This window comes from Chiloscyllium plagiosum, unplaced genomic scaffold (assembly GCF_037043375.1).
Source record: "Chiloscyllium plagiosum isolate Xiang-an unplaced genomic scaffold, Cpla_swu_hap1 HiC_scaffold_49, whole genome shotgun sequence".
NCBI lineage: Eukaryota > Metazoa > Chordata > Chondrichthyes > Orectolobiformes > Hemiscylliidae > Chiloscyllium > Chiloscyllium plagiosum.
In genome coordinates, this window is record NW_028270187.1 from 889,115 (window position 1) to 1,010,569 (window position 121,455).

Below are 121,455 nucleotides of genomic sequence, written 5' to 3' on the forward strand. Positions count from 1 at the left end.
CTTTCTCTCTGCCTGTGTCTTTCTCTCTCCCTCTGGCTCTGTCAGTCTCCCTCTCTCTTTCTGTCACACACTCTCTCTCTCTCTCTTTCTCTCTGTTTCTGTCCGACATCTCCTCCCTCTCTGTTTTCCTCACTCTCTCACTCTCTCTGTCTCCCTGACATCTCTCGTTCTCTCTCTCTACGTGCTTTTCTCTCTCTCTGACACCTCTCCTTCTCTCTGTCCCGCAGTAGAGATGATGAAGAGAAAGCTGTGGCCCCGGTGAGGCTGGGACAGTAAGAGGATGCTTACCTGTGTCCGGGAGCCAGTTCGACAGGAGCTGACTGCAGCGGCGATGGGGGTTTCTGCTGCTCCTGGCCAGCAGGAGGCACCGGACATGGCTGAGGCAGTCCCTGAGCAGCCTGGGGAGTTGCTGGTTGCTGGAACCGGGGAAGAGGAGGAGGTGTACATCTGCTCGGTGTGTGGGCGCGGTGTGACCGGGGCGTCGCCATTCTCCTTGCACCAGAGGGTCCACGCCAGCCACTGCTGTACCACCTGTGGCAAGGGTTTCAGCCGCTCATCCAACTTAGCCCGGCACTGCCGCACACACGCCCTCCAGCCAGCGCATGGCTGCCCATGCTGTGGCAAATGTTTCCGCCAGGCGTCCGACCTCCGGCGGCACCGGCTGGTGCACACCGGGGAGCGCTGGCACCGGTGTGGCGAGTGTGGCAAGTCCTTCACCCAGTCATCCAACCTGGCACGGCACAGGCGCATCCACACCGGGGAGCGGCCCTTCCGGTGCCCGCTCTGCGGCAAGGACTTCAACCGGATGTCCAGCCTGGAGCAGCACCAGCGTGTCCACACTGGCGAGAGGCCCTTTCGGTGCCTGCTCTGCGGCAAGGGCTTCAACCAGTCCTCCAATCTCTCCCGGCACCGGCACATCCACCGCCGGCATTGGGCGTGTCATCACCGCCGGCGCTGGGCCCTCGGCCCACCCGACCAGGACACTCTGCCATGAGAACATACCACCAAAACCAACACTCGCCAGAACCAACACCAATGCCGAGCCCCCATCAGAACTGACACACACTCTGAGCCCTCACCAGAACCAAAACTAACTCCAAGCCCCCACCAGAACCAGCACCATCACCGAGCCCCCACCAGAACCAACACCGAGCACCCACCAGAACCGACACCAACACCAAGACCCCATCAGAACCGACAACAACACCGAGCCCCCACCAGAACCAACACCAACACCGAGCACCCACCAGAACCAGCACCAAGACCCCACCAGAACCAGAACCGACACCAACACCGAGCCCCCACCAGAACTTACACCAACACCAATCCCTGACCAGAAATGACACCAACACCGAGCCACCACCAGAATAGACACCAACACCGAGCCCCACCAGGACCAACACCAACACTGAGCTCCACCAGAATCAACACTAACACCGAGCCCACACCAGAACCGACACCAACACCAATCCCCGACCAGAACCAACACCAACACCGAGCCCACACCAGAACCAACACCAACACCAATCCCCAACCAGAACAGACACTGACACCAATACTGAACCACCACCAGAATCGACACCAACACCGTGCCCCCACCAGAACTGACACCAACACCGAGCTCCCACCAGAACCGACACCAACACCGAGCTCCCACCAGAACCGACATCAACACCTAGCCTAGCCCCCCCCAGAACCAACACCAACACCGAGCCCCCACCAGAACCAACACCGAGCCCCCACTAGAACCAACACCGAGCCCCACACCAGAACCAACACCAACACCGAGCCCCCACCAGAACCAACACCAAGCCCCACACCAGAACCAACACCAGCACCAAGCCCCTACCAGAACTGACACCCACACCGAGCCCCCACCAGAAACAAAACCAACACCGAGCCCCCACCAGAAACAATACCAACACCAAGCCCCCACCAGAACCGACACCAACACCGAACTCCCACCAGAACCAACACCAACACCGAGCCCCCACCAGAAACAAAACCAACACCAAGCCCCCACCAGAACCGACACCAACACCGAACTCCCACCAGAACCAACACCAACACCGAGCCCCCACCAGAAACAATACCAACACCAAGCCCCCACCAGAATCGACACCAACACCTAGCCCCCACCAGAATCAACACCAAGCTCCCACCAGAACTGACACCAACCCCGTGTCCCACCAGAACTGACACCAACCCCGTGTCCCACCAGAACCAACACCAACACCAAGCCCCACACCACAACCAACACCGAGCCCCCACCAGAACTGACAGCAACACCGAGCTCCCACCAGAAACAACAACACCGAGCCCGCACCAGAACCGACACCAACACCAAGCCCCCACCAACACCGAGTCCCCAACAGAACCGACACCAACACTGGACCCCCATCAGCACCAACATCAACACCATGCCCCATTGACACCAGAACCATCCTAATTCCTCCAGGAACTCGACCCCTGGGAGTCTGTCCGTGAGCTGGATGTAGCACTGCAACTACAACAACAACAGCAAGGCAACACGTAGCACCTCTGTACGTCAGATTAAAGCCGGGTTTCTCACCAACCAGCTTCCGTGCGTTTTGAACAAGGGGGAAGGGCAGTGAGTCCTGCACCATGTGTGTGGTGTTTGGGTGACAGAGATTAGGGGAGAGGAGAGTGTGCATGGAGAAACTAGCTGCATGTTGGAGAGAAAATGGCAGGCAGCAAAGACGGAGCTTGAGAAGAGGCTACCAGCTATGCATTTTAACAGATTATCCAAACACTGGAGACGGTTCACACAAGTTTCACTCGAATGACTCCTGGGATGGAGGTGGCAGTGGGGTTTCTGTCTTCAGTGTAAAGGTTAGACAGGCTAGACAATAGACAGTAGGTGCAGGAGTAGGCCATTCAGCCCTTCGAGCCTGCACCACCATTCAATATGATCATGGCTAATCATTCCTAATCAGTATCCTGTTCCTGCCTTATCTCCATAACCCTTGATCCCACAATCCTTGAGAGCTCTATCCAACTCTTTCTTAAATGAATCCAGAGACTGGGCCTCCACTGCCCTCTGGGGCAGAGCATCCCACACAGCCACCACTCTCTGGGTGAAGAAGTTTCTCCTCATCTCTGTCCTAAATGGCCTACCCCATATTTTTAAGCTGTGTCCTCTGGTTTGGGACTCACCCATCAGCGGAAACATGTTTCCTGCCGCCAGAGTGTCCAATCCTTTCATAATCTTATATGTCTCAATCAGATCCCCTCTCAGTCTTCTAAACTCAAGGATATACAAGCCCAGTCGCTCCAGTCTTTCAGCGTAAGGTAGTCCCACCATTCCAGGAATTGACCTCGTGAACCTACGCTGCACTCCCTCAATAGCCAGAATGTCTTTCCTCAAATTTGGAGACCAGAACTGCACACAGTATTCCAGGTGTGGTCTCACCAGGGCCCTGTACAGCTGCAGAAGAACCTCTTTGCTTCTACACTCAATCCCTCTTGTTATGAAGGCCAGCATGCTATTAGCCTCCTTCACTACCTGCTGTCGGTCCTGTTTCCATTGTATGTTTAGAAGAATGAGAGGGTGATCTATTTGAAACACAGACTATCCTAAAGGTGTGGGAATTGACAGGGGATGCTGAGAGGATGCTTTCCAGCATCTCCCCTGTCAAGTCATACTGTGAGTATTCTATTTCAGTAAAGGTTGCATCTCATTTTTCTAAACTCCAGTACGGATAGGCCCACCCAACTCAGCCTCCCACTCATCAGACAGTCCCTTCGGATTCATGTTCAGTACAACTGTTCACAGTATCCCAGCTGTGCTCTGACTGTTGTCTTGTCTTAGCAAAAAAAACCTCCCAAGGTTTAGACCCCACTCCCTTTGAAACAAACACCAAGAGTCCACTGGTTCCCCCCGATGACCTTCTACATGTTGATGTTGGCTTGATCGATGAGGGCTTTCAGGTCAGACCCTGTTAGTGGTATACCCAGGAGAGCGGGCAGCTTTAACAGGGTGAAGCAAAGGGAAGAAGCTCACATTCACTTGGGATTATCCTGCCTTCTTGCAAGAGGGCCAGCTTATATCTTCAAATGGAAGTCTGTTGGTACTCCTTTTCAGTTGACTGAGGGGTTCCAGACTCTCAGCAACTTAGGGTTGACCAGGTCCTGCTTTCCAGCACTTAGCCCACATCCCTGTTAAACCCTTCTAATTCAGGTACACATTCAATAGCCTTTTAAATGTCACAATTATACCCACCTCCACAACCTGTTCTGGTAGCTTATTCCATACACACTCCACTCTCTGCATGAAAATATTCCCCCCTTTTAAATCTTTCATCCACACCTTAAACCCTACACTCGTAAACAAAACGAGGCAGGAGGTTAACACAAGGTGGTTGGGACAGTGTGTGCGGCAGGTCCAACAGAATCGAACTAAATTAAATGTGATTTTCAAGAGAAAGCATACAACAGGTGATGGAGTTAGAAGTTCAGCCATCATCGTATTGAATGGTTCTGGATTAGTGGTGCTGGAAAAAATCCTCGGATGCTGCCTGAACTGCTGTGCTTTTCCAGCACCACTAATCCAGAATCTGGTTTCCAGCGGCTGCAGTCCTTGTTTTTAACCATCGTATTGAATGGCCAGACTGGGATAGAAAAACCGAATGGCATTCTCCTGCCCCCCCCCCCCCCCAAGTTTCAAACACAAAGTTGATCGGTGAGGGTGAGCTGTGAGGAGGATGCAGAGATGCTTCAGTGTGGTTTGGACAGTGGGAAAAGGCACAGCAGGTCGAGTTTGATGTGGAACTTCAGGTTCCCACCAGGAAGACGGATTATCGGAATGCCGATAGTTTGGGAAAGTGGGCGGCGGGCAGTGAAGGAAGCAAATAGGTGTTTGGCCTTCATAGCAAGAGGAATCGAGTACAGGAGCAGGGATGTTTTGCCGCCATTGTCCAAGGTGAGGCCACACCTGAAATATTATGTACACTATTTTGGGGTCTCCTCATCTGAAGAACAATGTTCTGGCCATGGAGGGAGTGCAGCAAAGGTTTACCAGTCTGTTTCTTGGGATGGCAGGACTGGCATTCCCGGGAGTGAGTTACAGACCGGAATCGAATTGAGGGGTTCAGGATGGTTTATACACAGATCAACAGATACCCGGGAGGGAGTTACAGACTGGAAACTAATCGAGGGGTTCGGGGTGGGGTTTATATACAGAATAACAGATACCCCGGAGGGAGTTACAGGCTGGAATCTAATCGAGGGGTTCGGGGTGGTTTATATACAGAATAACAGATACCCCGGGAGGGAGTTACAGACTGGAATCTAATCGAGGGGTTGGGGGTGGTTTATATACAGAATAACAGATACCCCGGGAGGGAGTTACAGACTGGAATCTAATCGAGGGGTTCGGGGTGGTTTATATACAGAATAACAGATACCCGGGAGGGAGTTACAGACTAGAATCTAATCGAGAGGTTCAGGGTGGTTTATACACAGAATAACAGCTCCCCGGGGAGGGAGTTACAGACTGGGATCTAATTGAGGGGTTCAGGGTGGTTTATATACAGAATAACAGATAGCCGGGAGGGTGTTACAGACTAGAATCTAATCGAGGGGTTCGGGGTGGGGTTTATATACAGAATAACAGATACTCCGTGAGGGAGTTATAGACTGGAATCTAATTGAGGGGTTCAGGGTGGTTTATATACAGAATAACAGATACCCCGGGAGTGAGTTACAGGCTGGAATCTAATCGAGGGGTTTGAGGTGGTTTATATACAGAATAACAGATACCCCGGGAGTGAGTTACAGGCTGGAATCTAATCGAGGGGTTTGAGGTGGTTTATATACAGAATAACAGATACCCCGGGGAGGGAGTTACAGACTGGAATCTAATCGAGGGGTTCGGGGTGGTTTATATACAGAATAACAGATACTCCAGGAGGGAGTTACAGACTGGAATCTAATCGAGGGGTTTGGGGTGGTTATATACAGAATAACAGATACCCCGGGAGGGAGTTACAGACTGGAATCTAATTGAGGGGTTCAGGGTGGTTTATATACAGATTAACAGATACCCCGGGAGGGAGTTACAGACTGGAATCTAATTGAGGGGTTTGGAATGGTTTATGTGTAGAATAACAGATACCCCGGGAGGGAGTTACAGACTGGAATCTAATCGAGGGGTTTGGAATGGTTTATGTGTAAAATAACAGATACCTGGGGGAATATGATTGTATTGTCCATTGATACAGATACAGTGATGCCCAGAGGTATTGAGGCAGACAGACACTCTAAAACATGGTTCACGTCCTGTTTGTATTTGATGTTAATTACACATATCCTCAGCCAGTTGATACATTTAATGCAGTTCTGGTGCGAGTGTGACATCCCCAGTGTTGCTGAGATACCCAGGGCAGGGAGACAGTGCGACTGTATTCCCTCATCTGCCTGTCTCTGTCTGCTGACTGGAATGGACTTGCTGCTCTTAGCTACAAGTCCCCAAGGCTGCAAGGTGGCCACTCTCCTGGTGACTCCCTCCTTATGTAATCACAGCCAATGTTTCACCTTCCCTGACAGTCCACCTCCTATCCTCCGGAAAATCCCTTTCTCCGATGTCCTCTCCACCATCCACCCCACTCCTCAGTGTGACTGAGTGTGTATGAGTGTGTGTGTGTGTGTGGGGGGGGGGAGAGAGTGACTGAGTGTGTAAGTGTTTGCATGTGTATGAGTACATGTGTATGTGTTTGTGTGTGTATGAGCATGTGTGGCTGTCTGTGTTGAGAGTGTATGAGTATGTGTGCCAGTGTGTGTGTTTGTGAGAGTGCACGTGAGTGTGCGTTTGAGTGTGAATGTGTGCCTCTGTCTGGTTGAGAGTATGCGTGAGTGTTTGTGTGTATGTGTCAGTGAGTGAGTATGTCTGTGAAGGTGTGTGTATGTACAAATGAGTGAGAGGTTGTGTGTCAATTTGCGTGTGTGAGAGTGTGCCTGTGAATGTGTATGTGTGAGACTGTGTGTGTGTGTGCGTGTGAATGAGAGTGTGAGAGTGAACGTGTCTTTGAATGTGTGTGTGAGAGAATGCGTGTGTGCAAGTGTGTGAATGTGTGCGTGAGTGTCTCAGTGAGAGGGTAGGGGACAGTGTCGGTGGCACTGGGTCTGTTTCTAGCTGAAGTGGGTGCGATGGTGGAGTGAGAAATTGGAGAGGTCACTGAAGCATGCACCACAGACAGGACACTTGAAAGGGCTCTCTCCCGTGTGGACCTGCCGGTGCTGTGCCAAGTGAACCCAGTCTGTGAAAGACTTGGCGCAGTGTGAGCACTGAAAGGGTTTGTCTCCCAGGTGGGTGAGCTGGTGCCTGGCAAAGCTGCCAGTGCCATCAAAGCTGAGACCACACACGGTGCAGATGAAGAGGTCCTCGGCTGTGGGGCGGGAGATCGGGGCCTTTTGCTGACTGGGCACCGGGCTCCGTGCCATCCTGCCATCCTGCTGCTTGGTATCCATGGTGAGCTGGTCGCTAAACAGGGGCCGGTCAGGGGTTACTGCAGACCCTCGTCTTTCAGGTGGTCCACAGGCGGGCAAGGGGGAGACAGAGAGAGAGAGAGAGAGAGGCAAAGGTGAGTGAAAGAGAGGGACAGGCAGAACAGACAGAAATGGATACAGACAGCCAGACAGGCACACCCCAGAGAGACAGGCAGACCCAGAGAGACAGGCACACCCAGAGAGACAGGCACACCCAGAGAGACAGGCACACCCAAAGGACAAAAGAACCAGAGGGCCAACCCCAGAGATACAGGCATGCACACAGACTGACAGACTCAGAGATGCAGGCAGACCTACGTAAGGAGCTCGAGAGACAGGCAGACCCATGTAAAGAGCTTGAGAGACAGGCAGACCCAGAGAGACAGACCCTGAGACACAGACAGAGGGGTAGACAGACCAAATCAGACAGGCAAACAGTTACACTCAGACAGAAAGGCAGACCCAAATAACATACAGACAGGTGGAAACACTCAGACAGGCTAATCCACAGAGAAACAGGCAGACCCAGCAGGAGAGACAGTTGAGAGATACAAGGACACACAGGCACTGGGACAATCAAAACTTGACAATCAAAAGTGAAAACCTGAGTATAGACAAATGGTGGTAACATGGCAGACCCTATACAGAAAAACTCATGTACAGACGCTTGAATGATCAGACTCCAAATCACTAAGATCATATGACAGCTAGGTCTTGAAACAGGCAGCATCCTGGACAGCTAGGACCTGGTACCAACAGACTCTGGCACACACAGGCCCCAGGAAAGTCAGACCTTTGTACAGACAGAACCTGGGATAAGCTGACTCTGATATAGTCAAACCTTGGGGCTGTCAGATTCTGGGATTGTCAGACTCTAGTACAAACAATGGAATAGATGTAATCAGACACTGATACAGTCAGACCCTGGAACTAACAGATTCTGGGACAGACAGAAAATGGCACAAGTAGACCATAGTTGAAGAGTGTGTTGCTGGAAAAGCACAGCCGGTCAGACAGCACCCAAGGACCAGGAGAGTCAATGTTTTGGGAATAAGCCCTTCATCAGGATGACCGTGGTATAGTTATATTTTGGGATAGCAAGACTGTGGTACAGATGGAACTTGGGATAGGCTAGTTCTGATACAATCAGATCCTTGGGACAGTCGACTCTGAGACTGTCAGATCCTGGTATAGACAAACTGGTACAGACAGACTCTGGGATAATCAGACATCGGTAGAGAAAGATGCTGACATGGCATTGGTACAGATAAATCTTGGTACAGTCACAATTTGGGGTAGTCAAATACTAGTACAGTCAGATTCTGATAGACTCTGGGATAATCAAACCCTGGAACACTTAGCATCTGGTACAGACAACCTGTTTCAAAATCAGACCCTGATACAATCACACACAGAGACAAACTATGGGACAGTCAGACCCTAGAAGAGATAGACATTGGCACAATCAGACCCTAGTAAAGATAAAACCTAGTACAGTCTGACCCTGATAAAGACAGGCTTCAGTATAGTCAGATACTGGTACAGTCAGACTCTGATAAAGACAGGTTGTGGTACAGTCTGATCCTAGGCCAGACACTGGCACAATCAAACCCTTTTACATTCAGACCCTGATACGGACAGGCCTCAGTACAGTCAGACACAGATAAAGACAGACTGTGGAACAGTCTATCCCTGATACATATAGTTTCTGGAACAGGCAGACCACAATACTGACAGATTTAGGTAGTCAGACCCTGGACTTAACACTGACATCTACTACAAACCCAACTCCCACAGTTACCTGGACTACACTTCCTCCCACCCTGCCTCCTGTAAAAACACTATCCTTTATTCACAATTCCTCCCAGGAGGACCAATTCCACCACAGAACACACCAGATGGCCTCCTTCTTCAAAGACCACAATTTCCTCTCCCACATGGTCGATGATGCCCTCCAGTGCATCTTATCCATTTCCCGCACCTCCGCCCTTGAGCCTCACCCCTCCAAATGCAACAAGGTCAGAACCTCCCATTCCTTACCTTCCACCCCACTAACTCCCAGATACAATGCATCATCCCCTGCCATTTCCACCACCTACAAACAGACCCCACCATCATATTTCCGTCCCCACCCCTATCTGCAATCCATGAAGACCTCCACAAATCCCTTTTAGGCCCACACCTCCTAACAACCCACCCTTCCCACCCAGCACCTTCGCTTGCCACTACAAGAAGTGCAAAAACTCTGCCCACACCTCACCCCTTATCTCCATCCAAGGCCCCAAAGGAGCCTTCCATATCATCACAGATTTACCTGCACTTTCACACACATTAACTATTGTATCCATTGCTCCTGATGTGGTCTCCTCTACACTGGGGAGACGGGATGTCTACTTGTGGAACGCTTCAGAGAACATTTCCAGGATGCAGGCACAAAACAACCCCACTGCCCAGTGGCCAAACACTCTAACAGCTCCTCCCACTCCACCAAGGACCGCAGATCCTGGGTCTCCTCCACCGCCAAATCTGTACCACCCGAACCCCTCATCTTACACCTTGGGATCCTCCAGCCACAGTGGATCAATGTGGATTTCACCACTTGCCTCATTTCTCCTCCCCCACCTTTTCCCAGATCTAACTTTCTAACTCGGCACTGCCCTCTTGTCCTACCTGTCCATCCTCCTTCCCACCTATCTGCTCCACCCTCCTCTCCGACCTATTACCTTCACCCCCAACTTCTACCTATTGCATTCTCAGCTACTTCACCCCAGCCCCACCCCCACCCCAGCCCTCCCTCCCACCCATTTATCTCTCAGTCCTCTTCGGACACCTCCTCATTCCTAATGAACAGCATATGCTCAAAATGTTGATTCACCTGCTCCTCGGATGCTGCCTGACCAGCTGTGCTTTTCCAGCACCACACTCTTAGACCCTGGTACAGTCAGACTATGATAAAGACACACTTAGTACAATTGTACCCTGGTACTGAGTGACCATGATACATTCAAACTCTGATACAGACACACCCACTCTGGTATAGTCACGCATTTGAATAATCAGACCCTTGTACAGACTTGGATAGTCAGATCCCTGTGCAGTCAAACCTTGGTAAAGTCAGACTCTGAGATAATCAGATTGCTGTACAGTCAAACCTGGGAACAGTCGGACACAGTGCAGTCAGACCCAGGTTGTCAGGACCTATCGCAGGCAGATCTAGGTACAACCTGGCCCAGGCACAGTCGGACCCTGCTGCAGACAGACCTGGGCACAGTGTACAGTAATTCTAGTACAGTCAGGATCTATGGCAAACTGTTCGAGGTACAATCTGACCAGGTACAGTCAGACCCTGCTGCAGACATACTCAGGCACAGTGTCGTCCTAGTACACAGATCCAGGTACAGTCTGACCCTGCTGCTGACGGACTAAAGCATACTGTAATCCTGGTACAGTCTGATTCTGGTACAGTCAGACCTGGCTGCAAACAGATCCAGGTACAGTGCAATCCTTGTGCAGTCAGGACCTATTGCAGACAGACCCTGATACAGTCTGACCCAGGTACAGTTGGACCCTGCTGCAGACAACCCAGGTACAGTGCAATCCAGGTACAGTCAGACCCTGGTATAATCCCAGCCATTACCTGTTGTTTTTTTTTCCCCTTTCCCCTGTTGATTTTTCACCCTAGCTGCGGTCTTTTCCACTGCGCATGCGCCGCCCCTCCGCGCACGTGAGCCACTGCCACTGCGTCTGCGCATCGTCCGGCACACACCTCCCAAGTAATGCGCATGCGCGGACGGGCTCTCTGCGCCCCAACTTCGTCCCAAAACAGATAGGGGGACTGTCACAGCCCCGAGGGATTCTGGGGAATGCCGCCACCATTGACCCTGCCCCATTCCCCCCCCCACCACCAAAACATATTTGTCAATTCCCAAACTAATCCTGTGTTCCTACACAGGGATTTGCCAATTCCCATTCCAATCACACTCCCCCAAATTTTGGTTTACCAATTCCTAAACTAATCCCACACACAGGGATTCCCAAATTAATCCCGCCCCCTTCCACCCAACAGAGGGATTTTCGAACTCCCAAATTAATCTCACACGAGGAATTACCAATTCCAAATTAGTCCCATACACCAATAAAAGGAGCTCAAAATTCCCAAAATTAATCCCAAGTGCACACACAGGGATTTACCAGTTCCCATTGCCAAACATAGATATATCAATTCCCAAATTTATCCCCCACTCACACCATTTCCTAAACTAATCCCATTGTCAGATACACATTCAACAATTCTCAAACTAATCCTACATCACCTTCCCCCCCCCCCCCCCCACAGGAATTTGACAATTCCTAAACTAAATCCACATGGGGATTTACCAAATTCTAAACTAATCCTACATTCCCAAACAGGGATTTGTCAATTCCCAAACTAGTCCCACACACCCAGACAGGGTTTCGCCAATTCCCAAACTAATCCCATTGTCAGACATGGATTTTTCAATTCCTAAATTTATCCCTCACTTGCACACAGATATGGGTAGCACCGTGGCACAGTGGTTAGCACTACTGCCTCACAGTGCCAGAGACCCGGGTTCACTTCCCGCCTCAGGCGACTGACTGTGTGGAGTTTGCACATTCTCCCCGTGTGGGTTTCCTTCGGGTGATCCGGTTTCCTCCCACAGTCCAAAGATGTGCAGGTCAGGTGAATTGGCCATGCTAAATTGTCCGTAGTGTAGGGGAGTGAGTCTGGGTGAGTACGCGTCGGTGTGGACTTGTTGGGCTGAAGGGCTGTTTCCACACTGTAAGTAATCTAATTTACCAATTCCCAAATTTATCCCCCAGCCACAGGGATTCACCAATTCCCAAATTAATCTCCTCTGACAAAGGGATTTTCCGATTCCTAAACTAAACCCACACAAGGATTTACAAATTCCAAAACTAATATCACACACCCACACAGGGATTTATCAAATCCCAGTGACCCATTCTTTTCCAATAGCCCTGTCTTAATCCCCAAACTAATCCCACTAACCCACTCTCTCTCTCTGTAGTGCTGCATCAATTCCCAATCTAATCCCACTGCCTCACTCTCTCCCCATAGCCCTGAATCAATCCCCAATCCAATCCCACTGCCCTGCTCTCTCTCATAGCCTTGCGCTAATTCTAAACTAATCTCACAGTCCTAATCCCTCACATTCAGACTGTCGCCAATGTAAGCAATATTCACACACTGCACTCCCAGATGATGTGGTCAGTGTAAGTTTATTAAAGAATTCTCACTCTCAGAACAACGATTATAAATCTACAAGCATGCAGACAGCACATCTCTCCACAGTTTTGATGTGCGCTCCTAGACTACATTCAAAGCTAAAAAGACAGCTAACCTGTTCTTTCTTTTGTAAAAGGTTTTTGAGGCAAAGGATCGAGTGAAAGAGAGAGAGGCAAAGTTTCATTGTAAGTGTTACAGCTGGTCCTGGGCAAAGGGTGATTGAGAATCAAGGGCCCACTTACAATGCAATTAAAAATAACAGTTACTGTTGGTGAGATTCAGCGGTATCTGTGGGAAGCAGTATCTGGCTGAATCCTTCTTCAGAACTGAAAAGGGAGGGGAGAAGAGCTTGGAAAAGTGGTCCTGTGGCAAAGATGGAGGGTAGAATAGGGAACAGCCAGGGAAATGTTCAAGGGTGAGGGATACTGGAAGGTGCAGGTATCAGAGATGGATGGTTGTAGCAAGAGTGGGGTGGTATGCAGGGATTCATCACAAACAGTCAGCACAATTTTGTTTTCAGGGGATCTCATGTCTGACCAACCCGACTGGATTTTTCAAAGAGGTGACCAGGTGACAGCAATGCTTTTGATGACAAGGACTTCAGCAAGGTTTGTGATCAAGGGAAATTGATAGCAAAGTGCTGGCCTAATGGTATAATCACTAGTCTCTTAATCCAGAGACCCAGGTCATATTCAGTTTTAAAAAAAAATCAAATCAAGAGTCTAATGATGACCATGAATCCATTACCAATTGGGGAAAACCTCATCTGGCTCACTAATGTCCTTCTGGGAAGGAAACTAGCATCCTCACTTGGTCTGGACTACATGTGACTCTAGACCCACAGCAATGTGATTGATTCTTAATTAGGGATGGGTAATAAATGCTGACCAGTGACATCCTCATTCTCATGAAATAAAAAAAAAACCCATGGGATGCAAAGCAAACTGGCCAAGCAGCAGAAAGCAGGGGGTGATGGTCAAAGGAAGCTTTTTTTGACTGGAAGTCTATGCCCAGTACAGTTCCACAGGGGTCAGGGTTGGGGCCCTTGCTGTTTACATAAATGACTTACATTCAGACATATCAGGGTTGATCAACAAGTTCATCGAAATTCCAAAAATTGGCTAGTTATGCCCGAAACGTCGATTCTCCTGTTCCTTGGATGCTGCCTGACCTGCTGCGCTTTTCCAGCAACACATTTTCGGCGGTAAATAGCCCTAAATTACAAATGGCCTGTTTGGTGGCAAATGGAATTCAATCCAGGCAGGTGTGAGATGATGCACTTGGGTTGAAATGTGGAGCTAGGGATGATCAAATCAGTTGCGATCTCATTGAATGGCAGAGCAGACTCAATGGGCTGAACAGCCTACTCCTTCGGGGAGGGAAGGGGTAGAGAGGGCAGGTTTTGGAAGGTGCTGTCGGTTACAGGAGTCTCAGCAAGTCGCTGGTCTACATCTTGCAAATGATAACACACTGCTGGTGCTGTGCATCATCGTTAGAGGGGGTGAGTGTTGAGGGTGGGATGGGATGGGATGGGTCAGATCATCAGAAATAGGGTCAGGAAGTAACCCTTTAACCCCTTGTTCCTGCTGTCCCATTCGATAAAGGTGGTGGATGATCTAATCAAGGAACTCACCTCCCCTCTCCTCTCCATTCCCCCCTAACTGCCCCGGCTCCTCGACTCCTGATCCACCATCAGTACCTCTCTCTCTTGGCCTCAGATACATTCAATGACACAGTTCCCACACCACTGCTCCCTGGGGCAGAGAGAGTGGGAGGATCCCACAGACTCAACCCCCTTGAATAGAAGAAATTTTTCCCTCATTTCCCTCTGAGACAGGAGATCTGTCATTCAGAAACTGTGCCTCCCTCCCCCTCCCGAATCTAGACACCCCAATGAGGTGAGGGGGAAGGGGAATATTCCCTCATCATTCACCCTGTCAAATCCACATGCCCACTCCCCCCACAACCCCAACACCTTCCTGCTCCCTTCGGATCTTTCTACGTTACAATGAGATTGCCCTCTCCCTCTTCGAAACTCCCAATGGACACAGGCCCAGACAGTGTGTAAAACAGACCCCCTCCATCCCTCATCCCAAGAATGAACCTTCTCTGACTCGCCTCCAGGACAAGGATCTCCCTCCTTGAGTGGGATTTGCTGCCAATTAAGCGGGGGGGGGGGGGGAAGGGGGGGGATACTTTGTCCCTGGATGGCGTTGAGCCTCTCGAGTATTGCCAGAGCTGTACACATCCAAGGCGAGTGGGGAGTATTCCCTCACCCTTCTGACTTGTGCTTGTTCGATGGTGGGATAGTCTGTTTTGGGGGTGGGGGGGAAGCAGGTGAGTTGGAAAGAAGGATGAGACCGAGGGTCAGGCTGAAGTTTGCTGTTATTGTCTCGCGTTGCAATCTTCAGTCAATTATGGACACGTGGCTTCCATGTTGGGGAATGCAGGCTACACCATCAGCTCAATATTCCCTTTTCCAAAGGGAGAGGACTTGCAAAGGACAGCCATTCAGGGGCAGCAGCTCAGTGATGGATGGACCACAGCATCATAAGATGGTGGGAGCTGGGGAGGGAGAGGGCGAGGTTGGGGGTCGGGGAGGAGTGACTGCAGGGATCTTGAGGGACAGCTGCTGATCTCTGATCTGGGTCAGTGTCAGTGATCTTCGATCCCAGTCAGCGTTGGTAATCTCTGATCCCTGCCAGTGATCCCTGATCCTGATCAATGCCAGTGATCCTTGGTCTGATCCTAGTGAGTGCTGGTGATCTCTGGTCCCAGTCTGCGTTGGCAATCTCTAATACCAGGCAGTCTCTGTTTTCATGATCCCAGCCAGTGTCTGTGATCCCTGGTCTGATCCTGATCAATGTCAGGATCCTTGACAGTGGCAGTGAACTCCGGGTCAATGTCAGGGTCCTTTACACCAATCCCAGTTAATGTCAATGATCACCGATCCCGCTAAGTTGTGGTGGATCTCTGACCTGATCCCTAGTCCCAGTCGATGATCTCTGATGTCGGTCAGTGATCTCCAATCCCTGGTCGGTGGCAGCAATCCTTGGTCCTATCACGGTCAGGTTCAGTCATCGGTATCGTGTCGGCAATGTCTGGTCCATTCCTGTTTGTTGCCGGTGGTGGGAGGTTTAGTGCCGTGTCCCTGCCGTGTGATGTGTTCCATTCCTGGTGAGCTTGGTAACCCCCTTTCGCCCCCAGCCTCCGGTCAGTAGGACTCTTTGGCATGGATGCGCTGGTGCTTGATGAGGTGGGAGGACAGGATGAAGCCCTTGCCACAGTCACTGCATTTGAAGGGCCGCTCGCCGGTGTGCAGGTGCTGGTGGGTCTTCAGGTGAGATGACTGGATGAAACCGCGGCCACATACCGGGCAGACGAAGGGCCTCTCACCTGTGTGAACCCGCCGGTGCTCCACCAGTTGGTATGGCTGCTTGAAGGCCTTGCCGCAGACTGGACAGGCAAATGGCTTTTCGCCGGTGTGGATGCGCCGGTGCGAGACCAAGTGGTGGGACTGGGTGAAGCGCTGGCCACACTCTGGGCACTGGAAGGGTTTCTCGCCGGTGTGGAGCCGCTGGTGCTTCCTAAGCGTGCACAGGATTGTAAAGCTCTTCTCGCACACCGGGCACTTGAAGGGACGCTCACCTGTGTGCACAATCCGGTGCCGGATGAGTCCCGACGGCTGCTTGAACCCCTTGCCGCACAGGGCGCAGACATAGGGCCGCTCACCGGTGTGCACCCGCTGGTGCATCACCAGATCCGAGGACTTCTTGAACGCCTTGCCGCACTCTGAGCACTTGCACGGCTTCAGGTCTGGCGGTACTGCGCCGGATCCTGGTGACCGGTACGTCCGTAAGTACGGCGGTGTGCCGCCGGCGGCCTTACCATGGCTCTGCTGATGCTTCCTCAGGGCTGACGGGTAGTAGAAGCCACGGCCGCACTCCTCACAGCGGATGGGCCGGTCCTCAGCGTGCACTGCCTGGTGCCGCCGGAGGATGGAGGGGTGTGTGAAGGCGGTGCCGCAGACAGGGCACACGAACGGCCTGCCACGGGTGTGCACCCGCTGGTGCTTGAGTAGGCCTGAGGGGTGCTTGAAGGCCTTGCTGCAAGTCGGGCAGGCGTGCGGGCGCTCCTGGCTGTGAACACACTCGTGACGTGCCAGGCAGTACCGGTACTTGAAGGTCTTCCCGCAAGTCGGGCAGATGTGCGGGCGCTCCTGGGCGTGGATGCGTTGGTGGTTCACCAGGCCAGAGGTGTGTTTGAATGCTTTGCCGCACAGCGGGCACTTGTGGGGCCTCTCTGTCCGGTGGGTACACTCATGCCGCTCCAACCCGTAGCGGTAACGGAAACCTTTGGCGCAGACCGAGCACTTCAGGGGCTTGTTATCACCCCCAGTACCTCCCCCTCCTACCTCCACCAGCCCTGGTGTAAACCCCAGGAGCGAGGAGTGGCCAGATTCGACCCTGTCAACAATGCCCAGCTTCTCCATGTCCTCCTCCTCAATCTCCAATTTCTCCATGTCTCCCCCCTCCAACGCCAGCTGCACTCTAACCCCTTCCTCAAACCTCATCCCCTCCATGTCCTCCTCACCTATTGCCAATGTCTCCATGTCCCCCTCCCCTATCCCTACCCTCTCCATATCCCCCTCCCCCGTCCTCACCCTCTCCATGTCCCCCTCTCCCCACCTCAGCCGCAATTTGACCTGCTCCCCAAGTGCCACCCTCTCTCTGAACCTCTCCTCCAAACTCCCCCTCTCAATATCCCCTTTCTCTAAACCTACCCTCTCTATGTCCCACTCTTCAATCCCCACCCTCTCTCTGACACCATCGCCTATCTCCACCCTCTCTCTGACCCCCACTTCCACCCCCAACTGCTCAATGTCCCCCAGCTCAATCCCCACCCTCTCTCTGACATTCTCCCTCACCCCCAAACTCTCTATGTCCCCCTCCCCTACCCCCACTCTCTCCTTGATGCCCGCCTCCATCTCCACCTCCACCCTCTCCCTGACCCCCACCCCCATTCCCACACTCTCTATGTCCCCCTCCCCTATCCCCACTCTCTCTACGTTCCCCTCCCCTATCCTTAACATCTGTCTGACTCCGTCCCCGATTCCCACCCTCTCCCTGACTTCCTCCCCTATCCCAAACCTCTCTCTAACCCTCTCCTCAATCCCCACACTCTCTATGTCACCTTTCCTGATCCCCACCTTCTCTCTGACCCCCTTCCCCACCCCCAACATCTCTCTGACCCCCTGGCCCATCCCTACCATTGCCAACCTCTCTCTGCTCCCTTGGTCCTGTTCAATCTCCATCATTGTCACAGCCACCTCCTTCCTGTCCAGCGTTTGTCTCCCAACCAGCACTTCCTGCAGCTCCTCCAGCCTGCGTCCTCCATCCGCCTCCATCCGTTTCGGTCCCTCATCTTCTTCTCCATCCTCCAGGGCCTCCTCCCATTCCACCCCGTGGTCCATCAGCCTCCGTCCAGCCCAGAAGCCCTCGTGGAGGATCGGTATCCCGGGCCGAAGGTCAAGCGGCTCAAATTCCGACATTGAGCAGCTGAAGGCACCTGATGGGGAAAGATAGAAGTCAGAACATGGTCATCTAATGTAGAACAGTACAGCAGAGGAACAGGCCCTTCGGCCCATGATGTTGTGCCAAACATGACACCAAATTAAACTGATCCCTTCTGACTGCCCTTGATCCCTATCGCTCAATTCCTCGTTCATCTGCTTAGTTAAAAGTCCCTTAAATGTACCTATCGTATCTTCCTCCACTACTAGCCCAGCAGTTCTCTGGGGGAAAAAAACTTGCCCCTCACATCTCCTTTGAACTTACTCCTCTCACCTTAAATGCATTCCAGATTAGAGTGGTGCTGGAAAAGCACAGCAGGTCAGGCAGCATCTGAGAAGCAGGATTCCTGATGAAGGGCTTTTGCCTGAAACATTGATTTTCCTGCCCCTCGATGCTGCCTGACCTGCTGTGCTTTTCCAGCACCGCTCTCATCTAGACTCTGATTTCCAGTATCTGCAGTCCTCACTTTCGCCATAAATGCATGCCACCTAGTTTTTGGCATTTCAACTCCGAGGGAAAAAATTCTGACCGTCAATCTATCTATGTATCTCATAATTTTACAAACTTTACAGTCTCCCCTCTGCCTCTGCCACTCCAAAGAAAACAACCCTAGTTTCTCCTTATAGCTCATACCCTCTAATCCAGGAAGCATCCTAGTAAACCTCTTCAGCACCCTCTCCAAAGCCTCTACATCCTTCCTGTAATGTGGCAACCAGGATTGAATGCAGTATGCTAAGTGTGGCCTAACCAAAATCATATAAAGCTGCAACATGACATCTTGACTGTAATACTCAATTCCCTGACCAATAAAGGCAAACGTGCCATATATCTTCTTTACCACCCTATTTACTTGCAGGCCAGTTTCAGGGAGCTATGGATTTGAACCCCAAGACCCCTCTGCATATTGATGCTGTTCAGGGTCCTGCCATTAACTGTATACTTTTCCTTAACAAATGATCTCCCAAAGTGTCGCACCTCACACCTACCAAGATTAAACTCCTTCAGCGATTTCTCTGCCCAAATCTGCAACTGATCTATATCCTGTTGTATCCTTTGACAACCTTCTGCGCTATCCACAACTCCACTGATCTTTGTATTGTCTACAAACTTACTAAACCATCCATCTACATTTTCATCCAAGTCATTTGTATATATCACAAACAGCAGAGGTGCCTGTGGAACACCACTAGTCATGGACATCCAGCCTGAAAAACACTTTCCAAAACTATCCTCTGACTTCTATGTGCAAGCGAATGCTGAATCCATGCAGCCATGTCACCATGGATCCCATACATCTTAATCTTCTGGATAAACCTACCATGGGGGACCTTGTTGAAATCCTTACTAAAATCTATGTAAACAACATGTATGCTCTACCCTCATTCCATATCCGCCACAGATTCACCTGCACCTCCACACATATCATCGATTGCATCCTCTGCACCCGATGTGGCCTCCTCTATATTGGGGAGACAGGCCGGCTACTTGCGGAGCGTTTCAGAGAACACCTCTGGGACACCCGGACCAACCAACCCAACCACCCTGTAGCTCAACATTTCAATTCCCCCTCCCACTCCACCAAGGATATGCAGGTTTTTGGACTCCTCCATCGTCAGACCACAACAAAACGACGGTTGGAGGAAGAACGCCTCATCTTCCGCCTAGGAACCCTCCAACCACAAGGGATGAACTCGGATTTCACCAGTTTCCTCATTTCCCCTCCCCCCACCCTGTCTCAGTCAAATTCATCAAATTCAGCACCGCCTTCCTAACCTGAGATCTTCTTCCCGACCTCTCCGCCCCCACCCCAGTCTGACCTATCACCCTCACCTTGACCTCTTTCCACCTATCACATTTCCGACGCCCCTCTCCCAAGTCCCTCCTCCCTACCTTTTATCTTAGCCTGCTGGACAAACTTTCCCCATTCCTGAAGAAGAGCTTATGCCCGAAATGTCGATTCTCCTGTTCCCTGGATGCTGCCTGACCTGATGCGCTTTTCCAGCAACACATTTCTAGATCTCATGGAATACAGGGAGAGCTAGCCATTTGGATACAGAACTGGCTCAAAGGTAGAAAACAGAGGGTGGTGGTGGAGGGGTGTTTTTCAGACTGGAGGCCTGTGACCAGTGGAGTGCCACACGGATCGGTGCTGGGCCCTCTACTTTTTGTCATTTACATAAATGATTTGGATGTGAGCATAAAAGGTACAGTTAGTAAGTTTGCAGATGACACCAACATTGGACGTGTAGTGGACAGCGAAGAGGGTTACCTCAGATTACAACAGGATCTTGACCAGATGGGCCAAGGGACTGAGAAGTGGCAGATGGAGTTTAATTCAGATAAATGCGAGGTGCTGCATTTTGGGAAGGCAAATCTTAGCAGGACTTATACTCTTAATGGTAAGGTCCTAGGGAATGTTGCTGAACAAAGAGACATTGGAGTGCAGGTTCATAGCTCCTTGAAAGTGGAGTCACAGGTAGATAGGATAGTAAAGAAGGCATTTGGTATGGTTTCCTTTATTGGTCAGAGTATTGAGTACAGGAGTTGGGAGGTCATGTTATGGCTGTACAGGACATTGGTTAGGCCACTGTTGGAATATTGCGTGCAATTCTGGTCTCCTTCCTATCGGAAAAATGTTGTGAAACTTGAAAGGGTTCAGAAAAGATTTACAAGGATGTTGCCAGGGTTGGAGGAACTGAGCTACAGGGAGAGGCTGAACAGGCTGGGGCTGTTTTCCCTGGAGCGTCGGAGGCTGAGGGGTCACATTATAGAGGTTTATAAAATGATGAGGGGCATGGATAGGATAAATAGACAAAGTCTTTTCCCTGGGGTCCGGGATTCCAGAACTAGAGGGCATAGGGTTAGGGTGAGAGGGGAAAGATATAAAAGAGATCTAAGGGACAACTTTTTCACGCAGAGGATGGTACGTGTGTGGAATGAGCTACCAGAGGATGCGGTGGAGGCTGGTACAATTGCAACATTTAAGAGGCATTTGGATTGGTATATGAATAGGAAGGGTTTGGAGGGATATGGGCCGGGTGTTGGCAGGTGGGACTAGATTGGGTTGGAATATCTGGTCGGCATAGACGGGTTGGACCGAAGGGTCTGTTTCCATGCTGTACATCTCTATGACTCTCAGCCTAGTATAAATACCTCCCTATTTCTCCTTTTTTTTTTTAGCTTTGACAAAGGGTCAGTTAGACTCGAAACGTCAGCTCTTTTCTCTCCTTACAGATGATGCCAGGCTTGCTGAGATTTTCCAGCATTTTCTCTTTTGGTTTCAGATTCCAGCATCCGCAGAAATTTGCTTTTATTTTTAACCAGCCTTACCTGGTCTGGCCCGCATGTGACTCCAGACCCACAGCCATGCGGTTGACTCTAAACTACCCTCTGGGTAATGAGGGATGGGCAATAAATACTGGCCTAGCCAGCGACGCCCTCATCCAATGAATGATTATTTTAAAAATTCCGCTTTAAGGGGTTGCATTCCTCTTTAAAGGGGTCCCTCCCCTTTAAGAGGTTTCACGCTCTTTAAAAGCATGCATTCAGCTTTCAGGGGCTTCATTCCACTTTAAGGAGGTGCATTCCCGTTTAAGAGGATGCATTCCACTTTAAAAGGGGGTGGGAGTTGCATTCCCGTTTAAGGGGATACATTCCTCTTTCGGGGGTTGGGGGTGCCTTCCCCTTTAGGAGGGTGCACCGCTTTTTAAAAGCATGCATTCCGCTTTAAGGGGGTGCACTCCCGTTTAAGAAGATGCATTCCCCTTTAAGGGGGTTCATTCTACCTTTATCCACCCGGCGGAGGTGGGTGAAGCCCTTCCCCCCCCCAACCCATCGCCCCCCGAGACTGCACTCACCTCCTTCTTCCCCCAGAGTCTGTGCGCCCAGCCTCGGCCGCTGCTCCTCCCAGCTCCGCGATCCCGCAGTCCTCCAACATCCCGGCGTGCAGCGGGGCGGTGTAGTTAAGTGCGGCGCAGGCGCAACGTGACCCCCAGCCCTGACATAGAGCACTTTCAGGCGCGTGGGGGCTTACGGGAAGAGACGGTCGCCATCATTCCCCCCCTCACTTCACCAAACCCTAAGGTTTGCAGCAGACTGCATTCCGATGGCGCTTCCACGGCCACACGAGAAGGTTCCGATCGCGCTGCGGAATGTTTGTATCCCCAGGATAAAGACAGAAATACTGAGGGGGATTTAGGGAGCGGTGGGATGGAAATGAACTAGAGAGAGAGAGAGAGAGAGCGAGCGAGCGACAGAGGTAGAGAGAGAGGTACAGATAGACGGAGAGACAGGGAGAGAGAGAGATAGAGAACAGGAGACACGGAGAAACGGGGAGATAGCGAGAGAAAGCGAATGGGAGACAGATAGTGAGAAGTTGAGGCAGACAGAAGGACAGACTGAGAGACAAAGATAGGGAAAGAGAGAGAGATGAGGAGACAAAGAGACGGAAAGAAAGCGACAGAGAGAGAGAGATTGATGGAGAGACAAAGAAGTTGACAGAAAGAGAAAAAGGCAAGAAGAGAGTGAGAGGAAGAGAGAGAGAAAGAGAAACTAAGACAGAGAGAGTAACAGAGAAAGTGAGAGTGGTAGAACTAGAGGGAGAGAGGGAGACGTAGACTCAGACAGCGTGACAAAGAGGCACAGAGAGAGCAAAGGAGAGAGAGAAAGAGAAAGGGGCAGAGAGAGAGATATACATAGACAGACAGAGAAAAAGAAATTCCTAGCTCCCCCCAAACTTCAAATCCACACCTTTTCCTACGTGATTTCCAATCTGGAAAGGTTGAAAGGGGATTAAGAAAGGGTGAGAGAGGAAGGAGGTGGTCAGGTGGGGAGAATGAGAGGGTCATGTGGGGGAAAGGAGAGGGTAAGATGGGGAAGGGAGTGTGTGAGGAGAAATGACAGGATGAGGTAGGAGGAGGGAGAGAGGACGAGAAAGGCGAGGTAAGAGAGAAGGTGGGATAAGCGAGGAGGAGAAAACGAGAGGGACGGATGAGAGACTGAGGCAGGAGTTCAGACAGTGGGAAGCGGGGGTCGAAAAGGGAGTGGGCAGCTGAGGGAGTGAAAGAGAGAGGGAGGGGTGTGGGAGAAAGGGGGAATGAGAGGGAGAGAGAAAGATGGCGTAGAATAGAGGGAGCGAAGAGAGGTGGAGAGGTAGAGTAAGAGAATGAGGAGAGTGTGGATTCGAAGTGGAGGGAGGAGGCTAGATGTGGTCAGTTGGGTTAGAGGGAGAGAGCAAGAACTGGGTTGTTCCTGTCAGGAAGCCAGCATTGGGATGATGAGTGAATGACCTCTTCCTGTAGCATGTTTCAATCTGGCACAATACCAATCAAAGGGGCGGCACGGTGGCTCAGTGGTTAGCACTGCAGCCTCAAAGCAGCAGGGACCCAGGTTTGATTCTCAGCCTTGGGCGACTGACTGTGTGGAGTTTGCACATTCTCACCGTGTCTGCATGGGTTTCCTCCGGGTGCTCTGGTTTCCTCCCACAATCCAAAGATGTGCAGGTTAGGGTGAATTGGCCATGCTAAATTGCCCACAGTGTTAGATGCATTAGTCAGAGGGAAATGGGTCTGGGTTACTCTTCGGAAGGTCAGTATGGACTTGTTGGGCTGAAGGGCCTGTTTCCACACTGGAGGGAATCACCTAACCTAAACTGGAGCCTAGACAAGGTTGTAGAGCTCGTAATTGACAACTGCCACAGCACAAAGGAGAGAGACTAGATGATGGATTTAAGGAGCTGGGGTATGTCAGTATGATTAATGTGATGGGCATCTGGAAGTACTCAGGGACGCCCTCATAAGAATGGGGTACGATGCTCAACTCATTGACCGTCGGTTCCGACGTGCCACAGCAAGGAACCATAATGACCTCCTCAGGAGACAGACACGTGCTGCAACCGACAGGGTACCCTTCGTTGTTCAGTACTTCCCAGGAACTGAAAAACTACACCATGTACTTCGTGACCTGCAACACATTATCAATGAGGATGAGCACCTCGCCAAGACCTTCCCCACACCTCCACTGCTTGCCTTTAAACAACCGCCAAACCTCAAACAGATCATTGTTCGTAGCAAGCTGCCCGGCTTTCAGGACATCTCCATACAACCCTGTCACGGTAGGTGATGCAAGATGTGTCAGAGTGTGGACATGGATAGCACCATTACACATGGGGACACCTCCCACCATGTACATGGCAGGTAGTCATGTGACTCAGCCAACGTTGTCTATTTTATACGTTGCAGGCAAGGATGCTCTGAGGCATGGTACATTGGGGAAACCGTGCAAAGGCTACAGCAATGGATGAATGGGCACCTCACAAAAATCAACAGACAGGAGTGTTCCCTTCCAGTTGGGGAACACTTCAGTGGTCCAGGACATTTGACCTCGGACCTTCAGGTGACCTTCCTCCATGGCGGACTTCGGGACAGGCAGCAGCGAAACGTGGCCGAGCAGAGGCTGATAGCTAAGTTCCATCCCCATAGGGAGGGCCTCAACTGGGACCTTGGGTTCATGTCACACTACAGGTGACCACCATTGCACTATACACACACACACAAATAGACACATATATACACAGACATGCACACAGACACTCACGCACACCCTTACAGACACACACACTCCCACATTCATCCTCTCAGAAACTTAGACCACTCTACACTCACATACACACCTATACACTCTCTCTCACAGACACTCACAACCCCCCCACCCGAGACAGACACACACTCCCACACGCACCTCCTCATAGACTTAAGACACTCTACGCATATGTATAAACTCTCTCTCACACTCACAACCCTCCCCAACCCAGACACACACACACCCATATTCATATACATTTGTGGGGTGAATTTGTACTTGCAGAGTTACATTGTACTTTGCTCAAAAACTGCATGAATTCATGTAAAACTTTGTTATCTCACTTTTTAGATTAGAAACAATCTAAACATCATGGCATAGACAGAGAACACAGGGGGCTAACATCTTCAACATATTGTCTCGCTAACACCAATTGTTGGTTAACCTGACAATGCAACTTAAAAAAAAGTTTTGTGATTTACACATGAAAGAAGTGAAACTATCAGCGGCGCTCCGAAAGCTAGTGTGCTTCCAATTAAACCTGTTGGACTATAACCTGGTGTTGTGTGATTTTTAAGAATGATCAACGTTGGACTCAAATCTCTGGCCAAATTTCCAAACCTGCATAAGATCTTGAAGATAGGTTTTTGTGACAGCCTGTGTTAGAAAGTTGTTGGGATGGAGTTGCGGAGGAAGAATTGTATGAATGGATTGTTAAATATCTGTCAACCCTGATTTTCCTTCATAGTGGGAGAGGAGGCCAATGAAGCTGAACCTCACCCTGTACTTGAGCGTGGAATTTTCGGCAGCATTCCAAATGCGAGCAAATGGGAAGTGTTTAGTTTGAGAAACCTGGTTGACATGGACAGGTTGTACTGAAGGGTCTGTTACCATGCCATATGATTCTATAACTGTGCTCAAAGTGGAATTGGTGCTGGGCTGGTGTGACGACTTGTTATCATGTCCCTCTCCTCAGTGAACACTGATGCAAAGTAATCATTGAGAATCTCACCCATTTTCTCAGGTCAATACTCAACCTTCCTTCCTTATCCTGTAGTGGACTGACCGTTTCTCTAGTTACCTTCTTGCTTCTTATATACGAATAAAGGGCCTTGGGATTCTCCTTCATTCTGCTCGCTAAAGTTATTCCATGACCCCCCTGGACAAGAAGGAAATTCTAGGTAAGTACAGGCCATTGAGCCTGATGTTAGTGGTGGGGAAGTTGTTGGAGAAGGTAGTGAGGGATAAAGCCTATTTATATTTGGAAAGGAATGGGCTTCTCAGTGATAGGCAACATGGTTTTTATTTTGTGGGGGAGATTGCGCCTTACCAACTTAAAAGAGTTCTTTGAGGAAGTTGATAGATGAAGGAAGGGCTGTAAATGTCATAGACATAGACTTTAGTAAGGCGTTTGATAAGGTTCCCCATGGTGTGCAGGGTGTTCTAGCTAGGTGGATAAAGAGCTGGTTGAGCAACAGGAGACAGAGAGTAGTCATTGAAGGGAGTTTCTCAAAATGGAGAAAAGTGACCAGTGGTGTTCCACAGAGATCAGTGCTGGGGTCGCTGTTGGTTGTGATATACATAAACGATCTGGAAGAGGGCATTGATGGTTTGATCAGTAAATTTGCAGTTGACACGAAGATTGGTGGAGTTGCAGAAAGCATAGGGGACTGTCAAAGAATACAGGAGAACATAGATAGACTGGAGAGTTGGGCAGAGAAGTGGCAGATGGAGTTCAATCCAGGCAAATATGAGGTGATGCATTTTGTAAGGTCTAATTCTAGAGCGAACTATACTGTAAACGGAAGAGCCTTGGGAAAAGTTGATGAGCAGAGAGATCTGGGCGTTCAGGTCCATTGCATCCTGTAGGTGGCTGCATAGGTGGATAGAGAGGTCAAGAAGGCATATGGTATGTTTGCCTTCATCAGATGGGGTATTGAGTATAAGAACTGGCAGGTCATGTTAAAATTGTACAAGACTGATTTGGCCGCATTTAAAATACTATGTACAGTTCTGGGCGCCACATTACCAAAAGGATGTGGATACTTTGGAGAGGGTGCAGAGGTTTACAAGGATGTTGCCTGGTATGGAAGGTGCTAGCTATGAAGAGAGGTTGAGTAGGTTAGGATTGTTTTCATTAGAAAGAAAGGAGATTGAGGGGGGAACCTGACTGAGGTCTATAAAATCATGAAGAATATAGACAGGATGGATAGAGATAAGCTTTTTCCCAGGGTGAGGGATTCAATAATGAGAGGTCATGCTTTCAAAGTGAGAGGTGAAACGTTTAAGGGGGAATATACGTGGTAAATACTTTAGACAGAAGGTGGTAGGTGCCTGGAATGCATTGCCAGCAGAGGTGGTAGAGGCAGGCACGGTAGATTCATTTAAGATGTGTCTGGATAGATGCATGAGTAGGTGGGGAAGCAGAGGGATACAGATGCTTAGGAATCGCGCAGAGGTTTATACAGTGGATTTGGATCGGCTCAGGCTTGGAGGGCCAAAGGGCCAGTTCCTGGGTTGTAATTTTTCTTTGTTAAACGGGCAGCTTTGAAAGTTATTTTGTATTGACAGGATAGTTCAGGTTCTTATTCATTTCCATTCAGATGTGAAAATTCCACAAGAAAACAGCACTGGCTCTTTGACAGTGCCCACTCCCATAGTACTGACACTCTGACAGTGCCTGCACCTCAGTGCTGACTCTCCAACAGTGCTTGTTCCTTCAATACTGACCCAGACAGTGCCCACTCCCTTAGTGCTGACCCTCTGACACTGCCCACTCCCTCAGCACTGACCCTCTGACACTGCCCACTCCCTCAGTACTGACCCTCTGACAGCACCCACTCCTGCAGTACTGAACCTCCAACAGTACCCAATCCCTCAGTGCTGATCCTTTGACACTGACAATGCTTCTTCCCTCAGTGCTGATTCTTCAACAATGCAGCACTCCCTCGATACTGACCCTCTGACAGTGCGTACCCCCTCAGCGCTGACATCAGACAGCGCAGACCCTCTGACAGAATGACATTCCATCAGTAATAACCCTCCAGTAGTGTAGCACTCTCTCCAATACATGGTATATCTGCAGCACTCCCCCAGTGTATATCTATCATTGTATGTTTATCAGTCAGACTGTGTCTGTGTGCCAGTGGACCTGAGTGTACCTGTGTATGCTAATAAATCCGTGCAGGTGTGTACCTGAGAGTGTATGCTAATGAATCAGTTTGCCAACACATATATCAGTGGAGTGTTTTCACGAGTATGCAGGTATTTGTGTCCCCAGAGTGTGCATGCACCAAAATGTGCACAAGTCTGGGTGTGTATTTGCACCTACCAGAAAGTATGTGTAAAATTCCGTTTGTGTATACCAAATTGTGTGTAATTGTGTGTGTTTGCACATAGCAGAGTGTGCACATGAGCCAGAAAGTGTGTGTATGCACACCAAATGTAAACATATATGAGCATATAAGTACATGTGGGTGTACCAGAGTGGGTACACAAAAGATAGTGTGCGCTTGCACGAGTATACATTGTGAAGATCACGATATTTGATTTTATTTTTGGTTTGTGACCGAAATGGAGAAAGGTCTGTTCTAAAAGAAGGAAGCTGTACAAAGAGATGCAGTGGTTTTATAGCACATTGGGAGCTGTATTTACACTGTCGCCTTGTTGATGTGGGAGAGGAAGTGACAGGACAGGAGATTGCCGGACACGAGAACCCTGTGGGTGAGTGCTCAAGGCCAATCTGCCTGGTGACAGCCTGTTGATTGGGTCCTCGACCAATATGGTGATTAGGAGTGTTCAGTTGGTCATAACTCTGTGATTGACTGCTAGGCTGGCACACAGTCCGTGCGTGAACAAGATTGGAGCGGAAAGACTCCAGACTCTAAAGAGGCTACTTCACCATCTCTCCATGCAGACAGGCAACAATGAATTGGAAGGCAGCTCACTGTTCTCACTCACCATTTGTCGAGAAGCTGCTGCCTCTGACCAGTGACTGAGGGACTGAACAGCTAGTGTTCCAAATGCTTTGTCAATGTGTGTCTACATTGCTGAGTGTGAGGGTGTGCAAACATTCTGCATGTGAGTCAGTACATGTGCATGTATGAACATGAGAACAGAATATGCACATGGGATGTAGGTGTCGCAACTTGGCCAGCACTTATGGTTCATCCCGAGCTGTCCTTGAGAAGGTGGTGAGAACTTTGCGAACGGCTGCAGTCCATGAGTCAGTGTATGTTTGTGTGAGTGTGTCTGCGTGCGCAAAGAGTGTACGCATCAGTCAGTGTGTGCGTGTGCAAAGTGTATGCAAAGTCTGTGAGAAGATTTGTAGCTCAGGTGCTCATTGTTGTGGTTCTGTTCGCCGAGCTGGGAATTTGTGTTGCAGACGTTTCGTCCCCTGTTGAGGTGACATCCTCAGTGCTTGGGAGCCTTCTGTGAAGCGCTTCACAGGAGGCTCCCAAGCACTGAGGATGTCACCTAGTCAGGGGTCGAAACATCTGCAACACAAATTCCCAGCTCGGCGAACAGAACCACAACAAGTGTATGCGTGAGAATATGTATGTGCAAAGTGTGTATATGTGACTCAGTGTCTGTGTGTGTGCGCGCGCGCAAGAAGTCTACGCGTGAATTAGTGTCTGTGCATATGCGCACAAGTGTGTATGAGTCGGTGTCTGTGTGCAAAGAGTATACGCAGGAGTCAACATCTGTTTGTCTTGTGTGTGCACATGAATCAATGTCTGTGTGTGTGCAAGAGTCAGTGTGCAAAGTGTGTATGAGATACACTGTGCGCATGTGTTTGCATGAGTCAGGTTGTGCACGTGTGCAAAGAGTATACGCAGGAGTCAACATCTGGGTGTCTTGTGTGTGTGCTTGCACGCAAACAGTGTTGATCGCTTCCTGAAACAAATGGCTCGCTCACAGACAGAAATGTAGGCCTTTCCTGGCTGCAGCTTGCCAGCGGGGAACTGGGGCACAAGCAAAAGCCGGATGGACCGACAACACACATCACAATGCTGACAGAGACGATGTGCACGAGAGAGAGAGAGAGAGAGAAATGTAGAGTTTACACACTGCTGGCCCTTTCCCACAGATCAAGCTGGCAGAGTGGGGGAGTTCGTCAGAGGGTCACGGTGCCCAGGTGCCGGGTGTGGACCCTTTGGTGCCGCTTGACGTGGGGCGAGCGGGTGAAGCCTTTGCCGCAGACGGTGCACTTGTAGGGCCGCTCGCCGGTGTGGACACGTCCATGCTTCTTGAGCTCGCCAGACTGCGTGAAGTCCTTGCCGCAGACGGTGCACTTGTAGGGCCTCTCGCCGGTGTGGACCCGGCGGTGGGTCAGCAGGTTGGAGGAGTTGACGAAGGCCTTGCCGCAGATGCCGCAGGCGAATGGCCTCTCACCCGTGTGGACCCTCTCATGGACGGTTACCTCGGAGAGGTGCTTGAAGGCCTTGCCGCAGGATGCGCAGAGGAACGGCCTCTCGCCGGTGTGCACCCGCTGGTGGGTCCTCACTGACGACGGGTGCAGGAAGCCCTTGCCGCAGATGCCGCACTGGTGCCGGGGGCGCCGCACATCCTGGTCGCTCAGTCTTCCTCCTCTTCCTCTGGAGGGTACGGGGGCAGGCCCCTCCACTACAATCTCCTCCTCCTCCTGTCGGATCAGCCGTACCATGTCTCCCTTCGGTGGGACTGAGGGAAGAGAGCAATTCTTTTAGAATGAAAAAGTACAGGGAGCTTTACTCTGTATCTAATCCCCTGTACCTGTCCTGGGAGTGATCGATGGTGGGTGGGGGGAGGTGGCGGGGGGAGGTGGTGTAGAGGGAGCTTTACTCTGTATCTAATCCCCTGTACCTGTCCTGGGAGTGATCGATGGTGGGTGGGGGGAGGTGGCGGGGGAGGTGGTGTAGAGGGAGCTTTACTCTGTATCTAATCCCCTGTACCTGTCCTGGGAGTGATCGATGGTGGGTGGGGGGAGGTGGCGGGGGGAAGTGGTGTAGAGGGAGCTTTACTCTGTATCTAATCCCCTGTACCTGTCCTGGGGCTGGTCAATGGTGGAGGGGGGGTGGGGGGGGGGGGGGGGGGGTAAATGGTGTAGAGGGAACTTTGCTCTGTATCTAATCCCCTGTACCTGTCCTTGGAGTGATCGATGGTGGGTGGGGGATGTGTGAAGGAAATGGTGTAGAGGGAGCTTTGCTCTGTATCTAATCCCCTGTACCTGTCCTGGAAGTGATCGATGGTGGGTGAGTGGGGGGGAGGGGGGGTGGGCGGAAATGGTGTAGAGGGAACTTTGCTCTGTATCTAATCCCCTGTACCTGTCCTGGGAGTGATCGATGGTGGGTGGGGGGAGGTGGCGGGGGGAAATGGTGTAGAGGGAACTTTGCTCTGTATCTAATCCCCTGTACCTGTCCTGGGAGTGATCGATGGAGCAATTGTACCAGCCTCCATCACTTCCTCTGGCAGCTCATTCCATACCCGCACCACCCTCTGTGTGAAAAAGTTGCCTCTTAGGTCTCTTTTATATCTTTCCCCTCTCATCCTAAACCTATGCCCTCCAGTTCTGGACTCCCCGACCCTGGGGAAAAGACTTTGTCTATTTATCCTATCCATGCCCCTCATAATTGTGTAAACCTCTATTAGGTCTTGTACAGTTTTAGTAAAAACCTCCCAACTTTTATACTGCATTTCTCCTGAAATAAAGACCATTTGCTATCCCCATTACCTGTTCAACTTAGACGCTAGTTTTGTTTTGTGATTTATGCACGTGGACTCTGAATTCCTCAGTTCCAGTCTTTCTCCATTTAAATAATATTCAGCTCCTCTATTCTTCTTGCCAAAATGCATCGACTCACGTTTCCCCATATTATATTTTATCTGCTGAGTTTTTTTTCCCCCACTCACTTAATCCCTCAGTGCAAAAAAAAACCCCAAAGAATTGTGGATTCTGGCAATTAGAAACAGACATTTCTGAAAAAAGCTCAGCAAGTGACAAAGCAACTGACGAGAGTCACAGAGATGGACAGCACAGAAACACATCCTTTGGCCCAACTTGTCCATGCCAACCAAATATCCTAAATTAATCTAGTCCCATTTGCCAGCATTTGGCCCACACCCTCCGAACCCTTCCTATTCATCTACTCATCCAGGTGTCATTTAAATATTTTCATTGAGCCAGCCCCACCACTTTCTCTGGCAGCTCATCCCATACACGCACCACCCTCTGCGTGAAAAAGTTGCCCCTGAGGTCCCTTTCGAATCTTTCCCTTCTCGCCCTAACCCTATACCTTCTAGTTTTTGACTGGCTTACCCTGGGGAAAAAACCCTAGCTATTCATCCTATCCATGCCCCTCATGATTTTATAAACCGCGAGAAGGTCACCCCTCAGCCTCCGATACTCCAGGTACAACTACCCCAGCCTATTCAGCCTCTCCCCATAGCTCAAACTCTCCAACCCTGGCCACATCTTGTAAAAATTTTTTCTGCACCCTTCCAAGTTTAAGAAGTAGGAACAAGAGTATGCCATCTGGCCCTTTGAGCCAGCTCCACCATTCAATATGATCATGGCTGATCTTTTCATGGACTCAGCTCCACTTACCCGCATTTTCACCGTTCCCTTAATTCCCTTATTTTTCAAAAAGTTATCTACCTTAGCTTTAAAAGTGATTATTGAAGTAATGTCAACTACTTCCCTGGGCAAGGAATTCTGTCGATTAACAACCCTCTGGGTGAAGAAGTTCCTTCTCAGTTCACTTCTAAACCTGCTTCCTCTAACCTCGAGGCCGTGCCCTCTTGTCCGAGTTTCACCTACCAGTGGAAACACCTATCAATTCTATTTTATTGACTCCCTTCATAATTTTATATGTTTCTTTAAGATACCCCCTCATTCCAATGAATATAAGAATTCCAATGAATATAAGCCCAATCTACTCAGCCTCTCCTCATAAACCAACCCTTCTGGGCTCTGGAATCAACCCAGTGAACCTCCTCTGCACCCCCTCCCATGCCAGTACATCCTTTCTCAAGTAAGAAGACCAAAACAGCACGCAGTACTCCAGGTGCGGCCTCACCAGTACCTTGTACAGCTGTAACATTCTCCCAGCTTTTAAACTCAACCCCTTTAACAATGAAGGACAAAATTCCATTTGCCTTCCTAATTACTTCTTGTATCTTCATGCGCTCACGTCCCTCCGCAAATCAGCATGCTGCAACTTTGTACCATTCAAGTAATAATCTAGTTTGCTGTTATTCCTACTAAAATGTATGACTTTACATTTACTCACATTGTATTCCATCTGCCAGATCTTTACCCACTCATTTAAAGCATTTATGTTCCTCTGCAAAGTTTCACAGTCCTCTGCACACTTTGCTGTGCCACTCATCTTAGTGTCATCAGCAAAGTTGACACTGTACACATGGTCCAAATCATCTATATAAATTGTAAGTAACTGTGGTCCCAACACCGATCCCTGAGGCACACCACTAGTCAATGATTGCCTGATTTAACAACATCTTTGCTATAGCAGGGAGACCAGAATTGCATGCAGTATTCCAAAAGTGGCCTAACCAATGTCCTGTACAGCCTCAACATGACTTCCCAACTTCTGTACTCAATGCACTGACCTATAAAGGAATGCATACCAAACGCCTTTTTCACCACCCTGTCTACTCAAGACTGCACTTTCAAGAAACTATGAACCTGCACTAGAAGGTCTCTTTGTTCAGCTACATTCCCCAGGACCTTCCCATTAAGTGGAAAAAGCCCTGCCCTGATTTACCTTTCCAAAATGCAGCACCTCATATTTATCTAAATTAAACGCCAGCTCGGCCCATTTGATCAAGGTCCCCGGTGTACTCTGAGGTAACCTTCTTTGCTGTCCACTACACCTCCAATTTTGGTGTCATCTGCAAACTTACTAACCATACCTCCTATGTTCACACCCAAATCATTTATACAATTGACAAAAACAGTGGACCCAGGCCTCCAGTATGAAAAGCATCCCTCCATTATCACCCTCTGTCCCCTGCCTTTGAGCCAGTTCTGCATCCAAATGGCTAGCTCTCCCTGTATTCCATGTGATGTATTCTTGCCAACCAGTTTACCACGTGGAACCTTATCGAACACATTACTGAAGTCCATACAGACAACCTCCAGCACTCTGCCCTCATCAATCCTCTTTTTCACTTTTTTAAAACACTCAATCAAGTTAGTGAGACATGATTTCCCATCCACAAAGCCATGTTGATGATCCCTAATCAGTCCTTAACTTTCCAAATATACTTACAGAGGAACATCGATTATCTGAACATCAATTATCTGAATTTCGGATTATTCAAAGAAGGTCTCATGGTCCCGATAGAAACATTACATCAAAGTGGTGTTTCCAACACTGATGGTTTCTCTTGTTTACAATGATTAAAAATAAATTCGGCTCACTGAAATACGGCTGAGAACAGTCCTGGACATTGATGGGAGCCCAGGCACTGTCTCTAAATGTCTGATCGCCAGCCCTATCTCTCTCTCGCTCTCTCTCCACACTTTCCCTGGAGTTCTATACAAGGGGCTTCAGCAATGCTGCAGATCCCTTATACACAAAGTGTGTGTCTGCTCAGAAACAAACCCTGCGACAGAGGAAAAAGGAAACTTCAGCAAACTTCGAGCCCTAGAGGAGTGGCATTGAATCAGTTAACCGAATAATCAATTATCCAAAGGAAATACCACCTGCCCATCTTGTTTGAATAATCGAGGTTCCCCTGTACACCCTATCCCTCAGAATTCGCTCCAACAACTTACCGACCTGATATTAGGCTGACTGGTCTATAGTTCCCTGGCTTTTCCTTACCACCTTTCTTAATTAGTGGCACCATGTTAGCCAACCTCCAGTTTTCCAGCACCTCACCTGTGACTATCGATGATACACTATCTCAGCAAGGGGCCCAGCAATCACTTCACTAGTTTCCCACAGAGTTCTAGGGTACACCTGACCCAGGGATTTATCCACCTTTCTGGATTTTAAGACCTCCAGCACCTCCTCTTCTTCTGTAAGATGGACACTTTTCAAAATATCACTGTTTCTCCAAGTTCTCTAGCTTCCATATCCTTCTCCACAGTAAATACTGATGCAAAATACTCATTTAGTATCTCGACCCATTTCCAGTGGTTCCACACATGGATGGATTTGTTGTTCTTTATGGGGCCCTATTCTCTTCCAAGTTACACTTTTGTCCTTAATATATTATGGGCGGCACGGTGGCTCAGTGGTTAGCACTGCAGCCTCACAGCACCAGAAGCCCAGGTTCAATTCCAGCCTCGGGTGACTGTCTGTGTGGAGTTTGCATGTTCTCCCTGTGTCTGCGTGGGTTTCCTCTGGGTGCTCCGGTTTCCTCCCGCAGTCCAAAAATGTGCAGGCCAGGTGAATTGGCCATGCTAAATTCAAAGGGAAATGGGTCTGGGAGGGTTACTCTTCGGAGGGTCGGTGTGGTCTGGACCTGTTTCCACACTGTAGGGAATCTAATCAATCAGGTATTTGTAGAACCCCTTTGATTTTCCTTAACCCTATGTGCCAAAGCTATCTCACATGTCCTTTTTGCCCTCCTGATTTCCCTCGAATATACTCCTACTGCCCTTATACTCCTGGAGGTATTCACCCAATCTCAGCTCTCTATACCTGCCATACACCTCCTTTTTATTGATCAGAGCCTCAGTTTCTCTCGTCATACAGCATTCCCTGTAACTACCAGCCTTGCTCTTCACACCAACAGGAACATACTGCCTCTGGCCTCTTATCTCATTTTTGAAGGCTTCCCACTTTCCCACTTCCCTTCACCTGTGAATAGTCTCTCCCAACCAACTTTTGAAAGTTCTTGCCTAATACCGTCAAAATTGGCCGTCCTCCAACTTAGAACTTTAACTTTTAGATCAGGTGTATCTTTCTCCATAACTATATTTAAACTAATAGAATTCAGATCACTGCCCCCAAAGTGTTCTGCTCGCTGACTCCTCAGTCACTTGCCCTGCCTTATTTCCCGTGAGAAGGTCAAGTTTCACTCCTTGTCTCATAGGTACACCCACATACTGAATAAGAACATTTTCTCGAGTATATTAACAAATTCCTCTCCATCCAAGCCCTTAACATTATGGCAGTCCCAGCCTATGTTTGGAAATTTAAAATCCCCTACCATTACAACCCTATCATTTTTACAGATATCTGAGATCTCCTTAAAATTTTCCACTGACTACTGGGGTTCCACACAAATAATTTCCCCAGACATACTCCCCGGGATATCTCTCCCAGAGAGAAAAAAAATACCCTGTTCCCACTCCAAGGATGCTTCCAAACCTGAGTGTTTTCTCTCTGAATTTCTATGTTTTTTTGCTTCCAATGTCCCTCAGCAAACTCATGTGTGTCATCTTCACTGCTTGCCTTTCGGTCTATTTTAGTATGTCATCCACACTCACTCTCCTTGTCCAAGTCCTGAATAGATGTTGGAAACAACTGTAGCCCCAGCACTGATCCCTACGGCACTGCACAGGTAACCAGCCTGTAGATTGACGCACCCGCTCCCCCCCAAAACCCACCTTGATCCCAACTCCTTGGGCAGAAAGGTTTGCCTCACCTCGGATGGGATTGTGAAAATTTGGGATCACATTCCCAGGAGTTTAAGAGAACGAGATGGGGATACGATGGAAGAGGAGGTGGAGGCAGAGGTGAGGGGGAAATGAGAGTAGCGAGCATATGGCATACACACACAGGCTAGCAGTCTGATGAAGGAAGGAGAGAGGACTGAGTGGTCTGAGGCTATTCTCTGTTTGGATCATTCCCACCTGCCTCACACAGGCAAGGTCTCTCCTCCTAAACCTACCTGCCATCCCACGGAGTGTAGTGTCAGACGTCTCAAAAGAGCAGAGGGTGGGGGAAGGAGGTGGAGAGACTCAGAAGAGGCAAGGACTTTTCCTGTGCACCAGGTGTAGCCCTCACCCCACCCACTACTTCTCAAGTGCCTCCTGTCGGTTTTCCCCGCATAGACGTCCCTTCTGTGACAGTTTGGTGCCTAGAGAGAGAGAGAGAGAACGAACACACAGAAGAATGGAGAGATGGTAGTTAAACAAGAAAACATGGAAATACCCTGGACCACTCCATACTGGGGTGGTGGTGGCACAATAATAACAATCCAGTTTCACATTGGGGCAGTGGTATAACACTGCCACTGCTCCCCCTTCACCCTGGGGCAGTGGTGTCACAATGATAGCAGTCCCTCTTCACACTGGAACAATGGTGTCACACTGATAGCTGTCCCCCCCACTGGGGCAGTGGTGTCACACTGATAGCAGTCCCCCCCCCCCCCACACACACTGGGGCAGTGGTGTCACACTGATAGCAGTCCCCCCACCCCACACTGGGGCAGTGGTGTCACACTGATAGCTGTTCCCCCCACTGGGTCAGTGGTGTCACATTGATAGCAGTCCCCCCCCTCACATGGGGCAGTGGTGTCACACTGACAGCAGTCACCCTCCCCCTCACTGGGGAAGTGGTGTCACACTGATAGCAGACCCCCCCCCCCCCCCCCTCACACTGGGGCAGTGGTGTCATATGTGTGATCCCTTTCCTCTGTTAGATTGTAGATACAAATGGCATTTTCATTATATATTTTTTTCTACAATCTCTCTGATCCCTGAAATCTGCACCTACCTATCTCTGTGTTAGATTACATATTAAAAAATATATATATTTGCAATTATTTTGTTTTTAAGTCTTTCTCTGACCTGTTTCTGTGCCTTAAGGCCTCCTTTAGTTGGGTCTCCTCAATGCGCAGGCGCTGCTTCCCAGCCGGCAACGCACCTGCGCGCGCACTCAATCCCACGGGCAATGCACCTGCGCACTTGTCCACCTCACGGCCACAATGGCGTCACGCCTGCGCACCCGCCCCCTCTTCTCGCCCCACCCCCCCCCAAACGTTTTGAGGAATGGGGAGTTTTCACATGCGCCGTGCATTGTGGGTTAGGCACCCGTCCATTGCCCTGCACCCCACAATACCCCCAATTTTACCCCCGCCAGCACTGTCGGGGAGGTGGGGGGTGCATCCATCTTTCTGTCAATGTTTATGAGGTGACATCTCCCCCAACCCCCATTAACTCACTGCCATGAACTGTCCCCCCACCTGCATGCCCTTAGAGTGAATCTAAATAGGGAAGGCAACAGTCTCAAGAACCAGGTAATGTTCTGTGGACCAGGGACAAACTCCCATCATGGCAGATAGTGGAATTTTAATTCAAGAATAACTTGAAAATAAGTGTTTAATGCCAGTTCTCAGGGAAAAATAAATATGCTCCTCTAATGTCCTTTAGGAAACAAAATCTGCCATCCTTTCCTGTTCTGGCTGACATGCGATTGCACTCCCACAGCAATGTGGTAGGCACTGACCTGTCCTCTGGGCAAATAGGGGCTCTGCCCGAGTGGGATTATCGCTAGACTGTTAATTCAGAGTCGAAACGTGTGGTGCTGGAAAGTCACAGCAGGTCAGGCAGCATGCGAGAAGCAGGAGAATTGAGGTTTTGGGCATAAGCCCTTCACTTGGATTGAATCAGAGACATAGGTAATATTCTGCAGACCAGACCAGGTTCAAATCCTGCTACGGCAGATTGCATAATTTAATATCAGTAAAATCTGGAAGTAAGAGTCCAATGATGACAGTGAATCCATTGTCAATTGTTGGAAAAACCCATGTGGTTCACTAATGCCCTTTAGGGAAGGAGTCTGCCATCCTCACTCGGTCTCTCCAACATGTAATCCTGATCCACATCAATGTGGTTGACTCTTAACTGCCCAATTAGGGATAGGCAATAAATGCTTGCTTGGCCAGTGATTCCCTCATCCTGGAATGAATAAACAAAGTTATCAAATTGCTCCTGTTAGTTTCTGCTTTGTGAATATGAGTGCAGTTATTAATCCATACCTGGCAGTTTCCACAAGGTGAATGTATGAGTTTTGTTATGAATATGTACCTGTTAGATTCTACTCTGTGAATATGTGAGAGCAGTTATCATGCTGTCCCCTCCGTTTCTGCTCTGTAAACTGAAAATGTAGCTATTAATCTGCACTTGGCAGTTTTTGGTTTGTGAATGTGTGTAATTACCATTCGCTCCCTGTAATTTTCTCCTATTTGAACATATGAGTTTAGTTATCATTCTGTCCCTGTGGAGACTAGGGAATTTGGAGAAATAAAGAGTGATGTCTTCAAAACAGTCCACATGACAGAAGAGGTGGCTCTGGAGATTTAAAAAAAATATAAAAAGTGACTAAATCTCCGGGACCTGATCAAATATATCCCAGGATACTGTGGGAAGCTATCTTGATAATTTGAACAAATGACGTTGTTTTCCTGCTTGTTTGTAATATTTTATAAGGAGGGTCCCTGTCAGTTATTGCAATACAAATGTGTGACTGTAGTTAACAAATCTGTACTTGTCAGTTTCTGTCATGTGAATATGTGAGTATCATCAATCTGTCCCTGTCAGTTACTGCAATGTGAATGGGCAACTGTAGTTATCAAGCTGTAGCTCTGCTTCTGCCAAATGAATGAGTGTTGTTATGCACCTACATCTTGAGTTTCTAATGGTGAACGTGTCAATATAGTTACGATGCTATACCTGTTGGTTTTTGCTTGTCAATCTGAATATAGTTATCAATCTGCACCTGTCAGATTCTGCTCTGTGAAACTGTGAGATTAGTTATCAAACTGTACCTGTCAGTTTATGCAAAATGAAACTGAGAATATTATCATTAATCTGTTCCTGTCAGTTTCTCCTATTTGGATGTGATAGAGCAAGTTTGATAAGAAATCTGTCAGTAACTACTCTGTCAATGTCTGAGTGTATGTGCCAATCTGTCCCTGTCAGTTTCAGCTCTGTGTATTTGAGTGTACAGTTATTAATCTGTCCTGTCAGTCTCTGCTATGTGAATATGTGAGTGCATTTATCAATCTTTCCCTATCAGCTTCTGTGTTGTGAGTATGTGCATTTGCTTAGCCATTTTTGGAATGTAAATATGCAAATACAGTTACCAATTTCTACTGTATGTGTTAGTGAGTGTCATTAGCAATCTGTGCAGTGTGACTGACTGTATAGTGATCAATCTTTCTCTGTTCATTTCTGCTCTGAGAATATATAAGTATAGTTTTCAATCTGTATATACCAGCTTTTGCTTTGTGAATCTGTGAATTTAGTTATCGATCCATGCCTGTCTTTTTCTGCTCTGTGAAAGTGTGAGTGCAGTTATCAATCTGTACCTGTCAGTTCTGGCTCCATGCATTTGTTTTGTGTCATGGAAAAGCAAAGGGGCTTTGTAACTACTACAGCGTAGAGTCAAACTGAGAGGAATGATAGCAAGGGCTGTTCTTCAGAATGCTTTCGGCCTTTCTCAGTGCATAGTTATATCCATTTATGAATAATGCTGAGAAATTGATAGATACTAACAAAAGAACGTAACACCTAAGGGAAAGGGCAATGAACTTTGCAGCTGTCTGACCACAATGTTCCTTCTACAGGAAAGAGAATTAGCTAATTCATTTCATTATTCTATCATGAATATTATATAGCTCTGATCTGTAGTGTGATGGTGCAAGCCATCAGCAGTATTTTTCTGATGCTCTATGTGGGGATGAGGAAAGCAAAAGGACTTGCACTTTCTATAAACAGTGGAGAAGATTTAAACTATCAAGGCAAATTTATTGAACATGATTGAACTCTTCTTGCAAAAAAAAGAGAAAATTTACAAGTTACATGATTTGATTAAATTGATCTTTTTTCCACTGGCTTAAAAAAGTGATTATTTGATTCTATGGTTAATTTGAAGAAAAGCGGCAGTATATTTTCTTGCTTTTTTGTAATATCTCATAGGGAGGGTCAAGTGGGACTTTTTGTTGAAAATTGAAGTGAATTTGGAAACAAAGTCACACAATTATTTTTAACAAAAACGTACTGCTGGGCAGAGGGAAAACATGGTTTCTATTCCAGAAAGATGAACAATTTCAGAATGATGTTGTGATAAAAGTTGGGTTGGCAGCTCCTGTGCTGCCTTGACATATCTATTGAAATTGAATGCTTGTTGAATTGGATTAGAATTGTCTGGTACTTGGTTTTGTCTCAATTTGGAGGTGTCTGATGAAGGAGCAGTGCTCCAAAAGCTAGTGTTTCCAAATAATTTTTAACTTTGGTTTTGTCTGGTATTGACTTGATAGGCTCAGGTGTCTTTTTGTGTACTGTGGACTCCTGTGAGCCATAAATATTTTGTATGTATCTGCTTCTGGTACCTGCGGTGTATATAAAAACATGTCGCTGTCAGTCTTTGTACCTTGTGTGTCGATACAGGGAGTGCATTTTTAACTCAATCTGCATCGGTCAGTACCTTTGTGTACATGTGTATGTGTATACTCAGTAGTGATTCACTACCTATCAGTGACACTCTCTTTGTTCATCTGGCTTGTGACATTGAAAATGCCCTTATTAAATGAAATCTTAATTTAGTTCCCAATTCTGTACTTTAGGTAAGGAGTCAGCCTATAACACTTCTACCATGATGTGAATGTTAATGGGCTATGAATGATATTAATTGGAACTGAGCAGATATCTATTGAGAATGAAGAAAAAGAGCAAACTTGTCTTCCCTCGGCTAATTGTTCATTTGTTTCGGTACATCTCCAGAGATTGAGCTCAATCTAAATCTGATTCAATCTGCTCTGTGACCATGGAAAGCATGTTCTCTGCTTTGACGGTGGTAACATACCTGGTGTTTGTTTGAAGCAGCTGGTTACGCTTGGTTTTGCACCGAGGGAATATTACATTGTCTTGGTCCATCGAGTATTTGCTTGGAGGAACTCACGAATTTTCAGCTGTAAGATAATGTAAGTTGAATTAGGCAAGATCACACTAATCAATGCAGCAATCGGTTAATAATCATTAGGGTTTTTTAAACCCAGCAATTAATTCGAACAGTACCAGGTTTTGATTCCACTCTTGCCCCGAGTTGCTCCTGATGTCTTTTTCTTTTATGTTTTTAACCATTTCTGTTTCCTACAGTGTACATGGATGTACATTGTTGTTAGTCGTTGTATTTTGTGTGTCGATACATTGAGTGCATCTGGGATTCAGTCAGTTCCTTTGTGTATGTGTGTGTGCTCAGTAATGAGTCAATAATTATCACATATGGCTGTCGAAACAATGTAGCAGCGTGATGTAATTGTCTATCTGGTTTGTGATATTTAAAATGTCTTTAAGTGTAATCTTGATTTAGTTCCCAACTGTGTACTTTAGACAAGGAGTCAGCCTATAACACTTCAAACATGGTGTGAATGTTAATGCCTTATGAATGATATTAATTGGAACTGGGAAGACATCTATGGAGAATGGAGAGAGAAAAAAAAAACTTGTCTTTCCACAGTTGTGTCTGACTATTTGTTGGATAAATCTCTGGAAATTGAACTCAAACGAAGTCTGATTCAATCTGCTCTGTGATTGTGGAAAGGATGTTTTCCGCATTGACAGTGGTAACATACCTCGTGTTTGGTGGAAGTAGCTGGTCACACATGGCTTTGTAGAGAGGGAATATTACATTGTCTTGGTCCTTCGAATACTTGCTTGGAGGGAGACAGAAAATTTTTCAGCTGTAAATCAGCCATAAGCCAAGTTAGGCAAGATCAAACTGATCAGTGTGGCATTCAGTTAATAATCATTAGGGATTTTTGAAACTCAGCAATTCGAACAGAACCAGCTTTTGATTTCACTCTTGCCCTGAGTGGCTCCTCATCTCCTTTTCTTTCCATTTTTTTAACGATTGGGTGAGATCCAGAAACTAACATCAGTACACCTCCATGACTAAAGCAGCTGCAATGGTGACATACATCAATATCAAGTTGCCAATACACAAACTGAAGGGAAGAAGAGGCGCTTTTTCTAATGTTTCACTCGAAACTTTGAATCTGTTGAGTCTAGTACGTGTCCTTTCTGGGATTGTCACACAATTATAGTCTGTGCATCCATGATTCACTGCCCAATATCAACAGATAGCCTGAAACAGGAGCCAAACAATGAATTGCCATCAGTGTTCAGAGGATTGCAAACCACAGGAATGTCCCACAGCAGCTCCTTCCCGCTCTGTCTCCCCCAGCCCCCCCACACACACACACAGCCCGAGAAAGGCCTCCCCCTTCCCCCCCAGCCCGCTCACTCCAAGTTCCGGGCCCAGTTCCTGCTCCGCTCGGCATCTCCCAACCAGCTCCCGGTTCTCCCCTCCCTCCCCGCGAATCAATCCGGGGGTGGGAGCCCCCTGTGTGTCCCAGGCTCCCATCCCGATGTGCTGCTGGAAGGAGCCCCTGCTGTTCCCTCCCTTCCCTGGGCTCGGAGCTCTCCATTGCGGTCTGTTTCAAACAAACCGCTTCCACTCACTGAGTAAATGCTCCTCAATGGCCGCGCGGGGGCAGGGCCTCACGCATGCGCACATCTGGACAGGAACCAAATTCAAAACCACACACCACCAGGTTACAGTCCAACCGGTATTTGTGGGTGGACTAGCTTTCGGTGCACTGCTCCTTCGTCAGGAGACGAGTGGGGCAGGATACTGAATTTATCGCAAAAGACCAATGTATCATGCAACTGATACGACATATTGAACAAATCCATTCACTTTGGAAGGAGAAACAGGAATACAGAATAATGGGATAATGGTAAGATTCTTGGCAGCGTGGAAGAGCAGAGAGATCTCAGTGTCCTTTTGCACAGAGCCCTGAAAATTGCCACCCAGTACTTCCCATGAGCTGAAAGACTACGCCATGTTCTTCGTGACCTGCAACACATTGTCAATGAGGATGAGCACCTCGCCAAGACAGTCCCCACACCTCCATTGCTTGCTTTTAAACAACCGCCAAACCTCAAACAGATCATTGTTGGTAGCAAGCTGCCCGGCTTTCAGGACATCTCCATACAACCCTGTCACAGTAGGCGCTGCAAGATGTGTCAGAGTATGGACATGGATACCACCATTACACTTGGGGACACCTCCCACCATGTACATGGCAGGTACTCATGTGACTCAGCCAACATTGTCTATCTTATATATTGCAGGCAAGGATGCTCTGAGGCATGGTACATTGGGGAAACCGTGCAAAGGCTACGGCAATGGATGAATGGGCACCTCACAAAAATCAACAGACAGGAGTGTTTCCTCCAAGTTGGGGAATACTTCAGTGGTCCAGGACATTCGACCTCGGACCTTCGGGTGACCATACTCCAAGGCGCACTTTGGGACAGGCAGCAGCAAAAAGAGGCCAAGCAGACGCTGATAGCTATGTTCCATACCCATAGGGAGGGCCTCAACCGGGACCTTGGGTTCACGTCACACTACAGGTGACCACCATTGCACTATACACACACACACACAGGCACTCCTAAACACACACGGACACACGTATACACAGACACTCCCACACACCCTTACAGACACACGCACTCACACATGCATCCTCTCAGACTTAGACCAACTCGACACTCATGCACACACATGTACACTCTCTCACACAGACGCTCACAACCCCCAACCCCAGACACACAAACACACTCCCACATACACACACTCCCACACTCACACATGCACCCCCTCACAGACTTAGACACTCGACATTCACATATACACTCTCTCTCACACTCACAACCCCCATCCCAGACAGACAGAAAGACACACACACACAAAGACCCACATGCACACATATACATATACGGTTGTGGGTGAAATTCTACTTGCAGAGTTACATTGTACTTTGCTCAAAAACTGCATGAATTCATGTAAAACTCTGTTATCTCGCTTTTTAGATTAGAATCAGTCTAAACATGATGGCACAGACAGAGAACACTAGGGGCTAACACCTTCAACCTATTGTCTGGCTAACACCAATTGTTACAGTTAATCTGAGAATGTAACTTTTAAAAAACAGTTTTGTGATTTACACATGAAAGAAGTGAAACTATCATGGTATTTGAACAGATGAAAGACTCAACAAACAATCAAGGTATTTTTCAATGTATAATTTCAGTTACATCACACTGTAAACATTTGCTATAAATTCTGTGTCTTATAATTGTGTCCTCCACAGCCACCTGATGAAGGAGTGGTGCTCCAAAAGCTAGTGTTTCCAATTAAGCCTGTTGGACTATTACCTGGTGTTGTGTGATTTTTAACTTTGGCCACCCAGGTCAGTACAAGTAAGAACGGTATGGTGTGTTAGCTTTTATTGGTCAAGGGATTCAATTTTGGAGCCATGAGGTCATGTTGCAGCTATACAAAACTCTGGTGTGGCTGCATACGGTGTATTATAGGAGGGACGTGGAAACATTGCAAAGGTGCAGAGGAGATTTACCAAGAGGTTGCCTGGTATGGAGGAAAGATGGGAGTGGTGCTGGATAAGCACAGCAGGTCAGGCAGCATCTGAGGAGCAGGAAAATTGACATTTCAGGCAAAAGCCTTTCATCAGGAATGAGGCAGGAGATAAATGGGTGGGACTAGGAAGAAGGTCGCTGAGAGTGCAATAGGTGGATGGAGATGGGGATGAAGGTGATAGGTCAGAGAGGAGGGTGAGTGGACAGGTGGTTAGGAGGATTGGCAGGTAGGACAGGTCATGAGGAGAGTGCTGAGCTGGTAGGTTGGAACTGGGGTAATATGGGGGGAGGGGAAATGAGGAAACTGGTGATGTCCACATTGATGCCCTGGGTTTGGAGTGTTCTGAGGTGGAAGATGAGGTGTACTTGCTCCAGGCGTTGGGTGGTGAGGGAATGGCGGTGGGGGAGGCCAAGGACCTGCATGTACTCAGCAGAATGTGAGGGGGAGTGGAAATATTCAGTCACGGGGCGGTGGGGTAGATTGGTGCGGGTGTCCTGGAGATGTTCCCTAAAGCTCTCTGTGAGAAGGCATCCAATCTCCCCAGAGATGACTTCATAGAATCATAGAAGATTATCAGCAGATTAGATAAGGTGGACAGTGAGAGCCTTTTTACATTGGATGGTGATGTCCAGCAGGACGGACACAAAGCTTAAAATTGAGGGGTGACAGATATAGGACAGATGTCAGAGGTAGGTTCGAGAGCAGTATGGGTGTGGAACGTTCTGCCTGCAACAGTAGTAGACTCGCCAACCTTAAATAGCATTTAAATAGTCATTGGATAAACATATGGATGATAATGGGACATCACAGAACACACACAAACACACAGGCTGCTGTTATCAAAGCTGAGGCTGCTGTGGTGAGGCCTGTTTCAGGGAATGGAGAGCCCCGCCCCCCGGGAGCTGGGATTGGATACAGCCCCATCCGCCATCCCACAGAGAAACACCTCCGGAAGGTACAGAAAAGGCAGGAAAAGATTATTGGCGGCTGATTGGTTCACTTGGAATGACGGTCTGTCAATTTCAAAAAGCCCGCCGATTTCACCCTCCCAAATCCTGAAATGAAATTAAACATTAAGAAGCAAAACACTATCCGTCTGCAACTAAGATAAAAGCTTATTCTTTACAGCAGTATTTAAGACCCTGCGGAAAGCAGCGGGATCACTGCCTGACCTGTGTGTAACAGGCAGGAGGAAAGCGAGGGGTTTCTCACAGCCCAGCCAAACAACCGCCGTGAGTCAATCTAAACAACCCCGCCGGTTTAAACAGCTTCCAAACTAATACAGTGTACACCGAGAAAGTTACAGAATCGCCCTGTATCGGTCCATCTTTGTTTCACCCAGATTGGAATGGGCCCGAACACAATGTGGAATTACTGCCTGCTCTGTCTGGAAGAGACAGACCGAAAGAACACGCCATGATAACATCCGCCCCGCCCCAGAATCAAAACTGAACAAAGCATCATTCCTGGAAGGGTCAATGAAATACAAATCCTGCAATATGTCACATTGGTGTCCGGGCAGAAATACAAGTCGCGATGTGAAATAACCAGATGGAGATCAATAAACCCTCCCCGTGTGATACCTTCCCCATTCTCAGGTCTGTGCTCTCACAAACCGTGGCGAGAGTGTGTGTTTGAGGAATTCAGTCGGATTAACATCTTGGGGGTGTCTCACTCGGCACAGGGACCATTTGATCCGGGCTCAGCTCTTTCTCTGAGAGATGTGGGTGGCTCTGAGAAGAGCCTTTGGGTTCAGATGGTTACATGTTCCACCGACTGGTTCACTTCTTTGCTGCTTTCTTGGGCACTTTGGCCTTGGTCTTGGCTTTAACCGATTTGCTGAGGGGTTTGGGGGGCTTGGGGCTCTTGGCCTTTTTCACCTTCTTCACGGGAGGCTTTTTCTTCGGCGCTGCTTTGCTCACTCGCTTTTTCTTTGGCGGGACTGCCTTCCCGATACCTGCTTTCTTAGCTGTTGCTTTCTTAGCTGTTGGTCCCTTGCCTGTTGCTTTCTTGGCTGGGGATTTTTTCGCTGTTGCCTTCTTGCCTGGTGTTTTCTTCACGGCCGCTTTCTTGCCGCTTGCTGCTGTTCTCACCTTCTTTGCCGCTTCTGCCTTGCCTGAAGTCTGAGTGAGTTTGAAGGAGCCGGAGGCGCCCTTGCCCTTGACCTGAGTCAGGGAGCCTTTCACCAGGAACCTCCTGATACACATCTTGATCTGGGAGTTGCGCTTGTTCACATCGACCCCGCTTCTCTCCAACGCTTTCTTTATACTGAAAAGAGACATTCCGTTACGATCCTTGCACTCCCGGACAATCCCCAGAATCTGCTCGCCCAACTTGGGACCGGCTGCTTTTTTCTTGGGAGACGCCGCCTTTTTCTTGGGAGCCTTGGCTTTGGTGGGAGCGGAGGCTGGAGGAGCCGTTTCGGCGGCTGCACTGTCGCTCATGTCGAGAACTCTGTGCTGAATCTCTCTCTCTCTCTGGGTCAATCTGAACTGGGTCAGCAATGAAGCTGCTGGGGGGGTCGGCACTGAGCAACTTCAAGGCAGCGAGCGGACGGTGCAGAGACAACCTGCCGTCAGCTCCCTGCGCCTGCTGCCTCTCTGTGTTTCTCTAACTGTTTAAACTCTCCGATTCCTCTGAAATTCCGTATCTCCAGAGAGCCAGGCTCGATCGCTCCTCACCCTGACACTGAAAGGTTTGCGACTGAAAAGGTTTCACTCGAATAGACGGCTCCGCTGTCGAGTTAAACGCATTTTGCTGCTGAACAGATCGAGCTCTCTGAGCTGAGCGCTGACATTGTCGGTACTTTTAGACTGAAATCTTGAAATCAACAAATATATTCCCTTGAATTCCACCTTTGGAGTCTAGTGGGGCAGTCGGGGGATAACTGGAATTGAAAATGTTTTTGATTTGCACAAGAGAGACTCAGAAATATCATAATATTCGCGGACACACAAACACAGTTACGTTCGACGAACAGACACGCCCTTTTCCTCCAGTCTCTCTGAGACAATATTCACATCCATACAGTCACAGGCCAGTAATATCACCAAGTGGAAGTGTGGAAGGATAGAATTTCTCCCCTCAGCCTTTCTCCGGTGTCCCGGGAGTTAGTTGTAGTTTTGTTTTGTCCTCAGGGATTGTTAAACTCTCATCAGCTCTCCTGGTTACACCCTGAGATATTTTCAGGCGGTTTGTCAAGCTGAGAACATGGAAGAGTAAACACAGGAGCAGGCCCTTCAAATCCATGCTGACTCCATCAGAACCTGACTATTGTTTTCTCAAATTCTCAGCCTTCAGTCCTATCCATTGCCTCAACCCAATTTCCCAAATAATGCTGATTTGGTTCATTATCTCAATCTCACTAAACTCTGTTCCCCAAAATTCCCGCTGTGTTAATTATATCCCCTTTTGTGAACACAGAACAAGAGAAGATATTCAGTTGGAAAACCATTTTTGGTCCCCATTGTGGACTCCCCCCATTTTAATTCTAAGTGAACTACGTTTGTCTTCACCAACCTGTGTATTTTCCTTTCTCTCTTTACATCCCTATCATAACTTTCACTTTTTAATGGTTTCTACAACCTTACTCTTTTACTCCTTTTCTCTTCAGTAATCAATGCCTTTTTATCATTCTTTGTTGAATGTTAAGCTGTTCCCAGGCCTCGCGTCTGTCGGGGTTATTTCCTTCACAATTTGGAGGCCTTTTCTTTGAATCAAAACTACCTCAAATGGCCCTTGTAAACTATAGGTTTGTAATTTGTAAACACCTTCAAACTCATGACGACTTCTGTCTAAAAAAGGATAAGGGAGGCTGATGTAGGGGAACACCACCTTCATATCAGACAAGTTCACCTCCAAGGCACTCACCATCCTGACTTGGAAATGTATTCCTTCTCCTTTACTGTCACTGGATCAAGAGCCTGGCACTCCCGGCTAGGTGGGGGTCTATCATTACGGGACTCCCTTCCCCACCAAGTTTCTGCCTGTGGCATGCCACACGCCTCCTCCACCACCAAACCCTCACCAGCCGATGCCTGGATGAAGAAGGCCTCATCCCATCGCCGCATGTGTCTCCGCCCCCCCGCCGCGTTCCGTCACCACGCCTAACCCCGCCCCCCGGCCGAGTTCCGTCACCGCGCCTAACCCCGCCCCCAGGCCGAGTTCCGTCACCGCGCCTAACCCCGCCCCCCGGCCCAGTTCCGTCACCGCGCCTAACCCCGCCCCCCCGCCGACCTCTGTCCCCGCCCCCAGGCCTAACCCCGCCCCCACATCCAGCTCCAGTCCCACACCAGGTCCTAGCTCCCCGGCATGCCGTGTTTTCACCATCCCTCCGGACCTGCCCCTCTCTGAGGATGAGAGATCAGTCCTCAGGAGGGGTCTCACCTTCGTTCCCACACGTTCTCGGGTCAATGAATTCAATACACGGAGTGACATTGAACGATTCTTCCGCCGCCTTCGCCTCCGTGCCTTCTTCTTCAATCAAGACTCTCTCCCACCCTCTGAAGACCCCTTCTCCCACCTCCAACACACCCCGTCCACCTGGACACCCCGTGCTGGCCTCCTACCTGCCCTCGACCTCTTTATTGCAAACTGCCGCCGCGATATTAACCGCTACCTGAACTCCCACACCCCTCCCACCCACTCCAACCTCTCACCCTCGGAACGCACAGCCCTCCACTCCCTCCGTTCCAACCCCAACCTCACCATCAAACCAGCTGACAAGGGAGGTGCAGTAGTAGTTTGGCGCACTGACCTTTACACCGCTGAGGCCAAACGCCAGCTCGCAGATACCTCCTCCTACTGCCCCCTTGACCATGACCCCACGCCCCACCACCAAACCATCATCTCCCAGACCATCCATAACCTCATCACCTCAGGGGACCTCCCATCCACCGCCTCCAACCTCATAGTACCACAACCCCGAACCGCCCGTTTCTACCTCCTGCCCAAAATCCACAAACCTGACTGCCCCGGACGACCCATCGTCTCAGCCTGCTCCTGCCCCACCGAACTCGTCTCCGCATACCTTGACTCCGTCCTGTCCCCATTAGTCCAAGAACTCCCCACCTACGTCCGTGACACCACCCACGCCCTCCACCTCCTCCAGGATTTCCGCTTCCCCGGTCCCCAACGCCTCATCTTCACCATGGACATCCAGTCCCTGTACACCTCCATCCCCCATCACGAAGGACTCAAAGCACTCCGCTTCTTCCTTTCCCGCCGTACCACCCAGTACCCTTCCACCGACACCCTCCTTCGACTGACTGAACTGGTCCTCACCCTGAACAACTTTTCTTTCCAATCCTCCCACTTTCTCCAAACAAAAGGAGTAGCCATGGGCACCCGCATGGGCCCCAGCTATGCCTGCCTCTTCGTAGGGTATGTGGAACAATCCATCTTCCGCAACTACACTGGCCCCACCCCCCATCTTTTCCTCCGCTACATTGATGACTGTATCGGCGCTACCTCGTGCTCCCACGAGGAGGTTGAACAGTTCATCCACTACACTAACACCTTCCACCCCGACCTCAAATTCACCTGGACAGTCTCGGACTCCTCCCTCCCCTTCCTAGACCTTTCTGTTTCTATCTCAGACGACCGAATCAACACGGACATCTTCTACAAACCGACCGACTCCCACAGCTACCTGGACTACACCTCCTCCCACACCGCCCCCTGTAAAAACGCCATCCCATTCTCCCAATTCCTTCGTCTCCGCCGCATCTGCTCCCAGGAGGACTAGTTCAAAATACGCACAACACAGACGGCCTCCTTCTTCAAGGACCGCAATTTCCCCCCCGACGTGATCGACGATGCCCTCCACCGCATCTCCTCCACTTCCCGCTCCTCCGCCCTTAAGCCCCGCCCCTCCAACCGCCACCAGGACTGGTCCTCACCTACCACCCCACCAATCTCCATGTACAGCGCATCATCCGCCGTCACTTCCGCCACCTCCAAACGGACCCCACCACCAAGGATATATTTCCCTCCCCTCCTCTATCAGCTTTCCGTAGAGACCACTCCCTCCGCGACTCCCTTGTCAGATCCATACCCCCCACCAACCCAACCTCCACTCCCGGCACCTTTCCTTGCAACCGCAGGAGGTGCAACACTTGCGCCCACACCTCCCCCCTCACTTCTCTCCAAGGCCCCAAAGGAAACTTCCATATCCGCCACAGATTCACCTGCACCTCCACCCACATTATCTACTGCATCCGCTGCAGCCGGTGTGGCCTCCTCTATATTGGGGAGACAGGCCGCCTACTTGCGGAGCAATTCAGAGAGCACCTCTGGGCCACCCGGACGAACCAACCCAATCACCCTGTAGCACAGCATTTCAACTCCCCCTCCCACTCCACCGAGGATATGCAGGTCATTGGACTCATCCACCGCCAAACCACAACAACGCGACGGTCGGAGGAGGAGCGTCTTATCTTCCGACTGGGAACCCTCCAACCACAGGGGATGAACTTGGACTTCACCAGTTTCTTCATCCCCCCTCCCCCCACCTTGTCTCAGCCGAATCCCTTCAGCCCAGCACCGCCTTCCTGACCTGCAGTCTTCTTCTTGACCTCTCCGCCTCCACCCTACTCCGACCTATCACCTTCACCTTGACCTCTTTCCACCTATCACATTTCCAACGCCCCTCCTCCAAGTCCCTCCTCCCTACCTTTTATCTTCTCCTGCTGAACACTCTCTGCTCATTCCTGAAGAAGGGCATGTGCCCGAAACGTCGAATCTTCTGTTCCCTAGATGCTGCCTGACCTGCTGTGCTGTTCCAGCAATAAAGTTTCAGCCTCATCTTCACCTTGATAGCCTCCAACCACGCGGGATTAAAGTGGATTTCAAAATTTTCCTAATTTCCCCTCACTCCCAACTCATTCCAGGTCCAACCTTCCAAACACCGCCCTTTTGATCTGTCCTACCTGTCCATCCTCTTTCCCACCTACCCATTCCACCCTCCTCATCTATCGACCACCTTCACCCCAACTTCATCTACCTATCACATTCTCGGGTACCTTAGCCCCCCAACCCCACCTGCCTCCCAAATATCTCTCCCCCTCCTCGGACCACCCCCTCATTCCTGATGAAGAGCTTCTGCTCAAAACATTGATTCTCCTGCTCCTTAGATGCTGCCTGAATGGCTGTGTTTGACAGTTCCACACTCTCTGACACTAAAGTCAGTCAGCTGCTATAAACTGGTATTTGCAGACTTGATATTACACACCTCTAGTCCAGGTAGGGCTATAGCCCGGCCTCCTGACCAGAGATTCAGAAACTACAACTGCGACACCAGACACCCTGCAACATTGGTGCTGGATCCACTGCTTTTCATTATTTCTATAAATCATTTGGATTTGAACACAGAAGATATAGATAGTTAGTTTGCAGATGACATCAAAATTGGAGTTGTCATGGACAACGAAGGTTACCTCAGAGTACAACGGGATCTTGTCCAGATGGGCCAATGGGCTGAGGACTGGCAGTTGGAGTTGAATTTAGGTAAATGTGAAATGCTACATTTGGAATGGCGTATCAGGACAGGACCTATACACGTAATGGCATGGTCCTTGGGAGTGTTGCTGAGCAAAGAGACCTTGGAGTGCAGGTTCATAGTTTCTTGAAAGTCGAGTTGCAGGTAGATAGAACAGTGAATGAGGCATTTCGTACGCTTTGCTTTGTTGGTAAGGGCTTTGATTTGCAGAAGTTGGGGATTCATGCAGTGGCTGTCAGGGACATTGGTTTGGTCACTTTGGGAATAGTGTGTGCAATTCCAGTCTCCCTCCTGTCACAGGATGTTGTGAAACTTGAAAGGGTTCAGAAAAGACTTGCAAGGATGTTGCCATGGTTGGAGGAGTGGAGCTACAGGGAGAGGCTGGGATTGTTTTCCCTGGAGTGTTGGAGGACCATATCGAGCTTTTATAAAATTATGAGGGCATGGATATAATAAACAGACAATGTCTTTTTTCCCTGGGGTGGGGGAGTCCAGAACCAGAGTACAAAGATTTATGGTGAGAGGGGTAAAGTTTAAAAGGGACCTAAGCGGTAGTCTTTTTTACGCAGAGGGTGGTTGCATGTAAGGAATGAGCTGCCAGAGGATGTGGTGGAGGCGAGTACATTTACAACAGTGAAAAGGTATCAGGATGGCTGTATGAATAGGAAGGGTTTATAGGGTAATGGGGAAAGTGCTGGCAAATGGGACTGCATTAGGTGATGATATCTGCTCGGCACGGCCGAGTTGGACCGAAGGGTCTGTTTCCGTGCTGTCCATCTCTCTGACTCTTTTAGCTGCATTTGTGAATATCTCCCATTTATTCTAACTCTCTGCATGACACTTTCGACAAAGCGTTAATACTCATGGGAAGAAGTTCGGCAGGAATTTAATACGCAGACATGATGTTATCGAATGGTAGCCCAAATTAGATGGGTCGAATGGCCGTCAGCTTGTCCGCTCCCTGATCGGATTGCAATGAAGCCGCGGGGGGGGGGGAGGAGTTATGAACATGACGGGGAAGGAGCTCCATTGGAGCCTCATAAAGGGACAATGTCCCACCTTGAAACGTTCTCTGCCCTTTCCCCCACAGCCACAGGAACTGGGAGAAAAGGGAATTGGGGAAATGACCAATTGATGTTTGTTTCTTGGATCCGGGGCGGGGGAGAGCGGCGCATGCGCGGGGCTGTCACTGCTCCCAAAGCCGATTGTTCCTGCGGAGAGGAGCGCATGCGTGAGGCCCTGCCCCCGCGCGGCCATTGAGGAGCATTTACTCAGTGAGTGGAAGCGGTTTGTTTGAAACAGACCGCAATGGAGAGCTCCGAGCCCAGGGAAGGGAGGGAACAGCAGGGGCTCCTTCCAGCAGCACATCGGGATGGGAGCCTGGGACACACAGGGGGCTCCCACCCCCGGATTGATTCGCGGGGAGGGAGGGAGGGAGGGGAGAACCGGGAGCTGGTTGGGAGATGCCGAGCGGAGCAGGAACTGGGCCCGGAACTTGGAGTGAGCGGGCTGGGGGGGAAGGGGGAGGCCTTTCTCGGGCTGTGTGTGTGTTGGGGTGGCTGCTGGGGGAGACAGAGCGGGAAGGAGCTGCTGTGGGACATTCCTGTGGTTTGCAATCCTCTGAACACTGATGGCAATTCATTGTTTGGCTTCTGTTTCAGGCTGTCTGTTGATATTGGGCAGTGAATAATGGATGCACAGACTATAATTGTGTGACAATCCCAGAAAGGACACGTACTAGACTCAACAGATTCAAAGTTTCGAGTGAAACATTAGAAATAGCGCCTCTACTTCCCTTCAAGTAATGTATTGGCAACTTGATATTGATGTATGTCACCATTGCAGCTGCATCAGGAATTCCCAGTCATGGAGGTGTACAGATGTTAGTTTCTGGATCTCACCCAATCGTTAACGAATGGAAATAAAAGAAAAGGAGATGAGGGGCAGCTCAAGGTGAAAGTGGAATCAAAATCTGGTTCTGTTCGATTGCTGAGTTTCAAAAATCCCGAATGATTATTAACTGAATGCCACACTGATCAGTTTGATCTTGCCTGACATGTCTTAATGTTGGTTTACAGCTGAAACATCTTCTGTCTCTCTCCAAGCAAATATTCCAAGGACCAAGGCAACCTAATATTTCCTCAGTACAAAGCTAAGTGTGATCAGCTGCTTCCAACAAACACCAGGTATGTTACTGCTGTCAGAGTGGAGAATTTCCTTTCCACAGTCTCAGGTTAGATTGAAACAGACTTAGATTGAGTTCAGTTCCAGAGACTTATCCAAACAAATAGTCAGACACAACCGTGGAAAGACAAGTTTCTTTTTTCTCTCCATTCTCCATCGATGTCTTCCCACTTCCAATTAATATCATTCATAATGCATTAACATTCACACCATGTTTGAAGTGTTAGACTCCTTGTCTAAAGTACATAATTGGGGAGTAAATGAAGATTGTATTTCATAAGGGCATTTTAAATTTCACAAACCAGAAAGATAATGACATCACACTGTTACATCATTTCAACAGCCAAATATGACAATTAGTGAATCATTACTGAGCACATACACATACACAAAGGAACTGACTGATTCAGATTGAGTCCCAGAGACACTCAATATATCAAAACACAGGGTACAAAGACTAATAACAATGTACATCCATGTACATTGGAGGAAACAGACGTGAATGCATACAAAATGTTTTACAAAAACAAGCACCTATTCCCATTCAGCCAGCATTCCATTTCAATAAGTGTGTCATGGCAGCAGAGGAGCTGCCAACCCCTCCTTTATCTCAACAGAATTCTAACCTTGTTCAGCTTGCAGGCAGAGAAACCATGTTTTCCCTCTACCCAGCAATAAGTTCATTTTTTAAAAAAACTTTGTGTAACTTTGTTCCCAAATTCACTTCAACCTTGTACAAAGAGTCCCACTTGTCCCACCCAATGAAATATTACAAAAAAGGAAGAAAATACAATGTCATTTCCTCAAATTAACCATACAATCAAATAATCACCTTTTATTCTGATGAAGAAAGATCAATTAGCCAAATCTTGTAATTTGTAAATTCTCTTTACACAGAACATTGAATATTACAGCCCATTACAGGCCCTTCACCCTTGATGTTGCACTGACCTTAGCGTTCATTAGCAGAGGGATTGAATTCAAGAGTCGTGAAGTGATGTTGCAACTGTACAGGACTTTGGTTAGGCCACATTTGGAGTACTGTGTGCAGTTCTGGTCGCCTCACTTTAGGAGAGATGTGGAAGCTTTGGAGAGGGTGCAGAGAAGATTTACCAGGATGTTGCCTGGAATGGAGAATAGGTCGTACGAGGATAGGTTGAGAGTGCTAGGCCTTTTCTCGTTGGAACGGCGAAGGATGAGGGGTGACTTGATAGAGGTTTATAAGATGATCAGAGGAATAGATAGAGTAGACAGTCAGAAACTTTTTTCCCGGGTGCAACAGAGTGTTACAAGGGGACATAAATTTAAGGTGAAGGGTGGAAGGTATAGGGGAGATGTCAGGGGTGGGTTCTTTACCCAGAGTGGTGGGACATGGAATGCGCTGCCTGTGGGAGTGGTAGAGTCAGAATCTTTGGTGACCTTTAAGCGGCAATTGGATAGGTACATGGATGGGTGCTTAAGCTAGGACAAATGTTCGGCACAACATCGTGGGCCGAAGGGCCTGTACTGTGCTGTATTGTTCTATGTTCTATGTTCTATAAACCAACCTGACGCCCATATAACCTACACTATTCCATTATCATCCATATATTTATCCAATGACCATTTAAATGCCTTCACAGTTGGCAAGTCGACTACTGTTGCAGGGAGGTCATTCCATGCTCTTACTACTCTCTGAGTAAAGAACCTACCTCTGACATCTGTCCTATATCTATCACCCCTCAATTTAAAGCTAATTTAATTCACATTCACACACATCCCCTCGTGTGAGCCATCACCATCCGAGGAAAATGGTTCTCACTGTCCACCCTAACAAATCCTCTGATCATCTTGTATGTCTCTCTTAAGTCACCTCTTAACGTTCTTCTCTCAAATGAAAACAGCTTCATGTCCCTCAGCCTTTCCTCATAGGACTTTGCCTTCATATGAAGGCAACGTCCTGGTGAATCTCCCCGGTGCACTTTGCAATGTTTCCACATCCTTCGTACAATGTGGTTACCACAAATGTAGGCGATACTCCAAGTGTGGCCACACCAGAGTTTTGTACAGCTGCTAAATTTACCTGGATGGTTTAAATCTTCCCCACTGTATGACAGAAAGCACAAGTCCTTTTGCTATTGACATTCCCACCAAAAGAGCATCATAAGAGTACTGCTAATGGCTTGCACCGTCACACTACTGAACAGAATTTCCTTTCCACAGTTTCAGACCTGATTGAATCAGACTTAGATTGAGCTTAGTTTCCAGAGACTTATCCAAACAAACAGTCAGACACAACCGTGGAAAGACTAGTTTCTTTTTTCTCTCCATTCCCCATAGATTCAGAATAGAACAATGAAATGAACTAGCCAGTTCTTTTTCCTGTAGAAGGAAAGCTTTGGTCAGTCAGCTGCAATACAGTTTATTTGTTTGTTGCCCTTTCCCTCGCACATTAACAACAGAATGTAACACCTATCCATTTCTCAGCATTATTCACAAAAGTATGTAACTATTCTCTGAGAAAAGCTGATGGCATCCTGAAGAACAGCCCCTGATATCATTCCTCCCAGTTAGACTGTGCACTGAAAGAGTGAGAAAACTCTTCACTTTTCCATGACACAATCCATTACACAAAACAAATGAACTGAGCAGAACTGACAGGCATAGATTGATAACTAAATTCACAGATTCACAAAGCAGAAGCTGGCATGTGTAGATTGATGACTATACTTATAAATTTACAGGGCAGAAGCGGACAAACGAAGATCGATAACTGTAGTTTCATGCTCACATTGCAGAAACATGTATATGTAGATTGCTAACTTCAGTTTCTAACACATCGTACAAACTGAAAAGGAGAAAGTGGTAACTATATTTACATACTTACATAACAGAAATGGCAGGGACAAATTACTAAGCACATTCACATACTTACAACACAGAAGCGAATAGAGAAAGATTGATAAATGCATTCACACATTCACATAGTGGATACTGACAGTTACAGATTAATAACTGTAACTGCACATTCACATACACAGAGCTGAAACTGACAGGAACAGATTGGTAAATATACTCAGACATTCACATGGTAATTACTGACAGAGAAAGTTTGATAACAAGTGTATCATGTCGACACAGCAGAACCTGACAGGAACAGATTAATAACCATAATACTCCTAGTGTCACATTGCATCAATAACTCATCTCACATTTTCACCGAGCATCGATAACTATACTCAGATTGACAAGCAAAAACTGACAGGTATAGAATGACAACTATCCTCTCACATTTGCTGTTAGAAACTGAAGATAACTATGCTCATATTCACATGGCAGAAACAGTTACAACTTGAGAACTACAGTCACCCATTCACATTGCAGTAACTGACAGGGACAGATTGATGATGACACCCACACATTGATATGACAGAAACCGACACAGGTACAGATCGATAACTAAAATCACATATGGATGTAGCACAAACTGACAGGTAGAGACTGATAATGGCAGTGTAATTCATATTGCAGACACCATGATTGATAACTACACCCACATATTCACATAGAAACTGACAAGTACAGGTTTGATATCCACAGTCACACATTCATATTGCAGTAACTGACAGGGATCCTCCCTATGAAATATTACAAAAAAGAAAGAAAACAGAATGTCATTTTCTGATTTTATCAACATAAGTTTTCCACTACATCCCGAGATATACTTGATGATGTTCCAGAGATTTAGTCACCTTTATGTTTTTTTAAACACCTCTAGGACCTTCTTTTCTGTCGTGCATACTGTTTTCAAGACATCAATATTTTTTCCCACGAGTTCCCTACCCTCCACCATTACAGAATGATAACTAAGTTCATATATACAAATAGGAGAAATACACACATGCACAAACCCAAAACTGACAAGTTCAGATTAATAACTACACTCTCAGATTTACAGAGCAGAAACTGACGGGCACAGCACGATACCTGCTTTGATGTATTCACAGACTAGAGTCTAATAGGTACATATGCATGACACAGCTCATGCATTCACCTTGCGGAAACTGACAGGTATAGATTAATCACTACACAAAGCAGAAACTAAACAGGAAAAATTTGATAACTACACTCACATAGGAGAAACCGACCGGTACAGATCCACTCTCACATATTGATATAGCAAACAGAGATTAATTGGCACAGATTAATAACTGCAGTCATGCATTAGTTGGGAAAACACACACATATTTGCATTGTGAAAGCTGACATGTCCATGTTGATAGCTATATTTGGATGCTCACATAGCAAAGACAGATTGATAATTGCACTATATTCACAAAGCAGAGTCTGACAGGAAGAAATTAATAAGTTTATTTCGATTTGGACATAGCTGAAACTGAAAGCTTTATAAATTGATAACCTCATTCACATATTCACAAGAGAGATACTGACAAGGAATGATTGGTAAATACACTCATATATTCACCAGGCAGAAACTGACTGGTAAGTGACTGATAGCAATACTCATTCTCATAGCTGAAACTGCCAGATAGTGCACATATCAACCAATATCATTCACATAGCAAACACTCACATGGACAGATGTATTACTTTCTCAGATATACAGAAGAGACACTGACAGGGACAGATTGGTAATGACACTCCTCTTGTCAATAACATAAAATCACTGGAACAAATCAATAATAACGCTCCCACTTTCACGTAACATAATCTCACAGATACAGTTTGTTAGCTACACTCAATTTCACAGCAGAATCTGAGAGGTGCAGGTTGGTAACTGCCTCACATATTGACTTGGTAGAAACTGGTAGAGGTGGATTCAAACGTGCTCACAAATTCACATTGAAGAAACTGACTGGTATATGCAGAGAAGATCTTCTGGCAAGTACAATTTGATAAAGGAGAAAGTGAGGTCTGCAGATGCTGGAGATCAAAGTTGAAACTTTATTGCTGGAACAGCACAGCAGGTCAGGCAGCATCCAGGGAACAGGAGATTCGACGTTTCGGGCACAGGCCCTTCTTCAGGAAGGGCACAGGCCCTTCGTGACACCACCCACGCCCTCCACCTCCTCCAGGATTTCCGCTTCCCCGGTCCCCAACGCCTCATCTTCACCATGGACATCCAGTCCCTGTACACCTCCATCCCGATTCCTGAAGAAGGGCCTGTGCCCGAAACGTCGAATCAATTTGATAAAGACACTCAACGTTTAGGAGAGTCTCACATGTACCTGACAGGTACAGAGTGATAAATGTATTTACACATTCTCAAAGCCAAAAACTGACAGTTACGGATTGATAACAATACCCTCTCTCACGTAGCAGAAGCTGGCAGGGAAATTTGATAACCGTACACTCACTTATTCACTTTGCAGAGACTGACAGGAATGTTTGCTTCCGATATTCTCATATTCACTCAGCGGAATTGGTCGAGAATAGACTGACAATTACACACACGCACACATTCAGCAAGAAAAACTGACAGGTATCGATTGGAAACTCCATTTTTCGATTCACACAAAGTCTGACGGGGCAGATCAGACCTAAACTCAGGTAAACTCATAGGTACGTAAACTTTGACAGGTACAGATTCAGAGAGCAAAAATTAATAGTGAAAGATTGATATGTTCACTTTTACATTGGAATGACTGTCAGGAATAGATTGATAAATGCACCTACATGCACAGAGCACCAACTGATAGGTACAGATTGATAACTACATACCTGCATGCACACAGCAGAAAGTGACATGGACAGAGTGATAACTACATTCACATATTTGTATTGCAACAACTGACAGGGACACATTAATTGACCATCACTTGTTCATATGACCCACCTGACAGGCATAGACTGAAAATGACAGTCTCGTTCACACAGCAGAATCTGATGGGCAGAGATTGATAACGGCACTCTCACATTCACATTGGCTGCAACTGACAGGTACAAATTGATAAATGCATTGACGCATTAACATACCAGAAACTGATCAGTACAGACTATTACTGACACTCTTAGATTAACAGATTAGAAACTGACTGGGACAGGCTGGTAAATAAACTCACACATTTACATTGTAGAGACTGACGGGTACATATTACCAGCTGTATCTGAACACATTTAACCATTTATAGCCCATTGACATGCGCACTATTTTGAAGATGGATAGACTGAATTCCCATCCAAAATATACACTCAGGAACTGAAACAAATCTGGAGAAAGTGAGGATTGCAGGTGCTGGAGATCAGAGTTGAGAGTGTACTGCTGGAAAAGCACAGCAGGCCAGGCAGCGTCCGAGGAGCAGGAGAATTGACATTTTGGGCATAATCCCTTCATCAGGAAGGGACGGGCTTCCGGATAAAGGGCTTCTGCCCGAAACATCGATTCTCCTGTTCCTCGGAGGCTGCCTGGCCTGCTGCGTTTTTCCAGCACTACGTTCTTGACACTGAAAGAAATCATTTGTTTTATTGAATTTCTCTTTTTGTGAAGCATGTTTATTGGACATTACTATATTAAAATTCATGTGGTCAGCAGAAAATAAAAGGCACAGGTCACAATAAAAGTTCCCTTTTATTTATGGAGGTAATCAAAGTAAAACTGACAGTGTTACACACACTGGCAGCTATTCTGAGGCATGTATGAATAGTTTGGGCCTATTCTCATTGGAGAATTGAAGAAGGATGGGGAACCTTAAGGGGAATAGAAAACTGAAGGGGGTTGACCGATTAGATGCTGGTAGAATGTCCTTAATCTACAGAGAGTGTAGAACAAGAAACACAAACAAGCTGCAATTATCAAGTAGTTCCATCATTTCCAGGAGAGAAACACACTCCCTGTCAGATTGCACTGCATTTTGTCACTTGACATCAGAAGTGATGCCAATTTTCAAATGGATGAGCAAAGAGAGCCATCATTAAAAGCTGCAGGATAAATCGGTATTAGGGTCTCACAATTTAGAGTGAGCTCGGAGGTTGATCCCTGCTCAAGATTTCGGTTTGTGTTTCCCATGTCATTGCAGATCCCGATAGATCCACATTTTCGGATTCTCTGCAGGTCAGCATCGTGTCCCACATGAACCAATGAGAGCGAGGTGAATATTTCCTGTAAGGCAGCCAATCAGGAAGCAGGCCTTCCCCATCCCTCATTAGCATGATTGAGGTGGTCAGTGTATAAAAGGCGAGCTCGGAGCCCCCTTTCCCCTTACACTGTGTGTGAAAGTGAGCGGCAGTATGGGGGATGAGAAGAAAGCACAGCCAGTCCCCAAAAAGGGCGCTAAGAAAATGGTCAAGAAGTCGGCAGCGAAGGGCCTCAAGAAGAGGAGGCGGTCGAGGAAGGAAACTTACTCCATCTACATCTACAAAGTGATGAAGCAGGTTCACCCCGACACCGGCATCTCCTCCAAGGCCATGAGCATCATGAACTCGTTCGTCAAAGATATTTTCGAGCGCATCGCGGGGGAAGCTTCCCGCCTGGCCCAGTACAACAAGCGCAGCACCATCAGCTCCCGGGAGATCCAGACCGCCGTGCGGCTGCTGCTGCCCGGGGAGCTGGCCAAGCACGCCGTGTCGGAGGGTACAAAGGCGGTGACCAAGTACACCAGCTCCAAGTGAGGGACACCATTGTACTGACAACAAAAACCCAACGGCTCTTTTAAGGGCCACCTTACACCTTCCGTGAAACAGCTGGACTAGTATAGTTCTGGGTATGTCCGGTTAATGTCTCCACGGTATTTGGGGTTTATGGATATTGTGTCAATGAATGAGTGCCCGCCGACCCTATGCGCGCCTTATTCTCGGATATATTCCTGTATATCCTGTAATCCCTGCCCGGGAGGGAGATCATGTTAAATGCCACAGTCATTTCTCAGCTGCTTCCGCGTTACTCGGATCAGTTCAGGAGCAAAAGCTCCCTGTGGGATATGAACCCCGAGTTTCACTCCCGGCAAACAAAACCACCCGCCGGCAAGCAAGGAAAATGTTTCCCCCTCCGTCCCATTTTACTTGGGTTTTATTTCCAAATCTCCATGCGAGTATTGTCCGGATGCAGAATGCTCGAACTGCTGCCGGTGAGAGCCTTTCAAAATGATCTGCAATAACCCCAGAACAGCAGCAAGACTGGCATCGGAAATGTGGAGCTTTTACTGATCTCTGATCGAGTCCAATAGGGAGGGCAACTTTCACATATTCTCGAAAGGCGGTGTTCGCTGTTAACGCGCCCACGCCGGAGAACGTTATCTGATGTTTGAGCAATATAACCGGGTGCTCTTGAAATGTGAAAGAAATGATTAGTTGCACATTGCAGTGTTTGGCGCCTTTTTTGTTTCCGCTGAGCTTCAAGTTCAGAAAATCCCATTCAAGATCAGAAATGGGCAGATGGAAGTGGGCTAGGGAATGAGGTAAAGGGAGACTATGTAAAGTATACATTTTTAAAGTAGAATTAACTCGAGTATTCGTGCATTCTTCTGTGTTAAAGTCTCACCTTTTCATGACATATTGGCGGGCTTTTCAAATTGGAAAGAAAGCGGTTGATGATGTGGGGCCGGTAGCTTCCGCCTTCCTCACCCTGCCCCCTCCGGATTGGGGAATGGAGCAGCTACCTGTTTGGGAATTGAAACAACGTTTAGGGGATGTTGAAGAGGTTTGAAGAAGAATGTGTGACCTTTAGGGGTAAAGAAAACTTTCTGAAGGGAGTTGGGCAGTAGATGCTGGGAAAATGTCACTGATTAACATTTTATTTTCAAATCTCCATGCGAGTATTGCCCGGATGCAAAATGCTGTAAATGTTACTGTCTGCTGTCAGTGACAAACTTTCAAAATGTAAGGGACACCGTTTAGAATATGAGGCGAAGAAAGAAATGTGGAACTTGCTGATCTTGTTATTATTTCACAGTGAGCCGTTGGTGATGGTTTATGAGCTGAGGTGAAGACTTGATAACCATATGTCTTTGTTTTATTAGATAAGGGAGTCTCTGGGTATGGGCAGCAAGCAGGAACATGTGATTCAAACCATACCTGGAGCAATTTGTGATCATTTCTTATGACAGAATACACAGAGGCAGATGAAAATACCACAAATGTCTGACTTTTGTGATGGTTTTCCGCTGTGAGATCTTCAACATGACAGAATCCTGAATAAAATAATAACTGTCTGTTAAAAAAGACATATGGTTATCGAGCCTTTACCTGAGCTGATCAACGAGCACTAACGGCTGGCTGTGAAATATAATAAGATCAACAAGTTTCACATTGTTTTCTTCGACAGAAAGCTTCATATTCTCAACTCTGTCCCTTACTCTGGATACATTGTTAATGATTTGGAGATGCTGGTGTTGGGTTGGGGTGTACAAAGTTAAAAAATCACACAACACCAGGTAATAGTCCAACAGGTTTAATTGGAAGCACGAGCTTTCGGAGCGCTGCTCCTTCATCAGGTGGTTGTGGAATAAACAATTGTCAGACACAGAATTTATAGCAAAAGTTTACAGTGTGATGTAACTGAAATTATACATTGAAAAATACCTTGATTATTTGTTAAGTCTCTCATCTGTTAGAATGACCATGACAGTTTCACTTCTTTCCGATGTCAATCACAAAACTTTATTTAAAAGTTACATTCTCAGGGTAACTGGTGTCAGGCCAGATCAGATGTTGAAGGTGTTAGCCCCCTGAGTTCTGTTGTCGGTGTTGGAATGTTTCGGATCAGTGGTGCTGGAAGAGCACAGCAATTCAGGCAGCATCCAACGAGCAGCGAAATCGACGTTTTGGGCAAAAGCCCGAATGAAGGGATTTTGCCCGAAAATTCGATTTCACTGCTCGTTGGATGCTGCCTGATTTGCTGTGCTCTTCCAGCACCACTGATCCAGAATCTGGTTTCCAGCATCTGCAGTCATTGTTTTTATCTTTCTGTTTCAGGCTGTCTGTTGATATTGGGCAGTGAATAATGGATGCACAGACTATAATTGTGTGACAATCCCAGAAAGGACACGTACTAGACTCAACAGATTCAAAGTTTCGAGTGAAACATTAGAAATAGAGCCTCTTCTTCCCTTCAAGTAATGTATTGGCAACTTGATATTGATGTATGTCACCATTGCAGCTGCATCAGGAATTCCCAGTCATGGAGGTGCACTGATGTTAGTTTCTGGATCTCACCCAATCGTTAATGAATGGAAATAAATGAAAATGAGATGAGGGGCAGCTCAAGGTGAAAGTGGAATCAAAATCTGGTTCTGTTCGAATTGCTGAGTTTCAAAAATCCCTAATGATTATTAATTGAATGCCACGCTGCTCAGTTTGATCTTGCCTAACTTGTCTTAATGTTGGTTTACAGCTGAAAAATCTTCTGTCTCTCTGCAAGCAAATATTCCAAGGACCAAGGCAACCTAATATTTCCTCAGTACAAAGCTAAGTGTGATCAGCTGCTTCCAACAAACACCAGGTATGTTACTGCTGTCAGAGTGGAGAATTTCCTTTCCACAGTCTCAGGTCAGATTGAAACAGACTTAGATTGAGTTCAGTTTCCAGAGACTTATCCAAACAAATAGTCAGACACAACCGTGGAAAGACAAGTTTCTTTTTTCTCTCCATTCTCCATAGATGTCTTCCCACTTCCAATTAATATCATTCATAATGCATTAACATTCACACCATGTTTGAAGTGTTAGACTCCTTGTCTAAAGTACATAATTGGGGAGTAAATGAAGATTGTATTTAATAAGGGCATTTTAAATTTCACAAACCAGAAAGATAATGACATCACACTGTTACATCATTTCAACAGCCAAATATGACAATTAGTGAATCATTACTGAGCACACACACATACACAAAGGAACTGACTGATTCAGATTGAGTCCCAGAGACACTCAACATATCAAAACCACAGGGTACAAAGACTAATAACAATGTACATACATGTACATTGGAGGAAACAGACGTGAATGCATACAAAATGTTTTACAAAAACAAGCACCTAATCCCATTCAGCCAGCATTCCATTTCAATAAGTGTGTCATGGTAGCAGAGGAGCTGCCAACCCCTCCTTTATCTCAACAGAATTCTAACCTTGTTCAGCTTAAAGGCCGAGATACCATGTTTTCCCTCTACCCAGCAATAAGTTCATTTTTTAAAAAAACTTTGTGTAACTTTGTTCCCAAATTCACTTCAACCTTGTACAAAGAGTCCCACTTGTCCCACCCAATGAAATATTACAAAAAAGGAAGAAAATAGAATGTCATTTCCTCAAATTAACCATACAATCAAATACTCACCCTTTATTCTGATGAAGAAAGATCAATTAGTCAAACCTTGTAATTTGTAAATTCTCTTTACACAGAACATTGAATATTACAGCCCATTACAGGCCCTTCACCCTTGATGTTGCACTGACCTGTGAAACCAACCTGACGCCCATCTAACCTACACTATTCCATTATCATCGATATATTTATCCAATGACCATTTAAAGGCCTTCACAGTTGGCGAGTCTACTACTGTTGCAGGGAGGTCATTCCATGCTCTTACTACTCTCTGAGTAAAGAACCTACCTCTGACATCTGTCCTATATCTATCACCCCACAATTTAAAGCTAATTTAATTCACATTCACGCATATCCCCTCCTGCTAGCCATCACCATCCGAGGAAAATGGTTCTCACTGTCCACCCTAACAAATCCTCTGATCATCTTGTCTGTCTCTCTTAAGTCACCTCTTAACGTTCTTCTCTCTAATGAAAACAGCTTCATGTCCCTCAGCCTTTCCTCATAAGACTTTGCCTTCATATGAAGGCAATGTCCTGGTAAATCTCCCCAGTGCACTTTGCAATGTTTCCACATCCTTTGTATAATGCAGTGACCACAAATGTAGGCGATACTCCAAGAGTGGCCACACCAGAGTTTTGTACAGCTGCTAAATTTACCTGAATGGTTTAAATCTTCCCCACTGTATGACAGAAAGCACAAGTCCTTTTGCTATTGACATTCCCACCAAAAGAGCATCATAAGAGTACTGCTAATGGCTTGCACCATCACACTACTGAACAGAATTTCCTTTCCACAGTCTCAGATCAGATTGAAACAGACTTAGATTGAGCTTAGTTTCCAGAGACTTATCCAAACAAACAGTCAGACACAACCGTGGAAAGACTAGTTTCTTTTTTCTCTCCATTTCCCATAGATTCAGAATAGAACAATGAAATGAACTAGCCAGTTCTTTTTCCTGTAGAAGGAAAGCTTTGGTCAGTCAGCTGCAATACAGTTTATTTGTTTGTTGCCCTTTCCCTCGCACATTAACAACAGAATGTAACACCTATCCATTTCTCAGCATTATTCACAAAAGTATGTAACTATTCTCTGAGAAAAGCTGATGGCATCCTGAAGAACAGCCCCTGATATCATTCCTCCCAGTTAGACTGTGCACTGAAAGAGTGAGAAAACTCTTCACTTTTCCATGACACAATCCATTACACAAAACAAATGAACTGAGCAGAACTGACAGGCATAGATTGATAACTAAATTCACAGATTCACAAAGCAGAAGCTGGCATGTGCAGATTGATAACTATACTTATAAATTTACAGGGCAGAAGCGTACAAAAGAAGATCAATAACTGTCGTTTCATGCTCACATTGCAGAAACATGCATATGTAGATTGCTAACTACAGTTTCTAACACATTGTACAAACTGAAAAGGAGAAATTGGTAACTATATTTACATACTTACATAACAGAACTGGCAGGGACAAATTACGAACCACTTTCACATACTTACAACACAGAAGCTAATAGAGAAAGATTGATAAATGCATTCACACATTCACATAGTGGATACTGACAGTTACAGATTAATAATTGTAACTGCACATTCAGATACACAGAGCTAAGACTGACAGAAACAGATTGGTAAACAGACTGAGAGGGGATATGATTGAGACATATAAGATTATTAAATGATTGGACATTCTGGAGGCAGGAAACATGTTTTCTGCTGATGGGTGAGTGCCGAACCAGAGGACACAGCTTAAAAATATGGGGTAGACCATTTAGGACAGAGATGAGGAGAAACTTCTTCACCCAGAGAGTGATGGCTGTGTGGAATGCTCTGCCCCAGTGTCTGGATTCATTTAAGAAAGAGTTGGATAGAGCTCTCAAGGATTGTGGAATCAAGGGTTATGGAGATAAGGCAGGAAGAGAATACTGATTAAGGATGATCAGCCATGATCATATTGAATGGTGGTGCAGTCTCGAAGGGCAGAATGGCCGACTCCTGCACCTATTGTCTATTGTAAATATACTCAATGTTCACATGGTAGTTACTGACAGAGAAAGTTTGATAACAAATCTATCATGTTGACACAGCAGAACCTGACAGGAACAGATTAATAACCATAATACTCCTAGTGTCACATTGCATCAATAACTCATCTCACATTTTGACCGAGCAGTACAGATCGATAACTATATCAGATTGACAAGCAAAAACTGACAGGTTTAGAATGACAACTGTCCTCACACATTTACCGTTAGAAACTGAAGATAACTATGCTCATACTCACATGGCAGAAACAGTTACAGCTTGATAACTACAGTCACCCATTCACATTGCAGTAACTGACAGGGACAGATTGATGATGACACCCACACATTGATATGACAGAAACCGACACAGGTACAGATCAATAAGTAAAATCACATATGGATGTAGCACAAACTGACAGGTAGAGACTGATAATGGCAGTGTAATTCATATTGCAGACACTATGATTGATAACTACACCCACATATTCACATAGAAACTGACAAGTACAGATTTGATATCCACAGTCACACATTCATATTGCAGTAACTGACAGGGATCCTCCCTATGAAATATTACAAAAAAGAAAGAAAACAGAATGTCATTTTTTGAAATTATCAACATAAGTTTTCCACTACATCCCGAGATATACTTGATGATGTTCCAGAGATTTAGTCACCTTTATGTTTTTTTTAAACACCTCTAGGACCTTCTTTTCTGTCATGTATACTGTTTTGAAGACATCAATATTTATTTCCCCAAGTTCCCTACCCTCCACCATTACAGAATGATAACTAAGTTCATATACACAAATAGGAGAAATACACACATGCACAAACCCAAAACTGACAAGTTCAGATTAATAACTACACTCTCAGATTCACAGAGCAGAAACTGACGGGCACAGCATGATATCTGCTTTGATGTATTCACTGAGTAGAGTCTGATAGGTATATATGCATGACACAACTCACGCATTCACCTTGCGGAAACTGACAGGTATAGATTAATCACTACACAAAGCAAAAACTAACAGGAAAAAATTGATAACTACACTCGCATAGGAGAAACTGGCCGGTACAGATCCACTCTCACATATTGATAGAGCAAACAGAGATTAATTGGCACAGATGCAGTCATGCATTAGTTGGGAAAACACACATATTTGCATTGTGAAAACTGACGTGTCCATGTTGATAACTATATTTGGATGCTCACATAGCAAAGACAGATTGATAACTGCACTATATTTACAAAGCAGAATCTGACAGGAAGAAATTAATAATTTTATTTCGATTTGGACATGGCTGAAACTGACAGCTTTATAAATTGATAATCTCATTCACATATTCACAAGAGAGATACTGACAAGGAATGATTGATAAATACACTCATATATTCACCAAGCAGAAACTGACTGGTAAGTGACTGATAGCAATACTTATTCTCATAGCTGAAACTGCCAGATAGTGCACAGATCAACCAATATCATTCACATAGCAAACACTCACACGGAAAGATGTATTACTTTCTCAGATATACAGAAGAGACACTGACAGTGACAGATTGGTAATTACACTCCTCTTGTCAATAACAGAAAATCACAGGAACAAATCAATAATAATACTCCCACTTTCACGTAACATAAACTTACAGATACAGTTTGTTAGCTACACTCAATTTCACAGCAGAATCTGAGAGGTGCAGATTGGTAACTGCCTCACATATTGACTTGGCAGAAACTGGTAAAGATGGATTCAAACATGTGCTCACAAATTCACATTGAAGAAACTGACTGGTATATGCAGAGATGATCTTCTGGCAAGTACAATTTGATAAAGACACTCAACGTTTAGGAGAGTCTCACATGTACCTGACAGGTACAGAGTGATAAATGTATTTACACATTCTCAAAGCCAAAAACTGACAGTTACGGATTGATAACAACACCCTCTCTCACGTAGCAGAAACTGGCAGGGAAATTTGATAACCGTACACTCACTTATTCACTTTGCAGAAACTGACAGGAATATTTGCTTCTGATATTCTCATATTCACTCAGCGGAATTGGTCGAGAATACACTGACAATTACACACACACATATTCAGCAAGAAATACTGACAGGTATCGATTGGTAACTCCATTTATAGATTCACACAAAGTCTGACGGGGCAGATCAAACATAAAGTCATAAACTCATAGGTACGTAAACTTTGACAGGTACAGATTCAGAGAGCAAAAATTAATAGTGAAAGATTGATAAGTTCACTTTTACATTGGAATGACTGTCAGGAATAGATTGATAAATGCACCTACATGCACAGAGCACCAACTGATAGGTACAGATTGATAACTACATAACTGCATGCACACAGCAGAAAGTGACATGGACAGAGTGATAACTACATTCACATATTTGTATTGCAACAATTGACAGGGACACATTAATTGACCATCACTTGTTCACATGACCAGCTTGACAGGCATAGACTGAAAATGACAGTCTCGTTCACACAGCAGAATCTGATGGGCAGAGATTGATAACAGCACTCTCACATTCACATTGGCTGCAACTGACAGGTACAAATTGATAAATGCATTGACGCATTAACATACCAGAAACTGATCAGTACAGACTATTACTGACACTCTTAGATTAACAGATCAGAAACTGACTGGGACAGGCTGGTAAATAAACTCACACATTTACATTGTAGAGACTGACGGGTACATATTACCAGCTGTATCTGAACACATTTCACCATTTATAGCCCATTGACACTTGCACTATTTTGAAGATGGATAGACTGAATTCCCATCCAAAATATACACTCAGGAACTGAAACAAATCTGGAGAAAGTGAGGACTGCAGGTGCTGGAGATCAGAGTTGAGAGTGTACTGCTGGAAAAGCACAGCAGGCCAGGCAGCGTCCGAGGAGCAGGAGAATTGACATTTTGGGCATAATCCCTTCATCAGGAAGGGACGGGCTTCCGGATGAAGGGCTTCTGCCCGAAACATCGATTCTCCTGTTCCTCGGAGGCTGCCTGGCCTGCTGTGTTTTTCCAGCACTACGTTCTTGACACTGAAAGAAATTATTTGTTTTATTGAATTTCTCTTTTTGTGAAGCATGTTTATTGGACATTACTATATTATAATTCATGTGGTCAGCAGAAAATAAAAGTCACAGGTCACAATAAAAGTTCCCTTTTATTTATGGAGGTAATCAAAGTAAAACTGACAGTGTTACAGACACTGGCAGCTATTCTGAGGCATGTATGAATAGTTTGGGCCTATTCTCATTGGAGAATTGAAGACGGATGGGGAACCTTAAGGGGAATAGAAAACTGAAGGGGGTTGACCAATTAGATGCTGGTAGAATGTCCAGGAGAGAAACACACTCCCTGTCAGATTGCACTGCATTTTGTCACTTGACGACAGAAGTGATGCCAATTTTAAAATGGATGAGAAAGAAAAGAGAGCCATCATTAAAAGCTGCAGGATAAATCGGTATTAGGGTCTCACAATTTAGAGTGAGCTCGGAGGTTGAGCCCTGCTCAAGATTTCGGTTTGTGTTCCCCATGTCATTGCAGATCCTGATGGATCCACATTTTCGGATTCTCTGCTGGTCAGCATCGTGTCCCACATGAACCAATGAGAGCGAGGTGAATATTTCCTGTAAGGCAGCCAATCAGGAAGCAGGCCTTCCCCATCCCTCATTAGCATGATTGAGGTGGTCAGTGTATAAAAGGCGAGCTCGGAGCCCCCTTTCCCCTTACACTGTGTGTGAAAGTGAGCGGCAGTATGGGGGATGAGAAGAAAGCACAGCCAGTCCCCAAAAAGGGCGCTAAGAAAATGGTCAAGAAGTCGGCAGCGAAGGGCCTCAAGAAGAGGAGGCGGTCGAGGAAGGAAACTTACTCCATCTACATCTACAAAGTGATGAAGCAGGTTCACCCCGACACCGGCATCTCCTCCAAGGCCATGAGCATCATGAACTCGTTCGTCAAAGATATTTTCGAGCGCATCGCGGGGGAAGCTTCCCGCCTGGCCCAGTACAACAAGCGCAGCACCATCAGCTCCCGGGAGATCCAGACCGCCGTGCGGCTGCTGCTGCCCGGGGAGCTGGCTAAGCACGCCGTGTCGGAGGGTACAAAGGCGGTGACCAAGTACACCAGCTCCAAGTGAAGGACACCATTGTACTGACAACAAAAACCCAACGGCTCTTTTAAGGGCCACCTTACACCTTCCGTGAAACAGCTGGACTAGTATAGTTCTGGGTATGTCCGGTTAATGTCTCCACGGTATTTGGGGTTTATGGATATTGTGTCAATGAATGAGTGCCCGCCGACCCTATGCGCGCCTTATTCTCGGATATATTCCTGTATATCCTGTAATCCCTGCCCGGGAGGGAGATCATGTTAAATGCCACAGTCATTTCTCAGCTGCTTCCGCGTTACTCGGATCAGTTCAGGAGCAAAAGCTCCCTGTGGGATATGAACCCCGAGTTTCACTCCCGGCAAACAAAACCACCCGCCAGCAAGCAAGGAAAATGTTTCCCCCTCCGTCCCATTTTACTTGGGTTTTATTTCCAAATCTCCATGCGAGTATTGTCCGGATGCAGAATGCTCGAACTGCTGCCGGTGAGAGCCTTTCAAAATGATCTGCAATAACCCCAGAACAGCAGCAAGACTGGCATCGGAAATGTGGAGCTTTTACTGATCTCTGATCGAGTCCAATAGGGAGGGCAACTTTCACATATTCTCGAAAGGCGGTGTTCGCTGTTAACGCGCCCACGCCGGAGAACGTTATCTGATGTTTGAGCAATATAACCGGGTGCTCTTGAAATGTGAAAGAAATGATTAGTTGCACATTGTAGTGTTTGGCGCCTTTTTTGTTTCCGCTGAGCTTCAAGTTCAGAAAATCCCATTCAAGATCAGAAATGGGCAGATTGAAGTGGGCTAGGGAATGAGGTAAAGGGAGACTATGTAAAGTATACATTTTTAAAGTAGGATTAACTCGAGTATTCGTGCATTCTTCTGTGTTAAAGTCTCACCTTTTCATGACATATTGGCGGGCTTTTCAAATTGGAAAGAAAGCGGTTGATGATGAGGGGCCGGTAGCTTCCGCCTTCCTCACCCTGCCCTCTCCGGATCGGGGAATGGAGCAGCTACCTGTTTGGGAATTGAAACAACGTTTAGGGGATGTTGAAGAGGTTTGAAGAAGAATGTGTGACCTTTAGGGGAAAAGAAAACTTTCTGAAGGGAGTTGGGCAGTAGATGCTGGGAAAATGTCACTGATTAACATTTTATTTTCAAATCTCCATGCGAGTATTGCCCGGATGCAAAATGCTGTAAATGTTACTGTCTGCTGTCAGTGACAAACTTTCAAAATGTCAGGGACACCGTTTAGAATATGAGGCGAAGAAAGAAATGTGGAACTTGCTGATCTTGTTATTATTTCACAGCGAGCGGTTGGTGATGGTTTATGAGCTGAGGTGAAGACATGATAACCATATGTCTTTGTTTTATTAGATAAGGGAGTCTCTGGGTATGGGCAGCAAGCAGGAACATGTGATCATTTCTTATGACAGAATACACAGAGGCAGATGAAAATACCACAAATGTCTGACTTTTGTGATGGTTTTCTGCTCTGAGATCTTCAACATGACAGAAACCTGAATAAAATAATAACTGTCTGTTAAAAAAGACATATGGTTATCGAGCCTTTACCTAAGCTGATCAACCAGCACTAACGGCTGGCTGTGAAATATAACAAGATCAACAAGTTTCACATTGTTTTCTTCGACAGAAAGCTTCATATTCTAAACTCTGTCCCTTACTCTGGATACATTGTTAATGATTTGGAGATGCTGCTGTTGGGTTGGGGTGTACACAGTTAAAAAATCACACAACACCAGGTAATAGTCCAACAGGTTTAATTGGAAGCACGGGCTTTCGGAGCGATGCTCCTTCATCAGGTGGTTGTGGAATAAACAATTGTAAGACACAGAATTTATAGCAAAAGTTTACAGTGTGATGTAACTGAAATTATACATTGAAAAATACCTTGATTGTTTGGTAAGTCTCTCATCTGTTAGAATGACCATGACAGTTTCACTTCTTTCCGATGTAAATCACAAAACTTTATTTAAAAGTTACATTCTCAGGGTAACTGGTGTCAGGCCAGATCAGATGTTGAAGGTGTTAGCCCCCTGTGTTCTGTAGTCTGTGTTGGAATGTTTGGACTGATTCTAATCTAAATAATGAGTTTACAAAGTCTTACACGGATTCATGCAGTTTTTGAGCAAAGTTCAAATTCGCCTCACAATCACAATGCACATGTGGGTTTGTGTGTGTGTGTGGGGGGGTGGGGGGGGGGAGGTGGTGGGGTGTGTTGTGAGTGTCTGTGAGACAGAGTGTGAGTGTAAAGGTGTCCAAGTCTGTGTGAGGGTGCATGTGTGAGTTTGGGAGTGCGTATCTGTGTGTGTAAAGGAGTGTGTGTGTTGGAGTGTCCCTGTGTGCATAGTGCAATGGTGGTCACCTGTAGTGTGACATGAAACCAAGGTCCCAGTTGAGGTCCTTCCTGTGGGTACTGAACTTTTACAAAAGGTTTTGGGATTTACATATTAAAGAAGTGAAACTGTCATGGTTATTCTAACAGAAGAGAGACTTAACAAACAATCAAGGTATTTTTCAATGTATAATTTCAGTTACATCACACTAAACTTTTGCTATAAATTCTGTGTCTTGGAATTGTGTCCTCTACAACCACCTGATGAAGAAGCAGTGCTCCAAAAGCTAGTGCTTCCAATTAAACCTGTTGGCCTCTAACCTGGTGTTATGTCATTTTTAACTTTATACTGTTAATCAGTGACATTATTCTTTTCGCCTCAAGGTCATACATTCTTCTTAAAACCTCTTCAACATCTCGTAAATACTCTACAATGCATCACAGAACTAGGAGGCATCATTCTCCATACACTTTAACTGTAACTTCCTGATATCTGTGTACACACAGATCACATACTGACATATTTAATAACAAGTCTTCATGACTTTAAAAAAATTAACCATGTCTTTCATCAGAAACTTAGATGTTGAGACATTTCCTTGCTCACATGTCAGTGATTTGACAGAAACTCAGTAAAAACAAGACTGAAAACAACAAACTGGCAGTTACAGAATGAAATTCAAAGCAATAAATTGTAAGAATATAATACGACTGTCTATTGAGGAGAAACTGACATAAACAGTGGAACAACAGCAGTGACATTGCAGAAGTTGGCATTTGGGAGAGATCGGACAAGCTGGGGCTTTTTTCCTTTAGATAGTAGGAAACTGTGGGAAACCTTGTCGAGGAGTATAAGATCAGGAGAGGCACGGATAGGGTGAATGCACTCAGCCATTTTCCCAGGGTTGGGGAATCGAGGACGAGAGGGCGTCATTTTATGGTAAGTTGGGAGAGAATAAAAGGAAACCTGAGGGGCAACATTTTACACAGACAGTAGTACACATATGGAATGAGCTGCCTGCGGAAGTGATTGTATTGGGTACATAAATAACAGTGAAAAGGCATTTGGACACATACGTGGATAGGAAATGTTGGGAAGGATATGGGCGAAGTGCAGGGAAATGGGGTTAGCGTGGATGGACATTTTGGGCAGTGTGGACCAGTTTGGTCCAAAGGGCCTGTCTCCATACTGCAGGACTCCATGTCTGTATAACGGCTGCACTCTATAATATTGATAGTGACTGCTCTTCCCTAGAAAGCAGAAAAGAAACATTATTTTCTTTTTATTTCTACAGATAACAAAAGACCTCAGTCAACTGACTGCGTGTGTTCCTGCCAATTGTTGCAGTTTTCTCTCTCAGTCCAAAGACGTACAAATTTGGTAAATTGGCAATTGTCCATTGTGTTCAGGCATTAATAGGTGAGGTGCGTAAGTCATGGGAAAATGCAGGGTTACAGGGATAGAGCAATGGGATCAGTCTGGGTGAGATGGTCTTCAGAGGGTCGGTGTGGATTTGTTGGTTAAAATGGCTGTTCCACAATGTAAGGATTTTATGATATAGGAAGAGTTTGGAGGAATATTGAACAAAGAAAATTTCCAGCCCAGGAACAGGCCCATCGGCCCTCCAAGCCTGAGCTGATCCAAATGTACTGTCTAAACCTGTTAGGTCAATTCCTAAGTGTCTGTATCCCTCTGCTCCCCACCTACTCATGCATCTGTCCAGACACATCTTAAATGAATCTACCGTGCCTGCCTCTACCAGCTCTGCTGGCAACACGTTCCAAATGACCACCACCCTCTGTGTGAAGTACTTGCTACGTGTATTCCCCATAAACATTCCACCTCTCACCTTGAAAGCATGACCTGTCGTTATTGAATTCTTCACCCGAGGAAAAAGCTTGTCTCTATCCACCCTGTCTACACCCTTCATGGTTTTGTAAACCTTAATCAGGTCCCCCCTCAATCTCCTTTTTTCTAGCGAAAATAAAGCAAACTACTCCACCTCTCTTCATAGCTCGCACCTTCCATACCAGGCAACATCCTCGTATACCTTCTCTGCACCCTCTCCAAAGCGTCCACATCCTTTTGGTAATGTGGAGTGCAGAACTGTACACAGTATTTTAAATGCGGCCAAACCAATGTCTTGTACAATTTTAACATTACTTGCCAGCTCTTACACTCAATACCCCATCCGATAAAGGCAGGCATAGTAAATGCCTTCTTGACCACTCTATCCACCTGTGCAGAAACCTTTGGGGTACAATGGACCTGCACTCCCAGATCTCTCTGCCCATCAACATTTCCCAAGACTCTTCCATTCATTGTGTAATTCGCTCCAGAATTAGACTTGCCTAAATGCATCACCTCACATTTGTCTGGATTGAAAGCCATCTGCCACTCTTCCACCAACATCTCCAATCTATGTATATCCTCCTGTATTCTCTGACAGTCCCTTATGCTTTCTCCCATTCCACCAATCTTTGTGTCAACTGCAAACTTGCTGATCATACCAACAGTGCCCTCTTCGAGATCATTTATGTATATTACAAACAACAGTGGCCCCAATACTGACCCCTGTGGAACACCAAGTGTTGGCAGGTGGGACGAGATTGGGTTGGGATATCTGGTCGGCATGGATAGGTTGGACCGAAGGGTCTGTTTCCATGCTGTACATGTCTGTGACTCCATGTCAATGTATAAGGTATGCCTCTTACAATGTGCTGCAGTTATAAATACAAACACAATGTCAACTCGCAGAAGTTGATATTCACAGTTTACGGGTTTGAAAGGTAGGAGGTCTGAGACTGTCGAATATAATATCCGATTAAGTGCACAATTGTAGATATGACCTGAAACAAATCCTCTACAGTAAAACAAGAAGTTACACTACAGAAGGTTTGAGTTACTGTCCAGTAACATACTGACAGACAAGTGAAAACTGAAATAAAGTGAACATAAATGCTGGACATCCCAGGAACAGATGGGCACAAAATGCAGGAATATTTCCAAATCGTGTAAAGTTTGACCACTTCCATCAGTGTTTGATGGAGACTGAATAAATCCCGTCTTGAAGTAACAGTAATTGACTATTACACAGAGGACCAGAGCCTCAATGGACAGATGTTGAGTTAATGCCAAATAAGGCCTCGACAGTTACAAAGTGACATGTCTATAACATGCCAACAGATGTTGGTTAACAGACGTTCACATAAAACCGAGAAATGCTATAAATCCCTACATGGAACTGCAATACTCGTAAATGAAATTGCAAATTCTTGAGGCGGGGTGTTGGGTGGATGGGGAGAGGCCTTCATAGACAACCTCTTCCCTGTCGGTAGAAAGACAGCAGATTAAACCCCAGAGACATTTCTCATTTATTTGTTCAAGTTACTAAAACGCCGAGGTGGATTGTTCACATTTAATTTCACTCCTTGCAAACAAAACATAAGCGTCCATATTTTTCAGTCCCACGGACAGATGCCTTTTAACATCTGCATTTTATTTTCATTTCCAATGCGCGGGTTGAATGGAATTTTTCAGAATTGCAATAAAAAGCATTCTTTCAGCTGTTAGTGAGAGGCTTTCAAAGTGAACCGAGATAACACCAAAACAGGTGCCGGACTGAAATGGGAATTGTGGTGCTTGGGCTGAATCTAATCTCCAGCAAGAAGGGAGGAAGACTTTCAAACATAATCTAAAAACGGTGTTTACAGTTGGTACGCTGAGCCGGAAGAACGTTGTGTGCTGTTTTATCAGCATGTCGTGGGTGCTATTGAAATGTGAAGTGAAAAGACAAGTTGCAGACTGCAGTGTTTCACCGGTTTAAGTTTCAGCATCAAAAACCCATTGTCAAGATCAGAAAAGGATAGATGTGGGTGGGCAAATGAGGGAGACAGAGACCGTGTAAAGTCTACATTGGTATTCTTAAAGGAAATTAACATATAGGATTAGGAATTATTCTTTGTGAAACTTCCTCAATGTTTTGTCCCTGATTTTTCAATCTAAAACATTTTCCTATCTTTAAATTGGCGGGATTTTCAAATTGGAAAGAAAGCGGTTGATGATGGGGGGCCGGTAGCTTCCGCCTTCCTCACCCTGCCCTCTCCGGATTGGGGAATGGAGCAGCTACCTGTTTGGGAATTGAAACAACGTTTAGGGGATGTTGAAGAGGTTTGAAGAAGAATGTGTGACCTTTAGGGGAAAAGAGAACTTTTTGAAGGGAGTTGGGCAGTAGATGCTGGGAAAATGTCACTGATTAACATTTTATTTTCAAATCTCCATGCGAGTATTGCCCGGATGCAAAATGCTGTGAATGTTACTGTCTGCTGTCAGTGACAAACTTTCAAAATGTCAGGGACACCGTTTAGAATATGAGGCGAAGAAAGAAATGTGGAACTTGCTGATCTTGTTATTATTTCACAGCGAGCGGTTGGTGATGGTTTATGAGCTGAGGTGAAGACTTGATAACCATATGTCTTTTTTTATTAGATAAGGGAGTCTCTGGGTATGGGCAGCAAGCAGGAACATGTGATTCAAACCATACCTGGAGCAATTTGTGATCATTTCTTATGACAGAATACACAGAGGCAGATGAAAATACCACAAATGTCTGACTTTTGTGATGGTTTTCCGCTGTGAGATCTTCAACATGACAGAAACCTGAACAAAATAATAACTGTCTGTTAAAAAAGACATATGGTTATCGAGCCTTTACCTAAGCTGATTAACCAGCACTAACGGCTGGCTGTGAAATATAACAAGATCAACAAGTTTCACATTGTTTTCTTCGACAGAAAGCTTCATATTCTCAACTCTGTCCCTTACTCTGGATACATTGTTAATGATTTGGAGATGCTGCTGTTGGGTTGGGGTGTACAAAGTTAAAAAATCACACAACACCAGGTAATAGTCCAACAGGTTTAATTGGAAGCACGAGCTTTCGGAGCGCTGCTCCTTCATCAGGTGGTTGTGGAATAAACAATTGTAAGACACAGAATTTATAGCAAAAGTTTACAGTGTGATGTAACTGAAATTATACATTGAAAAATACCTTGATTGTTTGGTAAGTCTCTCATCAGTTAGAATGACCATGACAGTTTCACTTCTTTCCGATGTCAATCACAAAACTTTATTTAAAAGTTACATTCTCAGGGTAACTGGTGTCAGGCCAGATCAGATGTTGAAGGTGTTCGCCCCTGTGTTCTGTTGTCTGTGTTGGAATGTTTGGACTGATTCTAATCTAAAAAAATGAGTTAACAAAGTCTTACATGAATTCATGCAGTTTTTGAGCAAAGTTCAAATTCGCCTCACAAACCCAATGCACATATGGGTTTGTGTGTGTGGCGGGGGGGGGGGGGGGGGGGAATGGGGGGAGTTGGTGGGGTGTGTTGTGAGTGTCTGTGAGACAGAGTGTGAGTGGAAAGGTGTCCAAGTCTGTGTGAGGGTGCATGTGTGAGTTTGGGAGTGTGTGTCTGTGTGTGTAAAGGAGTGTGTGTGTTGGAGTGTCCCTGTGTGTATAGTGCAATGGTGGTCACCTGTAGTGTGACATGAACCCAAGGTCCCAGTTGAGGTCCTTCCTGTGGGTACCGAACTTTTACAAAAGGTTTTGGGATTTACATATTAAAGAAGTGAAACTGTCATGGTTATTCTAACAGAAGAGAGACTTAACAAACAATCAAGCTATTTTTCAATGTATAATTTCAGTTACATCACACTAAACTTTTGCTATAAATTCTGTGTCTTGGAATTGTGTTCTCTACAACCACCTGATGAAGAAGCAGTGCTCCAAAAGCTAGTGCTTCCAATTAAACCTGTTGGACTCTAACCTGGTGTTATGTCATTTTTAACTTTATACTGTTAATCAGTGACATTATTCTTTTCACCTCAAGGTCATACATTCTTCTTAAAACCTCTTCAACATCTCGTAAATACTCTACAATGCATGACAGAACTAGGAGGCATCATTCTCCATACACTTTAACTGTAACTTCCTGATATCTGTGTACTCACAGATCACATACTGACATATTTAATAACAAGTCTTCATGACTTTAAAAAAATTAACCATGTCTTTCATCAGAAACTTAGATGTTGAGACATTTCCTTGCTCACATGTCAGTGATTTGACAGAAACTCAGTAAAAACAAGACTGAAAACAACAAACTGGCAGTTACAGAATGAAATTCAAAGCAATAAATTGTAAGAATATAATACGACTGTCTATTGACGAGAAACTGACATAAACAGTGTAACAACAGCAGTGACATTGCAGAAGTTGGCATTTGGGAGAGATCGGACAAGCTCGGGCTTTTTTCTTTTAGATGGTAGGAAACTGTGGGAAACCTTGTTGAGGAGTATAAGATCAGGAGAGGCACGGATAGGGTGAATGCACTCAGCCATTTTCCCAGGGTTGGGGAATCGAGGACTAGAGGGCATCATATTATGGTAAGTGGGGAGAGAATAAAAGGAAACTTGAGGGGCAACATTTTACACAGACAGTAGTACACATATGGAATGAGCTGCCAGCAGAAGTGATTGTATTGGGTACATTAATAACAGTGAAAAGGCATTTGGACACATATGTGGATAGGAAATGTTGGGAAGGATACGGGCCAAGTGCAGGGAAATGGGGTTAGTGTGGATGGACATTTTGGTCAGTGTGGACCAGTTTGGTCCAAAGGGCCTGTCTCCATACTGCAGGACTCCATGTCTGTATAACGGCTGCACTCTATAATATTGATAGTGACTGCTCTTCCCTAGAAAGCAGAAAAGAAACATTATTTTCTTTTTATTTCCTCAGATAAACAGAAGACTTCTGTCAACTGACTGTGTGTGTTCCTGCCAATTGTTGCAGTTTTTTCTCAGTCCAAAGACATACAAGTTCAGTGCATTGGCAATTGTCCATTGTGTTCAGGCATTAATAGGTGAGGTGCGTAAGTCATGGGAAAATGCAAGGTTACAGGGATAGAGCAATGGGATCAGTCTGGGTGAGATGGTCTTCAGAGGGTCGGTGTGGATTTGTTGGTTAAAATGGCTGTTCCACAATGTAAGGATTTTATGATATAGAAAGAGTTTGGAGTGATATTGTACAAAGAACAAAGAAGGTTTCCAGCCCAGGAACAGGCCCATCGGCCCTCCAAGCCTGAGCTGATCCAAATGTACTGTCTAAACCTGTTGGTCAATTCCTAAGTGTCTGTATTCCTCTGCTCCCCACCTACTCCTGCATCTGTCCAGACACATCTTAAATGAATCTACCGTGCCTGCCTCTACCACCTCTGCTGGCAACACGTTCCAAATGACCACCACCCTCTGAGTGAAGTACTTGCCACGTGTATCCCCCTTAAACATTCCACCTCTCACCTTGAAAGCATGACCTGTCATTATTGAATCCTTCACGCTGGGAAAAAGCTTGTCTCTATCCACCCTGTCTACACCCTTCATGATTTTGGAAACCTCAATCAGGTCCCCCCTCAATCTCCTTTTTTCTAGTGAAAATAAACCTCACCTACTCAATCTGTCTTCATAGCTCGCACCTTCCATACCAGGCAACATCCTCGTATACCTTCTCTGCACCCTCTCCGAAGCATCCACATCCTTTTGGTAATGTGGTGCCCAACACTGTACACAGTATTTTAAATGTGGCCAAACCAATATCTTGTACAATTTTAACATGACTTGCCAGCTCTTATACTCAATCACCCGTCCGATAAAGGCAAGCATAGTGTACGCCTTCTTCACCACTCTATCCACCTGTGCAGCAACCTACAGGGTACAATGGATCTGAACTCCCAGATCTCTCTGCCCATCAACATTTCCAAAGGCACTTCCATTCATTGTGTAATTCGCTCCAGAATTAGACTTGCCTAAATGCATCACCTCACATTTGTCTGGATTGAAAGCCATCTGCCACTTTTCCGCCCAACTCTCCAGTCTATGTATATCCTCCTGTATTCTCTGACAGTCCCTTATGCTTTCTCCCACTCCACCAATCTTTGTGTCATCTGCAAACTTGCTGATCATACCAACAGTGCCCTCTTCTCGATCATTTATGTATATTACAAACAACAGTGGCCCCAATACTGACCCCTGTGGAACACCAGGTGTTGGCAGATGGGACTAGATTGGGTTGGGATATCTGGTCAGCATGGACAGGTTGGACCGAAGGGTCTGTTTCCATGCTGTACATGTCTGTGACTCCATGTCAATGTACAAGGTATGCCTCTTACAATGTACTGCAGTTATAAATACAAACACAATGTCAACTCGCAGAAGTTGATATTCATAGTTTACAGGTATGGAGGGTAGGAGGTCTAAGACTGTCCAATATCATATCCGGTCATGTGCACAATTGTAGATATGACCTGAAACAGATCCTTACATCAATGACTGACCCCTGTACAGTAAAACAAGAAGTTACACTTCAGAAGGTTTGAGTTACTGTCCAGTAACATACTGACAGACATGTGAAAACTGAAATAGAGTGAACAAAAATGCTGGACATCCCAGGAACAGATGGGCACAAAATGCAGGAATATTTCCAAATCGTGTAAAGTTTGACCACTTCCATCAGTTTTAGATGGAGACAGAATAAACCCCGTCTTGAAGTAACAGTAATTGACTATTACACAGAGGACCAGAGCCTCAATGGACAGATGTTGAGTTAATGCCAAATAAGGCCTCGACAGTTACAAAGTGACATGTATATAACATGTCAACAGATGTTGGTTAACAGACGTTCACATAAAACTGAGAAATGCTATAAATCCCTACATGGAACTGCAATACTCGTAAATGAAATTGCAAATTCTTGAGGCGGGGTGTTGGGTGGATGGGGAGAGGCCTTCATAGACAACCTCTTCCCTGTCTGTAGAGAGACAGCAGATTAAACCCCAGAGTCATTTCTCATTTATTTGTTCAAGTTACTAAAATGCCGAGGTGGATTGTTCACATTTAATTTCACTCCTTGCAAACAAAACATAAGCGTCCACATTTTTCAGTCCCACGGACAGATGCCTTTTAACATCTGCATTTTATTTTCATTTCCAATGCGCAGGTTGAATGGAATTTTTCAGAATTGCAATAAAAAGCATTCTTTCAGCTGTTAGTGAGAGGCTTTCAAAGTGAACCGAGATAACACCAAAACAGGTGCCGGACTGAAATGGGAATTGTGGTGCTTGGGCTGAATCTAATCTCCAGCAAGAAGGGAGGAAGACTTTCAAACATAATCTAAAAACGGTGTTTACAGTTGGTACGCTGAGCCGGAAGAACGTTGTGTGCTGTTTTATCAGCATGTCGTGGGTGCTATTGAAATGTGAAGTGAAAAGACAAGTTGCAGACTGCAGTGTTTCACCGGTTTAAGTTTCAGCATCAAAAACCCATTGTCAAGATCAGAAAAGGATAGATGTGGGTGGGCAAATGAGGGAGACAGAGACCGTGTAAAGTCTACATTGGTATTCTTAAAGGAAATTAACATATAGGATTAGGAATTATTCTTTGTGAAACTTCCTCAATGTTTTGTCCCTGATTTCTCAATCTAAAACATTTTCCTATCTTTAAATTGGCGGGTTTTTCAAATTGGAAAGAAAGTGGTTGATGATGTGGTACCGGCAGGTTCCGCCCTCCACCCCGAGCCCTCTCCGGTTTGGCGAATGAAGCAGAAATCTGATTGGGAATTGAAACCACATTAGGAGATGGTGAACAATGTGACCAATCAGCAATGGCCGCCCCACAATCCCCACCGAAGGTAGAAGAGGCCGCAATGTGGGCGGATTGCAGCATTCTCTGTGTCAGTGCTTGTGAGATTGTGGCAATGTCTGGAAGAGGAAAGGGCAGTGGGGGCAAAGCTCGCAACAAGGCGAGGTCTCGGTCATCCCGGGCTGGCCTGCAGTTCCCGGTGGGCCGTGTTCACAGACACCTGAGAAAGGGCAACTATGCTGAGCGGGTGGGTGCCGGAGCGCCGGTCTATCTGGCTGCGGTGCTCGAGTATCTGGCGGCTGAAGTCCTCGAGTTGGCCGGTAACGCGGCCCGGGACAACAAGAAGACCCGCATCATCCCCAGGCACCTGCAGCTGGCCGTGCGCAACGACGAGGAGCTCAACAAGCTGCTGGGAGGGGTGACCATCGCTCAGGGCGGGGTGCTGCCTAATATCCAGGCCGTGCTGCTGCCCAAGAAATCCGCCGCTGCTGGGCCCGCTAAAAAGTGAAGGCACCATTCTTCAATCTGACAACCCAAAGGCTCTTTTAAGAGCCACCCACAGTATCTGGGAGAGAGAGTAGACCCTGACAGCGAGCCGATTAATTTTGCCTTTTAATGTGAAGAGCCCGGGATTTGGTCATTGATCATGAATCACGCTTATAATCGCGAAAAGAATTTATTTTTATTTCAATACGGAGAGGCCCGTACATTGAACCTGGTATCGGTTAATTTCTGTCTCGTTGTTGTTGGAGACTGTATTGTCACTGTGGGAGCAGAGAGACTTTATCATCAAATGCACTTGTGACAGATTCTGGAAATACATTATTTCTCAGTGCACGGTCATTGCCTGAGTGGTCTCAATCTTTACTTCTATGTCCAATGTGTTTAGAATGGCGCCATGAATATTCCCGAGCGGGTTTGACATTCCCACTGGTGTCACATTCCCTTGAACAGCGTGAGGAAGAGCTGAGTTGCCCCAGTGGAATATGTAGTCAGTCGATGCAGCATACAGGAAGGAGCGGGGCTGACCCTCCGCGCTTTCTCCGCTGCCAGGTCCATATCCAGGCTTTTCCCCTGCCTCCAGAGAGAGAGCAGATTAAACACCAGTGAGTGAGTTCTCAGCTGTCAAGGAGGGAAGGCGGTAAAGTGAGATTGTGTGAACTATATCAACTATAACAAATCAACTCGTCCGTATCCATGCATCCCCCGATGGAAAACTCCTGCTCTCCTCGCCATGTTGGCGGGCTTTACAAGTTTGAAAATAAGCGGTTGGTCTCTTGGCGCCAAATGTTTCCCTCCCCTCGCCAGCCACCAACCTTGTTAACACCAAAGGAGACAATGAGGAGAGGGGGATTTTCTAAAATGACACTCCATAATATAATACCATAATAAATCCTGCCCCACTGAAGATCTGATGAGTTGTAAATTCACGGCCGCTGGCTGTGAGTTTTGCCTCTTACCAACGCCCCCCACACGCACTAATCTGCCCCTATATTCTACCTGTCGGTCCAATAACGATAACAATGACCCCCGTGAATCCCCGCTCTCTCTGGATGGTTTGGTGGCTCTGAAAAGAGCCGTTGTGTCTCTCTGTTTGGGGGTGAATGGACAGGGCCGGCCAGGCTCCGTTTAGGCGCGCTCCCCGCGGATCCGGCGGGCCAGCTGGATGTCTTTGGGCATGATAGTGACCCGCTTGGCGTGGATGGCGCACAGGTTGGTGTCCTCAAACAGTCCCACCAGGTAAGCCTCGCTGGCCTCCTGCAGGGCCATCACCGCCGAGCTCTGGAAGCGCAGGTCGGTCTTGAAGTCCTGAGCGATCTCTCGCACCAGGCGCTGGAAGGGCAGTTTGCGGATCAGCAGCTCGGTGGATTTCTGGTAGCGGCGGATTTCCCGCAGAGCCACCGTGCCGGGCCTGTAGCGATGAGGTTTCTTCACTCCGCCCGTGGCCGGAGCGCTCTTGCGGGCCGCTTTGGTCGCCAGCTGCTTGCGGGGAGCTTTCCCTCCGGTGGATTTGCGCGCTGTCTGCTTGGTTCTGGCCATTCTCTCCAACTCTCTGGAATACACACACACAGGCTGCTGCTGGCAATGCTGAGGCTGCTGCAGTGCTGCCTTTTGAAGGGAATGGAGAGCCCGCCCTAGAGCTGCGATTGGATATAGACCCGTCCCTCAGCTCACTGACAAACCGCTCCGGAAGGGGCAGGAAATGAAGCATTGGAGGCTGATTGATTCACTTGGACAATTTCAAAAAGCCCGCCGGCCGATTTCACCCTCACAAAGCCGGAGATGAAATTCAACATGAAGAACCAAAACACCATGGGGCTCCGATTAAGATAAACGTTGATACTTTATAGCAGTATTTTACACTCCAGTTAGCAGTGAGGGCGGACAGGGGGCGGGATCACTGCCTGATCTGTCTGGAACAGGCAGGAGGAAAACGCGGGCTGTATAACAGCCCGGACAAACTGAATGGGAAACGGTTGTTAATGAAGCTGTGCACCCGCGCCGCTTTAAACAAAGAGACTGAAACATGGCCCACTGTCCTTCGGCAAAGTTACCCAACCTCAGCCTTCATAAGTACATCTTTTTAAAATCAATTGCAGTGAACCTGAATACAATTGACATTGTAGCCTTCCAAATAAACCTGTCCGTATAACGTGGTGTTGTGTCAATGTTAATAACTTACATTGAAACAGGCCGATGGAAAGATCAAAGCTCAAAAGTACTATCCCCACAAAGCATGAAATACAAATACTGCAATATATAACATTAGTGTTTGGGCAGGATTACCAATCGCGATGTGGTGTATTAAACGTGCAATAACCTGGTACAGAACAGCATCCCCTCCCTCTGTGCCCTCTCCGTCCTCAGGTCTCCGCTCTCAATGGGAAGATTTGGGGGGGCGGCTCTGAAAAGAGCCTTTGGGTTCGCTGGAAAAGGGGGGCTTTCTGCTCAGCCGCCGAATCCATAGAGAGTGCGGCCCTGGCGTTTCAGAGCGTACACCACATCCATGGCAGTGACCGTCTTGCGCTTGGCGTGCTCAGTGTAGGTGACCGCATCCCTGATCACATTCTCCAGGAAAACCTTCAGCACCCCGCGGGTCTCCTCGTAGATCAAGCCCGAGATGCGCTTGACCCCGCCACGGCGAGCCAGGCGCCGGATGGCTGGTTTGGTGATGCCCTGGATGTTATCACGGAGCACTTTCCGGTGCCGCTTCGCTCCGCCTTTTCCCAGGCCTTTGCCTCCTTTGCCTCTTCCAGACATCACGCTTCTTCACTCCAATCGCTGCTGAATGAGAGCCGAGCTGCCTCCCCTTCCTTTTTTATACAGCCCGGCCCGACCTGACTGAGAAAGAGTTGACAGAGAGTGAGAGGCGGGTCCGGAGAGGAAACGGAGTGACAGACAGAGATCAGGCAGCTCCGCCTCCAGCTAACTGCAGCCCCAACTGTATCTGGAACTAAAGCTTTTCTCCACAATGGCAGGGAACACAATGCTCGGCAGAAAACATACAGACTACAGCTTCATGTTCAAAGATAATAAAAACCAGAGCTTTTCGGAGGAGCTGGGTTACAATTAAACGCCCATGTCGCGGCCTTTCTTGAACAAAGTTAAAAATCACACACCAGCTTCTCGTCTAATACGTTTCTTTGGAAGAAAATGCTTTCAGAGAGCCGTTCCTGCCGCAGGTATCCAGCGGGGCAGGATCATAGGACATAGAATTTATCGTAAAATATCAAAGTGTCATACAACTGATGCGATATATTGAACAAACCCAGATTACTGTTAAATCTTTAATCACTTCGAGTGGGGATATAGGTGCGATTCATTAATATGGAAATCCCAGAACTTCTTTCAAGTCACATTCCCGACATAATCTAAGGATTTATTAAGAAAATCTCAGACAATGCATTTAAAGGTGTGAGGTTAGAGTCTGGCTGGATGCTAACCTTGAGTCAGAATGGTTGTATTTCCAAAGTAGGTGTTGATAAAACGTCACGTGAACTGGCTGTCGACAAATTGTGCTGTTTGAACAAAATAGGATATATCTCCAAATTCACCCCACAGCCTTATGTGTGTCTGCATGTGTGGGAGAGACAGAGTGAGAGAGACCTTTAATATATGTGTGTGAGAGAGAGAGAGAGACTGAGAGTGACAGTGAGAGAGAGAGAGACAGAGAGTGTGTGTGTTCTTGATAGAGTGCATGACTGTGATGGAGGATACACCTGTGAGTGCAAGGATGGGTGTGAGTGTGTGTCTGAGACAGAGCGTGTGCATGAGATAAGGTCTCTGCGAGCGTGTGTGTGTGTGTGTGAGAGAGAGAGAGAGACTGAGAGTGACAGTGAGAGTGAGAGAGAGACAGAGAGAGTGTGTGTGTGTGTTCTTGATAGAGTGCATGACTGTGATGGAGGATACACCTGTGAGTGCAAGGATGGGTGTGAGTGTGTGTCTGAGACAGAGCGTGTGCATGAGATAAGGTCTCTGCGAGCGTGTGTGTGTGTGTGTATGTGTGTGTGCTTGCGCTTGTATGTGAGTGAGAGAGTGTATAGTGTGCTGGGGCCACCTTAACAACAATCCAGGTATGTTCAATACTTCGCAGCAGTGTATGACACAATGATCGTTTGCGCTAAATTCTGTGTCCTAATATCCTGCCCCACGAGCTACCTGGCGAAAGAGCAGTGCTGCAAATGCTTGTATTTCCATATAAATCTGTTGGACAAGACCTGACATTGTGTGATTTTTAATTTTAATTTATTGTAGAGTGTGTGACAGGGACTGGGTGTAAATCACAGCAAGAAAGTGTCTATCGAGTTTTGCTAATCAATTAATATCTAAGGTATGTCTGCACTCAGCATAGGCTGGGACAGGGACCATTTGATCTGGGCTCAGCTCTTTCCTGAGAGATGTGGGTGGCTCTGAGAAGAGCCTTTGGGTTCACACGTTTATGTGTTACACCAACTTTGCTTTTTCTGCTTTCTTTGTGACTTTCAATTTGGGCAAAGTCTTGGGTTTATTGAGAATGGCCAGTGACTTCAATTTGCTCCTCCTGCCCTGACAGCTCACAGTAATTCTCAATCTCAACCAGACCTCAGCACGATAGGTGGTAGCTGACCACCCTTCACGGTGAGCAGGTGCCTGGTCAGACTTGCTGAGTGAACGAACAGAGACTGCCTCAGCTATCATCCTGGAGGATTGGTTACAGGGTCAGTGCTACATGTCCAATCCTGTTCACCATATCACTCACAATAACCAATACAATACCAGAGTGATTTGGGATTGACGGTTCAGTGGTGGTGGTTGCTTTTATGGGTGGATGTCAAATCTGATCAGTGTCAGGCACCATTTGCTCATCTGCTGGTGTATGAGTATGACAGCAGAATACACACACAACACACAGCAACATCCCTTTGTAGTGAAACACAGTCATTAGCGATGTTTATTACCTGGGTTAGACTGAGTTTGAGTCTCAGAACATCATACAACAGGAACAAGAGACAGTCAACCAACCCAATGAGTCATTGAGTACAATCATGGCTGATCAGGAAGTTCAAAATCTCTTATCCACAATATCCCAGAACTTCTCCAGTCATTGACAATCAAACGGTAATTGATCTCTACTTTAGCAATACTCAAAGACTGGCCTTCTACAAACTCCAGGAAACAGATTTCCAAAGATTCACCGTTTTCTGAGCAGAGCAAATTCACTCTTTAATATCTCAGAGTTATGGTAAGGTCTTGGGGTGTGTTGGTGACCAAAGAGACCTTGGAGTGTAGTTTCATAGGTCCTTAAAAGTGGGGTCCCAGGGAGACAGAGTAGTGAATAAGACATTTGATATGCTTGCCTTTCTTGGTCAGTACATCGAGTATAGGAGTTGGGAGGTCATCTTGCAGCTGTACAGGACATTGGTCATGCCACTTTTGGAACATTGTGTGCAATTCTTGTCTCCCTCCTTTTCAAATAATCATAGAATCCCTACAGTGTACAAACAGGCCATTTGACCCAACTAGTCCACACTGACCCTCTGAAGAGTATCCTCACCAGACCTATTCCCCGAGTAATGACTCTACACTTCCTATGATTGACGCCACAAACCTACACATCCTTGAACACGAGGGGCAATTTAGCTTGGCCCATTCACCTAACCTGCATATCTGGAGCACCTGGAGGAAACCCACGCACACACTGGGAGCATGTGCAAGCTCCACACAGACTGCCCCCCGAGGCTGCTTTCAAACCTGGGTCACTGGCGCTGTGAGGCAACAGTGCAACCCAAAGAGCCACCATGCCACTGACTGGAAGAATGGTGTGAAACATGAGAGGGTTCATAAAAGATTTACAAGGATGTTGTCAGGATGGGAGGATTGGAGGTATAGGGAGAGGCTGAATAGGCAGGGGCTATATTCCCTAGAACTTTGGAGACTGAGGGGTGACCTCTAAGAGGGTTATAAAATAATGAAGGTTACTGATGAGGTAAATAGTAGGTGTCACTCCGCTAGGATGGGGCATTTTCAAGCCTATTGGGCATATTTTAAGGGGGCAGTTGAGAGTGTGGTGCTGAAAAAGCACAGCAGGTCAGGCAGCATCTGAGGAGCAGGAAAATCAACATTTCGGGCAAAAACCCTTCATCAGGAATTCGGGCTTTTGTCTCTTCGAGTTTCCTGCTCCTCAGATGCTGCCTGACCTGCTGTGCTTTTCCAGCACCGCACTCTCGACTCGAAACTCCAGCATCTGCAGTCCTCACTTTCACCATATTTTAAGGTGAGGAGAGAGAGATTTATAAAAAGACATGAGGGGCAATTTTCTTTGCACAGATGGTGGTTCGTATGTGCAATTAACTTCCTGTGGTAGTGGTGGATACAGGCACAGTTACAACATTTATAAGACAGTCAGATAAGTACATGAATAGGAAAGGTTTGGAGGGATATGCACCAGCAGGAGGCAGGTGGGACTAGTTTAGTTTGTGATTCTGGTCAGCATGGACTGGTGGACTGAAGTGTCTATTCCTGTGCTCGATGTCTTTATGGCTCCATTATGAATTGAAGTCATTTTGAACGTATCATTTTTCATTACCTGCCATGTCATTCCATGGCTGTTCACATTGTAACAGATTTCTCAGTACAGTGTGTGCATTTGGGACTCGTTTTACATCAGTCAGTTCGTGTGCACACGGTCACCATGCTTGTTTTGTCAGACTTTGGCACAGAATGTGTATTTGGATTTCACATTATTTAACTGTTGTGTGTATGAATCGGAAAACTATTCATCAGAGGAGAATAATTCTGTCCTGATTAGTTATAAGTAACTTAATGTGTTTAATCTTCTACTTTTGGCAACTTGTCGTGTCTGTGAATGCAGTTTCCTTCTATCTCTGTATTTTTAACACTGACCTTATGTATGGTTGTTGAGATGATGTAAAAGTAAAATCTATTTGTTTACCTTGATTAGAACTACAAAAATGCCCTTTTCAAATGCAGATTTGATGGTGTCCACGAGTGTCTATTTCCAATCAGTTTCAGTCTCTCCCTCTTCAAAAATGGTGTAAATGTCAATAGGCTGTGAAGGATAAAACCTATTGGACCTGGGCTGGTGTGATTGAGAACAGAGAGAGAAAAATGTAATTCCTTGGTGGCATTTGACTCTTGATTTGAACATCTCTCTGGGAATTGACTCCAATGTGGGTCTAAAACTGAGAGAACTGCAGATGCTTTAAATCAGAAACAAAACCAGAAAGTGCTGGAAAAGCTCAGCAGGTCTGTCAGTATCTGCGGAGAGAAATCAGAGTTAACATTTCGAGCCAAGGTCTCAGAACCAGTTCTGAGGAAGGGTTACGCGACCCAAAACATTAACACTGATTTCTTTCCACAGATGCTTCCAGATCTGCCGAACTTTCCCAACAATTTCTGTTTTGGTAACATTCCTGCTGTTTGGCAGAAGCAGCTGCTCACACTTGGTTTTGTACTGAGGAAATATTACATTGCCTTGATCCTTTAATTATTTTCCTGTAAGAAGACAGAAGAGATATCTCCTCAGCGTTAGGCACGATTGCCAGTATCAAATTGAACTATGTAACATTCAGTTAGTAATCGTTAGGATGTTATTCTTTAAAACTAATGATTCAAACTGAAACATGTATGTGTTTCCATTCTTGGACTGAGCTACTATGTTTTAAGGGTTCTATACCAATTCACTGAGATCCAGAAACTAACCAATACCTGTACAGCTCCATGAACAGGACCACCTGATGAAACTGTGGATATGTGCATCTAGTTACCAATCTGCTTATGTTAGTTTCTGTTATGAATCCTGCATTTGAGAGAAGTTATCAATTTTACCTGTTCGTTTCTGTGAGGAAAGTTAAAGTCTAGCCTATTTCCATGATATACTGTATTTTGAGGGGATATGGTCTGGTGCATAACAGTGAATTTAGTTATTGATCCGTACCTGTCAGATTCTGCTTTTGAATATGAGCGTACTTATGAAACTGTACAATTTAAACTATCTGAATATGTGAGTGTAGTTATCAATCTGTCCCTGGAAGACTTGTAAATATACTTTCATGTGCACAAAGCAGAGTGTGACAGGGTCAGATTAATAACTACATTCAAATGTTCATATAACATAAACTGACAGGGACAGATTGATAAACAACATCACATATCCACATAATAGAAACTGCCAGGGACTGGCTGATAAATACATTTACATACTTAGACAGCAATCAGGCTCTGATTGTTTCATTGATGGGAATATGTGCATTTACTTATCAATCTGTATCTGTCCCTTTCTGCCATGGGAATGTGTGAGTACAGTTATCATTCTCTCCCTGTCTGTTTCTGCTCTGTTGCCTATGTCAATGTGAGTGTAGTTATCAATCTGTACCTGGCAGACTCTGCTGTGTGAATATGTAAATATAGTTATCAACCTATACCTGTCAGTTTCTGCTTGCAAAATGTGTGAGTGTGGTTATCAATCTTTCCCTGTCAGGCTCTCTAATGTAAATATGAGTGTATTTAACAGTCTTTTCCTGTTAATTTCTGTGTTGTGAATATGTGAATGTCGTTATCAATTGTAGCTGTCAGTTTCTGCTGCGTGAAGATGCAAATGTAGTTGTTAATCTCAAACTGTCACTTTGTACTTTGTTAATATGAGAGTCTAATTATCCATCTTCCTCTGAAATATTACTTCTTTGTGTGCATGTGGGAGTGTATTTACCAATCGGTCAAACCTTTTGACAAGGTCCCACATAAGAGACTGATTGGGAGAGTTAAATCACATGGAATTCAGGGAAACTGGAATGCACTGCCTGGGAAGGTTGTGGAGGCCAGAAACCTTAGAACTTTAAAGAGATACTTGGATGAGCACATCAAGGATATGGGATACGTGCAGAAAATTGGGATTAGCGTGCCCTCGATGGTAGTTATCATCAATGCAGACTGATATGCCGAAAGGCCTTTTCTGTGCTCCCTCCCTTTTCTTGACCTCTCTATTTCCATCTCCAGATGGACATTTACTATAAACCCACAGACTCTCACAGCTACCTGGATGACACGCCCTCCCACTCAGTATTCTGCAAAAACCACATCCCATTCTCCCAATTCCTCCACCTCCACCACATCTGCTCGGACAAGGAGTCATTCCACTCCCAAGCAGCCCAGATATTCACCTATTTCAAACAACGTGCTTCTAAAATCACCGCTCAGCCTCTGATGCTCCAGGGAAAAAAGCCCCAGCCTATTCACAATCTCCTTATATTTCAAACCCTCTACTCCTGGCAACATCTCTGTCAATCATTTTTGCACCCTCACAAGATTAACAACATCCTTCTGAAAGCAGGGTGACCAGAATTTTACACAGTATTCGACAAGTGCCCTAACTTATGTCCTGTGCAGCTCAAACATGACGTCCCAACTCCAATACTCAGACCAAAGAAGGCAAACATGGCAAGCCCCTTTTTCACATACTTGTTCACCTGTGACTCCACTTCCAAGGAACAACACACATGCAATCCTAGGTCTCTTTGTTTGGCAACTCTCCTCAGGACCCTACCATTAACTGTACAAGTCCTGCCCTGTTTTGAGTAATACGAATGTTTGTGTAATTATTGTTTTCTCTTTGTCAGTGTCTGCAATGTTAATATGTAAGAACAACTATCCATCTAAATCTGACAGTTGCTATCATGATGATATGGGAGTTCAGTAATTGATGTCTAAAACGTCAGCTTCTGATGTGTGACTATGGGAGTCAAGTTCTCCATCTGTACTAGTCACTTTCTACTTTTGGGTATCAAAGTGGTTTAATTCTCTGGCAGCCAGTAATATTCCCTGTGACTCTGTTTCATTCTGTGATAGCAGTTATCAGCGTATCGAGAGTGGAGTCTTAATCTCTGCTGCATTTTGTGATTAATGAGTTTTCTCTCAATCTTTAGAGAAGGGGTCAGCAGATGGTATCTAGTTCACAATCCCAACAATTACTGGAAACTGTTTTGCAGAACAGTTAAAGAATAGAATGTACGAGCACAGATTGAATGGGAGGAATGGCCTTCATCTGTGTTGTACCAATTCGGAGATTCTGATTCTGGTGTGAAAAGGAAAACACATCCCGCTGTGTAGAATATCAGCACAAAACTACCATGTAGAAATGGACAGACCGGCTAATTAAAATACCAGGGCTTGTTGCTCAGTGTGGGATGTTTCCCTTTTCAAGGGTTCGGTACTATCACTGAGACACTTTGTTTCATTTTGTAATCAGGCATTGATCGTGCTTTTTGTGTGAGAGAGTTTTATTCTGCATCTGCCTGTCCATGCTACATGATAGTTTTTATTGTTGAACATGATTTAATGGTTGTGTCTTTGAATGGGACGACTATTTCTCAAAGATTATTTTTGTCCTGCTTAGTTACTGTTAATATCAAAAGTTTCCTTTTGGATCTGTACTCAGTAACTACTGCATATATGGTTACTCCAGCTAGGTAACAGCATGATCTATTTGTTCATCGTGATTGTTACTTTGAAAATTCCCTAACTGTGGATTTAATGCAGTTCCTGACTGCCTGTTTCCAGTGAGGATTCAATATATCCCTTTTCAAATCTGAATGACAATGCACTTTGAATGATGACATTTATTGCATCTGCGCTGGTCCATAGTGAAAACTGGCTGTGTTTTACTCATGGATTGAATGTATATCTCTGGAAAGTGAGCTTTTTGTGAGTCTGACTCAATCCGTTCTGTAATTGCGGAAAGGACATTCCCCCAGCTCGGACAGTGGTAACATACCTGCTGTTTGGAAGGAGCAGCTGCTCACACTTGGCATTATACCGAGGTAATATTACATTGTCTTGGGCCATTGAATATTTGCCTGGAGGAAGACAGAAGATTTATCTCCTTTACATCAACATTAGCTAAGTTTGGTAATATCAAACTGATCAATGCAATATTTTGTTAATAGTTATTATGATCTTTATAAAGCCAGCAATTGGAACAGAGCAGGCTTTGGTTCCACTTTTGCCCTCAGCTGCTCCTGCTCTCTTTTTGTGAAATTATAGAACAATTTATTCAGATACAAAAATTAACCAAGACCTGTACAGCTCTATGATTGGGATGCTTGCACAGTTCAAAACCAAGATCCCAATACACTAACTATTGAAGAATAACAGGCACTATTTCAAATAGTATACTTGAGACTTTTGATCCAATGACAGTCATAGTTATTCTTTACAGAATTGTGACATTCATATATATTATTTTTATTTCCACAGTTGAAAGTTCATTGCCAACAAACAATGCGAAACAGAAACCAAACAATTTATTCCAATCAGTATTCAGAGGATTGCAAACTACAACAATGATATATAGTTCACAGTCCCAACAATTAGTGGAAACTAGTAATAGAAGAGATAAAGAATAGAATGTCCAACTGTAGACACAATGACCTAATTGGACTGCTTCTGTGCTCTACACAATCTGTGCTCCTGATTCTAATGATAAAGGAAATTACATCCTGTTGTATAGACTATCCATATAAAAATATCATGGAGAAATGGACAGACCAACTTATTTACAAGGCTGGTCCGATACATAGTGTGGCATAGTTCCCTTCCTAAGGTTCTATGTTATCACTGAGACATTTACTTTCATTTTGGACTCGGATATTGTTGTTTTCTTTTGCATTACTCAGTCTCTCAATCAGAATATGAGTATGGATAAAGTCAGCTTTTGTCAGCTAACATTGAACATGGGATTCATTCAGTCTCTCATTATGAGTTATCAATGTGCTTCTTATTCATGGTTATTGTATTTTATATTGATGCAGTGTCATTTCAAAGTGGAATTGTCATCTTTCAGAACTGCAGAAGCTCTTTATTGTTCAAACTTTTGCTATTCAGAATGTATCAGATATTATCCAATGTCATTTGTGTCAGCTCCTGACAGTGAAAGTGGATGTGTTTATATCACTGTTAATCTCTGGCACTGTACGTCTCAGTTGAATAACTTCCACAACATTGGAGTCTTCGGGGACAATGCAGTTTATAACTGTCAGTTTATTTTGGGCATGCCGATCTCTAGACTGAATGTATGTTTTAAATTTATTATTCCTATGTTAGTCCCAGAAAAACTATATGAGAGTCTTCACGCTGTATTCAAAAATCTCTCATTATCTGTCTGAATACGGGATACTTTGTGTCTTTTCCTTTTGGTCAATTTGACATCAAATTTTATATTCTGTAGTTTTGTATGAGATCTGCACTGCTTTTCAGTTTGGGGTTCAATGCAAAAATATATATTTTAAAATACAAATTTGGGCTGAAGTGTAATTCCTCCAATCTGTAAAATGGAATTGATGCATGAGTTACATCTCCATATCTAAAATAGGATGAGATATTTGGAGGGGTAATTATACATAGCTCAAGTTACTTCTGAGGCAACTTCACTGGAATTTACTGCGTACCATGTGATAGGTTCAGTCTTTTCTAATACAGCACACAATTGGGTTAAACTTTATGGCCAAAGTGAAACACTCTATTTAAGTCATATAGGGAGTGAATGTTGATAGTCATAGTGTTAAGGGATTGGATGGAGAGGAATTTGTTAAGGGTGTACACAAGAACTTTCAGATTCAGTATGTAGATGTATCTACTAGAGAAGGTGCAAAACTTGATCTACTCTTGGGAAATAAGGCAGGGCAGGTGACCGAGTTGTCAGTCGGGGAGCACTTTGGAGCTAGCGACCATAATTCTATTAGTTTTAAAATAGTGTTGGAAAAGAATAGACCGGATCTAAAAGTTGAAGTTCTAAATTGGAGGAAGGCAAATTTTGATGGTATCGGGGAAGAACTTTCAAAAGCTGATTGGGGTCAGATGTTCGCCGGTAAAGGGATTGCTGGAAAGTGGGAGGTCTTCAGAAATGAGATAACGAGAATGTAGAGACAGTATATTCCTGTTAGGGGGAAAGGAAAGGCTGGTAGGTGTAAGGAATGCTGGATGACTAGAGAATTTGAGGGTTTTGTTAAGAAAAAGAAGGAAACATATGTCAGGTATAGACAGAAGAGATCGAGAGAATCCTTAGAAGAGTATAAATGCAGTAGGAGTATACTCAAGAGGGAAATCAGGAGGGCAAAAAGGGGACATGAGGTACCTTTGGTAAATAGGGTTGAGGAGAATCCAAAGGGTTTTTATAAATACATTAAGGACAAAAGGGTAACTAGGGAGAGAATAGGGTCCCTCAAAGATCAGCAAGGCCACCTACGTATGGTGCCGCAGGAGATGGGGGAGATACTAAACTTGTACTTTGCATCAGTGTTTACTGTGGAGAAGGAGATGGAAGATATAGAATGTGGGGAAATAGATATTACACAGGAGGAGGTGCTGGATGTCTTGAAATGCATAAAAGTGGATAAAATAGCAAGACCTGTACAGGTGTACCCTAGAACTCTGTGAGAAGCTCGGCAAGTGATTGCTGGGCCCATTGCTGAGATATTTGTATCATCGATAGTCACAGGTGAGGTGTCAGAAGACTGGAGGTTGGCTCATGTGACACCATTATTTAAGAAAGGTGGTAAAGAAAAGCCAGGGAACTGTAGACCGGTGAGCCTGACATTGGTGGTTGGCATGTTGTTGGAAGGAATCCTGAGGGACAGAATTTATTTGGAAAGGCAAGGGCTGATTAGGGATTGTCAGCATGGCTTTGTGCATGGGAAATCATGTCTCATGAACTCGATTGAGTTTCTTGAAGAAATAACACAGAGGACTGATGAGGGCAGAGAGGTGGATGTGATCCATGTGGCGTTCAACAAGGTTACCCATGGGAGACTGGTTAGCAAGATTAGAGCTCATGGGATATGGGGAGCACTAGCTATTTGGATACAGAACTGGCTCAACGGTAGAAGACAGATGGTGGTGGTGGTGGTGGGTTGCTTTTCAGACTGGAGGCCTCTGACTACTGGTGTGCCACAAGGATCAGTGCTGGGTCCACTACGTTTCATCATGTATATAAATGATTTGGGTGTAAACATAGGAGATATAGTTAGTAAGTTTGCAGATGACACCAAAACTGGACGTACAGTGGAGAGCGAAGAAGGTTACCTCAGATTACAATGGGATCTTGACCAGATGGGCCAATGGGCTCAGGAGTGGCAGATAGCGTTTAATTTAGATAAATGTGAAGTGCTGTGTTTTGGAAAAGCAAATCAGAGAGGACTAATACTCCTCGTGGAAAGGTGCTAGGGAGTGTTCCTGAACAAGGAAACCTTGGAGTGCAGGTTCATTGTTCCTTGAAAGTAGAGCGGCAGATAGATAGCAGAGTGAAGAAGGCATTTGATATGCTTTCGATTATTGGTCAGAGTATTGAGTATAGGAGTTGGGAGGTCATGTTGCAGCTGTGCAGGACATTGATGAGGTCACTTTCGGAATATTGCATGCAATTCTGGTCTCCTTCCTATCAGAAGGATGTTGTGAAACTTGAAAGTGTTCAGAAAAGATTTACAAAGATGTTGCCAGGGTTGGAGGTTTTGAACAAGAGGGAGAAACTGAATAAGCTGGGGCTGTTTTCCCTGGAGCATTGGAGACTGAGAGTTGACCGTATAGAGGCTTATAACACCATGAGGGGCATGGATAGGATAAATAGACAAACTCTTTTACCTGGGGTGGGCGAGTCCAGAAGTAGAGGGCATAAGTTTCAGGTGACAGGGGAAAGATATTAAAGGAACAACTTTTTCGAGCAGAGTCTGGTGCATATATGGAATGAGCTGTCAGAGGAAGCTTGTACAATTGCAGTATTTAAAAGGCATCTGGATGTGTATATGAACAGGAAGGGTTTCGAGGGATGTGGGCCAAGTGCTGGGAAATGGGACTAGATTAGGTTAGGATATGAGGTCAGCATGGAGGAAAAGGTCTGTTTGCGTGCTGTACATCTTTATGACTCTATATGTGACAGACGTTCAACAGAACAAAAAAGCTACATGGTTTGGTGAAGAAACTGGAACCTAAAATTGAGAGTTGGAGTCTAGGGCTGCTGTCTCCAGTATAAAAGCCCTGGTTATACAGGCAGAGATTGTTTTGAAAGGAACAGTTATTGTGAGATAAGAAGGACATAGATTCAAGTTTAATGCAATTTCAATCTTCCTGCATTGTGTTACTGAGCAGTTTAAACGATTCTTGAAAAGTGGGGAACCAGTTCACAAAGTGGGAGAGAAGAGAGTTCTCAGTGCACGTATTCTTTAGTGAATGGGAAACAGCCTATGTTCTTTAGTTGTGGTGCCTACAGGATTCATGGATATGTGAACATGCAACACATCACAACAGACAAGAGTCTGTGTTGTTCATTGTAATCAAGGAGAGAAAAGCAATGGGCCTTTGTGTCTCCTATTGTGCAAAGTCTAACTGGGAATAGTAACAACAAGGGCTGGTCTTCACGATGCTATCAATTATTGCATAGTGACCTATTTTTCTGAATACTGCTGAATTGATGATCAGTATTCACTGAATTCATTTGCAATGAAGTGAACAATTCCACTGCTTGCATATGACTGACCACAATATTCCTTATACAGGAATGAAAATTCATCAATTCCATTTTATTTGCTGATGCAGACAGGATAGTACCCTGCCTCTGTGGTGTGATAGTGTAAACCATTAGCAATATTGTTGTGTTGTTATATGGTCGGGAGGAGGAAAGCAAAAGGACTTTTATTTTTTGTCATGCAATGCAGAATATTTAAATGGTCAAGTTCAATTTATTCATCAAACAACACTGTCCAAACCTTCACAGAAAAGCTTGCCACACCTACCCATTATGGATATTTGGTTTCTTACTGCTCTGCTATGAATGGTGATTATCTGATTCATCGAGAAATCTGTACCCAGATTCCTTGTTTTTTGGTAATGTATCCTAGGGAGGGTCAACAGGAATGTCAGGCTTGTAGATCTCCGTGTAGAAAAATAAAACAGACTTTAAAAGATGTACAAAAGTATAAAGAAAAAGATTTTGCTGGAATGGAAAAAGAAAAGAAAAATAACACCTGCAAGGTGAAGCAATACAGAATGACACTGTGATAAAGATGGGGCTGGCAGATTCTCTGCTGCCATGATATATTTATGGAAATGGAATGCTGATTGAAAGGGTTGCCAGCTTGGCCAATTGTTATGCTGTTATGGATTGGTTTTGCTGTTCAGTGCAGACTTAATCATTTGAAGGGCTTTCTTCTGTGTTGGAGATCTCTTGCCTCGAGATCTGAGAGTAGAAATCAGTTTGAATGTAACATTTTCTGACACTTGCAATGTTTATGGATCTTCATCACCGTTCGATATCATCGTGTGTGTGTTAGGATGTATTTGAGACTCATTGTAAATCATTCAGGATTTTATGCTTGCAGCGGGAGTGGTGAGGTGTTAGTAGTGTGTGTGTACATGCAGTAAGCCTTCTGTCCATGTCAGGAAAGAACATTTGGAATGTACATTATACAATTGTAATGTCTTTGTATGGGACACCTATTGATCAAAAGATTAATTTGGCCTCATCAGTGACTAATAATGTCAAAGTTTCCCCATATGTTTGCACTCAATCTCTACTTCATACATAGTTATTGTAACTGTGTAACAATGATCTAATCTACACTAATAAACCTTTATACCACATTTGGATTTAACGTGGTTCCTGAGTGCAGATTTTGGATTAACAGACAGTCTATCCATATTCAGATTAAAACCCATCCAATAAAGATGGGTTTTAAATGGTAAAAATTATTGGAACTGGCTATAGTGTGCATTGAGAGAGAAGAAAATGTATTTCAACAGATGTGTTTGACTCTTGGATTGAATGTATACATCTGAAAATTGAGCTCAATGTGTGTCTGATTCAATCCACTCTGTGTCTGTGGAAAGGATGTTCTCGACTCTGACAGCAGTAATATACCTGGTGTCTGGTAGAAGCAGTTGCTCACACTTGGCTTTGTACTGAGTATATATTAGATTGTCTTGGTCCAGCGAGTATGTTTCTGGAGGGAAACAGAAGATATGTTACATCTAATTCAAACTGATCAATGCTAAATTCAAGTAATATTAATTATGATTGTTTTTAAAGAAAGACCACATTGTGAACAAAGCATGGCTTGGTTCTGTTATTGCTCTGAGTTACTCCTAGTCTCTTTTTTTGTCAAAATTATTAAACAATTTCCTGAGACACCAAAACGAACTAATAGCTGTGCAGCTCCATGAATGGAATGCTTAGACAGTTCAATATGCAGCTCCCACTACACTAACTTGAAGGGAAGGATAAAAGGCGTGATTTCAAATGCTGTACTTGAGACTTTGGATCTGGTGACTGCTACATTTATCCCTTAGAGGGTTGTCACAGTCAAAGTCGATTTGCTTTCTACTATTCACTGCCCAATATCAACAAACAGCGTGAAAGAGAAATCAAACAATGAATTGCCATCAGTGTTCAGAGGATTGCAAACCACAGGAATGTCCCACAGCAGCTCCTTCCCGCTCTGTCTCCCCCAGCAGCCCCCCCCCCCACACACACAGAGCCCGAGAAAGGCCTCCCCCTTCCCCCCCAGCCCGCTCACTCCAAGTTCCGGGCCCAGTTCCTGCTCCGCTCGGCATCTCCCAACCAGCTCCCGGTTCTCCCCTCCCCCCGAATCAATCCGGGGGTGGGAGCCCCCTGTGTGTCCCAGGCTCCCATCCCGATGTGCTGCTGGAAGGAGCCCCTGCTGTTCCCTCCCTTCCCTGGGCTCGGAGCTCTCCATTGCGGTCTGTTTCAAACAAACCGCTTCCACTCACTGAGTAAATGCTCCTCAATGGCCGCGCGGGGGCAGGGCCTCACGCATGCGCACATCTGGACAGGAACCAAATTCAAAACCACACACCACCAGGTTACAGTCCAACCGGGATTTGTGGGTGGACTAGCTTTCGGTGCACTGCTCCTTCGTCAGGAGACTAGTGGGGCAGGATACTGAATTTATAGCAAAAGACCAATGTATCATGCAACTGATACGACATATTGAACAAATCCATTCACTTTGGAAGGAGTAACAGGAATACAGAATAATGGGATAATGGTAAGATTCTTGGCAGCGTGGAAGAGCAGAGAGATCTCAGTGTCCTTTTGCACAGAGCCCTGAAAGTTGCCACCCAGTACTTCCCAGGAGCTGAAAGACTACGCCATGTTCTTCGTGATCTGCAACACATTGTCAATGAGGATGAGCACCTCGCCAAGACAGTCCCCACACCTCCATTGCTTGCTTTTAAACAACCGCCAAACCTCAAACAGATCATTGTTGGTAGCAAGCTGCCCGGCTTTCAGGACATCTCCATACAACCCTGTCACAGTAGGCCCTGCAAGATGTGTCAGAGTATGGACATGGATACCACCTTTACACTTGGGGACACCTCCCACCATGTACATGGCAGGTACTCATGTGACTCAGCCAACATTGTCTATCTTAGATCTTGCAGGCAAGGATGCTCTGAGGCATGGTACATTGGGGAAACCGTGCAAAGGCTACGGCAATGGATGAATGGGCACCTCACAAAAATCAACAGAGAGGAGTGTTCCCTCCTTAAGGGGGAGGGGAGCAGCCCGAAGTCGTGGTCCACATTGGCACCAATGACATAGGTAGGTGGAGGGCTGAGGATGTTAGGCAGGCTTTCAGGGAGCTAGGTTGGAAGCTCTGAGTTAGAACAAACAGACTTGTTGTCTCTGGTTTGTTACCCGTGCCACGTGATAGAGAGTCGAGGAATAGGGAGAGAGAACAGTTAAATGCGTGGCTACAGGGATGGTGCAGGAGGGAGGGATTCCGGTATTTGGATAACTGGGGTTCTTTCTGGGGAAGGTGAGACCTCTATAAACAGGATGGTCTGCACCTGAACCTGAGGGGCACCAGTATCCTTGGTGGGAGGTTTGCTAGTGCTCTTGGGGGGGGGGGGGGGATTTAAACTAACTCTGCAGGGGCATGGGAATCCAGACTGTAGCTTTAGGGTGCAGGACCTGGAGTGTAGGGAGGTTAGGAACATGGCATCAATTTCAAAGGAGGGTGCCCGTAAACAGGAAAGTGGCTTGAAGTGTGTATACTTCAATGCAAGAAGTATATGAAATAAGGTAGGTGAACTTGCAGCGTGGGTTGGTGTGGTGTAAAATTCCAAGCAGTGGAATGTGGTGAAACGGTTAAAAATTATGTCCCAATACATGTGTGAATCTAACCGGAATGGAGGTGTTGCTTAGTCCCGTGTGAATCTTCTTATCTGTATGTAACCAGAATGGAATGTGTTTTTTAGCCTTGCTCTGCTGTTCACATGAATGTTTATATCTGGAAGGGAGTATATCAGCTGGAAAAGTCTCCAGTTCGGTGAGTCTGCTCCGGGGTTACGTTTAACCGCCGAGCGTGGGTTGTTGGCAACCGCTCTACGAGAACTGACGGCTCCCAGTTTTTGTAACATGTAGAGTGAGTATAAGCCAGACCCGTTGTGCGACACTGCGGGGAATAAAATGCCCATATTCTAGCAGTCTCGCCTCTTGGTCGTTTGTTCTGTGTCAGACTACTCTCCTACGAACCTGACCTTGAGAATTTTTTAAAACATTTGGCGTAGTCGAGCAGGATCAATCGCAATTGAGGAGAGATTTTGATACAGAACAATGTTTTGGAAAACGACTAAGAAACCAGAAGAACAAACTGTGGAGGTCCCGACCGTCCCGGGATGGCATGGATGTGGGCATGTACGTGGCAGTTTGTTTGAGAAAGGATCCCAGTCCTGCCGAAGAACCCCTTGCCTGGGGTACAGTGGAGGATGTGGGCATGTCCAAAAGGCTGAAGCGGAGTTAACAGAATTGAATGGGATTGAACTGAACTGAACTGAGTGGAACTGAAGTGAATCAAATTGAACGGAACAAAATGGAACTGAGCTAAATTGAATTGAAATGGACGGAACTGAATTGAATTACACTGAATTGACTGAACTGAAATTAACTGAAACGAATTGAACTGAATTAAGCATAATGTAACACATGTATTGGGCCAAGCAGTGGAAGGTGGTGTAAAATTCCAAGCAGTGGAATGTGGTGAAACGGTTAAAAATTATGTCCCAATACATGTGTGAATCTAACCGGAATGGAGGTGTTGCTTAGTCCCGTGTGAATCTTCTTATCTGTATGTAACCAGAATGGAATGTGTTTTTTAGCCTTGCTCTGCTGTTCACATGAATGTTTATATCTGGAAGGGAGTATATCAGCTGGAAAAGTCTCCAGTTCGGTGAGTCTGCTCCGGGGTTACGTTTAACCGCCGAGCGTGGGTTGTTGGCAACCGCTCTACGAGAACTGACGGCTCCCAGTTTTTGTAACATGTAGAGTGAGTATAAGCCAGACCCGTTGTGCGACACTGCGGGGAATAAAATGCCCATATTCTAGCAGTCTCGCCTCTTGGTCGTTTGTTCTGTGTCAGACTACTCTCCTACGAACCTGACCTTGAGAATTTTTTAAAACAGTTGGTACCTGGGAATTCGATGTTGTGGCTATTACGGAGACATGGGTAGAACAGGGACAGGATTGGCTGTTGCAGGTCCCAGGGTTTAAATGTTTTAGTAGGGTCAGAGGTGGGGGTAAAAGAGGGGGAGGTGTGGCATTGCTTGTCAAAGATGGTATTACAGGAAAGGACGATGGATGAAGACTCGCCATCTGAGGTAGTTTGGGCTGAGGTTAGGAATAGGAAAGGTGAGCTCACCCTGTTAGGAGTCTTTTACAGGCCTCCTAATAGTCCTAGAATCATAGAAGAAAGAATTGCGAGGATGATTCAAGAGAAGTGTGAAAGTAATAGGGTGGTTGTTATGGGGGACTTTAACTTTCCTGATAGTGATTGGGAAAGCTATAGCTCAAGTTCGTTAGATGGGTCAGTGTTTGCCCAATGTGTGCAAGAGGGTTTCCTGACACAACATGTAGATAGGCCAACAAGAGGTGAGGCCATACTGGATTTGGTTCTGGGTAACGAACCAGGCCAGGTGTTAGAATTAGAGGTAGGTGAGCACTTTGGGGACAGTGACCACAATTCGGTGACTTTTACTCTAGTGATGGAGAGGGATAAGTGTGCACTGCAGGGCAAGAGTTATAGCTGGGGGCAGGGAAATTATGATGCGGTAAGCATGACTTAGGATGTGTGGCTTGGAAAAGTAAGCTTCAAGGCAAGGGCGCAATTGATATGTGGAGCTTGTTCAAGGAGCAACTATTCACTGTCCTTGATAAGTATGTACCTGTCAGGCAGGGAGGAAAGGGTCGTTGTGAGGGAGCCGTGGTTTAATAAGGAATTGGAATCCCTTGTTAAATGGAAGAGGGCGGCCTATGTAAAGATGAGGCGTGAAGGTTCAATTGGGGCGATTGAGAGTTCTAAGGTAGCCAGGAAAGACCTGAAGAGAGAGCTAAGAGCAGCAAGGAGGGGACATGAAAGGTCCTTAGTTGGTAGGATTAGGGAAAACCCTAAGGCTTTCTATAGGTATGTCAGGAATAAAAGAATGACCAGGGTAGGAATAGGTCCAGTCAAGGATAGTAGTGGGAAGTTGTGTGTGGAGGCTGAAGAGATTGGGGAGACACTGAATGAATACTTTTTGTCAGTATTCACTCAGGAACAGGACATTGTTGTCGATGTGAATACTGAGTCACAATTAAATAGAATGGATGGCTTTGAGGTATGTAGAGAAGAGGTGTTGGAAATTCTGGAAAGGGTGAAAATAGATAAGTCCCCTGGGCCTGATGGCATTTATCCTAGGATTCTCTGGGAAGCAAGGGAGGAGATTGCAGAGCCATTGGCCTTGATTTTTATGTCCTCGTTGTCCACAGGAGTAGTGCCAGAAGATTGGAGGCGAGCAAATGTGGTTCCCTTGTTCAAGAAGGGGAGTAGGGATGACCCTAGTTACTATAGGCCGGTGAGTCTCAATTCTGTTGTGGGCAAAGTCTTAGAGAGAATTGTCAGGGATAGGATTTATGAACATCTGGATAGGAATAATGTGATCAAGGATAGTCAGCATGGTTTTGTGAAGGGCAGGTCGTGCCTCACAAACCTTATTGAATTCTTTGTGAAGGTGACTAAGAAGGTGGATGAGGGGAAAGCGGTAGATGTGGTGTATATGGATTTTAGTAAGGTGTCTGATAAGGTTCCCCATGGTAGACTACTGCAAAAAATACGGAGGTATGGCATTGAGGGTGAGTTGGAGGTTTGGATTAGGGGTTGGCTGGCTGGAAGAAAACAGAGGGTAGTAGTTGATGGCAAAGGTGCATCTTGGAGTGCCGTCACTCGCGGTGTTCCGCAAGGATCTGTTTTGGGACCATTGCTGTTTGTCATTTTTATAAATGACCTGGAGGAGGGGTTAGAAGGTTGGGTGAGCAAGTTTGCGGATGATATGAAAGTCAGAGGAGTTGTAGACAGTGAGGAAGGATGTGGCAGGTTACAGCGGGATATAGATAAGCTGCAGAGCTGGGCAGAAAGGTGGCAAATGGAGTTCAATGTAGCTAAGTGTGAGGTGATTCACTTTGGTAAGAGTAACAAAAAGATGGGGTACTGGGCTAATGGTCGGATACTTGGTAGTGTGGATGGGCAGAGGGATCTTGGTGTCCACATACACAGATCTTTGAAAGTTGCCACCCAGGTAAATAGTGCGGTGAAGAAGGCATATGGCGTACTGGCTTTTATTGATAGAGGAATTGAGTTCCGGAGCCCTGAGGAAATGTTGCAGTTGTATAAGACTCTGTTGCGGCCGCATCTGGAGTATTGTGTGCAGTTTTGGTCGCCATACTATAGGAAGGATGTGGAGGCACTGGAAGGGGTGCAGAGGAGGTTTACCAGGATGTTGCCTGGTATGGTAGGAAGATCGTATGAGGATAGGCTGAGGCACTTGGGGTTGTTTTCATTGGAGAAAAGAAGGTTTAGGGGTGACTGATAGAGGTGTACAAGATGATTAGGGGTTTAGATAGGGTTGACAGTGAGAATCTTTTTCCAGGTATGGAGTCAGCTATTATGAGGGGGCATAGCTTTAAATTAAGGCGGGGTAGGTATAGGACAGATGTTAGGGGTAGGTTCTTTACTCAGCGAGTCGTGAGTTCATGGAATGCCCTGCCAGTAGCAGTGGTGGACTCTCCCTCATTATGGGTATTTAAGCGGGCATTGGATAGGCATATGGTGGATAGTAGGCTAGTGTAGGTTAGGTGGGCTTGGATCGGCGCAACATCGAGGGCCGAAGGGCCTGTACTGTGCTGTATTCTTCTATGTTCTATGTTCTAAGTTGGGGAATACTTCAGTGGTCCAGGACATTCGACCTCGGACCTTCGGGTGACCATACTCCAAGGCGCACTTTGGGACAGGCAGCAGCAAAAAGTGGCCAAGCAGAGGCTGATAGCTATGTTCCATACCCATAGGGAGGGCCCAACGGGGACTTTGGGTTCATGTCACACTACATGTGATCACCATTGCACTACTCACACACACACACGCACTCCGAAACACACACGGACACACGTATACACAAACACTCCCACACACCCTTACAGACACACGCACTCACACATGCATCCTCTCACAGACTTAGACCAACTCTACACTCATGCACACACATATACATTCTCTCACACAGACGCTCACAACCCCCAACCCCAGACACACACACTCCCACATACACACACACTCCCACACTCACACATGCACCCCTTCACAGACTTAGATACTCGACATTCACATATATACCTTCTCTCACACTCACAACCCCCAACCCAGACAGACAGAAAGACACACACACACAAAGACCCACATATACGGTTGTGGGTGAAATTCTACTTGCAGAGTTACATTGTACTTTGCTCAAAAACTGCATGAATTCATGTAAAACTCTGTTATCTCGCTTTTTAATTAGAATCAGTCTAAACATTATGGCACAGACAGAGAACACTAGGGGCTAACACCTTCAACCTATTGTCTGGCTAACACCAATTGTTACAGTTAATCTGAGAATGTAACTTTTAAAAAACAGTTTTGTGATTTACACATGAAAGAAGTGAAACTATCATGGTATTTGAACAGATGAAAGACTCAACAAACAATCAAGGTATTTTTCAATGTATAATTTCAGTTACAACACACTGTAAACATTTGCTATAAATTCTGTGTCTTATAATTGTGTCCTCCACAGCCACATGATGAAGGAGTGATGCTCCGAAAGCTAGTGTTTCCAATTAAGCCTGTTGGACTATTACCTGGTGTTGTGTGATTTTTAACTTTGGCCACCCAGGTCAGTACAAGTAAGAACGGTACGGTGTGTTAGCTTTTATTGGTCAAGGGATTCAATTTTGAAGCCATGAGGTCATGTTGCAGCTATCCAAAACTCTGGTGCGGCCGCATATGGTGTATTATAGGAGGACGTGGAAACATTGCAAAGTTGCAGAGGAGATTTACCAAGAGGTTGCCTGGTATGGAGGAAAGATTGGAGTGGTGCTGGAGAAGCACAGCAGGTTAGGCAGCATCTGAGGAGCAGGAAAATTGACATTTCAGGCAAAAGCCCTTCATCAGGAATGAGGCAGGAGATAAATGGGTGGGACTAGGAAGAAGGTCGCTGAGAGGGCAATAGGTGGATGGAGGTGGGGATGAAGGTGGTAGGTCAGAGAGGAGGGTGGAGTGGATAGGTGGTTAGGAGGATTGGCAGGTAGGACAGGTCATGAGGAGAGTGCTGAGCTGGTAGGTTGGAACTGGGGTAAGATGGGGGGAAGGGAAATGAGGAAACTGGTGATGTCCACATTGATGCCCTGGGTTTGGAGTGTTCTGAGGTGGAAGATGAGATGTACTTGCTCCAGGTGTTGGGTGGTGAGGGAATGGCGGTGGGGGAGGCCAAGGACCTGCATGTACTCAGCAGAATGTGAGGGGGAGTGGAAATGTTCAGTCACGGGGCGGTGGGGTAGATTGGTGCGGGTGTCCTGGAGATGTTCCCTAAAGCTCTCTGTGAGAAGGCATCCAGTCTCCCCAGAGATGACTTCATAGAATCATAGAAGATTATCAGCGGATTAGATAAGGTGGACAGAGGGAGCCTTTTTCCTTGAATGGTGATGTCGAGCAGGATGGACACATAGCTTAAAATTGAGGGGTGACAGATATAGGACAGATGTCAGAGGTAGGTTCGAGAGCAGTATGGGTGTGGAACGTTCTGCCTGCAACAGTCGTAGACTCGCCAACCTTAAATGGCATTTAAATAGTCATTGGATAAACATATGGATGATAATGGGACATCACAGAACACACACAAACACACAGGCTGCTGTTATCAAAACTGAGGCTGCTGTGGTGAGGCCTGTTTCAGGGAATGGAGAGCCCCGCCCCCCGGGAGCTGGGATTGGATACAGCCCCATCCGTCATCCCACAGAGGAACACCTCCGGAAGGTACAGAAAAGGCAGGATAAGATTATTGGCGGCTGATTGGTTCACTTGGAATGACGGTCTGTCAATTTCAAAAAGCCCGCCGATTTCACCCTCACAAATCCTGAAATGAAATTAAACATTAAGAAGCAAAACACTATCCGTCTGCAACTAAGATAAAAGCTTATTCTTTACAGCAGTATTTAAAACCCTGCGGAAAGCAGCGGGATCACTGCCTGACCTGTGTGGAACAGGCAGGAGGAAAGCGAGGGGTTTCTCACAGCCCAGCCAAACAACCGCCGTGAGTCAATCTAAACAACCCCGCCGGTTTAAACAGCTTCCAAACTAATACAGTGTACACCGAGAAAGTTACAGAATCGCCCTGTATCGGTCCATCTTTGTTTCACCCAGATTGGAATGGGCCCGAACACAATGTGGAATTACTGCCTGCTCTGTCTGTAAGAGACAGACCGAAAGAACACGCCATGATAACATCCGCCCCGCCCCAGAATCAAAACTGAACAAAGCATCATTCCTGGAAGGCTCAATGAAATACAAATCCTGCAATATGTCACATTGGTGTCCGGGCAGAAATACAAGTCGCGATGTGAAATAACCAGATGGAGATCAATAAACCCTCCCCATGTGATACCTTCCCCATTCTCAGGTCTGTGCTCTCACAAACCGTGGCGAGAGTGTGTGTTTGAGGAATTCAGTCGGATTAACATCTTGGGGGTGTCTGCACTCGGCTCAGGGACAGGGACCATTTGATCCGGGCTCAGCTCTTTCCTGAGAGATGTGGGTGGCTCTGAGAAGAGCCTTTGGGTTCAGATGGTTACATGTTCCACCGACTGGTTCACTTCTTTGCTGCTTTCTTGGGCACTTTGGCCTTGGTCTTGGCTTTAACCGATTTGCTGAGGGGTTTGGGGGGCTTGGGGCTCTTGGCCTTTTTCACCTTCTTCACGGGAGGCTTTTTCTTCGGCGCTGCTTTGCTCACTCGCTTTTTCTTTGGCGGGGCTGCCTTCCCGATACCTGCTTTCTTAGCTGTTGCTTTCTTAGCTGTTGGTCCCTTGCCTGTTGCTTTCTTGGCTGGGGATTTTTTCGCTGTTGCCTTCTTGCCTGGTGTTTTCTTCACGGCCGCTTTCTTGCCGCTTGCTGCTGTTCTCACCTTCTTTGCCGCTTCTGCCTTGCCTGAAGTCTGAGTGAGTTTGAAGGAGCCGGAGGCGCCCTTGCCCTTGACCTGAGTCAGGGAGCCTTTCACCAGTAACCTCCTGATACACATCTTGATCTGGGAGTTGCGCTTGTTCACATCGACCCCGCTTCTCTCCAACGCTTTCTTTATACTGAAAATAGACATTCCCTTACGATCCTTGCACTCCCGGACAATCCCCAGAATCTGCTCGCCCAACTTGGGACCGGCTGCTTTTTTCCTGGGAGACGCCGCCTTTTTCTTGGGAGCCTTGGCTTTGGTGGGAGCGGAGGCTGGAGGAGCCGTTTCGGCGGCTGCACTGTCGCTCATGTCGAGAACTCTGTGCTGAATCTCTCTCTCTCTCTCTGGGTCAGTCTGAACTGGGTCAGCAATGAAGCTGCTGGGGGGGTCGGCACTGAGCAACTTCAAGGCAGCGAGCGGACGGTGCAGAGACAACCTGCCGTCAGCTCCCTGCGCCTGCTGCCTCTCTGTGTTTCTCTAACTGTCTAAACTCTCCGATTCCTCTGAAATTCCGTATCTCCAGAGAGCCAGGCTCGATCGCTCCTCACCCTGACACTGAAAGGTTTGCGACTGAAAAGGTTTCACTCGAATAGACGGCTCCGCTGTCGAGTTAAACGCATTTTGCTGCTGAACAGATCGAGCACTCTGAGCTGAGCGCTGACATTGTCGGTACTTTTAGACTGAAATCTTGAAATCAACAAATATATTCCCTTGAATTCCACCTTTGGAGTCTAGTGGGGCAGTCGGGGGATAACTGGAATTGAAAATGTTTTTGATTTGCACAAGAGAGACTCAGAAATATCATAATATTCGCGGACACACAAACACAGTTGCGTTCGACGAACAGACACGCCCTTTTCCTCCAGTCTCTCTGAGACAATATTCACATCCATACAGTCACAGGCCAGTAATATCACCAAGTGGAAGTGTGGAAGGATAGAATTTCTCCCCTCAGCCTTTCTCCGGTGTCCCGGGAGTTAGTTGTAATTTTGTTTTGTCCTCAGGGATTGTTAAACTCTCATCAGCTCTCCTGGTTACACCCTGAGATATTTCCAGGCGGTTTGTCAAGCTGAGAACATGGAAGAGTAATCACAGGAACAGGCCCTTCAAATCCATGCTGACTCCATCAGAACCTGACTATTGTTTTCTCAAATTCTCAGCCTTCAGTCCTATCCATTGCCTCAACTCAATTTCCCAAATAATGCTGATTTGGTTCATTATCTCAATCTCACTAAACTCTGTGTTCCCCAAAATTGCCGCTGTGTTAATTATATCCCCTTTTGTGAACACAGAACAAGAGAAGATATTCAGTTGGAAAACCATTTTTGGTCCCCATTGTGGACTCCCCCCATTTTAATTCTAAGTGAACTACGTTTGTCTTCACCAACCTGTGTATTTTCCGTTCTCTCTTTACATCCCTATCATACCTTTCACTTTTTAATGGTTTCTACAACCTTACTCTTTTACTCCTTTTCTCTTCAGTAATCAATGCCTTTTTATCATTCTTTGTTGAATGTTAAGCTGTTCCCAGGCCTCACGTCTGTCGGGGTTATTTCCTTCACAATTTGGAGGCCTTTTCTTTGAATCAAAACTACCTCAAATGGCCCTTGTAATCTATAGGTTTGTAACTTGTAAACACCTTCAAACTCATGACGACTTCTGTCTAAAAAAGGATAAGGGAGGCTGATGTAGGGGAACACCACCTTCATATCAGACAAGTTCACCTCCAAGGCACTCACCATCCTGACTTGGAAATGTATTCCTTCTCCTTTACTGTCACTGGATCAAGAGCCTGGCACTCCCGGCTAGGTGGGGGTCTATCATTACGGGACTCCTTTCCCCACCAAGTTTCTGCCTGTGGCATGCCACACGCCTCCTACACCACCAAACCCTCACCAGCCGATGCCTGGAGGAAGAAGGCCTCATCTTCACCTTGATAGCCTCCAACCACGCGGGATTAAAGTGGATTTCACCATTTTCCTCATTTCCCCTCACCCCCAACTCATTCCAGGTCCAACCTTCCAACTAGGCACCGCCCTTTTGATCTGTCCTACCTGTCCATCCTCTTTCCCACCTACCCATTCCACCCTCCTCACCTACCGACCACCTTCACCCCAACTTCATCTACCTATCACATTCTCGGGTACCTTACCCCCCCAACCCCACCTGCCTGCCAAATATCTCTCCCCCTCCTCGGACCACCCCCTCATTCCTGATGAAGAGCTTCTGCTCAAAACATTGATTCTCCTGCTCCTTCGATGCTGCCTGAATGGCTGTGTTTGACAGTTCCACACTCTCTGATAGTAAAGTCAGTCAGCTGCTATAAACTGGTATTTGCATCCAGTCGCAGACTTGATATTAGAACAGCTGCTATGTAAGTGAATTTGAACCATGGGTGCTGCAGATGTCTGCATAACTGCAAAATTCATTTGTGTAAAGTCAGCAATGTATATGTTTTAATATGGAAATTTACAACTATTATTTCCTTTAATCATTGCACTTTTTTTATACAGTAGGTACTGCCCAATATTTGTCTTCGCAGCAAAAAGAATTGAATGTCTTACTTTTGATGAGTTGTTAAGGTACTTTGAAGAAAGCTTTAGTAGTGGTGACTTTCCTTTAACACATAGTCAATGTCTATTTTTGTAAGCTAAGGGATACTGCTATTGAATGAATGCCTTTTGTTAGAGAGAAGGGAAATTGAGATTTGCTGATTTGGATGAGATGCCACGGGATGTCCTGAATTTTGTTGTGTGTATGTATTTGCATGAGGTCCTGCATTCATTTTTCAGTGACTTTTGAAGGCCAGATCTAATGAAAATTGTTTTCATTGTGACTACACATTTATTTATAACATTTGTTTCAAAACTGCAGTGAAATAGTCACTAAAATTCCAATGTATTTGAAGATTGTAAGTTTTGGATCGGAAGAAAATTGAATTGTATTTCAAGAAATATGATAATTTGGATTAAAATAAAACAACTTTCACATGGTTAAAAAAAAAAAAAAAAAAAAAAACTGGCTTTTATTGGTAGAGGAATTGAGTTCCGGAGTCCTGAGGTCATGATGCAGTTGTATAAGACTCTGGTACGGCCGCATCTGGAATATTGTGTGCAGTTTTGGTCGCCATACTATAGGAAGGATGTGGAGGCATTGGAACGGGTGCAGAGGAGGTTTACCAGGATGTTGCCTGGTATGGAAGGAAAATCGTATGAGGAAAGACTGAGGCACTTGGGGCTGTTTTCACTAGAGAAAAGAAGGTTTAGGGGTGACTTGATTGAGGTGTACAAGATGATTAGGGGGTTAGATAGGGTCGACAGTATGAACCTTTTCCCGCGTATTGAGTCGGGTATTACAAGGGGGCATAGCTTTAAATTAAGGGGGGGTAGATATAGGACTGATGTTAGGGGTAGGTTCTTCACTCAGCGAGTCGTTAGTTCATGGAATGCCCTGCCAGTAACAGTGGTGGACTCTCCCTCTTTATGGGCATTTAAGAGGGCGTTGGATAGGTATATGGAGGATAGTGGGTTAGTGTAGTTTAGGTGGGCTTGGATCGGCGCAACATCGAGGGCCCAAGGGCCTGTACTGCGCTGTAATGTTCTATGTTCTATGTTCTATGTTCTATTACACACCTCTAGTCCAGGTAGGGCTTTAGCCCGGCCTCCTGACCAGTGATTCAGAAACTACAACTGCGACACCAGACACCCAGCAACATTGTTGCTGGATCCACTGCTTTTCATTATTTCTATAAATCATTTGGATGTGAACACAGAAGATATAGATAGTTAGTTTGCAGATGACATCAAAATTGGAGTTGTCGTGGACAACGAAGAAGGTTACCTCAGAGTACAACGGGATCTTGTCCAGATGGGCCAATGGGCTGAGGACTGGCAGATGGAGTTTAATTTAGATAAATGTGAAATGCTACATTTGGAATGGCGTATCAGGACAGGATCTATACACGTAATGGCATGGTCCTTGGGAGTGTTGCTGAGCAAAGAGACCTTGGAGTGCAGGTTCATAGTTTCTTGAAAGTCGAGTTGCAGGTAGATAGAACAGTGAATGAGGCATTTCGTACGCTTTGCTTTGTTGGTAAGGGCTTTGATTTGCAGAAGTTGGGAATTCATGCAGTGGCTGTAAGGGACATTGGTTAGGTCACTTTGGGAATAATGTGTGCAATTCCGGTCTCCCTCCTGTCACAGGATGTTGTGAAACTTGAAAGGGTTCAGAAAAGACTTGCAAGGATGTTGCCATGGTTGGAGGAGTGGAGCTACAGGGAGAGGCTGGGATTGTTTTCCCTGGAGTGTTGGAGGACCATATCGAGCTTTTATAAAATTATGAGGGCATGAATATAATAAACAGACAATGTCTTTTTCCCTGGGGTGGGGGAGTCCAGAACCAGAGTACAAAGATTTATGGTGAGAGGGGTAAAGTTTAAAAAGGACCTAAGCGGTAGTCTTTTTTACGCAGAGGGTGGTTGCATGTAAGGAATGAGCTGCCAGAGGGTGTGGTGGAGGCGAGTACATTTACCACAGTTAAAAGGTATCAGGATGGCTGTATGAACAGGAAGGGTTTATAGGGTAATGGTGAAAGTGCTGGCAAATGGGACTGCATGAGGTGATGATAACTGCTCGGCACGGCCGAGTTGGACCGAAGGGTCTGTTTCCGTGCTGTCCATCTCTCTGACTCTTTTAGCTGCATTTGTGAATATCTCCCATTTATTCTCACTCTCTGCATGACACTTTCGACAAAGCGTTAATACTCATGGGAAGAAGTTCGGCAGGAATTTAATACGCAGACATGATGTTATCGAATGGTAGCCCACATTAGATGGGTCGAATGGCCGTCAGCTTGTCCACTCCCTGATCGGATTGCAATGAAGCCGCGGGGGGGGAGGAGTTATGAACATGACGGGGAAGGAGCTCCATTGGAGCCTCATAAAGGGACAATGTCCCACCTTGAAACGTTCTCTGCCCTTTCCCCCACAGCCACAGGAACTGGGAGAAAAGGGAATTGGGGAAATGACCAATTGATGTTTGTTTCTGGGATCGGGGGGGGGGGAGAGCGGCGCATGCGCGGGGCTGTCACTGCTCCCAAAGCCGATTATTCCTGCGGAGAGGAGCGCATGCGTGAGGCCCTGCCCCCGCGCGGCCATTGAGGAGCATTTACTCAGTGAGTGGAAGCGGTTTGTTTGAAACAGACCGCAATGGAGAGCTCCGAGCCCAGGGAAGGGAGGGAACAGCAGGGGCTCCTTCCAGCAGCACATCGGGATGGGAGCCTGGGACACACAGGGGGCTCCCACCCCCGGATTGATTCGGGGGGAGGGAGGGAGGGGAGAACCGGGAGCTGGTTGGGAGATGCCGAGCGGAGCAGGAACTGGGCCCGGAACTTGGAGTGAGCGGGCTGGGGGGGAAGGGGGAGGCCTTTCTCGGGCTGTGTGTGTGTGTGTGTGGGGGGGGGCTGCTGGGGGAGACAGAGCGGGAAGGAGCTGCTGTGGGACATTCCTGTGGTTTGCAATCCTCTGAACACTGATGGCAATTCATTGTTTGCTTCTGTTTCAGGCTGTCTGTTGATATTGGGCAGTGAATAATGGATGCACAGACTATAATTGTGTTACAATCCCAGAAAGGACACGTACCAGACTCAACAGATTCAAAGTTTCGAGTGAAACATTAGAAATAGCGCCTCTACTTCCCTTCAAGTAGTGTATTGGCAACCTGACATTGATGTATGTCACCATTGCAGCTGCATCAGGAATTCCCAGTCATGGAGGTGTACTGATGTTAGTTTCTGGATCTCACCCAATCGTTAACAAATGGAAATAAAAGAAATGGAGATGAGGGGCAGCTCAAGGTGAAAGTGGAATCAAAATCTGGTTCTGTTCGAATTGCTGAGTTTCAAAAATCCCTAATGATTATTAACTGAATACCACACTGATCAGTTTGATCTTGCCTAACATGTCTTAATGTTGGTTTACAGCTGAAACATCTTCTGTCTCTCTCCAAGAAAATATTCCAAGGACCAAGGCAACCTAATATTTCCTCAGTACAAAGCTAAGTGTCATCAGCTGCTTCCAATAAACACCAGGTATGTTACTGCTGTCAGAGTGGAGAATTTCCTTTCCACAGTCTCAGGTCAGATTGAACCCGACTTAGATTGAGTTCAGTTTCCAGAGACTTATCCAAACAAATAGTCAGACACAACCGTGGAAAGACAAGTTTCTTTTTTCTCTCCATTCTCCATCGATGTCTTCCCACTTCCAATTAATATCATTCATAATGCATTAACATTCACACCATGTTTGAAGTGTTAGACTCCTTGTCTAAAGTACATAATTGGGGAGTAAATGAAGATTGTATTTCATAAGGGCATTTTAAATTTCACAAACCAGAAAGATAATGACATCACACTGTTACATCATTTCAACAGCCAAATATGACAATTAGTGAATCATTACTGAGCACACACACATACACAAAGGAACTGACTGATTCAGATTGAGTCCCAGAGACACTCAACATATCAAAACACAGGGTACAAAGACTAATAACAATGTACATCCATGTACATTGCAGGAAACAGACGTGAATGCATACAAAATGTTTTACAAAAACAAGCACCTAATCCCATTCAGCCAGCATTCCATTTCAATAAGTGTGTCATGGCAGCAGAGGAGCTGCCAACCCCTCCTTTATCTCAACAGAATTCTAACCTTGTTCAGCTTGCAGGCAGAGAAACCATGTTTTCCCTCTACCCAGCAATAAGTTCATTTTTAAAAAAAACTTTGTGTAACTTTGTTCCCAAATTCACTTCAACCTTGTACAAAGAGTCCCACTTGTCCCACCCAATGAAATATTACAAAAAAGTAAGAAAATAGAATGTAATTTCCTCAAATTAACCATAGAATCAAATAATCACCTTTTATTCTGATGAAGAAAGATCAATTAGCCAAATCTTGTAATTTGTAAATTCTCTTTACACAGAACATTGAATATTTCAGCCCATTACAGGCCATTCACCCTTGATGTTGCACTGACCTGTGAAACCCCTTAGCGTTCATTAGCAGAGGGATTGAATTCAAGAGTCGTGAAGTGATGTTGCAACTGTACAGGACTTTGGTTAGGCCACATTTGGAGTACTGTGTGCAGTTCTGGTCGCCTCACTTTAGGAACGATGTGGACGCTTTGGAGAAGGGGCAGAGAAGATTTACCAGAATGTTGCCTGGAATGGAGAATAGGTCATACGAGGATAGGTTGAGAGTGCTAGGCCTTTTCTCGTTGGAATGGCGAAGGATGAGGGGTGACTTGATAGAGGGTTATAAGATGATCAGACGAATAGATGGAGTAGACACTCAGAAACTTTTTCCCCGGGTGCAACAGAGTGTTACAAGGGGACATAAATTTAAGGTGAAGGGTGGAAGGTTTCGGGGAGATGTCAGGGGTGGGTTCTTTACCCAGAGTGGTGGGGGCATGGAATGTGCTGCCTGTGGGAGTGGTAGAGTCAGAATCTTTGGTGACCTTTAAGCGGCAATTGGATTGGTACATGGATGGGTGCTTAAGCTAGGACAAATGTTCGGCACAACATCGTGGGCCGAAGGGCCTGTTCTGTGCTGTATTGTTCTATGTTCTATAAACCAACCTGACGCCCATCTAACCTACACTATTCCATTATCATCCATATATTTATCCAATGACCATTTAAATGCCTTCACAGTTGGCAAGTCGACTACTGTTGCAGGGAGGTCATTCCAGTCATTCCATGCTCTTACTACTCTCTGAGTAAAGAACCTACCTCTGACATCTGTCCTATATCTATCACCCCTCAATTTAAAGCTAATTTAATTCACATTCACACACATCCCCTCGTGTGAGCCATCACCATCCGAGGAAAATGGTTCTCACTGTCCACCCTAACAAATCCTCTGATCATGTTGTCTATCTCTCTTAAGTCACCTCTTAACGTTCTTCTCTCTAATGAGAAGAGCTTCATGTCCCTCAGCCTTTCCTCATAAGACTTTGCCTTCATATGAAGGCAACGTCCTGGTGAATCTTCTCGGTGCACTTTGCAATGTTTCCACATCCTTCGTACAATGTGGTTACCACAAATGTAGGCGATACTCCAAGTGTGGCCACACCAGAGTTTTGTACAGCAGCTAAATTTACCTGAATGGTTTAAATATTCCCCACTGTATGACAGAAAGCACAAGTCCTTTTGCTATTGACATTCCCACCAAAAGAGCATCATAAGAGTACTGCTAATGGCTTGCACCGTCACACTACTGAACAGAATTTCCTTTCCACAGTCTCAGACCTGATTGAATCAGACTTAGATTGAGCTTAGTTTCCAGAGACTTATCCAAACAAACAGTCAGACCCAACCGTGGAAAGACTAGTTTCTTTTTTCTCTCCATTCCCCATAGATTCAGAATAGAACAATGAAATGAACTAGCCAGTTCTTTTTCCTGTAAAAGGAAAGCTTTGGTCAGTCAGCTGCAATACAGTTTATTTGTTTGTTGCCCTTTCCCTCACACATTAACAACAGAATGTAACACCTATCCATTTCTCAGCATTATTCACAAAAGTATGTAACTATTCTCTGAGAAAAGCTGATGGCATCCTGAAGAACAGCCCCTGATATCATTCCTCCCAGTTAGACTGTGCACTGAAAGAGTGAGAAAACTCTTCACTTTTCCATGACACAATCCATTACACAAAACAAATGAACTGAGCAGAACTGACAGGCATAGATTGGTAACTAAATTCACAGATTCACAAAGCAGAAGCTGGCATGTGCAGATTGATGACTATACTTATAAATTTACAGGGCAGAAGCGTACAAAAGAAGATCGATAACTGTAGTTTCATGCTCACATTGCAGAAACATGTATATGTAGATTGCTAACTACAGTTTCTAACACATAGTACAAACTGAAAAGGAGAAAGTGGTAACTATATTTACATACTTACACAACAGAAATGGCAGGGATAAATTACTAAGCACATTCACATACTTACAACACAGAAGCGAATAGAGAAAGATTGATAAATGCATTCACACATTCACATAGTGGATACTGACAGTTACAGATTAATAACTGTAACTGCACATTCACATACACAGAGCTGAAACTGACAGGAACAGATTGGTAAATATACTCAGACATTCACATGGTAATTACTGACAGAGAAAGTTTGATAACAAGTGTATCATGTCGACACAGCAGAACCTGACAGGAACAGATTAATAACCATAATACTCCTAGTGTCACATTGCATCAATAACTCATCTCACATTTTCACCGAGCATCGATAACTATACTCAGATTGACAAGCAAAAACTGACAGGTATAGAATGACAACTATCCTCTCACATTTGCTGTTAGAAACTGAAGATAACTATGCTCATACTCACATGGCAGAAACAGTTACAACTTGATAACTACAGTCACCCATTCACATTGCAGTAACTGACAGGGACAGATTGATGATGACACCCACAGATTGATATGACAGAATCCGACACAGGTACAGATCAATAACTAAAATCACATATGGATGTAGCACAATCTGACAGGTAGAGACTGATAATGGCAGTGTAATTCATATTGCAGACACTATGATTGATAACTACACCCACATATTCACATAGAAACTGACAAGTACAGGTTTGATATCCACAGTCACACATTCATATTGCAGTGCTGAAAATGTGTTGCTGGAAAAGCGCTGCAGGTCAGGCAGCATCCAGGGAACAGGAGAATCGATGTTTCGGGCATAAGCCCTTCTTCAGGAAGGCTTATGCCCGAAACGTCAATTCTCCTGTTCCCTGGAGGCTGCCTGACCTGCTGCGCTTTTCCAGCAACACATTTT

The 121,455-nt window shown here is 45.9% G+C and overlaps 10 protein-coding genes and 1 long non-coding RNA gene across 14 annotated transcripts in view; 4 read left to right on the plus strand and 7 right to left on the minus strand.

The window, feature by feature from the left end:
- LOC122544256 (uncharacterized) overlaps nt 1–2,575 on the plus strand; it is a 4,532-nt gene extending 1,957 nt beyond the window's left edge. The window contains exon 2 of one of the 2 annotated variants that reach the window (XM_043683333.2): nt 228–2,575. In XM_043683333.2, the coding sequence (XP_043539268.1) occupies nt 281–994 (714 nt within the window). In that variant the 5' untranslated portion in view covers nt 228–280 and the 3' untranslated portion in view covers nt 995–2,575. The remainder of the gene's footprint in view (nt 1–227) is intronic. The other variant, XM_043683334.2, reaches the window with a different exon arrangement.
- Nucleotides 2,576–15,855: 13,280 nt separating this feature from the next.
- On the minus strand, nt 15,856–17,352 carry LOC122544161 (uncharacterized). Its single transcript, XM_043683196.2, has one exon. It carries the CDS (start codon nt 17,346–17,348, stop codon nt 15,990–15,992), a length of 1,359 nt encoding a protein of 452 aa, XP_043539131.2. The 5' UTR covers nt 17,349–17,352; the 3' UTR covers nt 15,856–15,989.
- Nucleotides 17,353–17,931: 579 nt separating this feature from the next.
- On the minus strand, nt 17,932–22,259 carry LOC148135338 (uncharacterized). The gene is made up of 3 exons (XR_015755068.1): nt 22,206–22,259; nt 18,045–18,343; nt 17,932–17,937 (listed from the first exon to the last, which is right to left on the minus strand). It is a non-coding gene; the product is annotated as an uncharacterized LOC148135338 (long non-coding RNA).
- A 7,144-nt stretch (nt 22,260–29,403) lies between these two features.
- LOC122544160 (uncharacterized) lies at nt 29,404–49,365 on the minus strand. 2 transcript variants are annotated; one of them, XM_087984866.1, is made up of 4 exons: nt 49,209–49,365; nt 41,697–41,802; nt 36,778–36,966; nt 29,404–30,609 (listed from the first exon to the last, which is right to left on the minus strand). In XM_087984866.1, the coding sequence occupies exons 3-4, from the start codon at nt 36,782–36,784 to the stop codon at nt 30,044–30,046; spliced, it is 573 nt and encodes a 190-aa protein (XP_087840992.1). In that variant the 5' UTR covers nt 36,785–36,966; nt 41,697–41,802; nt 49,209–49,365; the 3' UTR covers nt 29,404–30,043. The 2 variants fall into 2 exon arrangements, with proteins under 2 accessions (XP_087840992.1, XP_043539126.2); XM_043683191.2 differs by lacking the exon at nt 49,209–49,365 and adding an exon at nt 42,466–43,037.
- Nucleotides 44,768–49,200, minus strand: LOC148135339 (uncharacterized). Its single transcript, XM_087984865.1, has one exon. The coding sequence runs from the start codon at nt 47,780–47,782 to the stop codon at nt 47,120–47,122; it is 663 nt and encodes a 220-aa protein (XP_087840991.1). The 5' UTR covers nt 47,783–49,200; the 3' UTR covers nt 44,768–47,119.
- A 5,105-nt stretch (nt 49,366–54,470) lies between the features above and the next one.
- On the plus strand, nt 54,471–65,429 carry LOC148135340 (histone H2B 7-like). 2 transcript variants are annotated; one of them, XR_015755267.1, is made up of 3 exons: nt 54,471–55,022; nt 62,037–62,720; nt 65,348–65,429. XR_015755267.1 is itself a non-coding variant. In XM_087984877.1 (2 exons), exon 2 carries the CDS (start codon nt 62,248–62,250, stop codon nt 62,626–62,628), a length of 381 nt encoding a protein of 126 aa, XP_087841003.1. In that variant the 5' UTR covers nt 54,471–55,022; nt 62,072–62,247; the 3' UTR covers nt 62,629–63,629. The 2 variants fall into 2 exon arrangements, 1 of the variants encoding a protein (XP_087841003.1); XM_087984877.1 differs by lacking the exon at nt 65,348–65,429 and having other exon boundaries at nt 62,072–63,629.
- Nucleotides 65,430–71,950: 6,521 nt separating this feature from the next.
- On the plus strand, nt 71,951–73,172 carry LOC122544603 (histone H2B 7-like). The gene has a single exon (XM_043683922.2). It carries the CDS (start codon nt 72,115–72,117, stop codon nt 72,493–72,495), a length of 381 nt encoding a protein of 126 aa, XP_043539857.2. The 5' UTR covers nt 71,951–72,114; the 3' UTR covers nt 72,496–73,172.
- An 8,598-nt stretch (nt 73,173–81,770) lies between these two features.
- On the plus strand, nt 81,771–85,022 carry LOC148135341 (histone H2A-like). Its single transcript, XM_087984913.1, has one exon. The coding sequence runs from the start codon at nt 84,537–84,539 to the stop codon at nt 85,020–85,022; it is 486 nt and encodes a 161-aa protein (XP_087841039.1). The 5' UTR covers nt 81,771–84,536.
- Nucleotides 85,023–85,287: 265 nt separating this feature from the next.
- On the minus strand, nt 85,288–102,798 carry LOC148135342 (histone H4). Its single transcript, XM_087984915.1, has 5 exons — nt 102,785–102,798; nt 101,916–101,997; nt 95,784–95,865; nt 87,336–87,856; nt 85,288–85,636 (listed from the first exon to the last, which is right to left on the minus strand). Exon 4 carries the CDS (start codon nt 87,773–87,775, stop codon nt 87,464–87,466), a length of 312 nt encoding a protein of 103 aa, XP_087841041.1. The 5' UTR covers nt 87,776–87,856; nt 95,784–95,865; nt 101,916–101,997; nt 102,785–102,798; the 3' UTR covers nt 85,288–85,636; nt 87,336–87,463.
- LOC148135343 (histone H3) lies at nt 85,630–86,574 on the minus strand. The gene has a single exon (XM_087984914.1). It carries the CDS (start codon nt 86,552–86,554, stop codon nt 86,144–86,146), a length of 411 nt encoding a protein of 136 aa, XP_087841040.1. The 5' UTR covers nt 86,555–86,574; the 3' UTR covers nt 85,630–86,143.
- A 6,069-nt stretch (nt 102,799–108,867) lies between the features above and the next one.
- Nucleotides 108,868–111,950, minus strand: LOC148135344 (uncharacterized). Its single transcript, XM_087984579.1, has one exon. It carries the CDS (start codon nt 111,893–111,895, stop codon nt 111,233–111,235), a length of 663 nt encoding a protein of 220 aa, XP_087840705.1. The 5' UTR covers nt 111,896–111,950; the 3' UTR covers nt 108,868–111,232.
- Nucleotides 111,951–121,455: the final 9,505 nt, after the last annotated feature.

Bases quoted from the DNA above. Each gene is read 5' to 3' on its own strand.
- LOC122544161 (XM_043683196.2), bottom strand. From the start codon at position 17,348: ATGAGGTTTGAGGAAGGGGTTAGAGTGCAGCTGGCGTTGGAGGGGGGA.
- LOC148135339 (XM_087984865.1), bottom strand. From the start codon at position 47,782: ATGAGCGACAGTGCAGCCGCCGAAACGGCTCCTCCAGCCTCCGCTCCC.
- LOC148135340 (XM_087984877.1), top strand. From the start codon at position 62,248: ATGGGGGATGAGAAGAAAGCACAGCCAGTCCCCAAAAAGGGCGCTAAG.
- LOC122544603 (XM_043683922.2), top strand. From the start codon at position 72,115: ATGGGGGATGAGAAGAAAGCACAGCCAGTCCCCAAAAAGGGCGCTAAG.
- LOC148135341 (XM_087984913.1), top strand. From the start codon at position 84,537: ATGGCCGCCCCACAATCCCCACCGAAGGTAGAAGAGGCCGCAATGTGG.
- LOC148135343 (XM_087984914.1), bottom strand. From the start codon at position 86,554: ATGGCCAGAACCAAGCAGACAGCGCGCAAATCCACCGGAGGGAAAGCT.
- LOC148135342 (XM_087984915.1), bottom strand. From the start codon at position 87,775: ATGTCTGGAAGAGGCAAAGGAGGCAAAGGCCTGGGAAAAGGCGGAGCG.
- LOC148135344 (XM_087984579.1), bottom strand. From the start codon at position 111,895: ATGAGCGACAGTGCAGCCGCCGAAACGGCTCCTCCAGCCTCCGCTCCC.